The sequence below is a fragment of the Eleutherodactylus coqui genome, chromosome 8, assembly GCF_035609145.1.
Source record: "Eleutherodactylus coqui strain aEleCoq1 chromosome 8, aEleCoq1.hap1, whole genome shotgun sequence".
NCBI classification, from domain to species: Eukaryota; Metazoa; Chordata; class Amphibia; order Anura; family Eleutherodactylidae; genus Eleutherodactylus; species Eleutherodactylus coqui.
The window spans coordinates 184,999,553-185,143,731 of NC_089844.1; the positions used below are offsets into that span (position 1 = coordinate 184,999,553).

A 144,179-nucleotide genomic window follows, 5' to 3' on the forward strand; every position below is an offset into this window, starting at 1 on the left:
AAAGCTACCCACGCTTGCCAGACCTGCTCGGAAAGGTGCTCCGGCTCAGCGCACATTTCCGCAAGTCCAAGACGGACGCTGCCACCCTGCGGACCCTGCAACATCGCTTTAATCTGCCAGTGCACCGACTGCTGTGCGACGTGCCCACACGGTGGAACTCTATGCTCCACATGTTGGCCAGGCTCTATGAGCAGCGTAGAGCTATAGTGGAATACCAACTCCAACATGGGCTGCGTAGTGGGAGTCAGCCTCCTCAATTCTTTACAGAAGAGTGGGCCTGGTTGGCAGACATCTGCCAGGTCCTTGGAAACTTTGAGGAGTCTACCCAGATGGTGAGCTGCAGGTCGGTACGGTTAGAATGATACCAAAAGTCTTATATTTTTTTAGGCTTTTCCACAATAAAAACCCTTTTTTGGGGAAATTATTATTTTTTTCTAAATCACTGCATTCAAAGTCCTATAACTTTTTTATTTTCCCATGGACAGAGCTCTGTGAGGCCTTATTTTTTGCGAGACGAGCTGTAGTTTTTATTGGTGCCATGTTGGGGTACATAAGTTGTTTTTTTTATCCCTTATTGCGTTTTTGGTAGGCAAAATGCTAGCGTGTTCAATTTTTGTTTGTGCACGTCCTTACGGACACGACGATACCAAATATGTGGGATTTTTTATGTTAATATGAGAAAAAGCATAAAAAAGTTTTTTTTTTACTTTTTTTTACATTTTTATTTTTTGTACTTTATTTTTCTTTTATTTTTACACCATCTGTGTCCCTCTGAGGGACTTAGACTGCAGCACTAATGATCGCTACAATACGGCATGGCAGGACTTCTCTCCTGCAATGCCCTATCTCTTATTACAGCGATCTTATGGAAATGGCAATACAGGAAGCCGGTATCTGGCGTCCTGTTGCCATAGCCACCAGCCGGGCTCTCTGCGATAACATTGCGAGAGCCGGCTGAAGTCATAGAGGGGGCGCACTCCCTCTGTGAACCCTTTACCTGCCGCGATCTACTTAAATTGCGGCAGGGAAGGGGTTAACAGCGGGCGGCGCATCTCCTATGCCCCCCGAGCTACTAGTGACAGCTGGCTCCCACTGCAGGATAGCGTGAGATCTGCTATGATCTCGCGCTATCCCTATGACATTAGGGTACGTCATTTTGAGGGAAGTACCCCGCTCCCATGACATACCCTTACATCATGGGGAGGGAAGGGGTTAATAGGCATTAGCATTAGTTTGGAGAGGATAACATTTTGAGTCAAATATTATCAGAGAAACGTTGATAGTGTTTACTGGAGCCGCAAATTTGAGTTTAGTTATAGCACCAATAGAGAAAAACATTGAGAGGGAAGTTGTCTACAACTTGTCCCCGTATGGAAGGTATTTTTAGGTGTGGAAGATGTGTAAAGTGTAAAGCAACTAGTTTTCAGAGAACAGTTTTCCTTAAATCGGGTTAAAGACTATGAATTTAACACCAGGGAGTTTCTCACTTGTGGTGGTGAAACATTATATACAAACCCAATACCATAAAAGTTGAGATGCCGAATAGAATGTAAATAATTGCAAAAATAAAAGAATGCAATGAATTGGAAGTCTCATCTGTCCATATTTTATTCACAGTGGAACATATTAGAAGGCGGAAGAGAGGTGTGTTTCCATTTACTTAAAAAAATTACCTCATTTAGAAATTGATAGCAGCAACACATCTCACAAAAGTAGGTGCGGGGCCGTGTCTACCGCTGTGGAGCATCCCCTCTTCTGGGAAGTGAGGAGACCGATTGCTGGAGTTTCGTTGAGGAATGTTGTCCCCTTCTTGTCTGATGTAGGGTTCTGGCTGCTCCGCAGTCCTCGGTCGTCTTTTCCAGATTTTTCATTTCATAATGCGCCAATTATTTTTGATTGGTTAAATGTCCGGACAGCCGGCGGCCGGTTCACCCTGGACTCTTCTTCTGGGAAGCCATGTTGTTGTGATGGATGCAGTATGTGGTGTAAGGTCCGGACTGCCGGCGGCCGGTTCACCCCGGACTCTTCTTCTGTGAAGCCATGCTGTTGTGATGAATGCAATATGTGGTGAAAGGTCCGGACTGCCGGCGGCCGGTTCACCCCAGACTCTTTTTCTGTGAAGCCATGCTGTTGTGATGGATGCAGTATGTAGTGAAAGGTCTGGTCTGCCGGCGGCCGGTCCACCCTGGGCTCTTCTTCTGGGAAGCCATGCTGTTGTGATGGATGCAGTATGTGGTGAAAGGTCTGGACTGCCAGCGGCCGGTTCACCCCGGACTCCTCTTCTGTGAAGCCATACAGCTATGATGGATGCAGTATGTGGTGAAAGGTCCGGACTGCAGGCGGCCGATTCACCCCGGACTCTTCTTCTGGGAAGCCATGCTGTTGTGATGGATGCAGTATGTGGTGAAAAGTCCGGACTGCCAGCGGTCAGTTCACCCCAGACTCTTCTTCTGGGAAGCCATGCTGTTGTGCTAGATGCAGTATGTGGTGAATGGTCCGGACTGCCGGCGGTCAGTTCACCCCAGACTCTTCTTCTGGGAAGCCATGCTGTTGTGCTGGATGCAGTATGTGCTGAAAGGTCTGGACTGCAGGCGAACGGTTCCCCCCGGACTCTTTTTCTGTGAATCCATGCTGTTGTGATGGATGCAGTATGTGGTGAAAAGGTCTGGACTGCCAGCGGCTGATTCACCCCGGACTCTTCATATGTGAAGCCATGCTGTTGTGATGGATGCAGTATGCAGTGATAGGTCTGAACTGACGGTGGCCGCTTCACCCCGGACTCTTCTTCTGGGAACTATGCTGTTGCGATGGATGCAGTATATGGTGAAAGGTCCGGACTGCAGGCGGACGGTTAACCCCTGGAGTCTTCTTCTGGGAAGCCATGCTGTTGTGATGGATGCAGTATACGGTGAAAGGTCCGGACTGCCGGCGGTCAGTTCACCCCAGACTCTTCTTCTGGGAAGCCATGCTGTTGTGCTGGATGCAGTATGTGCTGAAAGGTCTGGACTGCAGGCGGACGGTTCACCCCGGACTCTTTTTCTGTGAATCCATGCTGTTGTGATGGATGCAGTATGTGGTGAAAAGGTCTGGACTGCCAGCGGCTGATTCACCCCGGACTCTTCTTATGTGAAGCCATGCTGTTGTGATGGATGCAGTATGCAGTGATAGGTCTGAACTGACGGTGGTCGATTCACCCCGGACTCTTCTTCTGAGAAGCCATGCTGTTGTGATGGATGCAGTATGTGGTAAAAGGTCTGGACTGCAGGCGGCCGGTTCACCCCGGACTCTTCTTCTGGGAACCATGCTATTGCGATGGATACAGTATATGGTGAAAGGTCCGGACTGCAGGCGGACGGTTAACCCCTGGAGTCTTCTTTTGGGAAGCCATGCTGTTGTGATGGATGCAGTATATGGTGAAAGGTCTGGACTGCCGGCGGCCGGTTCACCCCAGACTCTTCTTCTGTGAAGCCATGCTGTTGTGATGGATGCAGTATGTGGTGAAAGGTCCAGACTGCAGGCGGCCGGTTCACCCCGGACTCTTCTTCTGTGAAGCCATGCTGTTGTGATGGATGCAGTATGTGGTGAAAGGTCCGGACTGCCAGCGGTCGGTTCACCCCAGACCCTTCTTCTGGGAAGCTATGCTGTTGTGATGGATGCAGTATGTGGTGAAAGGTCCGGACTGCCGGCGGTCGGTTCACCCCAGACTCTTCTTCTGGGAAGCCATGCTGTTGTGCTGGATGCAGTATGTGCTGAAAGGTCTGGACTGCCAGCGGCTGATTCACCACGGACTCTTCTTCTGTGAAGCCATGCTGTTGTGATGGATGCAGTATATGGTGAAAGGTCTGGACTGCCAGCGGCCGGTTCACCCCAGACTCTTCTTCTGTGAAGCCATGCTGTTGTGATGGATGCAGTATGTGGTGAAAGGTCTGGACTGCAGGCAGCCGATTCACCCCGGACTCCTCTTCTGAGAAGCCATGCTGTTGTGATGGATGCAGTATGTGGTGAAAGGTCCGGACTGCCGGCGGTCGGTTCACCCCAGACTTTTCTTCTGGGAAGCCATGCTGTTGTGATGGATGCAGTATGTGTTGAAAGGTCCGGACTGCCGGCGGTCGGTTCCCCCCAGACTCTTCTTCTGGGAAGCCATGCTGTTGTGATGGATGCAGTATATGCTGAAAGGTCCGGACTGCAGGCGGCCGGTTCACCCCGGACTCTTCTTCTGGAAAGCTATGCTGTTGTGATGCATGCAGTATGTGGTGGAAGGTCTGCACTGCCGGCGGCCGGTTCCCCCCGGACTCTTCTTCTGGGAAGCCATGCTGTTGTGATGGATACAGTATATGGTGAAAGGTCCGGACTGCAGGCAGACGGTTAACCCCTGGACTCTTCTTCTGGGAAGCCATGCTGTTGTGATGGATGCAGTATATGGTGAAAGGTCTGGACTGCAGGCAGCCAGTTTCACCCCTGGACTATTCTTTTGGGAAGCCATGCTGTTGTGATGGATGCAGTATATGGTGAAAGGTCTGGACTGCCGGCGGCTGGTTCACCCCAGACTCTTTTTCTGTGAAGCCATTCTGTTGTGATGGATGCAGTATGTGGTGAAAAGTCTGGACCGCAGGCGGCCGATTCACCCCGGACTCCTCTTCTGTGAAGCCATACAGCTATGATGGATGCAGTATGTGGTGAAAGGTCTGGACTGCCAGCGGCCGATTCACCCCGGACTCCTCTTCTGAGAAGCCATGCTGCTGTGATGGATGCAGTATGTGGTGAATGGTCTGGACTGCCGGCCGTCGGTTCACCCCAGACTCTTCTTCTGGGAAGCCATGCTGTTGTGATGGATGCAGTATGTGTTGAAAGGTCCGGACTGCCGGCGGTCGGTTCACCCCAGACTCTTCTTCTGGGAAGCCATGCTGTTGTGCTGGATGCAGTATGTGCTGAAAGGTCTGGACTGCAGGCGGACAGTTCACCCCGGGCTCTTCTTCTGTGAAGCCATGCTGTTGTGCTGGATGCAGTATGTGCTGAAAGGTCTGGACTGCAGGCGGCCGGTTCACCCCGGACTCTTCTTCTGGAAAGCTATGCTGTTGTGATGCATGCAGTATGTGGTGAAAGGTTTGCACTGCCGGCGGCCGGTTCCCCCCGGACTCTTCTTCTGGGAAGCCATGCTGTTGTGATGGATACAGTATATGGTGAAAGGTCCGGACTGCAGGCAGACAGTTAACCCCTGGACTCTTCTTCTGGGAAGCCATGCTGTTGTGATGGATGCAGTATATGGTGAAAGGTCTGGACTGCAGGCAGCCGGTTTCACCCCTGGACTATTCTTTTGGGAAGCCATTCTGGTGTGATGGATGCAGTATGTCGTGAAAAGTCTGGACCGCAGGCGGCCGATTCACCCCGGACTCCTCTTCTGTGAAGCCACACAGCTATGATGGATGCAGTATGTGGTGAAAGGTCCGGACTGCAGGCGGCCGATTCACCCCGGACTCCTCTTCTGAGAAGCCATGCTGTTGTGATGGATGCAGTATGTGGTGAAAGGTCTGGACTGCCGGCCGTCGGTTCACCCCAGACTCTTCTTCTGGGAAGCCATGCTGTTGTGATGGATGCAGTATATGTTGAAAGGTCCGGACTGCCGGCAGTCGGTGCACCCCAGACTCTTCTTCTGGGAAGCCATGCTGTTGTGCTGGATGCAGTATGTGCTGAAAGGTCTGGACTGCAGGCGGCCGGTTCACCCCGGACTCTTTTTCTGTGAATCCATGCTGTTGTGATGGATGCAGTATGTGGTGATAGGTCTGGACTGTCAGCGGCTGATTCACCCCAGACTCTTCTTATGTGAAGCCATGCTGTTGTGATGGATGCAGTGTGCAGTGATAGGTCTGAACTGACGGTGGTCGATTCACCCCGGACTCTTCTTCTGGGATGCCATGCTGTTGTGATGGATGCAGCATGTGGTGGAAGGTCCGGACTGCAGGCGGACGGTTCACCCCGGACTCTTCTTCTGTGAAGCCATGCTGTTGTGATGGATACAGTATGTGGTTTAGCATTGTCCTGCTGAAATATCCAGGGTCTTCCCTGAAGGAGATTTTGTCTGGATGGGGCAGATGTTGTTCTATAACATCTACATATGGCTCAGCATTGATAGTGCCTGTCAGGATGTGTGAGCTGCCCATGCCATAGGCACTAATGTTAACCCATACCATCAGATGCGCAGGACTGTGCACTGATAACAAGCTGGGTGATTCCTCTCCTCCTGAGTCTGCAGGACACGGCATCAATTGGTTTCCAACAAGAATTTCATATTTTGATTCATCTGACCACAGAGCAGTTTTTCATTTTGCCTCAGTCCATTGTAGATGAGTTTTGGCCCAGAAAAGACATCAGTGTTTCTGGATTGTGCTGATATTTGGCTTCTTATTTCCATTATACAGCCGTAACTTGTATTTGTGGATCGTACGGCGAACTGCGTTTACAGATAATGACTTCTGGAAGTATCCCTGAGCCCTGGCAGTGACTTGCATTAAACAATCATGCCTGTATATAATGCAGTGATGCCTGAGGGCCCGTATATCTCAAGCATCCTTATTCGTTGTCGACCTTTATGCACATGAATTTCTCCAGATTCTCTGAATCTTTTGTTATTATGTACTGTAGATGGGGATATTCAAGTTTTCACAATTTAGCATTGAGGAACATTTTTTCTGAAATTATTCTACAATTAATAGGTTCCGTTTTTTCACAGATTGGTGACCTCTGACCATCTTTGCTTCTGAGAGACTCTGCCTCTCCAACATGCTTTTTATACAGTCATGTGACCTAGTAGAGAAATGACCCTCCCGTTGTTTTTCATTAGTACCACTTAGTTTTCCAGCCTTTTCTTACCCCTGTCCCAACTTTTGTGAGATGTGTGGCTGCCATCAATTTCTAAAGGAGTTAATTTTTATAAATGAAATGCAAAAATGTCTCCCTTTCACCTTGCATTGCATTGTTTTTTTCTTAACATCTTTTTATATTTTACACAGCGGCCCAACTTTTTTGGAATTGAGATTGTATATAATTGAGGGTCCTTGTAAGCAACAATATGCACTGATTGTCAACAAATGAGCACCTAGATGGAGTTGTTGGAATCAAATTACACTTTCTCTCTGTGATTATAATGTTGATATAACTAAGTGATTACAATATAAGAGCAAAAGGAGAATTTATTGTAGAAGGGAGGCTGTAGTACCCTGTTATACCGCCTCTAGCTTGGATACAAGATGTGATACCTGGGCATGGAGGCTCTAGTACCCTGTTATACCGCCTCTAGCTTGGATACAAGATGTGATACAGGCGGGCATGGAGGATCTAGTACCCTGTTATACCACCTCTAGCTTGGATACAAGATGTGATACGGGGGGGGGGGGGCATGGAGGATCTAGTACCCTGTTGTATCGCCTTTAGCTTGGATATAATATGTGATACAGGGGGGCATGCAGGCTCTAGCACCCTGTTGTATCGCCTCTAGCTTGGATACGCGATGGGATGCAGATGGGCATGGAGGCTCTACTACCCTAGTGTACCACCTCTAACTTGAATACAAGATGTGATAATAATAATCTTTATTTGTATAGCGGCAACATATTCTGCAGCACTTACATAGACAGGGGGAATCTAGAAAGACAAAACTACACAAATTACAGAACCACGGTTACATAGTAATCAGCTGATGGAAACAATAGGGGTGAGGGTCCTGCTCCAACGATCTTACATACTACAGATAATAGGGTGATACAGAAGGTAAAGGGGCTGGAGATGTACACGGTATGGTGAGGCGGAGAGTGAGTGATCCTATACACATAGACAATGGTCAGACATTTAGCCGTGTGACGGCAGAAACAGTATGGCTGCAGCAGTGGTTTATGGTGGCTAGCAGGGATTGCAGTTAGTAGGTCAGGGAGAATGTTATCAGGTGGAGTACAGAGGGGTTTGTTTAGGGTATGCGGTATGCCTCCCTGAAGAGGTGCATTTTTGGAGCACGCCTGAAGTTCTGCGAGTCCTGGATTGCCCGGGTAGCCTTTGGTAGTGCGTTCCAGAGGACCGGTGCTGCTCTGGAGAAGTCTTGGAGGCAGGAATGAGAAGTTCGAATTAAAGGGGTGCTCAGTCTGGTTTCATTAGCAGAGCGGAGAGCCCGGGCTGGGTGATGGATTGAGATGAGGGAGGCAATATAGGGGGGCGCTGCGCTGTGGAGGGCTTTGTGGATGAAGGTAGCGAGTTTAAATTGAATTCTGTATTTAATGGGCAGCCAGTGCAATGACCGGCACAGGGCAGAGGCTTCCGAGTAGCGGCTGGACAGGAATATGAGCCTGGCTGCCGCATTTAGGATGGATTGGAGAGGGTAGAGTCTGGTGCAGGGGAGGTCGATCAGCAACAAGTTGCAATAATCGAGCCGTGAGTGGATGAGGGCGACAGTAAGCATTTTTAGCGTGTCCACAGTCAGAAAAGAGCGGATTCTTGCGATGTTCTTGAGGTGCAGCTGACATGTTCAGGCCAGAGATTGGATGTAGGGGGTAAAGGAGAGATCGTAGTCAAATATGACCCCAAGGCAGTGGGCGTGTTGTCTAGAAGTTATGGTGGCGCCACACTCTGAGATGGAGATGTCAGGATGAGGTCGGTTAGTGGAGGGTGGAATTACCAGTAAGTCCGTTTTTGAGAGGTTCAGTTTTCGGTGGAGAGAGGGCACAGTGTTAGAGACAGCGGACAGACAGTCGGTGATGTTTTGGAGAAAAGGTGCAGAGATGTCACGGGAAGAGGTGTATAGTTGGGTGTCATCAGCATAGAGGTGGTATTGGAGGCCAAATCTCCTGATGGTTTGTCCAATAGGGGCTCTGTAGATAGAGAAAAGGTGGGGTCCGAGGACCGAGCCTTGGGGGACCCCAACAGCAAGGGGAAGAGAAGAAGAAGTAGAGCCAGCAAAGGAGACTCTGAAAGAGCGGTCAGACAGGTAGGAGGAGAACCTGGAGAGAGCAGTGTCCTTTAGGCCGATGGAAGCATACTGAGGAGGAGTTTGTGGTCGACAGTGTCAAATGCTGCGAAAAGGTCGAGGAGGATCAGTAGGGAGTAATCACCCCTCGATTTGGCTGTCAGTAGGTCATTGGATACCCTTGTAAGGGCAGTTTCTGTCGAGTGTTTGGGTCAGAAGCCAGACTGTAGGGGGTTGAGGAGAGAGTTCTCTGATAGATATGGGTGGGCATGGAGGTATACAGGTTCGGTATGGTATCCTGCGGTGTATCACTCCACATTTGTTGTAGCTGAGCCTTTTAATAGTGCCAACTCATAGGCTGTCAAAATTGGCTTTCCAGATGTTCTATTGGCCATAAATCTGGTGACTAGGCAGGCCAGGAAAGTGTGACAATGTTGTGGGGGCTTCCTGTGACCCCCTTGTGTGTGCGGCCGAGCATTATCCTGCTGCCTCTTGGAAGCCGCCATGAGAGGAACACATGTGGATGCAGGATGTCCTGAATATATCGCTGAGCTGTCATTGTCCCTCATACCACTAATAGACAATATATGAAATGGGCGCTGTGAGACCAAATGTCCTTCAGCCAAGTGCCAGGAAATGGTTCCGTCAGACACAGGGGTCTGTAGCGATGGCGCCCCTTATTTCTGGATGGCAAACAACAAAACAGTTGGAGCTGCTCGTGGTTCTCAGGTGATCAGATAATCCTCTCTACTGGTGGTCTGTCAAGGGCATCCTGAGCCCGGTCACCTTGTGTGCCCTCTCACATCCACTGGTCCCAACACCCCCTAACAGTCTGGTCAGACACTCCTCTCTACTGGTGGTCTGTAGGGGGCATCCTGAGCCCGGTCACCTTGTGTGCCCTAACACATCCAGTGGTCTCAACACCTCCTTACAGTCGGGTGAGAACGGCCCAGATGGAGGACAACTTGTTGATACAGCCATCCAGCTTCTCACAACCCAATAATGCGCCCCTCTCAGACTCTGGTAACAGGGTGAAGTCTCTTCTCTGCGTCGTAGCATCTAGTGGTCAACAAGCTCTACACAAGTGGTGTAGTGCCCAGAAGTCTATGTTGCTGGTCCCTCCATAAGTGTCATACATGTAATGTCTTTTGTAGGTGCTCTGTGCCAAAGTGTCTTGTCATTCTGTTATGTGTATTGAACAGCTGCAGCGTGTGTGGAATTAAGTGTTGCATGAGCCTGGGAGATGCTTGCAATGTATCAATTTGTCTTGTCATGTGGTATGAGTGAGGAGATAAATAGGAATACTTTGGGTGTGTCGGGAGCTTTTTGGTTCTCCAATTCTGGGAGTTCCATTGAGAGTGCCAGCCACATGGGAGTACCTTTAACTCCCATGTGGTGCAGAATGGAGGAGGAAGAGCGGTTCTCGAATATCTGTATGCCAGTAACCGTGGAGTAGTGAGTCCCGAGAGAGAGAGTCTGAGCATGTTGGCGCTGAGTTAAGGCCAAATCCTCATGCAGAGGTACTTTAATCTTGCTGTTCCTACGCGGCCATCCTGTTCTTAGTGATCACCGTGTAGAGGTATGATAATATTGTTTACCTGCACATCCATTCTGTGTAAACTGTGCCTTTCACTTATTGTTTATGCAAAGTAAAGTTTTGCCAGGCCTGGACCGTTCCCAGGGACCTGAGGTACGTTACTCCAGTCTACGGCTCAGTTGTTTACCACTGAGGGTCTTTCCGCTGGATAACGGAGCAGTGACATCACACATGACAACCCCTATACCTCTTCGCAAAGTTATAGGGCATCCCTTTCCAAGGAGTGCCCGGAAGAGGCCCAGCGCTGCCCTGGCCGAGGCTACGTACGTCCCTCTGGGAGGGAGCCTGCTAAGTGCCACCATGACCAGTGTCCAACTTGGCCTCCCAGCTCCTCAACGTATCCCTGTGTCCGGGGTCACCCTACGGGACGCTGCAGTGGAAGAAGAGGTCACTACACACAAGGAGCCACTTTTAGTGCTTCAGGTGACAAGACTGTTCATCTAATCACACCACAACTCTAATAATTTACATATCTGTCTGAGATGGAACTGCATGCTGAGCTTTAGAACAAAACGATGACTTCTTCTGGAAGTGGGATTGTTTTCTACAAAGAGTGTATTGGTAGAACGTCTAGACCTTTGAAAAGAAGACTTGCAGAACACATCAATAATATAAAAAGTGCTTATGACAAGTAAACATCATCACGACACTTTTGAGATGATCATAATTGTGATCTGAGGAGACGGGTCCTCTCAGCCCCACAAAGTGTTAAAAAGGATTGGCAGGGAGGAATTTAGATAATATGAGTCTAAAATGGTTTTTGGGTTTGAGTCAGAGACCCCGAGAGGACTCAAAGTAGAGTTGGAATTCCTTGTTTTCTGGGAGTAGGTTCGCTGCAGATGCTTTATGGATTCATCTAATTTTATTTATTTTTGTTTATTGTTTATTTGCATAATGTTTATATGATAAACAACATTTTATATTTGTCAGCAGATTCATACTGTGTGTTTCAGGTGCCATACAATTGTAATAATGATTGCAATTCCACAAAATCAATTCACAAATTTTATACAACTCAAATGGGAGTAAATATGGAAGAAGTTTAATGGAGGACTAAAAGCCACTGAGGAAGAAGGGGAGTTTGCATCTGGCAGAGAAGTTCTAACAGTGCAACTTTTAAGTGGACTTAACTGGGCCGCAAAAGGACATGTAGCTGGCACCCACCATATGATTGATTGTTTGTGGGGAGGAGGTCTAGAGCTGTTTGAACACAGTGCAACAGAAACATCTTGATACAAATGCATATGTGTATCTGTAATGGCCCAGAGTTTAGGGGTCCCCTCCATCACCTCTTATGCACTTGCATGTTTGTGGGACGCATCAGTTTTGTGTATTGGAAGGCTGCAGGCATGAGGGGGTTAATGTTTGGTCATGTCTGGAAAATGTATCGGTTTGTCCCTCGTGTTGTATAAAAGAGTGGTCACATGATTAAGTAAAAAAGAAGAAGCAAGAGTAAGTCAGAAGAGAGAAGTCAGAGGAGACAGTCAGTATGGAAGAGTCCGAGAGGTGGTCCGGTGCCCCCGCTTGGGCCTAGCCCTTCTGGAGGAAACTCCCTAGGACCGCTATCCAGGATAAGAGTGAATGTGCCCGGACCCTAAAAGATGTGTGGGAAACACATGAGTCAGGAGAAGGAGAGAAACCACTAGGAAGCAAGAGACCTGCAAGTGACTGGCAGTGGAGCGAGAAAGTTACAGAGAGAGAGGGGACCGACAGATAACTAGGACTGTGGCTGGGTAATCCCCTGGGAAGCCTCCCTGTCCCAGCACTATTTCTCAGGAGTGTTGGTCTATGTTAGGACTGTTACATTTTTCTGTTACTGTGAAGAGAAGTAAACGGGAAAACTAAGCATTCCCAATTCCTACTCAGAAAAGTATACTTTGTGTGTGGATTATTTTATTCCTGGAATGAATGTCAGAGTGATCCACCGCAAAGGACGGAACATTGGCGTCACGAGTGACAAATACTGGACTACAGCTGACCCTTGGTTACTATGCCCTTGATCTCCCTCAGCAGTAACCAGGTTGGGTCCCGAGTTACCCTTAGGGAGGAGACGGTAGAGCCCAGTGACAAGGCTAACACTCCGTCTCCTCGGCTGAGGGCCTGCTCCTCGGAAGCTGCACATGGAATGACAGGCCTCAGCTAATGGGATACCCCCCATGCATTATCTACTAAGCCCGCTATACAATCAGTGCACAGGCTACCAGCAGAGACATGACTTAGAGATGCTGGAATGTGGGAAATATCAATGCTCACTGATTATACATTTTAAAACTCAAAACTTGGTGATCTTAAAGAGTGACGAGGTGTCGCCGTCTTATAGAGTTGGGAAGTGTCGGAGTCCGGCGTATGAACTCCATAGATGTGCAAACCTGTTGTGGGCGATCGTCTCATAAGAACGTGGAGACACCTTAGAAAGAAATGGATCCAGTATATTGTCAACAATACTATAGTTTGTCACATTATATTGTATTATATGTGTTTACGCGAGGGCCTTGCGGTTTATCAAATTTTGTTGTTTCAATTGTTTTTTTAAATTTTTTATTAAATTGTGGTTTTTAAATACGATACAATAAACTGGGGTGTCCTCTACATCTAGAAGAAAGCAGGTTTCATCACTGACATAGAAGGGGGTTCTTTACTGTAAGAGCAGTGAGACTATGGAACTTTCTGCCTGAGGACGTGATAATGGAGAATTCGATGAAAGTGTTCAAGAGGGGCCTGGATGCCTTTCTTGAGTGATACAATAAGATATGTTATCATCACTTGTGACTTCAGGAGGGTCGGTGATCCGGGGATTATTCTGATTGCCAGATTGGAGTCGGGAAGGAATTGTTTTCCTTTAATGGGGAAAATTGGCTTCTATCTCATTGGGGGGGTTGCCTTCCTCTGGATCAAAATTAGGGGGGTAATAGGCTGAACTGGATGGACATATGTCTTTTTTCGGCCTTGCATACTATGTTACTATGTCTGAATTTGGAATGGTACAGTCCAGAGTATAAGAGTTACTATGAAGGTTTAAACAGTGAGACGATACCGCAGAATTATCCTTGACGTCCTGCGGTCTGGGTGGTGAGCCACTGTTAGTTGTTTCATTAAAGCTCTGCAAAAAGTTATGATAATGAAATAATGCTGATGAAATAACTATAAAATAAGCTTTAATTGTTTGAAGAGGATACGGCTGCCTTCACCTCCGCGTTGGAGCCTCCATTGCAGATCCTGCACGAAATACCAGACGAAATAGCCCTTTTCCTTCTGGTTAAACCAAATGGACCTTGTTACAGTCAACGGGTCCATTCGCCGCTGTTCGTTCCGTTATGGGATTCCTCAAAGGCAGCGGGAAAGTGGATTGCAGCGCAGCCTTACACTGACTGATTCTTGATTGCACACCAACTTCTATCATGATTGGGTTGCTGTTTGCAGTACCCCGTTCTGCATCACTTAGTGGTCAGATAGCACACTGCAGTGTTAGATACATTCATATGCAGCTCTGGTTGGAGTCATCTAATGAACAAGCAATTTCAGCATCTAATGTGTGCAGTAATAGACCCGATCACATCTGTTCTCTCTATATTTAGAAGGTTATGAAAATTTGCAGCTCCGCTCATTCACACAAAGTACATTTCTCCAGATGTGTTCTCTAACTTCTTCCTATTCTGTAAGGTCAAACAAGGGTTCCTCTATGTTAACTCTGCATAGTCACTTGGCAACGTATTGCAAGGCAAGCCCTATATGGGATCCTTCAGCATGGAAGGGGTTTCGTGGTGGCAACACCTCTCAAGTTTCAAAAAGGGGCTGGAATTTAGTGCAAGCCAAAGATTTTCCTATTTAAGAACAGTGCAAAGGAATCTCTGTGGCTACGTTCTGTATAAAGGCCCATCGCTGAAGGGGCAGGGGAACAATTGATGGTGCTAATTTAAGAAGATTTTTTTTCAATTTCTCCCCCTAGTTTGCACTTAGAGTCTCATGTCTAACATTTAGACATGATGAGCTTTGTGCACATATCCTCCCTCATTTGCATCATTGCAGTGACTTACCCTTCCCTAATTCTGGCACAAGTGAAAGGTGAGTAATTGTCACAACTTTGTATTCTTTTCTTAAAATTGCTCAAACACTAAATGCAACCTATAAAAGGAAAGAAAACAAAACTTACATCACAGTCTAACATGGCATGAATGAATGAGGGGGCTTTTACTGCCCCCCAGGTCATCATTAGGATATGAAGTTATGGCTTTAGCACATGAAGCTTACTACAAAGCAGGCAGAAGTCGTCCCTAAAGTGTCCCTACCTGCAATGTAATCTGACCTTCTAATGCTGGTAGAACAACTGTACTAATGCAGTCCTCAAGAATGGGCAGATGTGCGCTCAGACATCTCTGTAGACCCCAACATCTTGTCATCAGCGCTGCTGCCTTGTACATTTTCCTTGTACATGTTCCTAATTACTTTGCAATGACTTCCAGAACTTAAGGAAAACTTTCCTAGTAGACAGCGGGTTGGAGTTTTATTAGCAGTTTCACTTTATTAATATTTCCTGTATGGTTTGGATGCTGTTTTGTAACACTCAGATTGCTGTAATGTCGCTATTAGTAAGCGAGGAGGGTGATATTGGCACTTGCATGCAGAGTATTATACCATAAGCATCAGATTACCCCTTTTATAGTATGTTTTGTGTAGTAAGCGAGTTGTTTGTAAACTTGTATTGTTCTGCATAACTATTTCTCTGGTGCTTCCCATCTGCATGGAGTATAGTAATGTGATAGTACAGTATGTATTGCAACATTGTATCACTGACATACATTCATTGTGTGTAGTTCATTAGAAAGCGCTATGGAACCGCTCTGCCATTCCTCTAAGAGGTAATAAGCTAATGGAATAAGTAGGAAGTTTCTGTTTATGTCAGGTTGACCTCATTGTAACCATTAACTTAGGGGGTTTCACATCAGGTTCCGGCACAAAACACAGGAAGAAAAAGTCCTGCATGCAGCACTTTATTTTTTAGATAAAAGCCGGGCATCTGAGCCAAAAATGAAAGGACCCCATTATAATCAATGGTGTTTGTTCAACACTGTTCGGTTCCATCCTAAGACGGAACCGTTTGGCCATGGGGATTCCGCTGTCCAGCACTCCCAATGGAGCAGAAAGTGGAACCTTGAGCGCAGATTTTGGAAGTTGAAAATATCAAGGATCTATAAAATAAGTGACCGAGCTAGTCGCAGAAGTAGAGCGCCCCCTGTTGGATACATTGTTGCTATTTGTAACAGTCGTTAGGATTGTTCACACTAGTGTTTATTCTCCGTTTAGGCTCTGTTACGTTTTGGAAGCAGGGAGATAGAATTAAACCGGAATTAAACGGTTTAGTGTTTACCACCATTGATTTCAATGAGGTTTAAAAAAAAAAACCAGAAAGTCTTCTTTTTGCTTCCAGTCCATTTAAATGGAACAAATACCTCTGCAGACTGCATTCCATTTGTTAACAACCCCATTGAAATCAATGGTGGTAAAAACCGAACAGTTTAATTCCATATCTCTGCTACCAAAATGTAACAGAGAGACTGAAAGCCTGAACGGAGGCTAAACCCTGGTGGGAATGAGCCCTTATACCCATCCCTGATTTCATGCATGTTGTACCGAAAAAGAGCAATAACCCACCGGTACACCCCCTTTCAAAGGATGCATCACCTGATTGGATGGATGGATGGATGGATATGCAGAGCTTCATGCACTCCCTATGTAACAAGTATGCACCCTGTAGCCATGCCTGGTCTGCTGTGTTACTATTAGTGCATATGCTACATTTTGCTACAACTGTGTTCTGCATAACTGTAAGAGTTTCCATGTCCTCATATGTAGCTGTAGGATAGGACTATTCACCCCATGTTGTAACAGCTGGAACAGACTGAGCGAAAACATTTTGCCTGTCTGTAGTCTACAGAAACTGGCAATGTACAGTCTGATGATCTCATCAGTATTAATATGACATGTTACTATAGAACACAACTGGATACTGACATTACTTTTTTTCCCTTTGGCACTATGGACCCCTGACTTCAAAAAACGATGATGTAAAACATATGTTCTGTGATTTTATTATTCCATGTGTTACAAGACAAATCATGGACATGGGCTGTTTGATAATTCATATTCCAGCTTATACGGATCAGAAACTGCTGACATTTTTGGAAAGGATGTGAATTTGTGTACATGCGGAGCAGCTGCTACAGATGTTGTGCTGCTGCCATCTGGTGGCCGACTCGTGGTGCAGAAAGCGGCCACACCTAGTAGCGTGCTCCTGCACTGGAGTGATAGTATGAAAAGTGTTTAACTAATATGAATATATATGATTTTTTTAGGCACAGCAGACAAGTGATGAAGAGCGAGGTTCCAAGACTCCGAGTTTATTTCAGTTTTCAACTTTTTTTTCTAAATATTATTTGTTTTCAGAAAGTTCTAACACAAACTTGTAGGAGTATAATGTGATGGGTAGTGTTATAATAACCCGTTACTGAACTCTATCAGAAAAAGTAGTAACTATACTTGGTTAATGCAATGGAATTGTACAAAACACAAAGCAGAAGTGTTTCTGTGTTGCATTATATATAGTATATCTAGTGAAGGACGTCAGTCGTATCACGGATGGCAATGAAGCACAAGCAGGTCATTGTGAGAACATGGCATATAGTCTACTGTCTTACTTCAGTGCGAACCTGAACCTTGAGCGTTTCCTCTCAGCTGCACCCATTAAGATTATTCCTCCTGCTCTTCGTGGTTAGCACTGATGCCTCACAGCATTCAACATTGCATGGATCTTTGTATGAGTTTCTACAAGCATCACTACAAACTCCATGAGGATGTTGTCCTTGGTCAGATTTGAACCTAGGGCCCCAGCGTTGCAAGGCAACAGTGCTAACCACCATGCTTTGTCTTCTTCCTCCTTCTTTTCCTCCTTCCTCTCTTTCTCCTCCCTCTTCTTTGTCCTCCAGAAGAAGCATGGTAGCTCAGTGGTTAGCATTGTTGTCTTTAGGCACTGGGGTCCTGGGTTTAATTCTGACCAAAGACAATATCTGCATGACGTTTGTATGAATGTTTGTACTAACCTACAAAAATATCCATGCAGATGTTGTCCTTGGTCTGATTTGAACTTAGAACAACAGTGCTAACCACTGAGCCACCAACTTGCTTCTTCCTCATCCTCCTACCTCCTTTAGAGAAGAGGTTCTTCTCTTTCTCCTTTTCCTCCTCCTTCCTCTCCTTCTCCTTCCTCTTTCTCTCCTCCTCCTTCCTGTCCTTCTCCTTTCTCTTCCTGTCCTTCTCTTTCGTCTTCCTCTCCTTCTCCTTTGTCTCCTTTTCCTTCCTGTCCTTCATCTTCCTTTCCTCCTCCTTCCTTTTCCTTTCTCTTCCTGTCCTTCTCCTTCATCTTCCTCTCCTTTCTCTCCTTTTCCTTCCTGTCATTCATCTTCCTCCCTCCTCCTTCCTTCTCCTTCCTCTTCCTGTCCTTCTCCTTCATCTTCCTCTCCTTCTCCTTCATCTTCCTCTCCTTCTCCTTCATCTTCCTCTCCTTCTCCTTTCTCTCCTTTTCCTTCCTGTCCTTAGTCTTCCTCCCTCCTCCTTCCTTCTCCTTCATCTTCCTCTCCTCCTCATACCTGTCCTTCACCTTCCTCCTCCGGTTGAAGAAGGAGCATGGTCGCTCAGTGGTTAGCATTGTTGCCTTTCAGCACTGAGGTCCAAGGACAACATCTGCATGGAGTTTGTATGAATGTTTGTAGAAACCCACAAAAATATCCATGCAGATGTTGTCCTTGGTCAGATTTGAACCTAGGACCCAGTGCTGAAAGACCACAATGCTAGCCACTGAGAGAAGAACTATTATTATTTTATGGCTCTTAGACAGTTTATACGCCTCTTTTAGGGATATTGGTGAAGTTTTGGTTCGGTTCAAACTAATTTGAACAAAACTAAATTTTTCAAAAGTTTGCTCAGCACTAATTGTAATCCGTGCTAAGGAAGCTCCAATGGAAAAATATGTTTCAGCTGCCCAAAAATTTGGATTTTGGTTATTAGTTGAATACTGCGGTGTACACGAAGCATCTTAAAGGTTGAGCCTATGACTCTTTCCTGGGCAGACATGCAGGGAAGCAGATGCACTGTGTCAAGGCTAACTGGACTAGACGCTCGTCTCGTGGTCAAGCACTTAGCTGAGCGCCTGTAAATTACGTTTTTTTCCAGGGAAAGCAAGACTCCAATGGAAGTCTACTGCTCTACATACTGTATGACACAATTAGTATGAGACCTGCTGACTAGTTCCCTTTAAACCCCATTTACATGGTGAGAACCTTCAAGGAGGAGCACAATTATGGTTACACCACAAACGTTAAAAGCTGTACCGTACTCATAGTGGAAATAGAATGATAAAAGAAGAAGCCCTACTGGTGAAGAATGGACCTGCACACAATAAAATGCATCATACTAATCCTTAAAGGGCTGATTTGGTTGTAAAGTATTGATGGCCTATTCTGAGGATAGGCATCATCAGTAGGTTGGCAGTGGGTCAGTAGTCTTCGAGCCCGGGTGGTCAGCTGTTTGCTTGGTCAGTGCGCTCTTGCACTAAGCTGATTTCTGCAGGAAGCAGATAGCTCCGTTCTCACTGCAGTGGCCAGGCTTGGTATTGTACACAAAGTTTCCATTCACTTCAATGGTAACACCGTCTGCAATATGAGGTTGGGCCACTATAGTGGAAACGGAGCTGTCTGCTTCTACCAGAAATCAGCTCAATACTGATCAGAGGAAATCCCCTCACTGACCTTCAATTGATGACTAAGCCTGCGGATAGGCCACCAATAGTTTACAACTGGACCACCCCTTTAAAACATACCTACACTCTTAGACGACTTTTCAGAATAACCTGTCTTGTGTGTACAGGAGGAGTAGGACTATTTCTGGCCACTACGACTTGTATCCTTGTAAGCAGCATCTCTAATATTCAGTCTTCCCTTAGCAGACGGGAGGGGACTAGCTGTTATCTTGGGCTGCTGAGACCTTTTGCTATACTGGCTTTTGGGAAGTGGCATTCCACGGTCACTACTACAATGGGGGTTTGTCCTAGTGCTGTCATTTATATCAAAACTGCTTGTGGAGAAAACCATCACTTTTGCTCCTTAACCCCTTTACCCTAAAGGACGTACATGTACATCTTCTACGTCTTGGATTTGTATAGCGTTGGATCAGGAGCCCATCCGGCTCCATATATGGTGGATGCCAGCTGTCTTTGACAGTTTACACCCGCCCACAACAGCCTTGATCAGAGCTCACTCTGATTGAGGCTATTAATCCTTAGATGCACTGGTCCCAAGTAACTTCCTTTGCAATGAGATATCGAGGTGCCATTCAATTGACCTGGCATCCCAGACATGCTATGTATTTCTGTCTAATAAGACAGACCTATGGTGCATCCCAATAAAATGCCCTGAAATACCATATACTGCAGTACTGTAGTATTGCAGTATATGGTTTAAGCAATCAGACTAAAAATTAATAATAAAAATGGTCCGGGGTCCTTAAGAGGTTAATTGTCTGTACTACACACCGAATCATAAGCATAATGAAGGCCACTACAGAAGTACTGAGCAGCGCAGACATTTGTTATCTGTAACGTGAAGTTGTGGGGCAGTAAATCACTTACTATTAACAGCAGCTACATCTGTGTGGGAGTCTTTCTCCTTCCCTGTATAAACAGCATGAGACAACATCTACCTCTACTTCTTGTAGTCCATCTCAGTGTCCCTACTACTAGAGGAAGACTTCATTTGACAACATGCAGCAAGTTAGAAGAAAGGGATCCCTCGCGGCCAGCCCTTTAACCCTTTCCAATCCACTGTCTGACATCTGAAGACATTCTGATTGAAGGCTGTAAAACTCTGATGTCGGAACACATCCAGCAGGGTATTCATATTGTATATTACTGGTTGCTCTGTTGTCGGGGGCCTCTCCAGCATGTCCCATACTGTAGTACTGGCTCTAGCCAGCAGATAGCGCCATTGTATAATGGCAGAAAGAGAGAGCCCCCTAGGAAACCCTGAATCTAAAATTGGATTGCAAAGGGTTAATGGGATTTTTTTTCAGCACAAAAACATCATTTTAGGTAAATAAAGTGATTTGCCCTTTTTCTACTAATCATGTTAGTAACATATTAACACAACTCGTCTTAAAATCTGGTGACCCTTTAACAGGGAGACTTGTCTACTTTTTTTAGGCAACAGTAGTGTAGCGCCAATAGGTAAGATGACGCCTGAGGCCCGGGCCTCCAGGAATAACTGTACTCTAGTATTCTAGAGACTGTAACCTGGATTATGGGATAAACTCTATGCTTAAAGGGGTTGTCCCGCGAAAGCAAGTGGGGTTATACACTTCTGTATGGCCATATTAATGCACTTTGCAATGTACATCGTGCATTAAATATGAGCCATACAGAAGTTATTCACTTACCTGCTCCGTTGCTAGCGTCCCCGTCTCCATGGTGCCGTCTAATTTCAGCGTCTAATCGCCCGATTAGACGCGCTTGCGCAGTCCGGTCTTCTCCCTGGTGAATGGGGCCGCTCGTGCCGGAGAGCTGGTCCTCGTAGCTCCGCCCCGTCACGTGTGCCGATTCCAGCCAATCAGGAGGCTGGAATCAACAATGGACCGCACAGAGCCCACGGTGCACCATGGGAGAAGACCCGCGGTGCATCATGGGTGAAGATCCCGGCGGCCATCTTGCTAAGGTAAGGAAGAAGTCGCCGCAGCGCGGGGATTCGGGTAAGTACTAAACTTTTTTTTTTTTTAACACATGCATTGGGTTTGTCTCGCGCCGAACGGGGGGCCTATTGGGGAAAAAAAACCCGTTTCGGCGCGGGACAACCCCTTTAACTAAAAGGACACCAACATTATGTTGAATATCCATGACCACACCCACCAAAGACCAATCTAACACGTAATGTGTAACGTTCTGTCAACATGACTTCCAGCTGAATATGTATAAACTCCAGCAAGTACTGAAACCTACGAGATCTGTCAAACATGGGAGAAAATGGCGTCATTTTAAGGTTTCCACCTATGATGTTTGTGGGGGTGACTGTCGGGTGACTTCACTCACTTGTCACATTCATTTCTTAGATGATCTGTAAATCATGAACAACCCAACACTTACAGTCATTATTCAGACGAGTTCAGGACTGGACTCGTCCTGCTGCCTCCTGGCACCGCCTGCAGCTCTGTCTGCTTCATGTCAGCCTGACAATGGAAAACATGAGATAACTCCGGCTCTAGACATTTGCTCGCTGTAATTTGGAGCGCTGACTTTGGACTTGAATATTTGGCATTGTTTACTGTAACTGAATGCCTTACAGATTAGCTAAGAAACCACTTCCATTTTCCAGAATTTATACCCTTGAGCAATGTTTGTGTTACAAATAAATCGAAAAGTAATGTCCGGTCTCCAAATCCGTCTCTCCCCTACATAAAGCCTTCGAGGCCAACACATATGATGTACGCCATGTTGATAAGTATTGGGCCGCACATAGAAGGTGATGACATTTGGTTTTGTTCACGTTTTTCAATCCGGTGTTGGCCGTCTTTTGACTGCAGTGACCACTTTCCACCAAATTCCCATGGATGTGTTGAGGAATTTGCCCCCATTCATTGAGTAGCTTCAGATAGGGATGTGAGGGATGATGGGATTTTGGGATGTGCATAGATACAGCTTTCTATTTTGTCCCAAAGATGCTTGATGGGACTGAGATCTGGACTTTGGGCCAGCTAATTAAATTTGCAGACATTTTGCCCCTCAAAGCAAGCCTCAACACTGTGTGCCGTATGACATGGTGCTCGGTCATGTTGGTAGAGATACAAAGGTGTACCAAAGTATTGCCACAGGACTACTCTATAACCAATGGCCCTAGTCCTTTGGAGCAGAAATACCCTCACATCATAACAGAACCTCCTCCAGACTTCATTGTTGGGACGATGCAGTCACGTAGAAACCGCTCTCCAGGCAACTGCTACACCCAAGTCCGACCATCCGATTGGAAGATTGTTACTCTCATTCAGCCATCCACAACACTTGCTTCCACTCACTTACAGTCCGTCGCTCCAAGCGCCATCACAAGCGCCGCTGTGCAGTCACTGCTGTGATGTTGTGTGCCGCCGCTCGTCCATGGTAACCCTTCACATGTCGTTCCCCATGGATGGTTCTGGTGCTAATAGATGGTTCTGGTGAGACCTCCTGAGCGAGGGCAGACAATGTGTGTGATGTCTTTATAGCTCCTACAAGGCTTTGTTGTCCATGGTCTGTCAGTTTACAAGTCTCACTGACTGCACCGCAAACACCGGATGGCTTCCATCTCCCAATAACATGGCCAACAGTGGACTCTGGAAGGCCCAAAAGTGCTGCGATGTCCCGTACTGATTGGTTGGTGGCATTCCCCAACCAGACCCAGATGTCAGCTCTACACCTGGTTACATCTCCCCACCAGACCCCGTTGTCAGCTCTACACCTGGTGACATTCCCCAACCAGACTCAGATGTCAGCTCTACACCTGGTGACATTCCCCACCAGACCCCGTTGTCAGCTCTACACTGACTGACATTCCCCCACCAGACCCCGTTGGCAGCTCTACACCTGGTGACATTTCAGCACCAGACCCCATTGTCCACTCTACACCTGGTGACACCCCACCACCACACCCCCTTGTCAGCTCTGCACCTGGTGACATTCCCCACCAGACCCCGTTGGCAGCTCTGCACCTGGTGACATCTCCCCACCAGACCCTGTTGTCAGCTCTACACCTGGTGACATCCCCCCACCAGACCCCATTCTCAGCTCTACACCTGGTGACATCCCACCACCAGACCCCGTTGTCAGCTCTACACCTGGTGACACCCCACCACCACACCCCCTTGTCAGCTCTACACCAGGTGACATCCCCCCACCAGACCCCGTTGTCAGCTCTACACCTGGTGACACCCCACCACCACACCCCCTTGTCAGCTCTACACCAGGTGACATCCCGCCACCAGACCCCGTTGTCAGCTCTACACCAGGTGACATCCCCCCACCAGACCCCATTGTCAGCTCTACACCTGGTGACATCCCCCACCAGACCCCATTGTCAGCTCTACACCTGGTGACATCCCCCCACCAGATTCGTTGTCAGCTCTCCACCCGGTGACATTCACCCGCCAGACCCCGTTGTCAGCTCTACACCTGGTGACACCTAATGGTTTCTGTATTGGGGTCTCCTGTGGGATCCTCTCCATTATACCTAATGCTCACACATCACCTGACCGCTGAGGATTGATGGGGGTCTCAATACTTTTGTCAGTATAATGTATAAGCAAACAATAGGACTGCAGTGAAATACACCTGGAGATCTCCAGCACGATGCATGAAATGTAAGGCTTCCTTCCTCTTCCACCCATAGGTCTATTGGTTGAGTAGACGTCTGTCTTTCAGTACATTAGACATTGGGACACTGCGTCTAACTGGGAATGAAGTGACTATCACGGATATTGTTCTGTATTTATGACCAACTTGGCTTCAAGTGGCTACTATGTAATCATCCATAGCCACAGATATTGAGTGAGGCAACAACCTCAGTACACATAAGACACTGTTCACACTTGTGTTAACTCTTTCAGTGCAGGTTTCTGTTTCTGGCAATGGGATCCATTCAAAACCATCATAAAATAGGACAATAACCAATGTGTCAGCCTTCATATTTCTTCATTTATGCTATTTTTGGAATTGACACTATTGGCAGCACTTGTGGTTTTCTTCATGTCCGTGAAGATCACAAGTGCTTAGATGCGATGCGTTTCGGAGATTCTCGGACCGGTATCGCACTGACTCGTATGAATGCTCCCTACGGTTACGTTTTAAGGGATGGGTAAAAGCGTGAGCGCTGCATGTAGTCATAGGAAGCCCTAGGTGTGCTCCCAGTAGCAATATATTATCTTTAACCCCTGAACTACCAGTTATTTTTCGGATTTTTTTTCACCTTCTCCTTTCAAGGGCTTTACATTTTTTGTTTTTCTGTCAACGTGGCAGTCGGAGGTCTTGTTACTTGTAAGAGGGGGTGTATTTTGAATTGGCACCATTTGATGTAGCATTTAAGGCATTGAAAAATGTAAAAAAAAATTAAGTGGGGTGAAATAAAAACAAAATTGTACCATTTTTTATTGCTAAAAACTACATGGTAACTTCATTCCACGGGGTCAGTGCCATTATGGCAATGCTGTGTTCATTGTTCATAGGTATTTTTTATGTTTTACTACTTTTAAAATTAAAAACCCTCTTGCAAAAAAAAATGTTTTTTGACATCCTATACAGAGTCCCAGAACTTATCTTTTTTTCTATCAACGAGGGTGTAAGGGCTCACTTTATTGGGAATTTTGCCTGTAATACCAAACTTGGCCACTGCATTGGGAATGGAGCTGTCTGTTTCCTGCAAACATTTGTTCAGTTCACAAGTGCATCAGCCCAACAATCAGCTGATCAACAGTGGTCCCGGGGGACAGACTCCTGTCAATCTACTATGGTAGCTAACCTATGCTAAGGACTGTCCATTAGTAATTGACTTCCCTTTTACTCGGTTCTATCTGCACGGACAGCTGTTGTGATTCTGTGTAATTACACATGATATTTAATACGGCCGCTGGTTTCCCATGAACACATGTAACAAGTTTCAAAAACTTTCTCTTCAGCGTATTTGTGCTAAAATATGTTTTCCTGTTCTGTCCTACCATTCTTGGAAATAATTCCCATCTGTGCACTATAGGGACTCGCTGCATAAACTGGTGCAGATAGCAAATCCCCATGTACAATTATTCTGCTCCGCACAAACTGCCAAAAACAGCAAAAAATCCTTCTCGTTTCTTGTTTCAATTAAGTTCAAATCAGGTTTACAATTCATTACAGCCAGATGTGCGAGGAAATTCTCCTGTCTGTCGCCATCTACTGGCCAGGACTGGAATATATGCTGTACTACAAGTTAGCGATACGTCTGGAGGCAGAGGCGTAACTTGAAGCTCCCGGGCCACAATGCAAAACCTGTAACAGGGCCCCAACTATAATGCTTTATTCATAGTACTGGGCTCCATGTATGGATAAAACAGGCCTTCTGGACCCCTAAGGCTCCTGGGCCCGAGTGCAAGCACATCCCCTGCATCCTTCATAGTTACGCCCTGCATCCAGAGGTATTAGTATAAGAATGTCTTCCATCCAGTCGAAGCTATTCTATTAGGTCTTGTTAGACCATACACAGATGTAGCAAACATTAACTTGACAGAGTTTTGGCAAACTTTAAATTGTCACTCAACAAAAGCCATTGAAAGAGTCCCGTTGCCGCACCTGTGTGTTTTATGTGCTTTGTGTCAAGTTAACATTTCTTGCTTCTGTAGAAGTCAGATATGCATAGAGGTCTGGAGGAATACTTTTCTATAAAAGTATAACTTTACTGAGCTGATGATATGTTCTGTCGCTTCATATGGGGGTCGTGGACATAACTGTTTTGTAATAACTCAACATCGATTCGCTTCTTCTGCAACAGGCGTCACCTGCAAACATGTACATGTCCATTCCATCTGTCTCTCTCCATTGGCAGCAGCGAGGTACAAGTCTTATCTTAGAACTTTGGCATCTTTTGAAACTTCACTATAAATATAATATGCTTCATGCTAACCCCCCCTTCATGCAATACTTATGGTGCAATAATCATTTCTCACATCCTCAATGAGTCCTCCTTCCCCCACCATGGCCAGGCGTTTGCATAATACAGTATAAGGGGCATATAGCACACTCACTAACAGTTCCAGTGTTGACTTGCGGTGTGGGACGCTTCACCCCATGGATCCAATTGGTCTGCCGTTGGTGCGGCATCTTCCCCCCAGGTCGTCAGGGCACTTCCAGTCTGTCTTACTCTCTTGTTGTCCACTCCACAGCATGAGGAGTTTGCTGCTGTTTTACTGACGTACAATGGTGGCCACCATGATGCTTCTCCTCTCTGGGTCTGAAGCCGTGACGCAGCTCAAGCCCTTTTATATGCCTCCTGTAGGGCGCCAGAATCTCAAGCACTTCACGCTGGGAAGGGAGCAAGGTTTGAACCTGCGAACATTTGTTCTCATGAGCGAGGGAATCCTCTCCCATGCCTTTTGCATCGGCCACTTCTACAAAGCAGCATTTGCCGGTGTTCGCAGCTTGTAGACTACAACATGTGCAAAATGTGTAGAAGTAAATATGATGCAGAAACACAAATGACCCGGATGAATGTGCTGCACAATCACACAAATGTTAAGTCAAATCACCGGGGGGCAAGAAAGCAATTTGACGAACATCAAAACGTAACTCTTATTTCCTATTATTTATTTTAAAAAAACACAAATCTAGTATATCTCTCAATGGTCAGCCATCCCCACGCTCCTCCTTGCAAAGAGGACCAATCATGGGTGTCCTTTATCCCCTTTCTATTGGCCATTTTCATAGTCTCTTGCCCTAAAATTCCAACAATCCCCTTAGACGGGGAAGCCTTTAATGCAGGGTCTGTTGGTGCTTTATGAGTTTGATTCCTGGGCTGCCAGAGTTGGAATATGACTGACAAGTTGCGCCTTGTTATATGTCTAGAAGAAGTTCGCTATTTGGAAGAGTCTTCCAGTCAATGTTGCCGGCTACACAAGTCTGGTCAAAATGACAATTATGCCCAAATTTCTGTGGAACATGTGTCTACCCCTATCGTTAGGTCCTTTTCTCATCAGGTGAATTCGCTTGTTGCTCCTTTCATCATAAGCTTAAGTTGTCTACCTTACAGCACTCTGAGGATATGGGGGGCTGGCATTACCAGATCTCCATTTCTACCATTTAGTTGGCCAACTGAGATACCTAGAACACAGGGATAATACTGATACTCTTCCTAATTCTGAATGTCACGTAGCTACTTATATGGGATGGCATTCTCTATGGCCTATTATGGAGACTCCAGTCATAGCCCTTCAGCCTCTAGTTAGGTTGGCACAGAAGGTATGGGTTACTGCCAAGAAAATTTTAGCTTTTCAGGACTTGGTGGCAAATATGACTCTGCAGAATAACTCCTGTTTCCATCAACGCTTAACTTTAGACTGCACTTCTTTTTGGGGATCATGTGGGCTGCTTAAATTGGTAGATGCGTACCCTGACAGAATTGTGTTTTCTGAGAATACATTCCAGATCTTACGACCAGGTTTTATCAGGTTTCTTTTATTGCGCCATGCGCTAAACAGCCCGCTTCCTTCACCACACCAGCCTATTTCCAGGTACCCATTGATAAGCATTCTTGATTCCCAAGGTCCTCATTGTCTCACATCCAATATTTATACCTTTCTTCTTAACATTAGTTTGACACTCGCTCCTCTTCTGGTGCCTCCTGATGGCGAGTAAGATTCCCATTGACATCAATAGGAGTGCTGCACTGCTCTTACACTTCCTGCTCTTCTTTATGGTCAGCACAGGATGTCCGGGTCTCACCATAAGAGGAACAGAACGTATAATAGAAGCCCGAGGCTCACACTTCCTACCCTGACCACTAATGATGATGACTGCACTGACAGAGGGCCAGACGATCAGCTGATGGACAGGTATACTGAGCAACGGGTCCCTGTCGATCTGTGCTTAAAAAAATGTCACCCCCCCATTATACATACCCAGTATATCCACACCAGAACAGCTCAGTGAATGGATACTACAAGAACCAAGCTCAGTAAATATAAACATAAATACAGCACAAGAACTAAACTCATGACATAGATACAATACCAAAACCAAGCTCATAACATAAGTACAGCCCCAGAACCAGGCTCAGTACATAAATACAGTATAGTTAGGTGCCTTCTGAAGTGGTGTGCTTTGGGCTCTGTAGAGATGTGGCGTGGGGATGCCTCTGGGTCCCCTTGGCTTAGGAGTCAGGTCACAATTGTGACCCCTGCAGCCCCTATTGCTATGCCACTTGTATGCTGTGGCTGTAGACTCCAAACTGCTATGTACCTATGCCTAGCTCTGTTAGCTCTACTATCTGCTATATATCCTCCCCTATATTCCGTCTAGGGACAGACTAGGCTTCTTAGCTTTGAGATGTGGGGCTGACCTTTCTAGGATAATCGCCCTGCTATGAGGCAGGAACCACCAAGCCCAAGTTTTTAGGCATAGCTGTATTGGTCCTTTTTGGACATTTTAATACGTTTTGGTGTTACGTGTTTATGTTGGTCTGTTGTGGACTTATCATGGCACGGAGTGATGTGTTGGCTACATTTGTGCTGACTAAGTCAATAACCCCAGCACGAGTGCAACAATCTGTCATTTCTATCCAGTAAGCGCCCCCCATTGTACATTATTTATGGAGATTTCTACGGATTTTGGTAACTCTAGGATAGCTTTATGTGAGTGCAGTAATTTATGGTGGGTTTGGATTACTAAAGTTGTCGCACCTTTGGTAGTTTATGACTCTTTACCCTTCTTTGTGTGCTGGATCATGTTTTCAGAGTTACTTCCATATATACTAGTGAATTAAATGGGAGGTCGTTGAAATGTTGGCTCGCCAACTGCAAAACCAAGAATGAGCCGCAGTGATTGTGTTATGTGCGTATAAAAGAGCCGACGCAGGGCAGTGATCAGCTTACCAGGATCAGGATCCGCTCATAGATGGTGAAGTCTCTGGGGGTCGGGGACCAACTTATAACTTGGATGTTAGAATCCTCCAGGGAAAACTTTGTGCCCGCATCATCACCCCGACTCCAGCTCTTCGTGGTCGGGCTCTCGGTCACCGCGCTGTCTCCAGTGTGTACCAACCAGTTCCCAGTCTCGGCATTGCTAACGCAGGAATGAACGGGTCGTATCCAGCTTGCAATTACCCGATTTATTCAGCATGAACGGTGAGCTAGCTTTCTCTCTGAGTACCGAGGGAACAATCTGTGGACCTCTTTAACGCTTCCCCGCTCCACTTGCTCTCGGCCTTAGGCGAGATGCTGCACATTCCCATTTTCATCTCCACTTTTCATAACTTTTTGTTACCCTTTCATCGTCACGGCCGTATGAGGCTTGTTTTTTTTGTGGCCGAACCGTAGTTTTTCTTGCTGCCATTTTTTGGGTACATATGATGTATTCTACAACTTTCAGTAATTTCCATTTAGGGTCAGAGATAAAAAGCAGCAATCCTGACATAGTTTTTTTTTTATTACCGCCTTAGGCCGCCTTTAAATGAGCGTTATATCACGGCTAAGTTAGCTGCGCAATAAAATCGCAACCATCAGAACCAATGGTTTTCTATGGATTCATTTTTTGGCGCGCAAAAATATCAGACCGAAAAATATAGCGCATAAGTGCGCGATTTCAGCAAGCGAAATTTCTTTATACGCAATAATATAGGTCTTGCCCTATCTTTGGACTGAAAAATGCAGGAAGCTCCATAGACTCCTATGGGAGTCTATGGGAGGCATCAGAAAAAGGGAGGGAGTTTAGTAGCGGCGAGCGCTGTGAAACACTGACACTTGCCTCTAGTGAGGCATTCAAAAGTGATTACTAGTAGTTCTGCCAACCGAAGGATTTCGCGGCTGCGCCATTATGTCCCTGCATTACACCACAGCTGTGTGAATGTGTGGAAAAACGGTAAATAATATAATTCATGCAATATTCGGACAAGATAGTTGCGATTTTATTGCGCGGCTAACTTAGCTGCGATATAACGCTCATGTGAAGGAGGCCTTAATCATGCAGCATAAATGACATGGTAATTTTTTTCTGCAAAATGAGACATTTACAACAAAACCAACATTATAGATTTTTTTTAGGTTTATTGACGTTTGCACAATAAACCTTCTTTTTTTTTTTTGCATCGCTGCATTAAAACCCCTTTATTTTTCCACGGACGGTGCACTGTGAGAGCTTGTATTTTGCATGACGAGCTGCAGTTTTTATTGCAGCATGTAAGGAGTTAACTGCAGGGATCGGTGTTATCACTGATACTTACTGTTGTACAGCTGGCTCCCACTGCAGGATGATGCAGCTCTGAGGACATCCACGGGACGTAAGTTAATGTCCAGTGCCACCCAGCCAGGATGTAAACTTAAGTTCTGTGGCATTAAGGGGTTAATAAGCCTCCCCATATATGAGCCTCCTATGGATCACAATGTAATTTCCCCATGGCTGACACACATATATCATAGGACACTAGTTTACCTAAGATTGTGGTTCTGGATTGTGGGGGTGTAAAGGAACACCCCGTTGTTTTCAGCCGTGCCGCTGATGCCTTGCTTTTGCTGTTATAGCTGATCAGTATTTGCATCTTTAAGCATGGGTTGCCAGGGGATCTGGGGTGCGGCTCTGCTCCTCACATGATCTAGCAGACCGGTTTCTGGGACGGTGGCCTGGTTGGCAGATCCTGAGTGCAGGCCCCCATGGGTAACCAGCATGTATCGCCCAACCTGTAGACATGCTAGCGGCACGGCATGGTCCTGCACTAGAGGCCTGGTGGGTCATCCCCGAGCATCTCAACAGCATCCCGTTCTGCTATTGCTGGTACCTGGCCAAAGACGTGGACTCGGTGCCTCCGCAAGTAAGCTGGAGACATTGCATGGTAGCGCCTCCGGATATTGTTACTCTTAAATAGTTCATGACCGGTTTCTGGACCTCCATGTTAAAGACTGCGGCCGACCACGGCCTTGACTGGTTGCTTAAAATGCTTGTTAGTCTAGTACATTTCCAGGAATCATCAAGGACTTTCCGGGGCCGATCCGCCCTAGCAATTTTCAAAACTGTCCGGCCATGAGAGTTTTCCCTGCTGAGATGGGTGACACTCTGAAGGAATCACTACAAAGAGATGGCCTACCTGGCAGCCCCAACTCTAGTATGGCCGGATCCTGCCCATGATGGAGGACAAATGTACTGTACAACCACTCCCTTCAAAGGAAAGAGGAGGTGGAGCGACTTCTATTAAGAATTTGATTTAAATGGTGAAGAAGGAAAACTTTTCTGAAGTTTCACCATATATAATGGGGCGCAGTAATGTGACTTTAAGAAAATCAAATACCACGGACCTTCCTGGTGACCAGAAAAAAGCATTAAAACAAGAGAATTAACCCAATTCTTTTTTATTATTGACTGTTTTCATAACTAATAGAGCAGAACTTGGTTAATCCCCTTATTTCTCTGGTCATAAGGGTTGCACCCAAGGCCCAGGGTCCTTGATTTTCTGAAAGTCCCTCCATAGAACAGTCAAACCCAGATGGATGTGAGTCTGCCTGTAGTAAGATCATCCCCGGCTGAACCGGCCTGAGAGAAAGCAGAAAACGGAAAGATTCCAGCCAACCCCCGGCCAACCAGACAGGGGGAGGCTGGAGTACCTGTAGGAAAACCGTGCAAACACAGGGAGGACATACAAACCCCGTGCAGATGTTGTCCATCTGTCCAAGATCCCAATGATGACCATATCTTACCATGTAGTAGCTTTGGGGTAACAACACCGACTGTCACTTTCCTGGAAACACCTCAATGGGCCTCATTTATCAAAATTGTCTATAAGAGAAACTCTTTGCTGCCCATAGCAACCAATCAGAGTGCAGCTTTCATTTTAACAGAGCCTTTTAGAAATGAAAGCGGCGCTGTGATTAGTTGCTATGGCAACACAGACATTTAGACAGCTTTGATAAATAAGGCCCCTTGTTCCCGGATGAGGCCACATTTCCTCTGTTAGGAAATGTCAACCGTCATGATATGCGGATATCGAGAACCAAAAATCCCCATCTACAGAGAATGTGTCCGAGATAGCCCAAAATTGAATGTTTGGTGCAATGAAGGATGGGATTATCGGCCTGTTTTGACCCATTTTTTCCTGTAAATATCCAGAATTGCCCCGTATACCGCTACATGTTGGGGCAGTTCTTCTATTCCCAAGTAGCCGATCTGCAGCCTAATATCTTCAACCAAGATGGCCTCCTCTACGTTGGAGTACGAATTGATCAAAGTTCCCGTAATAACACTTTCCAGATTGGATTGGGGCACCAATATGGTGGCCGTCCCGTTGACTGGATCTTACTCTGTTGGGTTTCTTCCTCTGGGGTTACATGAAGGACCATTATTGACAACTACAGATTTGTGAACCGGCATCTGTCATATGATGGCTACTATAGTAGCGCACATGTTGGCCAGATCTTGAGTACAGATCGGATATTGTTCCTGCTACCAATGGGGCGGATGGAGGGTTATTAGTGTGCGCCAAAAACTAATTTTGAGTTGTTGTTGCATTTCTTGTAGCTTTATTTTCCTACCATCATACTTTCTGTCTGCAAACTGATAAAACAGAGGAGGTCCGAATACCGTGTACGTTCATATACTGTATATACTCGAGTATACGCCTAGTTTTTCAGCACATTTTTTTGTGCTGAAAAAGCCCCCTTCGGCTTATACTCGAGTCAGGGAAGGCTTTAAAAAAACTCCATACTCACCTCCCCGCCGGCGTCTGTGTCTCCAGTGGCGGTGCGGCAGGCTGCTTGAATTCTCCGTGCTGTCATCCCCCGCCATCCTCTTTGCTTGGCTCTGTCATCCCCCGCCGTCAGCGCTGTGTAAGTAAGAGCTGTAATTGGATCAAGCGTCAGCCAATCACAGCCGGTGCTCGATCATTCACAGCCAATCAAGCTGCTTTAGAATTCTCCCCGCTGTCATCTCCCTGCTCGGCTTTCAAATCCCCAGTCATCAGTGCTGTGTAAGTAAGCGCTGTGATTAGATCAAGTGCCCAGTGTGATTGGCTGGCGCTCAATCCAATCACAGCACTTACTTACACAGCACTGACAGAGCCGAGCAGAGAGGACGGCGGGGATGACAGCGGGGAGAATTCAAGCAGCTTTTTGCACAGACACAGACGCCGGCTGGGAGGTGAGTATGGAGGGTTTTTTTTACCTAGCATATATTCGACTATAGCTCGGCTTACACTCGAGTCAATAAGTTTTCCCAGTTTTTTGTGGTAAAACTTATTGACTCGGCTTATACTCGGGTCGGCTAATACTCCAGTATATACGGTATTTTATGTTGTATATTGTCCCACTACATAAGGGCGGATTCAGACGAACGCGGTTTTCTCCTGTTGCATGGCTGTGATGATCCCGGCCACATAACCAGACAAAAGGAAACCATTGTTTTCAGTGGGATCTCGGTGGTTTCGTTCTCACTATCGGGTATGCACAAATACGCTTGCCAGTACGGAGCGAGTCCTAGTCCGATAGTGAAAATGAAACTATTGAAATCAATGGTTTCGCTTTGTCCGTTATGCGGCTGTGATGAAAAAATAGTGAAATCAAATGGCCCTCCGGAATATGAAGAAAACGCTGTGAATATGTGCGCAAAAAACAAAAAAAAAGAGTATAAGCCCCAAATACACGTATATCCATACTGATATTATAAATACGGAAGTAACTCTGTCTGTTTGTTACCTTTTCATGGTTGAACCGCTTTTGGTGAAATTTGGCAGGGAGACAGCTGGCATACTGAGGAAGGACATTGGCTATGTTTTATCCCAAAGTGAGACAAGAGAGATCTATCTGGTGACGCGCAGGTGCTCTGCCGTGCTGAGGAGCAGGGCGAAGGTGGTGCACATCATAAGCTATACTTACATAAATGGGCAGACACGTGAGGGCAGACTGACGCACATATGCGATTACTAAGTGTGGTGGAGCCGAGAGAAAAGGGTGCGCATCATAAGCTAGGCCTCCCCAAACAGGCAGACACGTGAGGGCAGACATCATTGCCGCACCTATGCGATACCCACCATTGCCCGGAATTAAAACCTGAATGAAAGACATGGATTGAGATTTTTAATAAAATTTGTGTTGCCCATAGCAACCAATCACAGCGCAGCTTTTACTTTATCTCAGCAGCATAACAAATAGCAACCAATCACAGCGCAGTTTTCAATTAGTGTACAGAACGGCGCTGACAGCAGATCGCAGTTACATTCCTTTCACGATTTCAACTTTTTTTACGTTTCAATATACAACACAACACAGATTAGATAAAGAAATACAAATTCCATGTGGACGAAGTCGCCAGTAACGGGCTAGTGTATATATATATATATATATATATATATATATATATATATATGTGTGTGCAGTAAAAACGTTATGTATTTTATTATCGGAACTCCATTGGGTCCCTCTGATTTCACTGTCTGCTCCAAATTGGTTATTGTGAAGGGCAGGCACGCAAATAGAGCCAAGGACACAGAGCTGTATGGAGGCGATATACTTCTGTTCTTTATCAGGAAGTAACATAACTTTTTACAGACAAAGCATGGCATCACAAAAGAGGAGTGTACAGAAGGGTAATCGTATTTACATCTGATTGGTTACCTTACATACACAAAATGATGTAGCATTAGAGATACATACTCTTAAAGTCATAAGAACTCAGGAAAGGTTCTAGTTTCTAATGAATAACATATGTTAATGCCTTAAGGTGTGTGTTACTACTAAAACAAGAAAGGAGGAGAAAGGAAACTCTCACAGTGCTCATTAACATAAAAATGCAAAGGTGGGTGTGAGTGAGCTTCTTTTATCAGTGGTGGTAGCCCAAACCAGCCTTCTTAGGAGAACCATGCATAAGAGAGAGAGTACATGAATCTAATACATACTAGTGTATGATATTGAACAAGTTAACCATTTACATGCTGCTACTTACTAAGAAGATATATATATATATATATATATATATATATATATATATATATATAAAGATATATACAATAGAACACATAAAACCTTACTATAACGATTTCAAGGCTTGAAATAAGCATACACTTGTGTGCATGAGCCCTTAGAAATATGAGGAGCGATAAGCTGCACCCCAGTACAGGTCTAACTGACCGGCAAACATACTGAGCTGCAACAGAATGGTGGCCGAGACTCCAAAGCATTCAGTTGTGCCGGTGATGCTGCCACATCATGAGACACAATGTCTACAACCTGCATTGGCCAATAGCCAAGGACATGTTGTATGGGTGCTGCTGCTTAGCTGTAACTTTCTGTGAGCCCAACGGTGAGGCAAACCAAAGCCCTGTGTTATTTACAATGGTTGTTATAAGAGGCGTAACCACTTCAGGACCACCGAGCGCAAATAAACGTCCCATAGTCGTGAAGGAGCCACTCCATTCCCAGTGGGTATCAGCTGTTTTTGACAGCCACCGGTAACTTCCACTATCAGAACTAACTCTTTAGATGCCGCGGTTAAAGATGACCACACACCTAAACAGTCAGGAGAAAGGTGGCCCCCTTCCCGCACCCCACCAGCACCCTCCACAGCAGGGCAGTCTAGACCTTGCTGAAGTTTTTGTGATGGCTTTAAAAAGGAAACCATTTCAAAACCCATATAGATTGGGTATCACTGTAGTTGTACTGACCGCAGCACTAAGTCCTTATGTTATTTCTACTGCACTGTGAACGCTGTAAAAACTAAACCCGCCTGAAATGGAGCAATCAGTTCTTCTTCATTTCTCCCAACTTCAAACTTTATAAAGATTTTTCTGTTAATTATACGATATAATGGTACCAATAAAAGATACAACTCGTACAATGGAGAAATGAAAACGTTACGACTCTTGGAAGGCTCTTGAAAATCTTTGGTAGGGTGGTTAGAAAATGTCACTTAGAAAGGTTACCTTCGGCAAGCACTCATCATATCTCCTTTACCGTTTCTTTCCCAGATGTGGTAGACCTGGGAGCATGCACCCATTTTGGACAAGTTTATGCCGATAGGGACGTCTGGAAACCCGAACCATGCCAAATCTGTGTTTGTGACACTGGATCTGTGCTGTGTGATGACATTCTCTGTGATGAGGCCGAGCTCGAATGTGAAAACCCAGAGATTCCATTTGGAGAATGTTGTCCAATCTGTCCGACCCCACCAAGTGTACGTATACATTAGAAATGAAGGCCAATGTTGAAGAAGTTGTATTTCTATGGATATATATATATATATATATGTGCTCAATGTCTCCTCATAAGAATCAACATATTAAAATACAGCACAAAGAAAATGAGTTGTCCTAGCCAATTCAACTCACCACATGGGTGACTATTTGCCGGGTAGAGTAAGTAGACCCCACTATATAGCGCACCTCATGAAGGAGACAACAGAACCGAGGATGACCCTACCATGAGGTAACCTTAGCCTGTTGCCTCAGGCGGCAGTCTGCAGGGTCTCAGAGGGGCGGCGCTAGGGTGACCACCCAGTCAGTAGGTCACAGGCCCAGCCAATGACGGTACTTACTTTTAAAGAATAATTGTCAGTTGGCTGGGCAGTAACTCAATACAATCATTTAATTTACTCCATCTGTACCTTCATCTGATACACTGCTGCTGTAATCAGTCTGTGACCCCTGAGTGCTGCCCCTGGCATCTGTGTTACTACATGCAGATGCTGTCCTGTACGCAGTGCAGATACCGAGTGGAGGGGTCAGGAGTCACAGACTGATTACAGCAGCAATGGCCGCTAGACCAAAACTACAAATGGACTGAGATAAATGCTTGTATTGGGTTACTGTCCTGCTGGAAGTCCTCTAAGCAGGATACTATTACTACAGGGGCTACTATGGGGGTCATTTTTACTACTGGGGCCACTAATGGAGCCATAGTTACTACTGGGGATACTGTGGGGTTACTATTATTACTGGAGCCACTATGGGGGTTACTATTACTACTGCAACCACTAAAGGAGTCACTATTATTACTGGGACTACTGTGGGGGTCACTATTACTATTGGGGCCATTAATGGGGTCATTATGACTACTGAGGCCATTATAGGGGTTACTATTAATACACAGACCACTAAAGGGGACACTATTACTACTGGGGCCACTATGGGTGGGTGGTATTACTACATAGGGCCAGTATGGGGGTCACTATTACAACTGGGGCCAGTAATGAGGGAGGCTATTATTGCTGGGGCCACTATGGGGGACATTATTACTACTGGGGCCACTATGGGGGACATTATTACTACTGGGGCCACTATGGGGGGTCACTATTACTACTGTGGCCACTAATGAGGGAAGCTGTTACTACATAGGACCACAATGGGGATCACTATTATTACTGGAGCCATTATGGGGGACATTATTACTACTGGGGCCACTATTACTACTGGAGCTGCTAAAAGGGATACTATTACGACTGGGACCAGTAATGGGGGTGCAATTACTACTGCGGCCACCATAGGGACAGTATTATTCTATTACTACTTGGGCCACTATGGGAGTCACTATTACGTTTATTTTGCGGGCAGAGGGGGACACCATTTCACGCATTGTAAATCCCCCCAATTAGTCTGATTGGCTACATAAAAACATTAAAATAACTTATCACTAATTTTATAAACTCTGAAATGTCCATCTAAATGCAGATTGTATTTCTCCGCAGCCGACCCCCGGTAATGGCGGGGCCTCAGCAGGAACAAAGGGGGATCGTGGACAAAAAGGTGATAACGTAAGTATATATCACACACAGTGTGGCGCTTGTGCTGCTGTTTATTCATCAATGTTACAGTGGGGGGGGGGGGGGATCATCAAGTGTTGTTTGCATACAAAAGTCACAACATTTGGCCGAAAAATCTGCTTCAGCTAAAATTTCACAAATTTATGACCGTATGCCAGGCCACGACACTTTCTTAAAAAGGTCTAAAGTAAGGTAGAAATTTTTTTGCATGATCACAAAAAGTAATAAATATTAAAAGTAAAAAAAAAAACTTTTCCCGTATTTAGAATAAAAAAAATCTAAAGAAAACAGTAAATTGCCGAGTCTGTAACAATCTGATCTGTTAGAATGATGCATTATTTACACTGCATCTGAAGACACACAATACCAAGGATGTGCCTTGTAGGTTGCCCCATCTTCAAGAAAAACAATCAAAAAGTCAAAGATTTGCCCCGGAACGGTACCAATGCAAACAGCAGGTCGTCCTGCAAGAAACGAGGCGCACAGCTGCAGGGGGGACAATAGAGAGGAGCGAGCGAACTCGCTAAGGCAAATTACTCGAGCGAGTAGTGCCTTATGCGAGTACCTGCCCGCTCGTCTCTAAAGATTCGGGTGCCAGCGGGGGGAAAGCGGGGAGGAACGGGGGGAGATCTCTCTCTCTCCACCCCCCTCCCCGCACCACCATGCTCACTGCCACAAAGCGGGGAGGACAAAATTAAAAATAAATAAATAAAGACCAAGTACTCAAGGGGTTAAAAACAGCAAAAAAAAAAATGCTATAGAAAGCTGCCTTACATGCTTTACTCTGTGATTTTAGATACTTTTGGCCACTTTTTCTGACTCACCCCGAAATGGACGGGGCTTTGTGAAAAGGGTGTGTGGTCTAAATTGCACCAAAAATGTGATGCAACGTCAAATCATGGTTGTATGAACTCAGACTGTCTTAAAAGTCAACAAATTTAGCATCTGCTGTGATGAATCTGGCACATTTTAGGACAGCCTGTCCTACTTTTAGACAGTGTTAGTAAGTGCGCCTCATTATATGGAGTCCAGAGCACACAAGCGAGCCACCGGGGATAGTCCCATTGATATAGGCTTTAGATGTGTGAAGTCTCTTCTGCTTTATCCCTAGGGTACTCCTGGCATTCCTGGCCGAAATGGTGAGAACGGTCCTCCTGGTCCACCTGGTCCTCCTGGCCTGCCCGGCGTCTGTGAGGGTTGTGGAGGCGGCTCAACAAGTGGTGGAACAGTAAGTAGATTAGTTATTACTGAATAGGCCCTACCGCCTTAGCCTCCATGTCTGTCTGATCTGATGGGAAGATTAGCACTGCATGTAGTACTGCTCGGAAAGAAACACCACAACTGAATCCGATGAACCCAACCATCCTGTTCACGTCAGCAGCACCGACCAATCAGAGGGCAGATATAGTGCACTGGCAGTCTCAACCTATCAATGCACCTGTGGGGATTAAGGAGTCTGAAGATGGCAATGGCCATTTTGGACAGCTGGCAAAAGGACCCAGAAATGGCAGATGGGAGAGATGGGAGAGATGGCAGAGAAGAACTGTTGGTAATATACCCTCCTCCCACACCGGTCGCTCCAAAACATTTCAGACCACTTCTGCTCATCTAATATTGCCCGTGTGTCTCAACAATCCTGGAACAAACTTTCATTAAATATTTTTTTGATTTATCGCTGAAAATCAAGGCTGAAGCGCATCCCCTCTGCAATCCACTGCTTGTTGTAGAGCATTTAGCTTCTGTAGTACAGGGACATTATGATGTTCCTTAGCTGTGGAGGAGGGGCTGGCTTCAGAGGCTTCTCCCTGCACTCACACAGCCTTCATACCTGCAGACAGTGTGTGCACAATCTCTGCTATCCCTATGCTGTAGGCACTATATCTGTCCCCAGGTTTCCGCGAGCAAAGCAGCAGAATTCTTATTGGACTGATCTTAATCAGCTGCTTTACTAGGTCCTGTGTGTTTTATGGTCATAGCATTATATAGAGATCACCGTATGGCCGGGCTCAGATGGCCGTTATTCGCTGCGTGCCACCCGCGAGAAACACCCACTCAGCAAGTACGCAATTATATTGTGTATTTGCTGCGTGCCGCCAATTACCATGCGCTATCTTGGCATGTATGCACGCATTATACACGCCAAGATAGAACATGCTGCAATTTTTATTGCATGCACATTTCACGCAATTCGTGTGAGCTGCAACATGGCAGCTTGTGGGAGATTGGTACAGCCTATTGTGCACGCAAAACCCGCGCCCATATTATGCCGTGACCACGCGCCCGCGTGAGCCCATAGGATGTTTATCCCCAAAATACTGCGTTCTCCAGATATTGATTCTCATTCTAATAATGAAATTGCTCTTGTTTTCGCAGGGCTACCAACCCCAATACGACTCCAAATCTGGCGTTGATTACAAATCCTCCTCCCAATATCAAGGTGGACAACTGGTACTTACTGAAACTTATCTTATAGTAGATATTAATGGGTTGGTTTCATCTTATCTATAAATGTGGACATTATAGCAGATCCCACTTGGTGGGACTTGACCCATCTAGGTCCCACATGGTCAGCCAAGTAAAATGCTATATCAGAATACAGATATTAATACCCACTCTGAATTTTGAACTTGAAGTGGTTGTTTGGTCGTAAAGTATTGATGGTTTATCCTCGGGATAGATCATCAATAGTAGATCGGCGGAGGTCTGTCTCAAGGGAACCTCATCAATTAGCTGTTCACTCGCCCAGTGCACTAAGTTGATTTCTGCAGGAAGCAGACAGCTCCGTTCCCACTGCAGTGGCCAGGCCTGGTATTACATTGAAATTAATTATCACTTGGCCTGCAATACGAAGCCTGGCCACTACACTTTGAACGGCGCTGTCTGTTTCTTGCAGAAATAGGCGTAGTATACAAATACACTGACCCAGTGAACAGCAGATCCATGGGAGTCCTTGGTTACAGAACACCACTGATCATATGTTTTAGACTGACACAGAGCAGCTTTCTGTGTCTCCAGGTAGAATAACACTGTTCTCCTCTCCGTGCTTTAAATATCCATTCACTGGACTAATTATCCTGCAGGTGATAGTCTCCTTGTTAGTCCACATAGGTCAGAAACCTAGGGGAAATATAGCTCTCCTCTGTAACCTCTCCTACCTGCTTGCCGCACCTTTAAAGATAAGCGGCTGTACACTTCTCTGTAGCACCACGCTGAGCAGCGCGAGGTCCATGTCAGCTGTGCAGAATGTAATGTTCTCTCTTGTCTTACAGGGCGCACCAGGACCCCCTGGACCCTCAGGGCCCCCCGGACCAGCTGGCCATACCGTAAGTATAGTCACATATGTATACTCCTATTCTAAGTACATTATAATCCCAGCATATTAATAAACCGGCTTTAGAAGTGGAGACGCTGTTAGTTACATTGTAGATGAGGAGTAACGGATGGTATAGAGCATGGTCAATCATGGAATTGCCGAAATACCCAAGTGGGTGCCGCTCAGCTACTTCCATCAGCCACATTGAAATGAATGGAGCTCTGACTGCTCATGCTCGGCCAGACCTTCCTTCATCCTGATGTCACTGCGGCAGGGGTGGGTGGGGGGGGAGCGACCCCATAGTGACAGGAGAACGAGACACGGGAGGTCCGTTCTCGGAATGTGTGAGGGTCTCAGCGATGAGTAGGTTATGCCCTGTCCTGCGGATAGAGGATAACTCACCATCGTGGTACAACCCATTTTAGGAAGCCATATATTGTTCATGGGGCTCACGCGTTTTCTGCCACAAGGTTTTAACTATTTTTGCTCATTAAAAAAATAGTTGTATTAAAAGTAGTCATTGTAAGCAGAGAGTGGACCCAGCAGGTAGACACGGGGGGTTCTACCGGGGCTCTGGTGCCTAGGAGGGGGAAGGCGCTGATGGACTTTTCACCAGTGCCAAGGGGCTTTAAAGGGGAGCTCCATGACTTAAAAAAAATATCCCCAGGCTTAAAATGGTGTACAATAAAGAAAAACTGCATAGTCGCCTACTGCAGGGGCCCTCGGCCAGTGCTGGAGCCCCTCTACGGCTTGCAATCTGAAAGAAACCGGTGGACAGTTATGTGGCATTCATTGTGCATGTGACCGCTGAACCAATCACAGGCTTCAGCACTGATTCAGCCATTGAAGCCTGTGAGTGGCTGAGCAGTCAGGTGCCCAATGTACAGCATATGACCAACTGCTGGCAACTTCTGGGTTCAGTGCAGCGGGCACTAGGGCTCCAGAGCTGGAAGGGAAGATGCTGGAATACAATAGTATGCTTTTTTTCTACACCTTTTTAAGCTTGTACATTTTTTTAAAGTCCCAGAAAACCGCCTCAGTTAGACGGAACGCCGGCCGGTCACATACATGTGGCTTTGATATTTAGTCTCTCTGAGTGGCTGCTGGTGGGAGACAAAGGAGGGCTTTATTGAATCATTTGACCAGATTTATAGCATAAAAAAGTCACAAATGCTGGCACACGCCATCTTTGCACTAAAATTTGAGACCTTTTACTTATCTCGAAGTGAAGAGAAAAGTGGGCGGGGTTAGATGGAGGGGGCAGGGCCACCGTTGTGCCAGCAAATATTTAATAATGTTCCAGAAATTGGTGTAGATTATAGCCTAAATCTATTTCTACTCATAGCAGGATTTGATTTAAATTTTTGACACAAAGGCATTGTCTTATGTTCCGTCTCCCTTATGTTTCAGTCTCCCATAGTCTCCCTTATGTTTCAGTCTCCCATAGTCTCCCTTATGTTCCGTCTCCCATAGTCTCCCTTATGTTCCGTCTCCCTTATACTTCGGTCTCCCATAGTCTCCCTTATGCTTCGGTCTCCCATAGTCTCCCTTATGCTTCGGTCTCCCATAGTCTCCCTTATGCTTCGGTCTCCCATAGTCTCCCTTATGCTTCGGTCTCCCATAGTCTCTCTTATGTTTCGGTCTCCCATAGTCTCCCTTATGTTTCGGTCTCCCATAGTCTCCCTTATGCTTCGGTCTCCCATAGTCTCCCTTATGCTTCGGTCTCCCATAGTCTCTCTTATATTTCAGTCTCCCATAGTCTCCCTTATGTTTCGGTCTCCCATAGTCCCTCTTATCTTTTGGTACACCCCTGGACTCATGGCTCCCAATTGTATGGAGAGAACCTGTAACAATGTCTCCTGTATTTGTAACCACTTTGATATTTGTTGCTCTGACCAGAGACTATCACTGACAATTGCCGCTGTTATCTCGCTGGAATCATCTTGCTTTTGTCAGTCCTAATACTAAACACTCTTATTTTATCTTTTTTTTCAAACAGGGACCTCCCGGTTACCAAGGACCCTCCGGTGACGCTGGACCACAAGGTTCTCCTGTAAGTAAATGCTGTTAGACAGCTGCTCAGATATCGGCAGACGCCTCGCAGACACTGACTGTTGGTGAGAGACGCGACCGTCCACAGAAGCGCCAGCGCTCCATCCAGACATTTACGATATGTTACCATCTTAGTCTCCTCTGAGGCTTCTTTCACATCTGTATCCAAGGTTCCGTTCGCGGCTTCCGGCGCACCCAAGATGGAATAGTGTCGCCTGCTATGCCATATCCTCTGGGATACCAGCAGCTGGACGGACGCGTCGTATCAAGACTCCTGCTTGCTGTAATTCACCGTGAACATTTAGGGCTTATTCACACGGTTGCGCATTGCGTGGGATGTAGATCCCACCCTTTTCAATGGGTTCATTCAAGCTATCACTTTTGTGCGTATTTCACATGTGCAAAAAAAAAAGCAACATGCTCTATTTTTCTGCGCAGTTGTGCCGCCAATGCACCATCGGAGCCTATGGGGGTGCGCAAATGTGCATGCGGTCCCTGCACAATGGTGCAATGAACTGATCAATTTCACAGCGGGAAAATAAATGACACCGGGGACTGATTAGGTTGCACAGCCTTCTCAATCATAACGCGGTTGTGTCCTGCACCGATTTGAACGGTCCCCAGCAGTGCAGAAAATACAGTTAACAGCGCCGATGCGCGCGCAATAGTGCGAACTTCACAGTGCAAAAAGCTGCAGTATCGCAAGCATATCTGTGCCGGCGTTCTCGGGCTTCCTTCACAAGAATGTTTTTATTGCCAGTATTTTGGAGCTTGCGCTCCTTAGGGCAAATACACGCGGCCGTATGTGCAGCCATGCTCAGCGCTACCGAGTGTTGTTGTGCATGAAGGGTTTTTTCTTCTCAGGCTCTTTAAAGTCTGCGCTAATGTGTGTGAGTTTGAAAAAAACAGCAGGTAGATTGGTCCTGCGCCATCTTTCCCGCACGTGCTATTAACGGGGGCGAATACCGCTAATGAAAACGAAACCTTTGAAATCAATAGTTTCGTTTCGTCCCGTGATTTGATCATGATTTTCACGGACGCATAACAGGACTAAACCCGCCCATCTGATTAAGTCCTAACAGGAACATTTCAATGTCACTAGTGGAACCTTTAGGCACGGCAGGGAAGTTACCATCAGGGAATGGCGCCACAATTCTGACACACTTTTGTTTCCTTCTCCAGCCTAAAATGCAACAAATTTATTAACCCTTGCCAATCCAGTTTCTATCCTGGTTTTCCTAGGGGGGCTTACTCTTTTTTTCTGCCATTATACAATGGCGCTATCTGCTGGCTAAAGCCAGTACTGCATGAGGTGACACGTTGGATAGGCTCCGACAGCAGAGAGACTGGCAATATACAGTAAGAGAACCCCGACGGACGTCTTCCAACATCAGAGCTGTACAGCCTTAAATCATAATATCTTCAGAGGTCAGGCAGTGGATTGGGAAGGGTTAAATCTCACACGATCTTCATACATTTGTTGCATCTTTAAATATGTCTAGGGACATGCTACCAGCTATGTTTCCATTTGATTCCATTTCACTATCACGTTTAACCCCCTTTCCGTATATATTTTTTCGCCCTGGGTGGGAAGGCGTTCCTGCGAATGGGCTTACACATGTCCTATGGTGTCATCGGCTTATAAACTGAACCCATGCCATCCGCAGCAGGAGCCAGCTGTGACTGACAGCCAGATTCCAACTGCAACAGCTGGGATCAGTGAGAACACCGAAGCCCACTGTTAACCCCTTACATTCGCAATCAATGTTGATCACGGCATGTAAAAGGTTCACAGAGGGAGGCATCATCCGTCCCCCACCATGTAATCACAGAGAGCCAGTGATCGGTCATGGCAACCGGACGCCAGACAATGTACAGAATATACTGTACATATACAAGCAGTACAGAAATACTACAGTGTATAATCAGAGCAATCATAGCGTCACAGGTTCATGTCCCCTACATGAACAAAACAACATCTCCTCTCGTTAAAAAACAAAATTAAAATTAAAAAAACATGTTTGTAATGACTTGTTAATAAATTGAGCGCGGTTTACCCTTCATGACAAATAAAGCAAGAAGATCAGAGCAGAAATGCTTTTTTTGTTCATTTCCCCTCCCCCCCCCCCCAAAAGTGCAATAAAAGTGACCAAAGAAGCTGTATGTACCCCAAAATGATACGAATAAAAACTACAGCTCACCACGCAAAAACCAGACAGCCCCCACAGAGCGCCGGCCATGGAAAATAGAAAAGTTATTGGGGTTTGAATGCGGCGACGCAAAAAATATACATTTTCTAAAAAAGGGGGGTTTATTGTGCACAATTAAAGGCTTATTCAAACGACCGTATATCGGCTGGGTTTTCACGCCCGGCCGATGTATGTTGTCCCTTACTGCAGGGGGAGGAGGATGAAAGAACGGAGCAGTGATCTGAGCTCTTGCCCCCTCTCCGCCCCTCGGCACTATTTGCAATTGGAGGGGTGGGACGGGGCTGAGTCCTGGAACATAGCTCCGCCCCTGCCCCTTCCCATTTCAAATAGTGACAAGGGGCAGAGAGGGGGCAGGAGCTCAGTTCCTGCTCCTGGCTCTTCCATCCTCCTCCCCCTGCAGAGAGGGACGCCGTATATTGACCGGGCATGAAAACCCGTCTGAAGCTGCCCTAACACAGTAAAAAACAAAACTAAAGAACAAAGTCACAATCGAGGTGTTTTTCCTCCCTACTGTTTGAAAAAAATTAACCCAAGTTATACAATACATTATATGGACCCAAAAATGGCACCAATAATAACTAAAGCTCGCCATGCATAAAACAACCCCCATACGGCCGAGTCGGCGGAAAAATAAAAAAGTTATTGCTTTTGAAAAGTGGAGGTAAAAATCCTCAAAAAATTGTTACGTCCTTAGGTCTAAAATGTGATGTGATCATGGTAAAACTAGCCTAAAATGTAAACTTGCATGCTGTAATATTGTGTATTGCCACTAGATGGCGCCAAAAGATTACAAATGCAGCTGAATGCACATCTAATTCTTGCTAAGCGCTTGTCTCCGCAGGGTGTGAGGCGCTCAGGCTGCATCATGGCTGTATATGTAGACAGGCTTACTGATACATGCAAGACACATAGCAAGTAACTGGTATATAGCATATACTGTATATATTACCATAGATAGAACATACAGATGTGGGATCTCCCGCCATCGCACAGCACACGGACAGGGAGAATGTTGGACACGACTTTCTGCCTCCCATGTGAATGCACCCGAGGGCCTCGTTCAGATCAGTATATAAAGGCAATGTCAGACAGATGGTCATATGCGCAACTATGCTTGGCGCTACGGCGTGCAGTTACACATGAACGGGGCTTTTATCTCTCCGGTCACTCAAACGTCACGCCATAGCGCAGGAGTTTGAAAAGAAAACGTGGGAAGATAGGTTCACGGCTGAGAGAAGAGCCGGTGAAAAGGAAACCATTGACGGTTTCGTTTTGTCCTATTAAGCCGCTGTGATTTTCGTTTTTTGCGCCGTGAAGGAGTCTTTTGTTCGCGTTTTTATCGACTTTTACTGCTTTTCACGCTGTTGGGACCCTTCACATCAGTGCGGGACACACCGTGCCATGATTTAACAGGCTGTGCAACCTAATTAGTACCAGATGTGATCAATTTCCCGCACAATTGCGCAGCACATAGCTCCATTCCGCAGGTATCCGCGCACAGATGGAGCATGTTGTGTTCTGCGCACACAAAAACCGCATACTAACCAACGGGTTCTATTCTCTGTGCATTGACTATAATGGGGTCCGTTCGGTTTCCGCTCAGCTGCCGGCTTTTGGATGGAAGGAAGAGTTTTGCGTGAAGCGCATTTTCTTCCAGTATTTCAAGCCGAATCCGAGACGGAACTCCGCCCAGAAGTTGCAACGCAGATGTGAAACCGGCCTGAATCGCCTCTATCTGATCGCTTGCGGTTTGTAGCTGCTTCTTCAGTTCACACAAGGGCATTCGCAGATCATTTACGTAGAAACAACAGGCTGCGGCGCGTTTATTACCGGCGTTGGGGCAGAATTTTAATGTCAGCGGCACAAATCTATTTTGACAGATTTAGTTATAATTTGTGCCAAAAAGATGTTCCTCTTCTTACTCCTCTTTCCAAAGGTGACTTATAACGGGGGGGGGGGGGGGAGGGGGGGTCGTCGCTGCGGCGCAGAATCACTTGATGTATAAGTGACTCCACGTCTCCAGATGTGCTCACAGATGCTGCTGGTTTATAAACATTGTGCGACATTTGATACATTTGTTGCATTTTAACCCTTTCCAATCCACTGTCTGACCTCTGAAGACATTATGATATAAGGCTGTACAGCTCCGATGTTGGAAGACGTCCGTCGGGGCTCTCTTACTGTATATTGCCAGCCTCTCTGCTGTCAGAGCCTATCCAACGTGTCACCTCATGCAGTACTGGATTTAGCCAGCAGATAGTGCTGTTGTATAACGGCAGAAACAGAGTAAGGCCTCATGTCCACGGGGAAAATCAGGCCAGCTACGGATTCTCCATGGAGAATCCGTAGCGGGTCCCTCCTGCCCCGCGGACATGAGGCATTAAAATCAGAATAAACTCACCTGCTGCTGGCCGTGCGTGTCTTCCTTCCTTCACATCCGGATCCTCTTTCTTCAGCCCAGCGGATGTGCTTGGCATGTCGGCTGCGTGCCACGCACATGCTCCGGGCACAACTGCCGGGCCGAAGAAAGAAGTTTCCGGCCACGATGGAAGGAAGACCTGCATCGCCTGGAGCAGGTGAGTTTAATTCAGGCGCGGGTCTCCCAGGGATCCGGACGCCTTCCATAGGCTTCAATAGAAGCCTGCGGGAGCTGTCCCCGCGGGAGACCCGCACCTAAAAGGAGCATGCCCGGATTTTTTCCTGCACACGGGACCCGCGCCTGACGGGAAAAATGACATCCGCAGGTATTTAACTACCTGCGGGTGTCTAATGCATCCCTATGGGGCACGGATCCGCGTGCGGGAAAAACGCTGCAGATTTTAAATCCAAATTTGCCCGTGGACATGAGGCCTAAGCCCCCTAGGAAAACCAGGATACAAATTGGATTGGAAAGGGTTAAACTGGAAGAGTAAACAAACGTGAGCCAGAAGAGTGTCTGCCATGCCCTGATAATGCTACAGCTGTGGTGTTTGTAAACACGACCAGCGCATCATAATAACTCATCACATCATTGGAGAGAATCATTATTAGTGATGAGCAAACGGGGGCAAAAACGGGGGCAAGGGACTTGGGGCAAAAACACATTTGCTCATGCGCTAATTTGCTCGCCGCGATAAAGTGTATTAGAGCATGAACCGGGGTTGTTTTTTTTCCCCAGACTATTGAAACTCCATTCTATAGCGCATGAGTTTGAAAAAAAAAAGCAGGCGGATATGTCCGGCCCCGACTTCCTCGCACGTAGTATTAACGCGCACAAATCCCTATACTGAAAACGAAACCATTGAAACCAATGGTTTTGCTTCATCCCACAATGCAGCTGTGATTATGAGACATAGTGGACTAAAACACCCCCATATTAAGCCCTAACGCTGTCTAAAGCCTCATTCACACGTGTCGTTTTCACGCAGAATAGGCGCATGAAAAAATCATGTTTATTAGAACCAATAGTTTCCAATGGAAACGTTCAGAGGAAGAAATATTAGTTGCGCAAAAAACTGGCCCCTTCATAAGATGTTCCATGCGCGGCTACAATGCCGTCATCTGAGGTCCATGCCGCGTGAACAGACAGGACCTGACCTATCTGTGGTGCGAGCTGCACAGGAGCTTCCATAGACTCCTATGGGAGCTGGAGTTTAGCCACGTCCGGCGCTCCGAAAAATAAGATTACAGGTTTATTAAGAGGACTTCTACCAAACAGCAGCGCGCCGCTAAACCCAGAAGCAGATTCTAAAAGTCCCGCTGTAAACTCCTGTTAGTCCCCGCAGACAGCAGGTTTTAGATGTCCCACTTTAAGTAGTGGGGAATTCCTCCAACCTCACTGCTGGGCAATTCCCCAGCAGCAGGGGGCAGTAGGGGACTCCCTCCACCTCTCTGCCCAGCATCAGGTTCTCCAAGGGAAGGCGCAGATTTCATGCGCATGAAACTCAAGTCTTCTGCGAGTGAACAATGTTCATAATGTGTCATTTTCTTACTTCTTTGTAAATCAGTGACGTTGTTTTCACCCGCCTTATAGCCCATTGTCTTTATCTGCAGGGATCTCCTGGCCAACCCGGACCCATAGGACCCGCTGGGCCAGCCGGAAAAGATGTGAGTATATTTCCCTGTAACTAGCTCTTGATTAACTCCAACAATGGATTTATTGGTCATAGTACTCAGTGGAGCCTGTTAACACACTTGTATTATGTGAAAGCCAATGCCGGCTTTGAGCTCATGTAGGTTTCTGCTAGTATCTCCGCCAGTTTCTGGTATAGATTATAGTACATGTAATGGGCCCCTAGAGCTGTGGCCCTCCATCTTTTTGCTAAAGTTACGAGGTGCTGTATAGATGCCTGAAGTGACTCCGTTTTGGAGCGTGCCCTAAAATTGTGACTCTTGGATGCCAGAATTCTGGTGTTCAGGACTTTATGATTAGAGGTCACCATGTGTCGTTACAGTACCGTATGGCACATGCTTAGAGCAATGACTCCGCCCATATTATACACGGCTTATAGCAGCTTCACATCAGTGTAAAGGAAGAGCCGTGGACACGCCAAGTGTGGGTGGATGAAGTACGGCTCCTACTGCATTGTAGTATCTTCGCTCACATGAACAGTCATCTAATAAGTTGCCAGAGTCTTTCCTCGGAGTCTTTACTTTTGGGGTAAATAAAGCTCCCTAATACTTTGTCTGGGGGACGATTTCTGGGGTTCATGAGGAATCGGACAGAAAACTTCTACTGTATGAACCTCTGGAGATTGGGCCATGCAGAGGTGCACCAAGCCCCATAGAAGTCTACGGGCAGTGTATTGTGGCCAGTGCAGCTGCAGAGCTCATGTCCATGAGGCCTGATGTGTATTTCTCCACAGTTACAGACTGAAAACATGTTTGAACTTGAAGATTTTTATCAAACTGCATTTCTGACTTTCTTTAGGGAGATTCTGGTAGACCTGGAAGACCCGGAGAACGTGGAGCCGCTGGCCTCCCTGTAAGTTTTTTTATTTTTACATTGTTTGTAGGGAAAAAGTGTGTGGTGGGGGAGGGGCTTTCTTTTTTTATTCTTTTCAAATAAACTTTACTTAATTTTATTGAACTTTTTAAATACATTCTGTGTCCCTCCTTAAAGGACTTGAAGATGCAATTGTTCAATCACTGGTACACTACACTGTAGTACTTATGTAATGCAGTATAGTCTACTTTTCAAGGATCATCAATCAGACTCGCACAGAGGCCGGGGGCGGGATCTGAAAGGCTGGCATGCTTGGCAGATCTGGAGGACTTAATGAGGCCTTTGGCTTCCATGGGAATCCGACCACACCCTACAATAGCAGGGCTGATGGATGACAGGAGGAGCTACCTCCATTTGTCACCCACTTACATGCCATGTCTTTATTGATTGCAGAATGTAAGGGGTTAATAGCGGTGATTGGAGGTTTGTCCGCTCCCGGCCATTAGTGCAGTGTCCTGGCTGTCATCTTACACAACGGACCTCATTCTTCCCATTACGGGATTCCTAGGCTTCTGTAAAAGCATGGTGGCCTAGCCCCAGACCACTGTAATAGCCTGTATGGCTGGGCACTGAGAGGTTAAAATAGAAAGGGGAAGAGATGTATGTATGTATGTGTGTGTATATATATATATATATATATATATATATATATATATAGCAACTGCCGTTTTACGAATCTCGAGTTTGCTTCTCTTTAATTATTATTGGAGGTATAAAGATGTTTCTGTTTTCTATAGGGCGAGAGAGGAACGCCCGGTATGGCCGGTTTCCCTGGCATGAAAGGCCACAGAGTAAGTACAAGATGAGGTGGAGCGTCAGTATGTACTAAACGTGTATTACCGGAAATAGTGTAATAGACTAAAGGAAACAAAATACGGCAAGATTCCCAATAAACAGCATGTGTGCAATTCAGCAGTAATTCTGTATACTGCAGTGGACTAGTGTAAGACCCCCGTAGATTACCCACACATGCTCCATAGCACTATATACAGGGGATGTATAACCTATACCAGATGTACATATATAATTATATACAGGAGATACCCAGGTTATACCAGCATGCTCCATATCTCTATATACAGGAGATGTATGACTTCTACCAGCTGTACACATATAGGTATATACAGGAGATACCCAGGTTATACCAGCATGCTCCATATCACTATATACAGGGGATGTATAACCTATACCAGATGTACATATATAATTATATACAGGAGGTACCCAGGTTATACCAGCATGGTCCATATCACTATATACAGCAGATGTATAACTTCTACCAGCTGTGCATGTATAATTATATACAGGAGATACCCAGGTTATACTGGCATGGTCTATCTCACTACATACAGGAGATGTATAACCTATACCAGTTGTACATATATAATTATATACAGGAGATACCCAGGTTATACCAGCATGCTCCATATCACTACATACAGGAGATGTATAACCTATACCAGTTGTACATATATAATTATATACAGGAGATACCCAGGTTATACCACCATGGTCCATATCACTATATACAGGAGAGGTATAACGTCTACCAGCTGTACATGTATAATTATATACAGGAGATACCCAGGTTATACTGGCATGGTCTATCTCACTACATACAGGAGATGTATAACCTATACCAGTTGTACATATATAATTATATACAGGAGATACCTAGGTTATACCAGCATGCTCCATATCACTATATACAGGGGATGTATACCCTATACCAGTTGTACATATATAATTATACACAAGAGATACCCAGGTTATACCAGCATGCTCCATATCACTACATACAGGAGATGTGTAGCTTATACCAGCTGTACATATATAATTATATACAGGAGATACCCAGGTTATACCAGCATGCTCCATATCACTACATACAGGAGATGTGTAGCTTATACCAGCTGTACACATATAATTATATACAGGAGATACCCAGGTTATACCACCATGGTCCATATCACTATATACAGGAGATGTACAACTTATACCAGTTGTACATATATAATTATATACAGGAGATACCCAGGTTATACCACCATGGTCCATATCACTATATACAGGAGATCTATAACTTCTACCAGCTGTACATGTATAATTATATACAGGAGATACCCAGGTTATACTGGCATGGTCTATCTCACTACATACAGGAGATGTATAACCTATACCAGTTGTACATATATAATTATATACAGGAGATACCCAGGTTATACCAGCATGCTCCATATCACTACATACAGGAGATGTGTAACCTATACCAGTTGTACATATATAATTATATACAGGAGATACCCAGGTTATAACAGCATGCTCCATATCACTATATACAGGGGATGTATACCCTATACCAGTTGTACATATATAATTATACACAAGAGATACCCAGGTTATACCAGCATGCTCCATATCTCTATATACAGGAGATGTATAACCTATACCAGATGTACATATATAATTATATACAGGAGATACCCAGGTTATACCAGCATGCTCCATATCACTACATACAGGAGATGTATAACCTATACCAGTTGTACATATATAATTATATACAGGAGATACCCAGGTTATACCAGCATGCTCCATATCACTATATACAGGGGATGTATACGCTATACCAGTTGTACATATATAATTATACACAAGAGATACCCAGGTTGTACCAGCATGCTCCTTATCACTACATACAGGAGATGTGTAGCTTATACCAGCTGTGCATATATAATTATATACAGGAGATACCCAGGTTATACCAGCATGCTCCATATCACTACATACAGGAGATGTGTAGCTTATACCAGCTGTACACATATAATTATATACAGGAGATACCCAAGTTATACCAGCATGCTCCATATCACTATATCCAGAGATGTAAAGCATGTACCAGTTGTACATATATATAATTATATACAGGAGATACCCAGGTTATACCAACATGCTCCATATCACTATATACAGGGAATGTATAACTTATACCAGCCATACATCTATAATTATATACAGGAGATACCCAGGTTATACCAGCATGCTCCATATCTCTATATACAGGAGATGTATGACTTCTACCAGCTGTACACATATAGGTATATACAGGAGATACCCAGGTTATACCAGCATGCTCCATATCACTATATACAGGAGATGTATAGCGTGTACCAGTTGTACATATATAACTATATACAGGAGATACCCAGGTTATAGCAGCATGGCCCATATCACTATATACAGGAAATACCCAGGTTATACCAGCATGGCCCATATCACTATATACAGGAGATATTCAGGTTATACCAGCATGCTTCATATCACTATATATAGGAGATGTATATATGTAGCCCATGCACATGTTATCCTCAATGGGATTTGAACTTCGGACCCCGACACTGCAAGGCCACAGTGCTAACAACTGAGATTCGCTCCCCTCTTGAAGACACGTTAGGGAAGCTGATTTTTAGTCACATGACTTCGATAGAAGTCTGAATTGTCTGCCCTGATAATAACGTTTACCACCAGTTTGGAATCATATATATATGTTTATATTATATTTCTATAATTTCTCTGCAGGGTTTCAATGGAAGGGATGGAGAGAAGGGCGACAGCGGAGCTGCGGGACTGAAGGTAACTCCTCACATCCTGCTTCTATAGACCTTCAGTAATATCAGAACCTCCCGGCTCTGCTGCCTGTTTGTATTTGTTGCCATTTCCCTGTTTTGTTATTATTTTGAGCCGTTTCTTGTTCTGTCTTCATACTGATCAATCTTGTTTACTAGGGAGAAAATGGCGCCCCCGGAGACAACGGATTACCCGGCAACCCGGTAATGACTCAACTGTAATTAACTCGAAATCAGCAAGTATTTTATGACTGCAAATTGCTCAAAAAATAATCTTCTAATGTAGAATGGAGGTGGGGTCGGGGGGGGGGGGTACCTTACCGTCTAGCGCCATTCATTAGAGGAGATACTTGTAAAAATACCAAATATTAACCCTTTACATTTATGGTAAAAACCTACTGCCAAGTAATAATTAATGTAATTCTAGACAATCTACAGGCTCCTGCAATATGTTATTGCATATAGTTACCGACACATATGCAGTCATTGGTTATTGGTTGTGGGATGTTATCGGACATATATATTATATCAATTATAATATACTGGATGATTATTTTACTTTATTCATTTCTTTAGGGTCCAAGAGGACAAGCTGGTGAGAGAGGACGACCTGGATCACCTGGAACAGGTGTAAGTAACATACCTGGACCATACCTAAAGACTATAGACACCCGTGGGGGGGAATTGTTTATAATTAAATGCATATATTTTGGGATGGCAACTAGAGATGAGCGAACCTACTCGGCCACGCCCCTTTTTCGCCCGAGCGCCGCGATTTTCAAGTACTTCCGTACTCGGGCGAAAAGATTCAAGGGGCACCGTGGGTGAGGGGGGGTTGCAGCGGGGAGTGAGGGGGAGAGAGAGAGGATTCCTCCCTGTTCCCCGCTGCTACCCCCCGCTCCGCCACGCCTCCCCCCGCCCCCTGGCGCCCCCCGAATCTTTTCACCCGAGTACGGAAGTACTCGAAAATCGCGGTGCTCGATCAAGTAATTACTCGAAACGAGTAGGTTCGCTCATCTCTAATGGCAACCAATTAGCACTGGAGTTTTATTAAAGCACTTGCATCGTTTGTGCTGTGATCTGATGCTTTGGGTTCCAATGCATCAGATCACATGGCCGTATTCCTGTGACGTAAAAGCGCCCAGCCAGCCAACATAGCAGCGGGCGTTTTTACATCGGGCCCAAAAGATGGTCCTGGAACTATCTTTTGGGCCGGAGTACGTCGGCCGCTGCATGGGCTCCTATGGGAGCCAATGACAGTGGCTGGAGGGGTGAGGGAGTTTAGCAGCGTGACTTCTCTCCTCCCCTCCGGCTGATTGCAAGGGAAGGAGGCAAGGCAGAGCTAAGCGCCGCCCCGTCCCACCTCCTCCCATTGCTGGCTGTGGACAAAGGGCGGGACAGGGGCAGAGCTAAGCAATGGGAGGAGGCAGGATGGGGAGGCGCTTAGCTCCACCACCGGCCCACCCTCTCCAATTGCAATCAGCCAGAGGGCAGGAAAGAGGAGGTGAGCTAGCGAGGGGGAGAGAAGGGGCAGCGGCATGGCAGACTCAGCGTATATGTGCTGGGGCTCATGCCGTCTGAACAGGTGCACAAACGTTAGATTTGTGCGCCTGTTCACGAGTTTTTACACCTCACATCGTAGCGTATATCAGCGACTCGTGTGAAAGAGCCCTCAGTCTCAGTGGGAGATCTGTCAGTGTGCTGGACTGAAGTGTCCATTTCAGCCCTTATCTCTCCTCTACCGCACTTTTATCAGCTAATTTATGACCACAACAAAGATAAATAATTTCTGTTACTTCTGCGCCGGGCCCCACATTAGTATATCAATATATATACCTGGGCCCCACATTAGTGTCCTACCTGAACATGAGTAGATTCACTCTAAACAATGTGAACAATACAAAATAGTATAAGGAAATATGAAAGGAGAAATAGGAAAACTGACCCTAATCTACTGATAAGAGGGGACCCAACCTACTGATAAGAGGAGACCTAACCTACTGATAAGAGGAGACCCAACCTACTGATAGGAGGGGACCCAACCTACTGATAAGAGGAGACCCAACCTACTGATAAGAGGAGACCTAACCTACTGATAAGAGGAGACCCAACCTACTGATAAGAGGAAACCCAGCCTACTGATAAGGGGAAACCCAACCTACTGATAGGAGGGGACCCAACCTACTGATAGGAGGGGACCCAACCTACTGATAAGAGGAGACCCAACCTACTGATAAGAGGGGACCCAACCTACTGATAAGAGGGGACCCAACCTACTGATAAGAGGAGACCCAACCTACTGATAAGAGGAGACCCAACCTACTGATAAGAGGAGACCCAACCTACTGATAAGATGAGACCCAACCTACTGATAAGAGGAGACCCAACCTACTGATAAGAGGAGACCCAACCTACTGATAGGGGAGACCCAACCTACTGATAAGGGGAGACCCAACCTACTGATAAGGGGAGACCCAACCTACTGATAAGAGGAGACCCAACCTACTGATAAGAGGAGAGCCAACCTACTGATAAGAGGAGACCTAACCTACTGATAAGAGGAGACCCAACCTACTGATAAGAGGAAACCCAGCCTACTGATAAGGGGAAACCCAACCTACTGATAGGAGGGGACCCAACCTACTGATAGGAGGGGACCCAACCTACTGATAGGAGGGGACCCAACCTACTGATAAGAGGAGACCCAACCTACTGATAAGACGGGACCCAACCTACTGATAAGAGGGGACCCAACCTACTGATAAGAGGAGACCCAACTTACTGATAAGAGGAGACCCAACCTACTGATAAGAGGAGACCCAACCTACTGATAAGAGGAGACCCAACCTACTGATAAGAGGAGACCCAACCTACTGATAAGAGGAGACCCAACCTACTGATAAGAGGAGACCCAACCTACTGATAAGGGGAGACCCAACCTACTGATAAGGGGAGACCCAACCTACTGATAAGGGGAGACCCAACCTACTGATAAGTGGAGACCCTACCTACAAGTGGGGCGATCACGCTGATGAGAGTGGTCCCTTCCTGACTTTCCCCAGATGGTAACAGGGAGAGTGGCAAAGGTTAGATGTACCATAAATGTAGAAACCACATATATATAGATGATAAGATGTAATAACACCCCAAGATAATTAGCAATCACCAGACAGGCTTATCTTTAACTAAAGCCCAATTTACATGCAAAGATAATCTTTCAAAGGACTGAAAGATTGAAAGATTTTGCAATCTATTTGCATAAAAAGTGTTAATGGCCATTAAAACATTAACACTTTAGCATCTTCATTTGCATGTAAAAGGACCTCCAGGAGCTGTTTGCAGAGCCCAGCGTGCAACGCTCAGATGTGCAAACAGCAGCATTGTTCTGCCTGCGGGATTACATTGCTATCTGCCACCTCCCGTGGAGATAACAGCTTGTGGTCTATTGAGAGATAAATGTGTTAGCTTTATCTCTCAGTAGCTCAATGGTGGATTTTAAGTTCACCTTAAAATCATTGTTCAAATGAAAAGTGCATGATGCCCGCGTTTACATATAACGATTATTGCCCATTTTTGGTCGTTTGAATGAATTTTGAGCAATAATCGTTACGTGTAAATAGGCCTTAGGTCAGGATCAAGAGCCGTGACATGACCAGAAACACGTTCAAATGGAGAGACTTCAGACAGGAGATACAAAGGAGTATAACCAGCGTCCTCTGTGAGGCGGGGATGGAAATATACACAGATACATGGCGATTTGCTGGCTGGGATGTCCCACCCCCCAGCTAACCAATCTGCCTTATACATACAGAGTAGTGCTCCTGTTGATGCCCAGTGCTGAAATGACAGTGAGCATGTGCTGATGTGTGGGTCACATGGGCTGGGGCTCACCTGATGATGTCACCCTGGTTCTAATCTCAAGTTACGGCATACTATGATAATTTCGTTATGTTAGCCATAATCAGGTATCCTATCTACAAGACTATTATACTTCTCTTACTAAGAGCAGTAACAGTATACAATATAATGCCAGACACATACCCATCGTATCAAACAGCCAAAACCTGGGATATATCCAGGCTGCTCCTAGAAAAGACACATTGGAGATAATAAATAAATCTTGGTATTTGTATAGCCCCAACTTATTCCGCAGCGCTTTCAGGTAATTATTACTTATTACCCCCCACCAAACTGGGTTCTCATTTTACCGAACTCAGAAGGATGGAAGGCTGAGTCAACCTTGAGCCGGCTACCTGACGCATGTGGGGATCGAACTTGCAACCTTCAGGTGGTAGGCGAGAGCTTACACTCTGCGCCGCACGAGGCCCATATAATGATAAGGGCTCACTCCCACGAGCGTATGTTACCCGAGTATTAAGGCGGCTTCACACAGCTGTATGCGCAACTATGCACCATGTCCTATTTTGTTGCGTATTTCGCACCCATATAGGCTATAGAGATTTAACATATGCAGCAAACATACATGGACCTGCATATTTGCTGTGTATTGCCTATTTTACGTGCGTAAAAAATGCGCAGGACACATACACCCATGTGAGTGAGCCCTTAAACAGATCACAGGTAGTGGAGGCCACATTCAAAGGAGTGTATTCTGGTTTTGTACAGCCTGCCAATAGTACAGAGTCATAACACATCATGAGCGTGGTTATGGTACCATATCTATGTAGCAAGCTTGGTTCTAGTATCGTATTTAGTAAGCTTGGTTCTGTCACCGTATCCATCTAGTAATTGTCTCAGTCCTTAAGTACGTACGAGCGCCACCTAGTACAGCTGCGTATTGTCCCATAGTCGTGCCATATATTTATATATATATATATATATATATATATATATATATATATATATATTGCTTTAAAGAGGTTGTTCTGTTACCAGGCAACCCAGGGTTGAAGAGGTTAAAATAATAAACTGAAACACAATTACCCCTCAGCAACCACCAGGATCCAGCGCTGCAGCCCCGCTGTGGTCCCCGTGACTGCTGTGATCGCTGCAGCGGTCACCTGATTTCCTGTTACATCATCTGTCGTTCAGTTTAATATTTTAACCCCTTCAGCCCTATTGAAGGCGGGTTTTCTGGTAATCGGACAACCCCTTTTAATCTAATAATTTTTATACACATATTGCCTCCATATAATAAAGCAGACATATAAACATTAAGACCACCTTATCCATAAACCGTTCAGTAGATATCGCACAGTGTTTATACTCCTACAATGTAACTTGGAGCGGGGGTCAGGAGTAGATGGCGCTCTGTAAGCTTGGTCGAATGTTTTCCCTGTTGCTTTCCTTTCATGTAGGCTGTGAAGTCTTTGTACTTCATTTATCTGCATTTTTTTCAGGGCGCACGTGGTAATGACGGAGCTCCTGGTTCTTCTGGTCAGCCGGTAAGAACAAGATTTCATTTCTTCGATATCCCTCGATTCTGTTTTACGTATTGCATGTAATGTATGATGACATGGAAAACACTTGGAATCTCTGAACAACAACGGGACATCTTGTAATACTTTCCGTTTTTCTGCAGGGTCCTCCAGGTCCTCCCGGTAATGCAGGATTCCCTGGTGGTCCAGGAATCAAGGTATTTTCTGCAGTATTCACGGCTAGTAATGTAAATTTCTATGGAAATGTCGTTATTAACCAAAGAGTCTGTTACCTGCTGCGTCATTATCCAATGTTATCTCATATATCGTAAGAAAACTGAAAAAACTCCTCCAGCAATATGGCTGGTCCTTCGGCAATATCTACCTTTAGTGGGTTTTCCAAATTCATTGGTGGCAGTGGGGGGTGCAATATAAATTTAGAAAACACAATACTCATCCACCGCTTGCTGCATTTACCCATGTGACCACTGCAGCCAGCAGAAGGCCCGGCAGGGACATCATTGATGACGTTCCATCAACCTGCCTGGGGTACAAGCCCACGTGACAGGTTTATGGGACGGTACCCGGCCTTCTGGCCGGGTGTGGTCCACTATGAGATGACATAGCAGTCAAGAGACACAGTGAGTATATTTTATATTGTTTTGGGTAGAGGAATCCAAAACTATGCAAAATAAAGAAACTTGGAAAATCCCTCTAAGCCTTCAAACTGACCTAACATTCGTGATTTAAGATTAATTTCAGTAGAAATGAGGATGTATGGAAGGTAGTTTCTTGGGGCTGCCATATTAGCATGCTCAGCCTTTTAAGAGAGTCAAAGATATTACAGCACAGCTCTGATCCGCCAATTGTGCTTAGCTAATTAGTTAGATAATTAACAATAGGCATTGGTCATGATTCTATTCTATTTGTGGGTACAATGTCAACAAGACCATGGATGTCAATAATGTCAACAAGACCATAGATGTCCATAATCTTAACAAGACCATGGATGTCAATAATGTCAACAAGACCATGGATGTCAATAATGTCAACAAGACCATAGATGTCCATAATGTCAACAAGACCATGGATGTCAATAATGTCAAGAAGACCATGGATGTCAATAATGTCAAGAAGACCATAGATGTCAATAATGTCAAGGAGACCATAGATGTCAATAATGTCAAGAAGACCATAGATGTCAATAATGTCAAGAAGACCACAGATGTCAATAATGTCAACAAGACCATAGATGTCAATAATGTCAAGAAGACCATAGATGTCAATAATGTCAAGAAGACCATAGATGTCAATAATGTCAATAAGACCATAGATATCAATAATGTCAACAAGACTATATATGTCAATAATGTCAATAAGACCATAGATATCAATAATGTCAACAAGACTATATATGTCAATAATGTCAACAAGACCATAGATGTCAATAATGTCAATAAGACCATAGATGTCAATAATGTCAATAAGACCATAGACATAAATAATGTCAACAAGACCATGCATGTCAATAATGTCAATAAGACCATAGATGTCAATAATGTCAACAAGACCATGGATGTCAATAATGTCAACAAGACCATAGATGTCCATAATGTTAACAAGACCATGGATGTCAATAATGTCAATAAGACTATAGATGTCAATAATGTCAACAAGACCATGGATGTCAATAATGTCAACAAGACCATGGATGTCAATAATGTCAACAAGACCATAGATGTCCATAATGTTAACAAGACCATGGATGTCAATAATGTCAACAAGACCATAGATGTCAATAATGTCAAGAAGACTATAGATGTCAATAATGTCAATAAGACCATATACATAAATAATGTCAACAAGACCATAGATGTCAATAATGTCAACAAGACCATAGATGTCAATAATGTCAATAAGACCATAGATATCAATAATGTCAACAAGACCATAGATGTCAATAATGTCAATAAGACCATAGATGTCAATAATGTCAACAAGACCATAGATGGTAGTTGCATGAGAACGTGAACTAATGAATTCTACTACCGAGCTTTAACATGACTGATAATGATTAAGATAGTTAATTGGTAAATTGCCAGTTATGTTTAAAGCACCCAAAGCCTAGAGAAAGTATTGATGAAGCGACATGTCTTCCACCAAATGGGATTTTACAGTTCCAGTCCTTTCTGACTCCAATTAATCCAATTAATGATTATATAATATTGTATCGTCAATGAAGACGTCCAGGCCCCTCTTGAACTCTTACCAAATTCGCCATCACTACGTCCTTAGGCAGAGAGTTCCATAGTCTCACTGCTCTTACAATAAAGAACCCCCTTCTATGTCGGTGTAGAAACCTTCTTTCCTAGATGTAGAGAGCGCCCCCTTGTTACAGTCACAGTCCTGGGTATAAACAGATCATGGGAGAGATCTCCATATTGTTACAGTTAACTAAAACCCCCAAGTCCTTCTCCATGTTAATTTTGACTAGTGGCTCCCATTTAGTGTGTAATAGTGACATGTATTTCCTCTGCCCATGGGCAGAACCGCACATTTATCAGTGTTAAATCTCATTTGCCATTTTCTGCCCCCAACCTATCCAGATCCTCTTGCAATCTTCTTGCATCCTCACTAGTGTTAATTACTTTACATAGTTTTGTATCATCTGCATACATTACTACTCTACTGAGCAATCCTTCTACTAGGTCAATAATAAATACATGGAAAAGAATAGGGCCCAATCCTACCTTCTGTGGTACCCCACTAGTAACAGTGACTACCTCCAATACTTCCCTTGTGGTACCCCACTAGTAACAGTGACTCCCTCCAATATTGCCCCCTGTGGTACCCCACTAGTAACAGTGACTCCCTCCAATACTGCCCCCTGTGGTACCCCACTAGTAACAGTGACTACCCCCAACACTGCCCCTTGTGGTACCCCACTAGTAACAGTGACTCCCTCCAATACTGCCCCCTGTGGTACCCCACTAGTAACAGTGACTCCCTTCAATACTGCCCCCTGTGGTGCTCCACTAGTAATAGTGACCCAATCAGAGTATGTACAATTTATAACCCCCCTCTGCTTTCTACCACTGAGCCAGTTACTTACCCACTTCCACACATTCTCGCCCAGACCAGGCATTCTCATTTTATATACCAACCCTTTTATGCAGCACAGTATCAAATGCTTTGGGAAAGTCCAGATACACAAGATCCAGTGACTCCCCAGTCCAATCTAGAACTTACCTCCTTGTAGAAGCTGTTCAGATTGGTTTGACAGGAGCGATCTTTCATAAACCCGTGCTCATATGGAGTTATACAGCTCTCCTTGAGGTACTCCAGGATAGCATCTCTTAGAAACCCTTCAAACATTTTACCCATAATAGAAGTTAGATTTACCGGCTTGTAGTTTCCAGGTTCACTTTTTGACACCTTTTTGAATATCAGCACCACATTGGCTACGCGCCAATCCAGTGGAAGAGACCGCGCCACTATAGAGTCCTTAAATATAAGAAACAAGAGTCTGTTTATCACGTTACTTCATTCAGAACCCGGAGGAAGGGGAAGCCATCGGGACCTGGTGATTTGTCTATTTTAATCTTTTTTAAGGCAGCTCCACACTTCTTCCTGGATTAGACTGGTGACATTTAGTGAAGAGTTTACTTTATCACTTGACATTTCATTTTCCTCTGTGAATACACTGGAGAAAAAGCTATTTAATAAATTTGCTTTCTCCCCATCACCCTTTACAATTTCTCCTACATTATTAATCTTTTTACTATTTATATAGTTAAAGAATAGAGATGAGCGAACGTACTCGGTAAGGCCGATTTCGCAATCGAGCACCGCGATTTTCGAGTACTTCACTACTCGGGTGAAAAGTACTCGGGGGCGCTGTGGGTGAGTGGGGGGTTGCAGAGGGGAGTGGGGGGGAGAGGGAGAGAGAGCTCCTCCCTGTTCCCCACTGCTACCCCCCGCTCCACCACGCCATCCCCCGCTCCCCAGCGACCCCGAGTACTTTTCGCCCGAGTAGTGAAGTACTCGAAAATCGTGGTGCTCGATTGCGAAATCGGCCTTACCGAGTACGTTCGCTCATCTCTATTAAAGAATAGTTTAGGGTTAGTTTTACTCTTTAGCAATAATTCTCTCTGTCTCAATCTTTGTTGCTTTTATCTGATTTTTACATTATTTTTTTCCTTGTAGGTTTTTAGTGCTTCTTCGCTGCCTCCTTTTTTAGTAGTTTAAACGCTTTCTTTTTGCTGTTTAGTTGTTCCCTTTACATCTTTATTGAGCCACATTGGTTTTCTCCTATTCCTAAGTCTTTTATTCCTGTAAGGTATGAACCGCTCACAGTAAGTAATTAGGATGTTTTTAAACATTTCCCATTTATTCTTTGTAGCCTCATTTTTGAGGAGATCATCCCAGTCAATAAGGTTAAGGGCATCACTAAGCCGATGGAACTCGGCCTTCCTAAAGTTTAATATTTTTGGAGCTCCCATATAAAACTTTCTCTTGAAAGAGAAGTTGAAATGTATTATATTATGGTCACTATTTCCCAGGTGCCCCCGACCTGCACCCCTGTTATCCTGTCAGGTCTGTCGATTAGTATTAAATCTAAAATGGCCGTCCCCCTAGTCAGGTCCCGTACAAGTTGGGTGAGGTAATTATCTTTAGTAATTGACAGGAAGTTGTTACCTTTATGAGATCCGCAGGCTTCAGCTTCCCAGTTTATATCTGAATAGTTAAAGTCCCTCTTCATAATGACCTCATTGGGATTTGCCACTTCATCTATTTGACTCAATAATAGATTTTCAGTGGCTTCTGTTATATTTGGTGTCCATAGAAAACCCCTATGAGGAATGATTGTTGTTTTACCCTCCATGTATTTCCACCCATAGAGACTCCACATGTTCTTCTTCCTACCATATATCTTCCTGTAATGTGGGCTTTAAACCGGATTTTACATAAAGACAAACCCCTCCACCTTTTTGGTTTTTACAGTCTTTTCTGAACAGACTGAAACCCTGCAAGTTCACCACCCCAGTCGCAGCTTTCATCCAACCAGGTCTCTGTTACTCACACTATGTCGTAATTCTCCTCAGACATAATTACTTCTAATTCATCTACTTTATTAGTCAGACTTTCAGCATTAGTCATTCATCATACAGTTTAAAAGGTTTTGGTTGTTTTTAATATTATGTGTATTCCTTCTAACTGTTCTACCAGTTCTAAATGTACTAACTCCTCCCACCACTCTGCCCCAATTTACATTAGTTCCAGGTCACTGTCTACCCCCTAACTCTCTGGTTGCCCTCCTCCCATTCGCTAGTTTAAACACTCCTCCAACCTTCTAGCCATCTTCTCCCCCAGTACAGCTGCACCCTCCCCATTGAGATGCACCTCATCCCTATGGTAGAACCCATAGCCAACAGCAAAGTCATCCCAGTTCTCCAGGAACCCAAACCCCTCCTTCCTGCACCAACTTTGGAGCCACTTGTTTACCCCTCTACTCTCCTGCTATCTTTCTTGTGTGACACATGGTGCAGGTAGTATTTGCCCCAACAGGAGACTCCCTGTCCTTGTGCCTCCTCTGGAAATTCCATTCTAGTTACCATAGGTGGAAAGTTACTGCAAAGAATAACATTTGATCTTCCAGACTCAAACATTGATTTGACTGACCCTTTGCTTAGAGTTAACTTCTGAGAAATGGCTGAAGAATGAAATCACTCTAGAGTCTTTTCATTGTGCAAATGGTTCCTGGAGATCAGAGATTTCCTGAATGTAATCTTCTTATGTGTGACCACATTTCCCATAATGAGAAAGAATGCCAGAAGTCAACATAAGTCATTAAGTTGTCTTCTTCTGCTAAGCTGTTAAACCTCAATTCAGCATCTATTACTCAGTGGAGTCTGTGAAAGGTGAATGACGAGTATGGGCAGCATTACAACTCTCACCGGCTTCGTCACCCATAGTAATGACCCAATTGGAGCAAGAGCCACATAATAAGAGATGTAAAACTTTTTGCTAATTTAACATAACAATTTTCTGGACTTTTATCATTTCAAAATCTTCCGCAAGACGGGTATCGCTAAGACTCAGTTCACACCATGCTTATGTGGTCTATGGCAGACAAAGGGCATATGATCACTATGGCCAATCAGAGGCCATAGTGATCATATGCCTTTTTCCTGGCATAACTGCTCAGATGCTGGACGCCATGATGCCAAGAGAACGGCACATGACCGTGGCAGCCTCTGATTGGCTGCAGTGGTCAGGTGGTAGCTGTTTTTTAAACAAAGACTGGGAGGGCCATGTGAGCTGCAACGCTGGATCACCAGGGGTAAGTACGGCTTCTTTTATTGTTTAAACACATTTGGAGCCATTTTTAAAGAATTGTGCACACCTCCTTTCAGAATATAGCATACAATGTATTTCTGGTGCTCACAAGTATATAATTTTGTCTGAGGAGGAAAAACACTGAATGAATGACATTCCTTAGAAGACCTTGGCACGGGTTTAGAACTTGGAGTGGATATGTTGCCATAGGGAATGTATATTGTGACTCTAGTTATCTATTCTTACAATCTTGACTTCTCTTTTCTGTTTAGGGTGAAGCTGGGGCTCCCGGATCCCGAGGCTCTGATGGATCTCCAGGAGGTAGAGGTGAAGCTGGCCCTCAAGGTCCTGCTGGTCTGACCGGTCCTTCTGTAAGCGTCACTTAGAAATGTATCTGTCATATACTGCTTAATTTTCTTTACATTTAATATGACAATGCATTCTATATTGTTCAGGGTCCTCCTGGGAGAGATGGAAATCCAGGTGGCAAAGGAGAAATCGTAAGTATGACCAGTGGCATAACTAAAGGACCTTCGGCCCTGATACAAGAGTTCAGCATAGGGGCCTTCCCACAACTTCCCTCTGCATCATTGAGTTTCTTGAGAAGCCCATCGATGCAACATTAGCTGGGAAGGAGGGGGGGGGGGGGCATTGCTAGAATCTTAAAACAAAACATTAAGTAGAGGCTAAATGAAGGGTTCAATTAGGTGAAGCTAAATCTGTAACCTATCCCACCCAACCATCCATGTGCAATTAATAATTCAGATAGTCTCCTACAGGTTCTGTTCCAGGAAGCTGACCATAAGTCTATTTGTTCGTATGTCTGAACAAATGCTTGTATGGAGGGAGATTGCGAGCTGATCCCGCACAATACAACGTGGGTGTTTCTTACAGCTGGCAACAGCTACAGCTCCGATGAGCAGGGCGGCTTATCAGAGCTGTTGCGGGCGGGTGCCGGCTGTAAGAAACAACCGCCACCTGACATTCGAGGGTCCTGCGCTGCCCCCCATGATAAGATCGTGGGTTGCTGTGTGGATGCCACAGCAGCCAGGAGCCTTCTAAATAGGCCCTAGGGCTGCCTATGCAGAGTGCCTATCAAGCTGTGCCCATGGCTTGATAGAATGCCTGTATGATGTAAGGCTACGACATTACATCATACTGCAGGACAATTATGTTCATATTTAGCGAAGTTCATAACTGGAACATTTGCAAGTAGGGGACTATCTGTACCAGTCTCTGTCTTACATGATAGGGGGGCCTTTGAGTACAAAAGGCTCCAGGGCCTGGTAGTGACTGCTACCTCTTCACCCCCTATAGCTACACCGCTGGGTATGGCAGAGTACAGAGAGCAGATTTGGGTTACCTCAGTATCTACCTTGGAACTTACTAACATTTTATTCTCCAAAGGGACCTGCTGGTATTCCTGGTGCTCCTGGTCTGGGTGGAGCTCGTGGTCCTCCTGGTCCACCTGGAACTAACGGATCTCCAGGCTTACGTGGTACACCTGTAAGTAACCAGAAACCATGTTTTTTTTTACCATCATTATGTCATAAATACATAAAGATTTTTCTTCGGAAGTTCACTGTTTAGTGTTGGTATGTATCATGTATATATCACTGTTTAGTGTTGGTATGTATCATGTATGTATCACTGTTTAGTGTTGGTATGTATCATGTATGTATCACTGTTTAGTGTTGGTATGTATCATGTATGTATCACTGTTTAGTGTTGGTATGTATCATGTATGTATCAATGTTTAGTGTTGGTATGTATCATGTATGTGTCAATGTTTAGTGTTGGTATGTATTATGTATGTGTCAATGTTTAGTGTTGGTATGTACCATGTATGTATCACTGTTTAGTGTTGGTAGGTATCATTCGCAATTTTTTCAGTACATCTTACAATATAGTAACATTGGTCTGAGAATGAGCTATATTTGAAGCCCTTCCCATAAAAAACACTTTTTCATTTTTTCATCCCTTCTTTCCAGAGACCGACTTGATTTTTTTTGTAAAGGCCCAAAATTGACATTCATTAGGTATCCATAGGATAGGAGATTAAAGTTTGATCGGTGGGGATCACACCACTGAGTCCCTCACCAATCCTGAGAATGGGGGTCTGGTCTGGTGTCGCTCCATTCTTTTTAATGACAGAAATAGCCAAGTACAAGTGCTGAGCTATCCTAATGAAGATGAGTGGAATAACGCCTCGCATGGTCACCCACACCCCATTAAATAAGTTCAGAAAACCCCTTAAACGCTTCTCCTCACTGCAGGGGGTGCAGTGAATCAGCAGTGAGAAGGAGAAGGGGCACAGGGCATATTCTCTAGAGCGGTGGGGGTCTCAGCCGTGAGAACCCCACCAATCTTGAGTCAATTTTAGGAATACCCTTTAATGTACCATACATAGAATCATAGAATGGTAGAGTAGGAAGGGACCTCCAGGGTCATCTGGTCCAACCCCCTGCTCAGTGCAGGATTCACTAAGTCATCCCAGACAGATATTTGTCCCGCCTTTCTTTGAACACTTCCATTGAAGGAGAACTCCCCACCTCCCGTGGCAACCTGTTCCACTTACTGATCCCCCCACTGTCACAATACACTAAGAAACTTTTTCTAAAAATGAACACAAAAAAAAAAGAAAATGTATTGTGTGAATCCGTGAAGTTACATCAATTGTTTTACTACTTTACTACTTTTGCAAATTATTATTTTTTTTTTTGCTTAACTTATTTTTCCATAGCTAACTCTATGTGAGGTCACAAAAAAACAGCAATTCTTGAATTTCTTTTAAATTTACCATGCGGGATAAATAACAAGATTTTTTACAGTATGTAACGGAAAAGTTTTTCATTTCGAATTTTTAATATTTGGTAGTTTTTTTTATTTTTTTTTTATTTTATTGAACTTTTTTACTTTTTTTTAGTCCCATTAGAGGACTTTACCATGGGATGGCTTGTATAATACAATGCAATACCATTTGACATTTAACACATTACACACACATTTGCAGCAGCCTTTTTTAAAGTTTTTATTTCCTCTAGTGTCAATTTAAGGTTTAACGCACTTTGTCAAGTCAATGCTTACTCTACCTGTACTTCTGTACTGCAGTGTATTGAACTGTCAGCATTATCCTACTACACCCTTCCTTTGGCAGGGTATAATAGGAGTGCTATAACAGCAGCCTTGGTGGCCTGTACTTCACATGACAGGAAGGGGTTAATACAAGATGAGTTTTGCTGTAGCGTAAGATAGAGTTAACAACGTGTAACAAGGTAAAGCATGAAACAAAAGCTTATCCATAACGGAGTGCCGTGTTTATCTGAATGGATTTGTGGCTAATACTTGGTGATGTATTTCATTTCTTAGGGTGAATCTGGCAAAGATGGTGCAAAAGGAGAGAACGGTCAGCGGGGAGAGCGCGTAAGTCCTCGCTTACATTAGTAATTATAAACCTCATGCATCAGTATATTGTTCTACTTGTGTTACTACATTACTATTGTTATTGTGTTCAGGGAGAAGCTGGAACTCCCGGGGCATCCGGTCCGGCAGGAGAGGAAGGCAAAAAAGGTACTAATGGTGAACCTGGAACCAACGGATTACCCGGAACTCCAGGAGACAGAGTAAGTTATGTTCTAGTCTGCTGCACATATATAGTACCCTAGCATAATGATGCGGCTTTGCACGGGTCTATTTCATGTAACTGTTTGTTTGTGTTTGTGGTAAAAAATATTATTTGCTACTGATATAAAACATAATAAAATGCAGTCCGCTCACGGGGAGTAGTGGGAAATGGTCGGGTTGTTATACGCAGAAATTTGACGTCTCAGCAGTGGCACCTCTAAGAGATTTTAATTAAAAGGGTTGTCCAGTGGTTGGAAGCTCCGTTTAATAGGAAACCCTGTATAAAAATAATAAAGTGGACTATACTGACCCCTCCATGGCCCCTGGGATCCAGAGCTGTGGTCCCGGTGATTGGTGTGATATATGATGTCACAGGAAATCAGGTGAACACCAATGAGAGGCTGCAGTGTCACCACTCATTCTCCTGGCGTCAGTGCTCACATTGTGAGTGCTATGATGCCAGGAGTTCAGGGTCATGATGCCGTTGCCACTCTTTGGTTGCAGTGATCACCTGATTTCCTGTGATATCATCTTACACAACATTCACTGGGACCACTGCGGGACTGCCTGCCCACCAATTTTTCCAAGTTCCATGCAGCAGTCATCGAGGCTGCAACACTAGACAGGGAGTGGCCGAAATAGGCGATTATTCAATTTTAACCCTTTATAATTTTTTTCCACTTTCCCAGAAAACCCCTTTAACATTCAGGTTGTTGTTATTACCTCCATGATGTGCTTTCATGCAGGTTTTGGTGTTGGTTTCTTTTGTAACAGACATAAGGTGTTCCTGCTATATAAATCCCGTACTGAACCAAATAGAATTGATATTAGTCACATGACTTACTATCCTTGGAACTGGGGATCAAATTCATATTTATATTCAGCAACATAAAAAACATCACGTACTGTCACATCACTGATGTCACTGCCATTACAGTCTGCTAACACTTCTATATGCATTGTTTTCTATCTAGGGAGCTCCAGGTTTCCGTGGTCCCCCCGGTCTCAATGGAGGACCAGGTGAAAAGGTAATTACATTTTTAGATAAATAAATATATAGATATGAGAGAGCGATAGATGTGCGAGCGATAGATGTGCGAGCGATAGATGTGCGAGCGATAGATGTGCGAGCGATAGATGTGAGAGCGATAGATGTGAGAGCGATAGATGTGAGAGAGAGAGAGAGATATGTGAGAGAGAGAGAGATGTGTGAGAGAGAGATGTGTGAGAGAGAGATGTGTGAGAAAGAGAGAGATATGGGATAGATAGATAGATAGATAGATAGATAGATAGATAGATAGATAGATAGATAGATAGATAGATAGATAGATAGATAGATAGATAGATATGGGATAGATAGATAGATATGGGATAGATAGATAGATATGGGATAGATAGATAGATAGATAGATAGATAGATAGATAGATAGATAGATAGATAGATAGATAGATATGGGATAGATAGATAGATAGATAGATAGATAGATAGATAGATAGATAGATAGATAGATAGATAGATAGATAGATAGATATGGGATAGATAGATAGATATGGGATAGATAGATAGATAGATAGATAGATAGATAGATAGATAGATAGATAGATATGGGATAGATAGATAGATAGATAGATAGATAGATAGATAGATAGATAGATATGGGATAGATAGATAGATAGATAGATAGATAGATATGGGATAGATAGATAGATAGATATGGGATAGATAGATAGATGTGAGATAGATAGATGTGAGATAGATAGATGTGAGATAGATAGATATGGGATGGATATGGAATAGATAGATATAGGTAGATTGATATGAGATAGATATAGATAGATATGAGATAGATAAATAGATGTGAGATAGATAGATGTGAGATAGATATATAGGAGATAGAGAGATAGATAAATAGATATGAGATGGATATGAGAGAGAGAGAGATGTGATAGATGTGAAATAGATGTGAGATAGATAGATATGAAATAGATAAATATATAGATATGAGAGAGTTAGATAGATAGATATGAGATAGATAAATAGATAGATATGAGAGAGTGAGATAGATAGGAGATAGATAGATATGAGATAGACAGATGAATAAATAGATATGAGATGGATATGAGAGAGAGCGAGAGATGAGATAGATGTGAGATAGATAGATATTAGATAGATGTGAGAGAGAGAGAGATATGAGATAGATATATATTAGATGGATAGATCTATATGAGATGGATAGATAGATAGATAGATAGATAGATAGATAGATAGATATGAGATGGATAGATAGATAGATATGAGATAGATAGATAGATAGATAGATAGATAGATAGATAGATAGATAGATATGGGATAGATAGATAGATAGATAGATAGATAGATAGATAGATAGATAGATAGATAGATAGATAGATAGATATGGGATAGATAGATAGATGTGAGATAGATAGATGTGAGATAGATAGATGTGAGATAGATAGATATGGGATGGATATGGAATAGATAGATATAGGTAGATTGATATGAGATAGATATAGATAGATATGAGATAGATAAATAGATGTGAGATAGATAGATGTGAGATACATATATAGGAGATAGAGAGATAGATAAATAGATATGAGATGGATATGAGAGAGAGAGAGATGTGATAGATGTGAAATAGATGTGAGATAGATATGAAATAGATAAATATATAGATATGAGAGAGTTAGATAGATAGATATGAGATAGATAAATAGATAGATATGAGAGAGTGAGATAGATAGGAGATAGATAGATATGAGATAGACAGATGAATAAATAGATATGAGATGGATATGAGAGAGAGCGAGAGATGAGATAGATGTGAGATAGATAGATATTAGATAGATGTGAGAGAGAGAGATATGAGATAGATATATATTAGATGGATAGATCTATATGAGATGGATAGATAGATAGATAGATAGATAGATAGATAGATAGATATGAGATGGATAGATAGATAGATATGAGATAGATAGATAGATAGATAGGAGTTAGATAGATAGATAGATAGATAGATAGATAGATAGATAGATAGATAGGAGATAGATAGATATGAGATAGATAGATAGATAGATAGATAGATAGATAGATAGATATGGGATAGATATGAGATAGATAGATAGATAAAAATATCCAACTACTTGTCTCTTGTGTACTCAGGGACCTGCAGGAGAACGTGGCCAACCAGGCAGTGCTGGACCAAGAGGAGTGGGTGGGGAACCAGGCAGAGATGGAGGGCCGGGCCTACCTGGAATGAGGGTAGGTATTATACATAGACTACATAGCAGGAGTTATTCAGAACACTTTTCATTCATTTTTAAAAATCTTAAGGCCAAATAAAATGTCTGCCTACTCGGTAATTCTGCAGTCTCGAAGACTGGACGGTACAACGCATTTGACTTCCAAGATGTAGACGCATGAATAGCGGAGCTTACCGCCATTAATTCTGCATTGTACAGTACGAAGGTGATGAATAAATAGTAGCCGCACTAAGACCGGTTTCACACGGCCGAGAAAGCTTATGCGAGACTTGTGGAAGATGCTCAAATCTCGCGCAAATATGAACCCCATTCTTTTGAATGGAGTTATATACACAAGTGATGTTTTCGCTGCCTGCGCCATCTTTTACCGTTTCTTGGAACGCATCACCCAATGGGACAGTAAACACATCTCACGGTCCTCCAATGCAGCTGAAAGCCCCGCCGGAGGATTGCAACCTCACAGAAGTGGTGGTGGTGGTGGGTGACAGAAAAATGCCTCACATCAGCATGAAAACGCTTACTGGCGAGCGCAAGTGTAAGAAGTCTTAGAATATCTCCTTCTTCCTCTGTGACATACATGTCCAACACCGAGGTGCATTGTGGGTATGAAGCAGGCTTGAAAGAGCTGACCTCCACCATAAACAGCTACTGCATGTACTTTCAGTCCTGACTGTGGCATGTTAGCCTTCAGCTGAAGGGGGTGGTCTTACCCTCCGACACACCATCAGCCTTCCTAGCTATGGTAGTCTTTGGCCTAGCCAACACTTGCAGGGCTGCCATGTATTTAACCCTATTAAGCTCTTCCTGTGGCCTGTGTCAGGGTTTAATAGGTGAACCCTAAAAATACAATATACTACAATACTGAAGTTATGCGGTGTATTGTAGAAACCAACAAATGGTCGCAAATTCAAGTCAAGGACTAAATAAAAATAGGCCAAATAAAATTTTAAAAAATTGAAAAAAAATTTCCTACTAAAACATGTAATCAGCATCACCAGTTCTGAAAAAGCCTGAAGTATCTAAGTATCGGATTATTTATCTCACGCATTGAACGCTGTTGAAAAAGAAAAAGTATAAACTCAGAATTGCATTTTCGGTCACTCTTTCTCACAATTGAAATTCAGTAAAAACTGATTGAAAAGCTGTATGCGCCCAAAAATAGCAATAAAAACTACAGCTCATCCTGCAAAAAGTGAGCCCTCACACAGCACCGGCGACGGAAACATAAAAAAGTTATGGATGTGGCGAGAGAAAGGTTTTTGGGTTTTTTTAACAAGAGTTTTTAATTCTTTTACGGCCGCCTGCAGACGCCGGTTGGATCTGGCTGCAAGAAATAGTGCATGCCGTGATTTGTTTTCTGCACGTGATTTCGCGCAGACAAAACGCGGCCATCTGCCTAGGATTGCGTATTGTAATGCAATCCTATACAGGCGTGTACGGGCGGAAATTCTGCGGGAAATCCCGCTACAGAATTTCCGCCTGTGTGCAGAGGGCCTAAAGTAGTAAAACATAAAAAGAATCTAGAAACATTGTATCATCAAAGTGCCACCGACCCCACTTTAAAATGCTGAACTTTTCCAGTTAATAGCACCATTAAGAAGTAAAAATCATCAGGCAAAACACGCACACTAGTAAGGCTACATTACCAAAAAAATTGAAAAACTTATAGCTCTTGGGATGTGAGGATGAAAAAAAAAATGAAAATTGGCGGGTAGTTAAGGGGTTATTTTATTCTGCATTTTAGGGTCTTACAGGAAGCCCAGGCAACCCCGGAGCCGACGGCAAGCCAGGACCCGCGGTAAGAGTTCACTGATTGGTTTTTATTGTTCCTGTTACAGTAAGTTGTTCATTTTGCTAAAGACTACCAATGGCTGGTGAGAGGCACCTTATTGTAATTATGGCGGGAGGAGAGGTATAACTATCCTTCTCTCTGTCTTACCGTCTAGGTCATGAGTTGGTGTTGCTCAATGTGTCTGTTGAGTTCTAATATTACAATGTAAGAATTCCACTCTTACTTTTTAAGGGTCCAGTTGGAGAATCTGGACGTTCAGGCAACCCCGGTCCATCAGGTCCAAGAGGTCAACCTGGCGTCATGGGCTTCCCAGGTCCAAAGGGTAATGAGGTAAGTACTTGTCAACGTGTGTTGGAATCATGGTGACTAGACAAGACTAGAATACATGAGTGGAGTGCCATTGCTGTGGCTAATCCTGCATTCTTTGCTATAGGGAGCACCTGGCAAGGATGGGGAAAAAGGCACTCCTGGATCTCAGGGACCACAGGTAGGTTACTTGGTACTTCTACACTTCACAAGTAAATTTTCACTGTCCTGTGATTTCATATAAAATGCCTTGTGTTTATTAGGGTCTTCCTGGAAAGGGTGGAGATTTGGGACCACAAGGGCCCCCCGGAGGAGCAGTAAGTACTTTTACAATTTTTGCTTTTTTTTGAGCACCTAAACCCCTTCCAGACCAAAGCTGTTTGTGCTTTAATGACCAGGCCAAATTGTGGAAATCTAGGATGAATAAGGCCTCATGTCCACTGGGAAATTCAGGCCTGCGTGGATTCTCCATGCAGAATCCCGCAGCGGGGTCCCTCCTTTCCCACAGTATTGAGACCTGAAAATAAAATTTACTTACCTGTCCGGACGCTGCAGATCTGCCCTCCGTCGCGGCCAGATCTTCTTTCTTCGGCCTGGCGGATGTGCTCAGCACGCCGGCAGCGTGCCACGCGCATGTGCCCTGCACTCTTTTTTTTTTTGAACTCCTGCTCTCCAGCGTGGAAGAGCAGGAGTTCAGCTGCGGGTGTGCCGCCGATACAGACGGCTTCCATAGGCTTCAATGCGGAGCCATCCATGCGGGAAACCTGCAGAAAATGCAGCATGCTGCAGGTGATTTCCCGCACGTGTGATCCACTTACCTGCGGGTGTCCAATGCATCCCTATGGGCGCGGATCACGCGTGAATTTTGAAAATAGAATTACCTAGTGAACATGAGGCCTAAGGGTAATTTCATACGAGCGAGAAAATAGTGCGATTTTCATGTGGGGCGAGAGTCAGTACAAAAGCAGGTTATAAAACCAATGACTTACAATGGTTTCCTTCCCATCTGCGATGTTTTCACTCATGACATGTTGAGAGAACAAAAAGTTGTGGCGTGTTCTTTCTTCCTGCGATGTGCGATTTTTTTTAATTTTTTTTTTTTTTTATTTTTCTAGATAAATAATTGAAAATTAACCCTATACTATACAATCATCTATACTAACTAAATAGTATAGGTGAATATAACAGAAGGGGTTAACGTTGGGTTAATGTGTAGTGCTTTTACACATTGTTCTCCTCCTCTCCTCCTGTCTCACACTGACAGGAAAGCTGAGGAGAGAGAAGGAGAGGGCATGCCAGAAAAGTTTGTATACTACAAAGTTTCCTAGCCAGCGCTGTGATTGGCTGTTAGTGATAATTTCATCAAGACCTGATTCAATCAGGTTCCAAACAGCAGCACCCAAACAGCCTGTTTGGGTGTTTTACCCGCCACTGAAGGATGCGATCACCACTGGAATGCCTGACATAAATTTACTTTGCTGCTGCACAGAGCAGAGACAGCAGCGATGTAAATTTTATCATAATTAACCAGGGGGTTAATTATGGAAAGATACATGAAAAAATGTCAGCACATCCTAATGTAAAGCGATGAAGTAGAGAGAACATTTGCTACAGTCCACGTGTTTACTTACAAACATCTTTTTATTAATGGGCCAGTTTAGCCACTTCTCAGCCCTATAATATAATTATAGATTTTATGACTTTTTATCATTCTGTCTCTTCCATAGTAGCCAAATACAACCTAAACTTTCCTTTAGAAGAGGTAATCACATACAATGACAACTTTCCAAGAATTTCTCAGAATGGGATTTTGAAATTTAGTAGCTATTTTATTAATGAGTAACTGTTTGTATTTATTAGGGTCCTGCAGGTGAACGAGGGGAGCCAGGAGCAACTGGTCCACCAGGCTTCCAGGTAACATTGACAGAGATGGGCTTATTTTGTTGGGTGGTCGTTGTATGATTTGGGGTATCTCTGGTTTATGTTGGTTCTAGGACTCGTTCTGGAGAGAAATGAAGCTTGCATGGTCACCATGGAAGTCTCTCCTCTAGATTTCCATCATTCTTGATAAAATCTATTTTCCACCTTTTCCTTGGGAGTATTGAAGTCTCCCGGCTACTGTAAGCGAGTCAGTTTTCTTGTAGAGTTGCAAATGACAAGAGTTACAAACTCTGTAGAAATCACTTGACCAGGGTAAGGTGAGTTGGAGGGTACCAAAACTCTGAGCCCATACATCACCAAGTAGAATCCCATAACTCCACCTCCTCTTCAAACTCATTACATTAGCCCCCTTCTAAAACAGAAGACCACAGAGTCAGAGATGGAATTTAATAGACACAGCCCACGTTTTATTACACGAAAGTAAAGAACAATTTACAGTAGCAAAGCTTGTTTAATACCAACTCATAGCATATAATCATAACTCAAGCCCCAAAACATGTATACGGACAGCACATATAAACATTGAACAAGAGACTGGCCAATAGGGGAAGACCTCGGAGCTACATAAATGGCACTATACTGCACGAAACAGCTTACCCCAGCCATAACCCAGCTCGGAGGCACCAAGGAACCACTTGCAGTCTCCACCAAATGTCAGCATAAAAAGGGGTAACATCCTGCAGACACCCTTCATCCATCTCGAAATCTACCAGCCACCTTCAATGAACTTATGGGAATGCATGCCCATGATGCATTCCTCCAGACAGTTTTAACCACCAAGTCTAATGACTCCCTTGTAGCCGCCAGGACAATGAGGATACCTACCTGCCACTCTACTAATCACCGGTAAACCATGGAAGTACAGAAAAAAAGAGCATGGGGGGGGGGGCAATTATGTGTGTTTTTTTTCTGCACTTTTTTCAATAGTTAAAGCTTTGTATAAGTGAAAAATATTTTTTTCTGTAAAACCATTTAGATGCCATGGTCAGCAATGACTGCAGAATCTGCTGGGGTTAAACAGTGTAGAGGAGTGATTAGATGAGCAAGTCCTTATCATTTCACTCCTTTCCTGGAGAAAATTCCATATGTGACAATTAGGGACCAGATATGCTCCCTGATTGATGGAAAGTGATAACATGAACAAAAACTTATGGAGGTAAGATGAGGTTAGAACTGGAGGTGAGATGAGGTCAATACTAGAGGTGAGATGAGGTCAATACTAGAGGTGAGATGAGGTCAGTACTGGAGGTGAGATGAGGTCAGCACTGGAGGTGAGATGAGGTCAGCACTGGAGGTGAGATGAGGTCAGCACTGGAGGTGAGATAAGGTCAGCACTGGAGGTGAGATGAGGTCAGCACTGGAGGTGAAATGAAGTCAGTACTGGAGGTCAAATGAGGTCAGTACTGGAGGTGAGATGAGGTCAGTACTGGAGGTGAGATGGGGTCAGTACTGGAGGTGAGATGAGGTCAATACTAGAGGTGAGATGAGGTCAGTACTGGAGTTGAGATGAGGTCAGTACTGGAGTTGAGATGAGGTCAGTACTGGAGTTGAGATGACATCAGCACTGGAGGTGAGATGACATCAGCACTGGAGGTGAGATGACATCAGCACTGGAGGTGAGATGACATCAGCACTAGAGGTGAGATGAGGTCAGCACTGGAGGTGAGATGAGGTCAGCACTGGAGGTGAGATGAGGTCAGTACTGAAGGTGAGATGACATTTCTTCTGCGCATCTTCCACAGATAAGTTCTTACAAGTAGCTCCTGAAGGTACACATTGTTCTGGATGGGTTTGCACTGTAGGTAGACTCTGCATTTATATTCTTTATGGCAGTACAGTACAGTATGGCAGTTGTTTGTTCATATTTCCTTTTCCTAGTTGAGCTACTGCTATAAAAATTGGATGCTTTACAGCAGTTTATGGTCTTTGTTCTACAGTTTTTATATCCTATGACAGTAAAACGGAATATATTGTTCTAGGGATTACCTGGAGCTCCCGGCCCCTCTGGTGAGAATGGCAAACCTGGGGAAGGGGTAAGTTGCTTTCACAACTGCAGTTAAAAATGGAAATCTAAATCTCAGCTGCACATGTATAAAATTGTGTCAAAATGTTCTTCGTCCTTATGTAAATTTACTTTGAACTAACAGTAAATAACGTGAAATAACAGCGATACCAATGTGCTGCGCTGACCAGAATAGTAAGAAGAATGATGACAATAATACACTCTTCATTGTTCCTGCAGGGGCCAAAGGGTGAGGTTGGTGCTCCAGGGAACACAGGCGGTAAAGTAAGTTCTCATCACCATTTTATTGCTATAATATGCTTAATAAAATACTCCAAAGCATCAACACACGTTAGAATGGGCTGGATTTCCCAAAAAATAAAGCCTGATTTTTCCAAAAAGTTCTTCTTACTGTGTTCTTCATCGGTTGGGTCACCAAAGTGTATAAATAACCGTAGAAGATAATCAAGTATCTAACACATTCTATCTGCTTATTGCTGTATCCCTGTTATGGCACTAATGACTATTCCGTGTAGGGAGAAAACGGTGTACCTGGTGAAAGAGGCGTACAAGGCTCTCCTGGAACTCCTGGTACAAGAGGCGCTGCCGGTCCTCCTGGACCTGATGGTGGAAAGGTAGGGAGAGCGGAAGAAGAAGAAGATTCACTTTATTCATATAATAAATGTATTCATGTGTTCTGCTCATAAAGAAGACCCCCCGTTCTCCAGTTGTAATGCTCCGGCTGTTCTACATAGACTTGTACATATTTGGCAGCATTAACCCTTTAACTATCAGTTATATTTTGGGTTTCCGATGTTTCATCCCCACATTCCGACACCTACATTTTTTTTCTCATATTTTGGTTATCGAATGCTTCTTCAAGGTTTCACCCATCCCCAGTGATTGGAACCTGTGCCACACTCCCTACACCCCCTCCTCCCCACCACCACCATCTTATTTCCCAGTTGAAAATGCAGACTCCCATTTCTGTAGTGTAGTGGAGAATGAAGCCGCTGGTCGCACATGCGCAGAAGTGACGCCATTGCTCTTGATGGCGCAGACAGATAGCCCAGCGCTGTGCTTGACAGTTTTGTCTGCCCCGTAGAGGTGACTGGAATGGGCCCCTCCACTCATTACTATGGGGTAGACAGAGACAGCTGAGTCCTTTCATTAAGAAAATGCTTTTTGTTGTCACATTCTGAGCCCCGAAACATTTTGTTTTTCCATCAATGGCGCTGTGTGAGGGCTCGTTTTTTGCACAGCCGGCTGCAGTCTGTATTGCTACCCTTTTTGGGTATACACAACTTTTTGATCAATTTTTTAAAACATTTTTTAGAGATGGGGAGAGCAGAAAAACACAATTTCGGCATTATGTTGGGGTTTTTTTAATGGTATTTACCACGTGAGATAAATAATGTGATGCTTAGTTCGTTTGACCTTTTTTGGATGCGGTAACCCCAATTGTTTTTTTTACTTTTTTACATTGTTTGCTGGATATAATGGAAAAGGGTTTTTTTAATTTGTGAACATTTTATTTGACTTAATTTTTTTAGTCATCTTAGGGGACTTGAACTTGAATTTGTTATCAGATTCAGTATTGTAGTATATTGTATTTTTTACATTCACATAAGGTTAGATATACAGTATGGCAGCCTTGGGAGCCTTCACTAGGAGCAGTGCTACCTTGGCAACCATCAGCACCCCACAAATACATCATGGGGGCAGCTGGTGAGTTGGAAGGGTGAGCCTCCCCTCCAGTTAACAGCTTACTTGCTGCGGTCCGGATTGGCATCATATGTAAGCCAGCCATGATTGGAGCTAGCTGTAAGCTGTTTAAAACAGACCGCATCCATTGGATATGCAGCCGCCTCAGCTCCTTAGCCCACTACATGCCCAAGCAGCACCTTACAGGGGTAAAATAACACATTGGGGTACATATATTAACCTCTTCCTGCCCCAGGGTGTATATTTATGCCCTGTGTGAACAGGAGTTCCCACAAATGGGCACATACCTACATTCTTTGGATGTGGTGGGCTGAGAAGCTAAGCCCGCACCATCTACAGTGGGAGGCGGCTGTGACTGACAGCCAGCCTCCCGCTGCAACAGCAGAGAGCGTGAAGAACACCAATCTGATCATTAATCCAATCCAATCAGATTATGGCATATAAAAGATTCACAGAGGGAGGGTGCACTTTTACTACTGGAGCCACTAACAGGGGAACTATTACTATTGGGACCACTATGGGGGCACTATTGCTACTGAGGCCACTAACAAGGTCACTATTACTACTGGGACTACTACCAATATGGGGGTCAATAATACTACAGGAACTAACGGGGCCACTATTACTGTTGGGGCCACTAAGAGAGGCACTATTACTTTTGGGGCCACTAAGAGGGGACTATTATTATCAGGGCAACTAAGGCCATATTTACTTGGCCTATAGAGAGTTGTGCCCAAGACCCTCAGGTATAACTCGCATGTGCAAGACACCGTACATTGCAAGTCCTATTCTCGAATGAGTGGGTCAATGATACAGGGGAAGCAGGATACAAAGGGCAATATGGCCTGTCATAGTGGCGTGCCACTACATTTGTCCCTCCTTTCACTGCTCAGAAGTTGGGAGATATGGCCCATGCAGTGCACTGGTGATGATAAATCTCCCTCTCTGGGCTTATTTGTTGACCTCAGAGTATAAATCCCGGACTGTCCTTGTTTATGAATAAACTTCCATTTTTTTTTTAGGGACCTGCTGGCGCACCTGGTCCACCTGGATCAGTGGGACCGAGCGGTCTGCAAGGAATGCCTGGAGAGAGGGGAGCATCTGGAACTCCAGGACCAAAAGGAGAACGGGTTTGTTTGTTGCCTTTCTTCTATTCTGCATGTCTTTTAGAGGTAAGTCACTGAACTCTTCTTGTATTGTTATCTAGGGTGAACCTGGTGGCAAAGGGGCTGATGGAGGTCCAGGAAAAGACGGCGTGAGGGTAAGTGTGTCTAACCTTATGGATGGTGGAGGATCGTACAGTTGTGTGTTAGTCATGTGCTTCTTACCAACGGCTGAATATTTAGTTCCAAATATGTGAAAGAGTAACTTTGTAAACTTTTCACATTTCTTGTCTTTTGTAGGGACTTTCTGGCCCCATTGGGCCTCCCGGTCCTGCTGGTCCACAAGGAGACAAGGTAATTATTTGGACTTCTTTATATGATAGTTCACACATTTACTTGGCATGTTTCATGATCATTTTCTACGACTCCGTTGTTGAACCGAATCAATTGTCTCTTCCAGGGAGATGGTGGTCCTGCTGGTCCTCCTGGGCCTGCTGGTGTGCGAGGTGGACCTGTAAGTACCAGAATTCCAACAGCCTTGATTGTAGGGTTCAAGTGAATGTACAGAATATTCATGTTATGAAGAACAATGCGTGCTTTTGTTGAAATCTCAGATAGTTATATCAACTTAACCCCTTCAGGACCAGAGATTGTTTATTTTGTGGTTTTCATTTATTTAATTTTCGCCAAGAGGGCTTGTTTTTTGCAGAACGAGTTGATTTTTTTTTTACGGGTACTATATAATGTACGGAAAACTGTGAAAAAATTTAAGTGGGGGAAATTTTTTTTTTTTTTAAATGCAATTGCCCAATTTTGAGCAGACGTAGTTTTAAGTAGTTCCATTTCAGGGTGCATTCATCATTTTGATCACTTTTTATTAACATTTTTTGGGAGCCAATATACTAAAATATATCGCAATTCTAGCATTCTGTCATTTTTTTCTATGGCCTCCACCTTGCGGGATAAATGTTATGATACAACTTATTTTAATATTTCTGACTTTTATGTACACAGTGGCATTAAGTAATTTTTACTTGTTTAGGTTTTTTTAATGAGAAAAATGGGAATAGAAGAGTTTTCTGAACTTTTAATGTTTTTACATTTTTTACTGTTAAACTTCATTACATCTTTTTTTCCCACTTTCATTTAGTCCCTGCGAGGGACTTTAACATGTGAATATTTCATACTTGTACCATATACTGTAATACTTCAGTATTGCAGTATACAGCGATTATTGATGTTACCTGCCATAAACAGGACTTTATAGGCATCTATTCATGGCAACCCTGAGAGCCTTCAGTTTGCTCTGGGCTTCCATGCTAGACCATCAGCGCCCCTTGATTGCTTTATGGGGACGTCCCACCCTACTGGTGACTGTTTAGACGAGCAGTCAGCTTTGACCATGCCATCTAAAGCGTTAACTGCCACGATCAGAGCTAACTCTGATTGCGCTTGTCACCGGCCGCTGTCGGAAACAGCTGATAGTCGCCTGTATGGAGCGACTCCGCTCCCAAGGCCGCTCCATAAACACTTCATGACTGCCCAACGCAAATTTACATTAGGCAGTCGTGAAGGGGTTAACTATATTCTATAAAATTAATTAGAATTAAGTTTATGACATAAAATCTCCACTGCCCTTCCCTGCTTTTTGGTACAAATCATAAATGTAAATGATTCTTTATTTTCCGGCTATAGGGAGAACGTGGAGAAGGTGGTCCCCCCGGTCCTGCCGGCTTCCCCGGATCACCTGTAAGTGTTCCTCACCACTGAAGCTATTGTGTAAACTGGTGACAGATAAGTGATGATCGCTTCAGGTTCTGCAGCGTATTCTACAACGCTGCTGCTGAATATATTCTCTAAAGCATTTGCCACCGTGCCGCATAATAGGCTGATATATAAAATGAGGCAGCTCAGATTGGGTGAAAACGTGTGTAATTGGGTAAAGAATTGGCTCAATGATAGAAAGCAGAGGGTGGTAATAAATGGTTCATACTCTGATTGGACCACAGTCGCTAGCGGGGTGCCACAGGGTTCAGTATTAGGCCCCACTCTGTTCAACATATTTATCAATGACCTGATAGAGGGGTTGCACAGCAAAATATCAATATTTGCAGATGACACAAAATTATACAATATAATTAATGCAACGGAGGACAATGTGCGGCTACAAACGGACCGAGATAAGCTGGGGGCCTGGGCAGAAAAATGGCAAATGAAGTTCAATGTTGAAAAATGTAAGGTTATGCACATGGGCAGGAGAAACGGATGTCACCAATATACACTAAATGGGGTACTGCTAGGGAAAAGTGATATGGAAAAGAACCTGGGGGTACTAGTGGATAGTAGACTAAACTGGAGTAACCAATTCCAGTCAGCTGCTGCAAAGGCAAATAAAGTCTTGGGGTGCATTAAAAGTGGTATAGGGGCGAAGGACGAGACCATTATCCTTCCATTATATAAGGCACTTGTCAGGCCTCACATGGAATACTGCGTACAATTCTGGTCACCGGTGCTCAGGAAAGATGTTACAGTGCTGGAGGGGGTTCAAAGAAGAGCGACTAAATTAATACATGGAATGACGGGACTGGAATACCCAGAGAGGCATCAAAACTGGGATTATTCACCCTGGAAAAAAGACGGCTAAGGGGTGATCAAATAACTATGTATAAATACATGAGGGGACAATACAAGGATCTCTCCCATGATCTGTTTATACCCAGGACTACGACGGTAACAAGAGGGCATGTTTAGAGGAAAGCAGGTTTCATCACCAACATAGAAAAGGGGTTCTTTGCTGTAAGAGCAGTGAGAATCTGGAACTCTCTGCCGGAGGAAGTGGGATGGCGAAATCCATAGCGTTTAAGAGGGGACTAGATGTCTTTCTAGAGCGGAAGGATATTATAGGATATAGACATTAAATAACCAGCAGGGTTGTTGATTCAGGTCTTTTAGTCAGGTAGGAACTTTCAAACATTAATCCAGGAATAATTCTGACTGCCATTATAGAGTCGGGAAGGAATTTTTTCCCAAATGGGATAAATTGTTTTTTGCCTCATTGGGGTCTTTTTGCCTTCCTCTAGATTAACAATGGGGGAGGTGGAAACAGGCTGAACTAGATGGACATCGTCTTCTTTCAGCCCAACATACTATGTTACTATGTTACTGGCACAGAGTAAAGGCATCAGTGCAGTGACTGGCACAGGGTGGAGGCATTGGTGAAGCGGTTGGTCAAAACTTTATGCCTGGCTGCTGCATTCAGGATGGATTTGTGACGGGGGAGTTTAGTGTGGGGAGGACTGATCAGTAGTGGGTTGCAGTAATCAAGCCATGAGTTGGTCACAGCAACAAGAGTTTTTTGCTGTTTCTACCATAAGAAAGATTCTGGAGATGTTATTGGGGTGCAGGTGAGAGAAGGGAGTGAAAGAACGATCAGATCTGATCCACACATGACCCCAAGATAGTGGGCTGCCCAGATTAGGACATATTCCTAGCAGTAAAGTTTGGAAATGTCTTTGGACTTCCCTAGACTTCAGTATGTTCCTGTGGTTGATACTACTGGTGAATGAAGCTATGTTTGATGTGGATTAACCTGTAACATCTGTTAAAAGCTGAAAGATTTCGACACTGTTGTGCACATGGGACTAAAGAAGCATAACATTCATGTATAACCATCGTCAAACACTTACATGACCTTTATGTCCATTGTCTATAGGGTCAGAATGGAGAGCCTGGTGGTAAAGGAGACAAGGGTGGTCCTGGTGAACGAGGGGAGCCCGGTCCTGCAGGTGTTGCTGGACCAGCTGGTGGTCCCGGTCCTGCTGTGAGTTGTACTCATTCATTCATGTCATCATATTTCCATATATTAGTGCAAACAAATAGATTTTATTTCACTATGTGAAGCAGATTTGCAGTTTTCTGATTTGTCTTTTCCTCTACCTTCTTTATCGCAGGGTAATGCTGGTCCTCAAGGAACTAAAGGCGACCGCGGCTCTCCAGGCTCAGCTGTGAGTGAATGCACCATAATTCATTTACAATGTTGAACAATCTTCTTGTGAGCTCGTCTTTATTTCACAAGTTTAGAAGTTCATAAGAAAGTAGTAGAACAACTAGAAACTACACCAACTGTCAAAACCAATCCCTCCCCTAGAAGGAGTATATCCACTCATTGTCAGTAACTATCCCTCCCCTAGAAGTTGTCGGAATGAATGTAACTTTCTCTGTGATTGTAACATTGATATAAGTAAGTGATTACAAAATCAGAGCAAAAGGGTCATTTATTGTGGAGAACCGACCCTTGTAGAAGCTACTCCAGCCGGCACGGTTTGTCATCTTGGCACATGGAGGTGCCACCAGATAAAGCACATGTATTAAGAGGCTTGTGCCTCTTAGAACATTTGTGGCTGGTAGATGATCACACAATTTACTTAGACCGCCATAACATAACAGAAATAGAGAATTACAGAGGTAACTATACAGATAGTGCTCCAAGCAATATAAAGTAGTTGGTTGGAGGAGGACTCACCTGGTGTGGAACGCCCATCGGATGACAGTTGCCCGCACCGCTGGTCCAAGTCAGCTTTATATGTAGTAATATGTCCAAAGCACCGAAGCCCTGAAGATGTCTTCAACACCCAGTGAGCCCCTCATTGGGGAAATCCCAAGGAACACCTCAGTCTTGTGAAACAGAACAAAAGGAAGTAAAATCCCTGCGCTCATGTAGCTTCATTTCCAGAGAGGAATGAGAGTTCTGTCTTTCTGTACATTGTATGTCCTGACATAGAATCATTCTGTACATTGTTTCTTTTGCTCTATAGGGTGCTGCTGGTTTCCCCGGTGCTCGAGGTTTACCTGGACCTCCAGGAAATAATGTAAGTAGATACCATGAATGGGAAAGCTGATATTATGTGGATGCTATGGAAGATCCAACTAGTCATAAATTACAATATTTATTATTAACACAATTTAATGCACTCCGATCCAGGACAAACCAAGATGGCGGTACCACTCCTCTGATTACCTGATGCAGAGTGTGCATTGGTAGCCTAATACACTATATGCTGCTCTGATTGCCCAGCTCTGCTCATATGAGCATGGTGATCAGTCAGCGCAGTGTGTAGCATCTTAGACTACCGATGCACTGCCAATACACAACATGCATCAGGAAGTCAGAGAAGTAGTACGGCCATTCTGGTTAATCTGAGACCTGCAGGTCACTTTAACATACCATCTATAATCATGTCTTCCGAATACAATTTAGAAAGCTATCAGCATTATATTAATCAGCAATAAGTGGTTGAAAACATTACATTGGTCAAAAACTGCTCGTTCTCTACTGACATGAACGGACATGAGTATTTGCAATGACGCTAATGTATAAGGAGGAGTGATGTTTCCAGCCTTGCTTGTATTAGAGAATACTATTGCCTTGTTCAGTTCTGTGCACTCCTTCAACCTAACTTTTTCTTACTAACAGGGCAATGCTGGTCCTGCCGGTCCTCCTGGTGGCCCAGGAAAAGATGGTCCTCGGGGTCCAGCAGGCAATTCTGGTGCACCTGGTAGTCCAGGTTCTGCAGGTCCAAAGGGTGAGCCAGGTCTAGCAGGAGAGAGCGGTTCACCAGGTTCTCAAGGACCAGCGGTTAGTATTCCCTATATTATTTTAAGTGAACCCAAACACTGACAAGCATGAAAAGGTCTAGAATATGTGTATTCACTTGTTTTCCTTCCACAGGGCGCTCCAGGTACTCCTGGTCCCTCCGGTGCAGTTGGTAGCCGTGGTATTGTAGGTCTACCTGGCCTTCAGGGTAGACCGGGTGGTAACGGCCTTCCAGGTCCTAAGGTATTATTTCATGTATTGTATCATTTATTATGTATTGTTCCTATTAATTCCAAATAGTATTCTGAATTGTTGTTGACCGCTACTTCATATCCCAGCCTCCTATCCTGTGACCTTTTTCATTAGTTATCTCACAGATCATTTATCCACCACATCATTGTTTTATTTTAAGGGTGCAGATGGTACACCAGGAATCAATGGGCCTCCCGGTGAACGTGGTAATCCAGGCACGCCCGGCTCACCCGGTACTCCCGGTACATCTGGAGAAGGTGGACGAGATGTAAGTTACTTATAGCATGGCTTGTGATTACTAACTCCTTGGCAACATCCGACCTGAATATAAGTCTGATGTGAGCGCGGTTGGTATGGATCAGCTTGGGAGCCAAATTCGCTTCACAAACGGCGGGTGTCAGTCAGCCGTCTTTGAGAGCTGCTACAGCTGGGATGGGAGATTACGTCAATCATGGCTGTTAACCTTTTGAAAACCACTGTCAATTTTGGCAAAGACATTTAAACGTCCTGATGGTCATTTAAATCGCAGGGTCCCGATTGGCTGTCATGGGAGCCTGGGGTCTTGTGAAGGGCTGTCATTAGAGATGAGCGGGCATACTCGCTAAGGGCAATTGCTCGAGCAAACATTGTCCATAGCGAGTACCTGCCCGCTTGAGAGAAAACGTTCAAATTCCCGCGCAGGGGAACGGCGAGTTGCAGCAGTCAGCAGGTGGGAGCGGGGGGAAGAGAGAGATCTCCCCTCCGTTCCTCCGCGCTCTCCCCCGCAGCTCCCTGCCCGCCGCCATCACCCGAAACATTTCTCTCGAGCGGGCAGGTACTCGCTAAGGGCAATGCTCGCTCGAGCAATTGCCCTTAGCGAGTATGCTCGCTCATCACTAGCTGTCATGTATCTCTTACTATAAAAATGTGCCTGTAGCAAGACTTAATAGATTGCCTGCAGAAATACAATATACTGCAATACTGTGGTATTGCAGTATATTGTATATGTGATTAAATGATAGCAAGGCCAATTCCCCTAAGGAGACTAAAAAATAAAAGTAATAAGTACAAAATTACATAATCACAAAAGTAATAAATATTAAAACTCCAAAAACCCCTTTCCCGTATTTATAATAAAAAAGATCAAAAGAAAAATACTAAACATATTTGGTATCACTGGGCCATAAAAGACCAATTAAAATAATGCATTATTAATACTGCATGATGATGCTGTCAGAAAAAAATATACCAGAACTGGACATTTTTTGGTCAACCTGTCTCCAAGATAAAAATTAATAAAAAGCAATTAAAAAAAAGTCATATGTATCACAAAATGGTAATGGAAACCAAAGGTTGTCTGGCAAAAAATGAGCACTAAGCTACATCGACGGAAAAATAAAGTTATGGCAGTCAGAAGATCGTGGCAGAAAATATATATATTTTTAAGATGTTATATATTTTTAAAAATAGTAGAACGAAAAAAAGCACAACGTAAATGTGGTAGCGCCATAATTCTATTGACCCCCCTGACCCAAATAAGAATAAAGTTATCATGTCCTTTTTGCCGCAGTGTGTGCCGTAAAAACAAGACATGCCTACCCCCAAAAACATTTTTGCAATTTTTTTTTTCCATTTTACTCCACCTAGACATGTATATGTTTTTCCCTACATTATATGGTACATTAAATAGCCCCACGGGAAAATACAAGGCATACATAGGAAGAAGAAACCAAAAATTAAAAAGCAAACAAAAATGTCCATGTCCTCAAAGCGTTAATGTAGTGTGCATTGAAGAGTAACCGTTCCATATCTGTTCATTAAGGGAAATCCCGGTACTGACGGCCTGCCCGGACGGGATGGATCTCCGGGAACGAAGGTGAATATATCTGCTTCAGCGGTTTAACAATGATTTATTTCATTTCTTTAATGACTTTTCTGTTAATCGGTTGGACGTTTGACTCCTTCACAGGGTGATCGTGGTGAAAATGGCTCTCCTGGCGCTCCTGGATCTTCGGGCCACCCTGGTGCCCCCGGTACAGCTGGTCAACCAGGAAAATCAGGGGACAGAGGAGAAACTGTGAGTCTTCTGTAGTGAAGAGTAATACAATATGGAAGGATAGTTATACTTTTGACTTACTGACAGGGGCGTACCTAAAGGCTAAGGGGCCCGGGTGCAAAAGTTCAGCTGGGCCCCCCCCCCTCCATCTGTGCCCATACCTATACCTAAACCGTGCTAATTTGCATACATGATGTAGCCCCTTGACGTAAGCCTTCTCGTTATGACTCCTTTCCTTGACTATGTAAAAACCTGTTAGTAATGTCTTAGGCTGCTTTCACACGGCCGCAAAAATTGCGCGAGATTTGTGCATTACAAGACATACAAATCGCACATGAATATGACCCCCATTCTTTTGAATGCGATCATAGACAGGAGCGGTGCTTTGGTTTTTCTCTGCATCGCACGAGAATATGATGATGTGATGTGAGCTGGTTGTAACACAACTACCCCTCACATCCATGGGGACGGCACACGTTGGCGAGTGTGATATGGGGCAGAGTTTCACGTCAAAATATCAGACTCACCCGCGTGAAATTAGCCTAAGGCCGGCTGCACATGGCTATATCTGCATTCCGGAATATGGAGCGCCTACAGATTCCGCAGCATGTACCGCCCATAGCATGCTATGGAAAAGCGTTTTTTCCTCTACACGAGCGGAAAGCAATTGCAGTTTTCCGCTCACGGAGGAAAAATCACTGCATGCTGTATTTTACTGCAGATTCTGCACTGACGGCCTTCGTTGATCTCAATGCAAGCCATGCGACCCGCTGCCCTGACATTGCAGAAAAGTCGCAGGCACCCGCGTCATCTCCTAGCGACGGCGCTGAAAAGTCAGTAATTAAAAGAAAAAAAAGGTGTACTGTATACCAGCTGCACATATATAATTATATACAGGAGATACACAGGTTACACCAGCATGGTACATATCACTATATACAGGATGTATATCCCCCTGTATTATAGTGGTATGTCCCATGCTGGTGTAACCTGTGTATCTCCTGTATATAATTATATACATACAGCTGGTGTAAGTTATACCAGCTGTATATATATATAATTATATACAGGAGATACACAGGTTACACCAGCATGGTACATATCAATATATACAGGATGTATATCCCCCTGTATCCCTGTATATAGTGGTATGTCCCATGCTGGTGTAAACTGTGTATCTCCTGTATATAATTATATATATACAGGAGAGGTATAACTTATACCAGCTGCACATATATAATTATATACAGGAGATACACAGGTTACACCAGCATGGTACATATCACTATATACAGGATGTATATCCCCCTGTATATAGTGGTATGTCCCAAGATGGTGTAACCTGTGTATCTCCTGTATATACTTATATATATACAGCTGGTATAACTTATACCAGCCACACATATATAATTACTATTCCTTCTCTACTCACCTCTGCAGCAGTCTCTGGCCAGCCTGTAATGGAAAGTCCCCCGTCTTTTGATCACATGACCAGCCTGGTCATGTGATCTGCAGCCACAGGTCCTCTCCCAGGTCCTGTGCATCCAGCGCTCCGGAGGTGAGTAGAGCAGCACCAGCCCCTCCCCCTGGTAATTGCTGGCCGGCAGAGACTGATAGACTGCAGCTGTGACCACACAGCTGCAGCCTATCAGTGGGAGGGCCGCGCCGTGGGAGTCTGCAGCCTGTAATTGGCTGCCGACTCCAGTTGTAACAGCCCTCCCCTCTGCTCTTGCCGACCTGCGGCGCTGCCTCCCGTCTCTCTCCTCTCCCTCCTCCCCTCTCAGCCATCATGCGGCCGATAGCGCCGGTCCCTTGGGCCCCCTCAGCTCAAGGGCCGGGTCGCCGTTGCGACCCCTGCTTCCCCCCACCGTACGCCAGTGCTTACTGAGGTGTAATACAGAATAGAAATGGGCAGACCCCAGAACTAAGTTTCAAGTGCCATACCAAGGGGGGTAAATACTTCTGTCAATGCAAAATGTTAGTTTTTCATTTTTGACAAGGATTTCTCCCATTCTGTCGTCACTTTGTCATTATGGGGTCCTGAGTGCAGAATGATGGGGAACACAAGGCCACAACACAACAACATGTAAAAAGTTAAAGGGTCTGCAGACTTTCTGAACGCAGTGTAAATAACCGACATTATAAAGAGTTAGGAGCCATTCATTGTAGTTTCATAGGTCAGGCATTTTTTAATTTAACCCCATGTTAGATAAAAAAAAATTGAAACCAGTTCTTGTCCCCTTTTATAGAAACCAAAATGCATTATTGTGTCATTTCCTCCTACTGAAGTGCTTAGATATTCTGTTATCTCATTATGAGATATTAAAGGCATTGTTCATTACTATTTCCTATGGAAGCAGTTGTCATATCACAGATAATTGGGTTATTCCAATAGACTACTACCATCAACAGCTGATCGATAGTTTCCCTGTTCAGCGGATCGCCTGGACTAGTGTTCTAACGTATGCAGCTGGAAGGAGACAGCTCCAAATATTACACAGTGGCCCAGCATGGTACTGCAGGCAGAGTCCCATTCACTTTAATCAAACTCAACATGCAGTACCACACCAGGCCACTATACAATGTATGGAACTATCTGCTTTGGCCAATAAAAGAGCTCCATGCATTACAACACCGCATTTGGTGATAAGCTGATCGGTGAAGGGCTTGGATGATGGATCCCCACTTATCAGAAAATATCTACCGAAGAGCCTCCTTGTTAAAATACTGAACTTTACTATACACAAATCTCAGAAAAACGTAAAACCTGTTAAAACCCCCAAAAAACAAATAGCAGGGGCCAGGGGTGATAGATATCTATTCTAAAGGTATCAAGTGGCCACAAAAAGTTGATATAAAAAAAAATAACCAATTCATGATATAAACATGACATAAAGCATCCATATATGATAAAAGCTAACCGATAAAGACAAAATAGAAAATGCCTCCATGGGTGGTACTGGACGATCCTGGGAAAATTGTCGCCCTTCATCTGGATCTCTTGCTTAGCAAAAGCCCAGTCAGGTAACACACCTGAACGACCACCGCAGGGAGGAGGAGAGGGGGACATGGGACGCTCATTCTCAGGCTTGGTGGGGGTTTCATCGGTGAGACCCTCACCCATCAGACGTGTATCACCTACCCTGTGAATAGGTGGTAAAAGTCAGTTGTGGTACGATGAGAGCGAGACAGTGAAACAACAAGGAAAAGCAGCTCAGGCAACGTACTAATGTCCTGCTCAAGAGGTCCAAACTGTTTATTACCGGTAGTTACCGATTGGAAATCATAAGAAGACACATGTATCCCTTCGTGCTCCGGAAAGTAACATTTCACATCCACGTTCCTTTGTAGGGTCCTTCTGGTCCTGCTGGTCCTTCCGGTCCTGCTGGTGTTCGAGGCCAACAGGTATGTTTCAAGTATTTCTTTTATAGCCCATGATTACCATAGGACTTATTCTCTACACATACATAGCATAGCTGCGGAATATGTTGGCGCTATATATATAAAGATTATTATTATATAGAGATGCTGATTTCTAGGCTATAACTTCAGCTTCCGTGTACTATTTAGGGTCCTCAGGGTGCGCGCGGTGACAAAGGTGAAGCAGGAGAACGTGGCACTAATGGAATGAAAGGTCATCGTGGATTCAATGGCAACCCCGGCCTTCCCGGTCCTCCTGTGAGTCACAATGGGTTCTGAATTATTTGCATAATTTACTCTAATCTCCAAAAAGTTATTCAAGTTTAAGTAAAAAAAAATCTCCATTTTTTTATTCACATTGTATCCCTCTTGAAATGTAACCATCTCCATTCATAATAAAGCTTACTGCTCGATTCATCAACCCTATGGAGTCCCCAGTAGTAATAGTTACCCCCTATAGTGGCTCCAGTAGTAACAGTGATCCCCATAGTTACCCTACAAGTATTAGTGAGCCCAGTAGTAATAGTGACCCCCTATAGTGATCCCCATGGTAACCCCAGTTGTAACAGTAATTCCCATAGTGGCCCCAGTAGAAATAGTGACCTCCATAGTGGCCCCAGTAGTAATAGTCACCCCCCCCCCCATAGTGGCCCCGGTAGTAATAGTGATCCCTATAGTGATCGCTAGTAACAGTTACCATAGTGGCCCCAGTAGTAATGATGACCCCCCCCCCCCATAGTGATCCCCATGGTAACCCCAGTAAACCCCATAGTGGCCCCAGTAGTAATAGTGATCCCCATAGTGACACTAGTAGTAACAGTTACCCCCCATAGTGGCCCACTAGTAGTAGTGAGTCCAGTAGTAATAGTGACCCTCCCATAGTGATCCCCATGGTAACCCCAGTAGTAACAGTAACCCCTCCATAGTGGCCCCAGTACTAATAGTGACCTTCATAGTGGCCACAGTAGTAATAGTGAGCCCAGTAGTAATAGTTACCCCCTCATAGTGGCTCCAGTAGTAATAGTGCACCTTGTAGTAATAGTGATCCCCTTAGTGACCCCAGTAGTAACAGTAACACCCCATAGTGCCCCAGTAGTAGTAATAATGGCCCCAGTAGTAGTAGTGACCCCCCATAGTCACCCCAGTAGTAATAGTGACTGCTATAGTGGCTCCACTAGTAATAGTGCCCCCATAGTAGTACCAGTATTAATAGTGACCCCTATAGTGGCTCTAATAGTAATAGTTCCTGAAGACCTGAGGCATCAGGCTCAAGCCACCCCATGCCAGGAGCCCCCTGGGCATGGATTCCGTTGCTTTTAAAGCACTAAATGCAGAGTTATTTTTCTTTTCAAAATGACAGAACATTCTGGAAGCTGAAATAGCGCATTCTAAATCAGTGGGGTCCATCTGGCGGTAACGGTACAGCGGTACAGCCGTAGGACTGGATTTACCTTATTTGTTACATTTAACAATACTGCCTCTTTTCTCCAGGGTTCAAATGGAGAGCAAGGTCTCGCTGGATCCCCGGGTCCTCTAGGTCCTAGAGTAAGTAAACTGTTTCCCTAAGGAATACACTATTGGTATGCTGACTTACCATGAATAACATGTTTAACTGATTAACTACTTTGTATGATGGCTTTAGGGTCCCCCAGGATCTAATGGTGCCCCCGGTAAAGATGGTTCTAGTGGATATCCAGGACCCATTGGCCCTCCAGGTCCCCGTGGTAACAGAGGAGAAAACGGCCCAGAGGTAAAATATAAGATAGATAGACAGACAGATGTAAATTGATCTCTCAAGTTACAGTGGCCTCAGGATACAATATTTCCAACATATGATGGTCTTACGTGGCCATCATAACTTGGTCTTATGTGGCCATTATCACAGACAGTCCGGTTCTGTGGCACATGCACTTTGCTGGAAAATTCAGCCAATCAGCATGGGTATATCACTGGTATACCCCTGTATTACTGCAGTGCATGCACTGATTGGTTGTCTGGTAGCTCCTCCCTACTATACAGGGTGGTATTGCATGTCCTGTGCTGCTCTTTACCTCTGCCAGGATGAGCAGCTCCATTGGACACCAGATGAGGCCAACATCATTTTATTTCTCTGGTACATGATGTACTATAAAGACCCTGAAGAAGCTGCTGTCCTCGCCATAGAAAGTGATTTACAGCTTCCAACAGCTCTTTGTGACTGTTACATGGTTGATTTATGTATTGATTTTCTGCTTCATTTTCTTTACTCTTCATTTTGTATCACTTTTGGTTGACACGCTAAAGCCTTCGAACCAATTACCACTTCTTGATAGAGTTATGGTCTCAGCATACAGTATTTTCAACATACAATGGTCATCCTGGAACCAATTAGTATCATGTGCTGAGGGAACCAGTGTAGATATTATATATATATATATATATATATATATATATATATATATATATATATATATATATATATATATATATATATATATATATATATATATATATATATATATATATATATATATATATATATATATATATATATATATATATATATATATATATATATATATATGATTCAAACAGTGAGGGGCCAAAAGTAAAGCTGATTTCTTCCTACATAGTGTGAAAAGATAGAATTCTTCCGGTTTTGAATGCGCCTTACAGATGTTCCATGTGGGCACCGTTGGTGACACAGCAGATGGCAAGTTAGTAGTTCAGTTCTGACCCGACACGTTCTGCGATATTCTCTGATATGGATCCCACTGCAGCAGAGATGCATTGTTTTATGTCCTCTAGTATCACCAATGGAGCCCACATGGAAGATCTGTAAGGTGCATCATCTTGTCATGTCATTCTTTTCATATAACATTATATACAATTTTCATAATACAACCAGAATTCCCAAAAAGTTGATCCACTGTGTAAAAGAAAAAAAAATGCAATTATTTGGAAATCTCATTTAACCAGATTTTATTCACAACAGAACATAAAACACATATCAGAGGGGAAAAGGGAAACATTTTGGCATTTCATTAAAAAAAATCATTTAGAAATTGATGGCAGCAACACATCTCACAAAAGTAGGGCCAGAGGTGACAAAAGGCTGGAAAAGTATGCGGTACTAATAAAACATAGCTGGAGGGTCAGTTTTCTATTAAGTCACATGACTGTATAAAAAAACCACGTGAAGCTGGTTTCACATCTGCATTGGAACCTCCGATCAAAGGTTCCGCATGCAGCACTTTTTCTTCCATCTAAAAGCCGGGCAGCTGAGCGGTAACTGAATGGACCCCGTTATAGTCAATGGGATCTGTTCAATTCCGTCCTGAGAAAGAGACATTCGCTCACGGGGATTCCCCTTTCCTGCTCCTCGAATAGAGCAGGAAAACAAAACCCCTCACACAGATGTGAAAGTAGCCTAAGAGAGGCCGAGTCTCTCAGAAGCAAAGATGGTCAGAGGTTTACCAATCTGTGAAAAACTGTGTCAGAAAAATGTACCTCAACGTAAAAATTGCAGAAACTTTGAATATCCCAACATCTACAATACATAATATCATCAGAAGATCAAGAGAATCTGGAGAAGGAGGGATGCTCCACAACGGTAGACACAGTCCCGCTCCAACTTTTGTGAGATGTGTTGCTGCCATCAATTTCTAAACAAGTTTTATGTTTTAAATGAAATAGAAGAATGTCTCCCCTCCCCCTCTGATATATTCTATGTGCTACTGGGAAAAAACATGGTTAGATGAGATCTCCAAATCATCACATTCTTTGTTTTCTTTCCATGTATTTACATTTTACACAGCGGCCCAGGTCTTTTGGAATTGGGGTTGTAATCAGCTTAGAATTACAAATTAGTTAGTGGAAACATGTCTGATAATGTTCATTGTCCTGTGTATTCCAGGGAGCATCTGGCCAACCTGGCGCACCAGGACAGCCTGGCCCCCCTGGCCCTCCTGGCCCTTGCTGTGATGGTGGTGGAGTAGGACCTGCCAATTTTGAAAAAGGACCAATGTCCCCATACTATGGTGATGAACCAATCGCTACAACAACTACATCTGAGATTATGACCTCACTAAAAGCCATTAATAGTCAGATAGAAAACATAATCAGTCCTGATGGCACCAGAAAGAACCCAGCCCGTAACTGTCGGGACCTACAATTGTGCCGCCCAGAGCTGAAGAGTGGTAAGTAGTGCACAGATGTTATATAGATTGTTGATAGAAGCAGAATTAGACATTTCTAACCCTTTATGGATGTAGCTTGGCTGGAGTCTTTGATAGAACCCATTAGCACCATTTTGGGATCCACACGACTTTGTCTTCTTTCATGAACAGTATCAATGATGCATCTTGGACTAAGATCTTACTCCTCATAGGATGAAGAATCCGTCTGCCCGCAGCACTCTGACTCCATTAGCCTCACAGGCACATGTAAATACTCCAACAAATGTGAGAGACGAATTCGTAGGACATCAATGGCTTGTGTTTAGTGTAGAAGAGAAATCCTGAACATGCCAAGTCCATGTAGAAGTCACCGTTTTTATTCCCCCACTGATATTGTGCTCAGGGGTGACATTTTTGTTCTTTTCCTCTGTAGGAGAATACTGGATCGACCCCAACCAGGGCTGTAAGATGGACGCCATGAAAGTATTTTGCAACATGGAAACTGGTGAAACTTGCATCAATGCCAATCCCAGACATATCCCACAAAAGAAATGGTACACCGGCCCTGAAGGGGCTAAGAAACACATTTGGTTTGGCGAGTCGATGAGCGGTGGATTCCAGGTAGATAGAAGAAAAGTAGGCTATTGCTTAAAGGGATTGTCTGGTTGTAAACTATTGATGCCCCACCCTTGTGATAAGTCATTAGTAGTTGATCAGTGGGGTGCAGAGCCTCTGCTAATGACTTTAATCTTACATTACTATTAACCACTATAGTGACTCTAGTAATCAGTCATCCCCATTGTGGCCCCAGTAGTAATAGGGTCCCCCATAGTGGCTCCAGCAGAAATGGTGACCTTCACAGTAGCCACAGTAGTAATAGTGTCTTCTATTTTGGCCCTAGTAGTAATAAATGACCCCCATAGTAGTCCCAGGAGTAATAGCAACTCCCCTATTGACCTTTGGCTGACCAGCATCCCTACAGACACTCCACCATCCAAGTCTTCAGCGCTGGTCCAATGGCCATGCAAAGTCTGTGACTGCTGACCTCTCCCCTCGGCGTCCCAAGTCTGTATAGAACTGTGCACACAGACACCAAGGGAAGGAGGTCAACTGTCACAGACTCTGCACTGCCGCGGCAACACCTGATTGCCATTAGGGAGTCGGGAAGGAATTTTTTTCCCCAAAAGGGCTAATTGACTTCTGGCCTTGGGGTTTTTTGCCTTCCTCTGGATCAACACAGTAGGATAGACAGGCTGGACTAGATGGACAATGTCTTCATTCGGCCTTACATACTATGTTACTATGTAACACCGGAGCTGGGTGAGTGGAATGCCTGTTAGGTTGCTGCACGGCCAGTCAGCTACATGGAATGAGGTGGAGGGCCAGATTCAGAATTCAAGCCTTGATTTCACCCGTGTGCCTTAGGGGACATGAACTTCTGTTCATTTTACCAGTTCTACTATTTACTGCAATACTTCAGCATTGCAGTATATTGTATTTTTGTTTAAGTCTGGCCATCAGCCACAGACAGGTTAAATACATGGCAGCCTTGCAAGCCTTCATTAGGTCCAGGGCTACCATGGCATCAATCAGCACCCCACAATTGCATCACAAGGGGCTGAGTGTGAAGGGGAACCCCACTTCTCTCTTACTGACAGATTACATGATTTGGTAAGGATTGTCAGTCATGTAAGCTGTCAAACAGTCAGAAGCAGAACTAAATCTGATAGCAGCTATTCGCGGTGAGTCCAAGAAACTTGGAGCCAAGATTTTGCTTAGACAATGCATCGCCTCGCATCAATGTACTTTTCACGTGCGTGAAAAAATTGTAAGTGCTTCCAATACTTTTCAATGGTAAAAGTCGCATCGCACTTGCATGCAAATCGCAATGCATACAAGGCAATCGCGAGTCATACGAGTGCAATGCACTTTTTTTTAAAGATCCCGTAGAAAATAATGGTCGATTCCTTACAAGGAATGACGCTAATCCTTGCCATCTGCCCGCTGCAGTTTAGCTACGGTGATCCAGACGTCCCAGAAGATGTTGCTGATGTTCAAATGGCCTTCCTCCGAATCCTCTCCAGCCGAGGCTTCCAGAATATCACCTACCACTGCAAGAACAGCGTGGCCTACATGGATGGACAGAACGGAAATGTCAAGAAGGCCGTGAAGTTCATGAGCTCCACTGACAGTGAGCTGAAGGCCGAAGGAAACAGCAAATTCACATACACTGTTTTGGAAGATGGCTGCACTGTAAGTATTTATCAGCTCCAGCTTTCTTCTTGTGGTCCTGCTCTACTTGCCAAACCTTCAAGCCTGAGGGGTAGCTGAAGACTCATGGGCCGTGGTGAAACAGTACAGCTTGGACTCCACCGTGCAACTTCAGCACGTGGTTCTAGGCTGCGTCCCCTGTGCCCCCGCTATCTATTTGTGCCCCTGTGCTGACCTCACAAGCTGATTATGGGTCTTCTGTGCCCCTGCAAGGTAATAGTGCATCCCCTGTGCTCCTGCAAGGTAATAGTGCATCCCCTGTGCCCCCGCAAGGTAATAGTGCATCCCCTGTGCCCCTGCAAGGTAATAGTGCATCCCCTGTGCCCCCGCAAGGTAATAGTGCATCCCCTGTGCTCCTGCAAGGTAATAGTGCATCCCCTGTGCCGCCGCAAGGTAATAGTGCATCCCGTGCCCCCGCAAGGTAATAGTGCATCCCCTGTGCCCCCGCAAGGTAATAGTGCATCCCCTGTGCCCCCGCAAGGTAATAGTGCATTCCCTGTGCCCCCGCAAGGTAATACTGCATCCCCTGTGGCCCTGCAAGGTAATAGTGCATCCCCTGTGCCCCCGCAAGGTAATAGTGCATCCCTCTGTGCCCCCGCAAGGTAATAGTGCATCCCCTGTGCCCCCGCAAGGTAATAGTGCATCCCCTGTGCCCCCGCAAGGTAATAGTGCATCCCCTGTGCCCCCGCAAGGTAATAGTGCATCCCCTGTGCCCCCGCAAGGTAATAGTGCATCCCCTGTGCCCCCGCAAGGTAATAGTGCATCGCCTGTGCCCCCGCAAGGTAATAGTGCATCCCCTGTGCCCCCGCAAGGTAATAGTGCATCCCCTGTGCCCCCGCAAGGTAATAGTGCATCCCCTGTGCCCCCGCAAGGTAATAGTGCATCCCCTGTGCCCCCGCAAGGTAATAGTGCATCCCCTGTGCCCCCGCAAGGTAATAGTGCATCCCCTGTGCCCCCGCAAGGTAATAGTGCATCCCCTGTGCCCCCGCAAGGTAACAGTGCATCCCCTGTGCCCCCGCAAGGTAACAGTGCATCCCTTGTGCCCCCGCAAGGTAATAGTGCATCCCCTGTGCCCCCGCAAAGTAATAGTGCATCCCCTGTGCCCCCGCAAGGTAATAGTGCATCCCCTGTGCACCTGCAAGATAATAGTGTGTCCTTTGTGACCCTGCAAGTTAATAGTGCATCTTCTAATCTCCTAAGTGATCGTGTTCCTTCTATGCCTGTGCCCCCAATAGTGTTTTTCTGGTACCTTCATATCTTTATTCTGATCCTCTTCACGCAGCACGTTGCTGGCATACGGCACTGTGTGCAGCCTGGATTTGCTTCCCATGACTTCACTATTCCACAGAACGCTAGTGGAACCAAGGTGGAAGAGTTAGGGGAGGAAATTCCAGGCTGCTCACAGTGCCATGCACCAGCAGCGCATTGCTTGAAGAGGAACAGAATAAAGACATGAAGATATTAGAGAATCAGGGGTCCCAAAAGACCACTATTGGGGGCACTATCACTTAGGGAAGCAGGGACACAGAGGGAGCACTATCACTTGGGTGGGGGCAAAGCTAGCGTGGCTAAAAGGTTTCTCTGCCTCTTAGGCTTAGGAGCCCAATTGCAATTGTGACCACTGCGACCCCTATAGCTATACTACTGATTACCACCATTTTGTGTGTTATTGCTATGAACCATAAAAAGCTAATTTGGAGTAAAATGTTTGTCCCTTTCCCAAAGTATTCACCGTTTCTCTTCCCTGTCCGTTATAATGTTAAAAGGCTCATCTAGAACAGCGATTCTCAGCAGTACTGAAAAAGGGTTTCCATTACCAAGTAAACCTTGCCTGAGTTTTTACCTCAAATACGCCTTGTATAGGAGTGGGCAATGCATCCTATAATTCTATAATCGGCCAACAGCTCCTCCTCTGCTAAGTATCTATAAGACTGCAATACCCACCACTGCTGGCTCTACGTTAGATGGCACCTGTGCAGACATTTTTTTGCGCCCCTTTGTCATATGAAAAAAATTATGCATACTGTACTAATGAGCAGTCTGCTTGTATTGTGCTCCTGCAGAAAGCAGCACACCTACAGCTCAATAAATAAATACTGTGCCAGAACCAAGCTCAGGATGTAGATACAGCGCCAAAACCAAGTTCAGTACATAAATAAAGCACCATTAACTAACTCAATGTGTAAATATAGTACCAAAACCAAGCCATAATATAAGTAGAGCCCCAGACCCCAACTTAGTACATAAATACAGCACCAGAACCAAGATCATAACATAAATACAGTACCTGGACCAAGCTCATACAATAAATACGACCCCAAAACCAAGTGTATAGCATGAATACAGCACCAGAACAAAGCTCAGTACATAGATACAGCCCCTAAATCAAACTCAGTACATAAATACAGCACCAGAACCAAGCTCAGTACATAAATACAGCAGCAGAATCAAGTTCATAAAATAAATACAGACCCAGAGCCGAGTTCATAACATAAATAGAATGTGAATCAATTTATGAATCAACCTCAATACATAGACACAATACCAGAACTAACCTCATGACATAAACACAGCATCAGAAGTAAGCTTATAGCATAAGTAGAGTAGCAGAACTAAGTGATTGGGTCTTTTGGGATCGTCAATAGGCTGACAGAAGAGAACTTCCAAGAGCAGGAGACAGAGCCAGGAGGAGGATGATTCATGTAGCTCCACAAGATGCTGCTACACAGAGGAGGAGAATCACGGAAAACGGCCATATACTTACTGACTAAGGAATGCATATAGATGCATCCTCTCACCATCCAGGTAGCTGACTACCAAATGAGGGAGCATTTTGCACCTGTGTGGGACACCGATGAGACAGCCACTCACACAGCCTCTTGACATAGAGGGGGTGGCTGCTTGGTGTATACTCCTTCACAGAGTGGATACAAAGTAACAGACCATTCTGATACATGCAGACCAGCAACCTATTAATGAGGTCATAATAATTCGGTGAGTTGGTTGTCTGCTACCTGCATGGTGAGTGGATGCAGCTATATGTACTCCTTAGTGAGTAAGTATATGGCAGTTTTCTGTGATTGTTTTTATGTTTCTATATCCCCCCTTCTGTGATGTATGCACAGAGGATGAAGATCATCTGGTTGTGTGGACCTAAGAGGAGCGATCGCCGCGACCTACATCTTTAATGAAAGTCACAGCGCACTGATCTCGATCACCCTCAGATCGTACCAATAGATTTACTAGTCTTTAAATCCGAGTGTTTCTCAGTAGGTTGTGCGGCCTTGTATCATGTAAATGTGCCAAGTACATAGATATCCGTGTTGTATCTCCCAACTCTGACCCTCTACTTCTAATTGCTTTCCAGAAACACACCGGGGACTGGGGTAGAACCGTTTTCGAGTACAGAACACGCAAGACTATGAGATTGCCTATTATAGATATTGCACCATTTGATATAGGAGGAGCCGATCAAGAATTTGGTGTTGAAGTGGGACCCGTGTGCTTCTTGTAAATTCAGGGTTGTCCTTCATTTTAAACCACCGCAAACAATCTGCACTCTGTTTTTTGTCCCGATTATTATAATTTTGTCACCAAAATAGTAATTTATTTTCCACACATTGTGGGAAAAAGGGATCATTTGGCGGAGGGGCGATAAATATTTTGCAATAACACAAACTAAATGCTTTGCTCTATTTTTTGTACAAAAATTCCTATTTTGAAAAAATCCGAATGGTGCTATAAACACGAAGATTAAAGAACACTGTGTATTTACTAATATGTGGCCCCGCAAGGAACGAGCAATACATATCAAACACCCCCCATCTTTCTAACCAAGATGGAGGTCACACCATGCAGAAGAAACGTCCATGTTATATCTACCTCATCACGGGCAGAATGTGGGCGGAGTTTGATAAAAAATAGCGGGCTCCAAGGCCCGACTTAGGGTCGAGACAGCGCACTTATCATTTGGCTTCTGAGACCATTTGTATGGCATAGATACTATGTTGCATTAGATATATCGTCTAGAACTGACGCCGTTTTCTAGGTGATTTCTATGTGTTCCTGTCATTGCTGGCCAAGACCACTAAAACTAAAGGGAAGTTTGACAATCGGACACCATGGTGCTAAACGTTGTGCTAAGCAGAGACGAGTAACTGAACACGGGGAGGAAAAAGCTTTACAACTCAAGAAAATGCTTGTCTTCTGTTTAAAATGATTGCTGGCCTACAAGGCCCGTAATCGGCCGTGTCTGGGACACATGGCATTACTGATGACAACACCACAACACAGATGGCAGGCGTCAACCATCTTTGTAAACTTTTCTATGATTGTTGTGTAAAGAGACACATAATAAAAAGATGTGCAAAACTCATTCACCCTTGTTTTGGAGCCGTCTTTTGTTATTCTGTAAAAAAAGTTAATATAGACTATTTTTTTTTAGTCAAACAGTTAAAAACCAAGTTCAGTACGTAAATACAGCGCTAAAACCAAGCTAAGTACATAAATACAGCACCAGAACCAAGCTGTGTACATAAATACAACACCAGAACCAAGCTCTGTGCATAAATACAGCACCAGAACCAAGCTGTGTACATAAACACAACACCTGAACCAAGCTCTGTGCATAAATACAGCACCAGAACCAAGCTCTGTACATAAATACAACACCAGAACCAAGCTCTGTACATAAATACACCAGAACGAAGCTGTCTACATAAATACAGCAACAGAACCAAGCTCTGTGCATAAATACAGCAACAGAACCAAGCTGTGTACATAAATACAGCAACAGAACCAAGCTCTGTACATAAATACAACACCAGAACCAAGTTCTGTACATAAACACACCAGAACCAAGCTGTCTATATAAATACAACACCAGAACCAAGCTGTCTACATAAATACAACACCAGAACCAAGCTGTCTACATAAGTACAACAACAGAACCAAGCTGTGTACATAAATACAGCACCAGAACCAAGCTGTGTGCATAAATACAGCACCAGAACCAAGCTCTGTACATAAATACAACACTAGATCCAAGCTCTGTACATAAATACAACACCAGAACCAAGCTGTATACATACATACAACACCAGAGCCAAGCTCTGTACATAAATACAACACGAGAACAAAGCTCAGTACATAAATACAGCAAAGAAAAGCTTACAAGATAAATATGCACCATAACTAATTTTAAAACATAAATACAGTATCCAAACCAAGCTCAAAACATAAATGCAGACCCACTGCTAAGCTCAGTACACAAATACAGCACCAGAACCAAGCTCAGTACATAAATGCACCACCAAAACCAAAGAACCAAGCTCAGTACATAAACAGCTCCATAACTAAGCTGTTAACATAAATATAGCTCCAGTACTAAGCACAGTACATACATATAGCCTCAGAACTAAGTCCAGTACATAAATACAGCATTAGAATCAAGCTCAGTACATAAATACAGCACCATGACAAAAACCTCTTAACAGAGATATAGCTCCAGTACTAAGCACAGCATATAAATACAGCAGTAGAACCAAGCTCAGTACATAAATACAGCACAAGAATCAAGCTCATAACATACAGCACCAGAACCAAGCTTAATACATGAATATGGCACTAGAACTAAGCTGATAACATTAATACTGCCACAATAGCAAACACAGTAGCGAGAAAAGAAAAAAAAAGGAGATACAGCTTATCACATAAGTTCAGTCACAAAGCCACCATGAGATGATTGTAACCAGAACTGCAAGCTGAAGTGCATGTGAAACAATCACCAATCTGGATCTTGGAGAAGATGAGGGATGAAAAAAGATACTGCACCAGAACCAAGCTCAGTACATAATTACAGCACCAGAACCAAGCTCAGCGATTCATCTGCCTGTATAACTAGCTTGCATGAACAAACTCGTCATCGCTCGTTCATGCAAACGTTTTATCGCTCAATGCAAAAGGAGCCCTACTCTGTGTTAGTTAAATAAAAACCACAGGGATCCCCTCCTAAACAAATGTACGCTGCAAGGTGTCCGAGTGGAATGTAGGGAAACACGGTTATTTGTCATGGAAGCAGGTATAATATACAGTGGTCCCAATTCACTCTATGATAAGTAAGAATGCATTAAATAGACTGTTCCCTACAACCAGCCTAAGGCAGGGCCACCATGCTGATGAGAGGTTCCCTCAATACTGGCGCTGCAACCTCAGCCTGCACTCACTAAGATATCCCCACTATAGAGGCCAACTAAGGCCCGGCCCACCAGGGAGACTGCAGAGCCGCATGGTGCAAGTGTAGGCCTGACCTAACCCGAATCATGACAACGTTCTCCCCCGAGGAGATTCTGTAACAGAACAGTACGATTTTTACAATCTATCTTTTTTTGGAGAAATTGCGGTTTGTGTCCCAAACGGGCGAGTGGGAACTTTAGTCAGAGTCTCCCCTACCATGGAGGGTTGGCCGGTGAAGTGGGATGAGTTGCTATGGTCACAGGGTCAGAGATTTGTCTGCACCAGGGCCTGTATGGTTATTGGTGTCATGCTGGCCTTGTCTGTGTAAGTGGGGTGGGGAAGTAATGACCCCAATTACTTTGATTCCCCTCATTTATTGGGTTCCTATTGACCAACATTTTGTTTAATTGCTGTACCTTTAAGAGGGTTGGCTCCGGTGAGCGCAAGCTGGCGAGCACCACATGTCAGGAGGCTCAGAAAGCAGTAGGGAAACAGTGTAGGAGTCCAGCGAGAGGCTGAATAATGAAGAGTCCCTGAATACTGACTTCAGGCTTCCTACGGAAGTGTTGAGGATTGCCCTGCAGAATAAGTCTAGTGGACAGTTAGGTTATTGCTGAGAGAAATACGTACATTAGTGCAAGCGATACCGGTACTGAGTCCAGCCAACGCTTCACCCAGCCGAAACCTCTCTGAACGTTGGCCACCAAAGACCTGTAAAGACAAGTTTAGTCTGCAGGTATGTTAAAGTGGAAATTACAGAATCTACGACTCCGCTTTGCTGCATCCCTGTTGGGGTCAGCTTCATATTCACTTGGGCTGTGTCCTGCCTGTACCCCAGCTGACTGATAAAGAGGCTTCATGCCACGAAACGCATTTTATTGCTGATACTCAATATTATATCCCGCAACATTGTACGCGCCCTCACCAACGCGGTTACTGCCAAGGTCCACTTAACAACGGACACGTGGACAAGCACAGGCGGGCAGGGCCACTATATCTCCATGACGGCACATTGGGTGAATTTAGTGGAGGTTGGGACAGAGTCAGAGCCTGGGACCGCTCACGTCCTACCCACCCCCAGAATTGCGGGCCCCAGCTCGGTGGTGGTATCTGCGGCGGTGTATGCTTCCTCCACTAAACCACCCTCCTCCTCCTCCTCCTCCTCCTCCTCCTCCTACGCAACCTCTGTCTCACAATCAAGATGTGTCAGCAGCAGCACGTCGCCCGCAGTCGGTGTCGCGCGTCGTGGCAGCACAGCGGTGGGCAAGCGTCAGCAGGCCGTGCTGAAACTACTCAGCTTAGGATAGAAGACGCACACGGCCCACGAACTGCTGCAGGGTCTGACAGAGCAGACCGACCGCTGGCTTGCGCCGCTGAGCCTCCAACCGGGCATGGTCGTGTGTGACAACGGCCGTAACCTGGTGGCGGCTACCCACGCTTGTCAGACCTGCTCGGAAAGGTGCGCCGGCTCTGCGCACATTTCCGCAAGTCCCACACGGACGCTGCCACCCTGCGCACCCTGTAACATCGGTTTCATCTGGCAGTGCACCGACTGCTGTGGGACGTGCCCACACGGTGGAACTCCACGCTCCACATGTTGGCCAGGCTCTATGAGCAGCGTAGAGCTACAGTGGAATACCAACTCCAACATGGGCGGCGCAGTGGGAGTCAGCCTCCTCAATTCTTTACAGAAGAGTGGGCCTGGTTGGCAGACATCTGCCAGGTCCTTGGAAACTTTGAGGAGTCTACCCAGATGGTGAGTGGTGATGCTGCAATCATTAGCGTCACCATTCCTCTGCTATGCCTCTTGAGAAGTTCCCTGCAAAGCATAAAGGCAGACGCTTTGCGCTCTGAAACAGAGGCAGGGGAAGACAGTATGTCGCTGGATAGTCAGAGCATCCTGCTGTCTATATCTCAGCGCGTTGAGGAGGAGGAGGAGGAGCATGAGGAGGATGAGGAGGAGGGGGAAGAGACAGCTTGGCCCACTGCTGAGGGTACCCATGCTGCTTGCCTGTCATCCTTTCAGCGTGTATGGCCTGAGGAGGAGGATGATCCTGAAAGTGATCTTCCTAGTGAGGACAGCCATGTGTTGCGTACAGGTACCCTGGCACACATGGCTGACTTCATGTTAGAATGCCTTTCTCGTGACCCTCGCGTTACACGCATTCTAGCCACTACGGATTACTGGGTGTACACACTGCTCGACCCACGGTATAAGGAGAACCTTTCCACTCTCATACCCGAAGAGGAAAGGGGTTTGAGAGTGATGCTATACCACAGGACCCTGGTGGACAAACTGATGGTAAAATTCCCATCCGACAGCGCTAGTGGCCGAAGGCGCAGTTCCGAGGGCCAGGTAGCAGGGGAGGCGCAGAGATCAGGCAGCATGTACAGCACAGGCAGGGGAACACTCTCTAAGGCCTTTGACAGCTTTATGGCTCCCCAGCAAGACTGTGTCACCGCTCCCCAGTCAAGGCTGAGTCGGCGGGAGCACTGTAAAAGGATGGTGAGGGAGTACGCAGCCGATCACACGACCGTCCTTCGTGACGCCTCTGCCCCCTACAACTACTGGGTGTCGAAGCTGGACACGTGGCCTGAACTCGCGCTGTATGCCCTGGAGGTGCTTGCTTGTCCTGCGGCTAGCGTCTTGTCAGAGAGGGTGTTTAGTGCGGCTGGGGGAATCATCACAGATAAGCGTACCCGCCTGTCAACCGACAGTGCCGACAGGCTTACAATCATCAAGATGAACAAAGCCTGGATTTCCCCAGACTTCTCTTCTCCACCAGCGGACAGCAGCGATACCTAAACAATACGTAGGCTGCACCCGCGGATGGAAGCATTGTTCTCTATCACCATCAAAAACGGGGACCTTTTAGCTTCATCAATCTGTGTATAATATTCATCCTCCTCCTGCTCCTCCTCCTGAAACCTGACGTAATCACGCCGAACGGGAAATTTTTCTTAGGCCCACAAGGCTCAGTCATATAATTTTTGTAAACAATTTTTATACGTTTCAATGCTCATTAAAGTGTTGAAACTTGCACCTGAACCAATTTTTATTTTAACTGGGCTGCCTCCAGGCCTAGTTACCAATTAAGCCACATTAACCAAAGCGATTAATGGGTTTCACCTGCCCTCTTGGTTGGGCATGGGCAATTTTTCTGACGTACACAAGTACTGTTGGTACACCAATTTTTTGGGGCCCTCGCCTACAGTGTAATCCAATTAATTTTTTGTCCACCTGCATTAACCCCTTCCCGCTCCTGGACGTACCTGGTACGTCATGGTAGCGGGATACTTCCCGCAACATGACGTACCTGGTACGTCATGTCATTAAAGTGTCGCCGCGGTGACAATCGCGGCGACACAGCAGTGATGTCTGCTGACATAGTCAGCAGACAAGTGCTGCGTCCGGGCTGGGGACCAATCAGAGCGGTCCCTCCCCCACGATCGCTGTGATTGGTCAGGGAAAAACTCCCTGACCAATCACAGCGCAGCAGCGGACTTCGCGCTGTTTACAGTAGGGGCTCCATGTGCAAGCATCCGGTGCTTGTAGATAGAGCACCTACTGTGATAAAAAAGAGCGATTAGTGTGTAGATTAGGCAGGGAGTGCGTGATCAGTGTAGTGTAGTGTAGTGTAGTGTAGTGTAGTGTAGTGTAGTGTAGTGTAGTGGAGTTAGTGATCAGTGTAGTGGAGAGGAGTTAGTGATCAGTGTAGTGGAGAGGAGTTAGTCATCAGTGTGGTGTAGTGGAGTGAGTGTTAGTGATCAGTGTGGTGTAGTGTAGTGAGTGTAGTGAGTGATTGATCAGGCAGTGTAGTGTAGTGAGTGATTGATCAGGCAGTGTAGTGTAGCAGAGTGGAGTGAGTGATCAGAAGTGCAGTGTAGTGTAGTGAGTGAGGGATCTGTAGTGTGTGATCAGAAGTGTAGTGAGTGAGTTGTAGCGTGCGATCAGCAGTGTACTGTAGCGCAGCGTGTAGTCAGTGTATCCCTTGGTGTAAAAAAAAAAAAAAGTTCCTGTTGTTCCCATTTCGTTACCTGTCCCGTCACCCGTTATTAGTTAGTGTAGCGTTTAGTTAGTCCGTCTAGTGTGTAGCGTGTCGTTAGTCCGTGTACTGTCAGTGTATTCGTCTGTGTAAAAAAAAAAAAAAAAAAGTTCCTGTTGTTCCCATTTCGTTACCTGTCCCGTCACCCGTCATTAGTTAGTGTAGCGTGTCGTTAGTCCGTGTTGTGTCAGTGTATTTGTCTGTGTAAAAAAAAAAAAAAAGAAAAAAAACAAACCACTTACGTGAATACACCACATAAGTTTCCGCGTTCTTTCCGACCCCCGTCCCGTGGTCACCCCATCCCGCAGTGTCCCATCTAATAAAACTTTTTCCCCGTGTGCCCCATTTTATATAAATATGGCCCGCAGGAGGTACACTTCAGAGGAACTGTATGCAATCATTGCATCAGACTCGGACTCAGGTAGTGGTGATGACGACCCCACTTTTTTGGCATTCTCCGACTCCTCATCCTCATCCTCATCCAGCGAGTCTGAGCTCCCTGCACCCCCGAGAAGGCGTCCAAGGACCGCCACTGACCCCAATGCATCAGATGCTCACTGGAGTACCCCGGAAGATTACAGACCCCAGATCCCTGATTTTATTGGGAACCCAGGGATTCAATTTGACACGGAAGGGCTCAGAGGGAAGGACTTCTTCAAGTTTTTTTTTTCTGAAGAGTTCATTGCCCACATTGTTACCCAGACAAATTTGTACGCCCAGAATTTTATAGAAGAAAATCCCACCTCCAGCTATGCCAGACCCGATAAGTGGACCCCTGTGGATGCACCAGAGATAAAAAAATTTGGGGGGCTTATACTAACCATGGGGCTAATAAAGAAGCCAACAATCAGGGCGTACTGGTCTACCGATATTTTGTACCACACCCCAATGTTCCGCATGGCGATGTCGAGGACGCGCTTTGAGTGTATTTTAAAATTTCTGCACTACAATGACAACCAGCTGTGCCCCCCCAGCGATCACCCCAATTACGATCGGTTGTATAAGATCAGGCCCGTAATAGACCATTTTAACGCCAAGTTTGCCCAGGCGTATGCCCCACAGATAAACATTGCAGTAGACGAGTCCCAGGTACACTTCAAGGGGAGGCTAAAATTCCGCCAGTACCTGCCCAGTAAGCGGGCACGGTATGGTGTGAAGTTGTACAAGCTGTGCGAAAGTACATCAGGGTACACCCACAAGTTCCGTATTTACGAGGGGAAGGACACTAAAATTGAGCCCCCAGAATGCCCCCCCGTGCTGGGAGTAACAGGGAAAATAGTGTGGGAACTGGTGCACCCACTATTAGACCAGGGTTACCATCTGTACCTGGATAACTTTTATACCAGTGTCCCCCTGTTTCAGTGCCTCGCTTCCAGAGGAACAGTGGCATGTGGCACTGTTCGGAAAAATCAAAAAAGCCTCCCTAAGACGCTGCTTGGGCAACTGCTCAGAAGGGGTGAGAGCCGAGCCCAATGCAGCGACAATGTATTGTGCTTTAAATATAAGGACAAGAGGGATGTCCTTATGTTGACGACAATACACGGCCACAGCAGTACCCCCTGCCCAGTACGAGGTACCAGTGCAGAGACCCCCAAACCAGACTGCGTCCTCGACTATAATAAGTACATGGGAGGGGTCGATCTATCAGACCAGGTACTGGAGCCCTATGGAGCCATGCGGAAAACACGGGTGTGGTACAAAAAACTGGCCGTGCACCTCGTACAGATGGCACTGTATAATGCCTACGTGCTGTTCCGAGGTGCAGGCCACAGGGGGACATTCCTTGAATTTCAAGAGGAAGTTATCAAGGACCTAATATTTGGGGACCAGGAGGTGGGGGAGAGGCCCAGTACTTCTGGAAGGGAGGCCACAAGAATTGTACCAGGGCAGCATTTTCTCAGTGAAATTCCCTCCACTGCGACGAAGGGAAGGACCCAAAAGAGGTGCAGAGTGTGCTACAAACAGGGGATAAGAAAAGACACCATATACCAGTGTGAAACGTGCCCCACACAACCCGGCCTCTGTATAAATGAGTGTTTTAAGATCTACCACACGTCCCTGAAATTTTAATTTTTTTATTGCCCTGACGTTTTACCCTGATGTACTTCGCACAGCTTGTACATAAAGCCACATGCTAAGTCCTTCCCTTCTGAGCCCTGCGCCCTAAAAACAGTTTAGATTCACATATGGGGCATTTCCCTGTTGGGTAACATCATGGGTTACGTTTTCTCCTTCTGCCCCTGGTAAAAAATAAAAATCTGGGCCTAAACTGAGCATTATTGGAAAAATGTGAATTTTTCGTTCTCAACTCAAATTGTTAAAAAAAATTCCTCAAATACTCGTGGGTTCAAACCGCTCACTACACCCCTTAAAAAATTCCCTGAGGGGTGTAGTTCGAGAGCAACTGGGTAACGCATCATGGGGTACGTTTTTTCCTTCTGCCACTGGTAAAAAATATAAATCTGGGCCTAAAGCTGAACATTATGTGAAAAATGTGATTTTTTTGTATTGAACTCAAATTGTTAAAAAAATTCCTCAAATACCTGTGGGTTCAAACCGCTCACTACACCCCTTAAAAAATTCACTGAGGGGTGTAGTTTCCAAAATGGGGTCAGTTGTTGGGGGTTTCAAATGCACTGGTACCTCAGGGGCACTGCAAACACTACATGGGGTCTGAAAATTATTCCAGCAAAATCTGCATTCAAAAAGCCAAGAAGCGCTCCTATCCTTCTGAGTCCTGCCATGTGCCCATACAACAGGCTACGTCCACATATGGGGCATTTCCGTGTTCGAGAGCAACTGGGTAACGCATCATGGGGTACGTTTTTCCTTCTGCCACTGGTGAAAAATGAAAATCTGGGCCTAAAGCTAAACATTATGTGAAAAATTGGATTTTTTCGTATTGAACTCAAACTGTTAAAAAAAATTCCTCAAACATCTGTGGGTTCAAACCGCTCACTACACCCCTTAATAAATTCCCTGAGGGGTGTAGTTTCCAAAATTGGGTCAGTTATTGGGGGTTTCAAATGTACTGCTACCTCAGGGGCACTGCAAACACTACATGGGGTCTGAAAATTATTCCTGCCAAATCTGCATTCAAAAAGACAAGAAGCGCTCCTTTCCTTCTGAGACCTACCATGTGCCCATACAACAGGCTACGTCCACATATGGGGCATTTCTAAAAGCTGCGGAATCTGGGTAATACATTCCAAGTTTTGTTTCTTTGCTAACTCCTACTGTTTTATATATAAAAAAAGGTTTTATATTGAAAATCAGTACAAAAAAGGAACTGTTCTAATTTTTGATGCACTTTCCTTTTATTCCTGTAAAACATCTAAAGGGTTAATAAACTTTCTAAATGCCATTTTGAATACTTTGAAGGGTGCTGATTTTAAAATGGGGCAATTCATGGGGGATTCTGATATACAGGCTCGGCAAAACTATGTCTGAACTGCATTGGTCCTTAAAAAATTTAGATTTTGAAATTTGCTAGTAAATGTGAAAAATTACTGCTAAATTTATATACTTTGTGGAGTCTGCAAAAACTAAAATAACACTTAAAAAATGATTGCTGTGTAAAGTAGGCCTATGGGAAATGTTAATTAATAACTATGTTGTGGTGTTTGACTTTCTATCTTACAAAGAAAACAATTCAAAGTTTGAAAATTGTGAATTTTTCCAAATTTTCAGTAAATTTGGATTTTTTTTCCTAATAAGGACAAAATTTATTGATGAAATTTTTACACTAACATAAAGTACAATATGTCACGAAAAAACAATCTCAGAATCACCTTGATAAGTAAAAGCATTCAAAAGTTATTAGCACAGAAAGTGACAGATGTCAGATTTGAAAAATAAGGCTTGGTCCTTAAGCTCAAAATAGGCCATGTCATTAAGGGGTTAAAGCTGACTAAAGAACCCCAGTCTGACTGGGGCATGCAGTGTGGGCCGAAGCCCACCTGCATTAAACATGACATTACCTCAGCTGTGATGGGCAATGCAATGGGATATATTTATGTACCGCCGGTGGCTTCCTGACACCCACCCATGCTGTCGGTCCACACGGAGTTGTAACTGCATGTGTCCACTTCTAAAGAACCCCAGTCTGACTGGGGCATGCAGTGTGGGCCGAAGCCCACCTGCATTTAATCGGACGTTACCTCAGCTGTGATGGGCACTGCAATGGGATACATTTATGTACAGCCGGTGGGTTCCAGGGAGCCACCCATGCTGTGGGTGCACACGGAATTCCCATTGCGGAGTTGTACCTGCCTGTGACTATTTATAAAAAAACGCGGTCTGACTGGGGTATGCAGACACCTTGACAGAATGAATAGTGTGTGGCACATAGGTTCCCCATTGCTATGCCCATGTGTGCAGCTCCTGATGGCGGTGGCACAGGATTATATTTCTCATTGCTTCTGTACAGCATTGTGGGCTATCGCCCCGCCCCTTTTAAAGAGGGTCGCTGCCTAGCCGTGCCAACCCTCTGCAGTGTGTGCCTGCGGTACCTCCTCATGGCAGACGCACTTATAAATAGACATGGGGGTGGTGTGGCTATGAGGCCAGCGCGTGGCATGAGTGCAGCTGAAGGCTGCGCGGGGACACTTTGGTGTGCGCTGTGGACACTGGGGTTGGGGGGGGGGGCAGCATGTAACCCAGGAGAAGTGGCAGCGGAGTGTCATGCAAGCAGTGATTGTGCTTTGTTGGAGGTAGTGTGGTGCTTAGCTAAGGTATGCATTGCTAATGAGGGCTTTTCAGAAGTAAAAGTTGTTGGGAGGGGGGGGCACTCTTGCCGCTATTGTGGCTTAATAGTGGGACCTGGGAACTTGAGATGCAGCCCAACATGTAGCCCCTCGCCTGCCCTATCCGTTGCTGTGTCGTTCCCATCACTTTCTTGAATTGCCCAGATTTTCACAAATGGAAACCTTAGCGAGCATCGGCGATATACAAAAATGCTCGGGTCGCCCATTGACTTCAATGGGGTTCGTTACTCGAAACGAACCCTCGAGCATCGTGAAAATTTCGTCCCGAGTAACGAGCACCCGAGCATTTTGGTGCTCGCTCATCTCTATTCACTACGGGAAATCTCTCCTCTTCCACCATCTTCACCACAAGAAAGCTGAAGGTCCTTCCATGTGACTCTGTGTTGTAGAAGTCAAGATGGAACCCCTCCAGAAAACACTTGAAGGAATTCCTTTACCGCTCTCAGGCACTCTTATTTATACCTTCACTTACACCACATGAAAGACTGATACATTTACAGGCAGGCAATGATTTTATTAGAGTTAACCTATTAAGCGCTGCAGCTGTACAACACACACACTGGATATGACGAGACAGGCTTGCACAGTGCATCTACATAAGTCAAACATGTATGACCTTTAGGGAGGGGACCAGGATAATGTACTGAGACACTACATCTGTCCAGCCTCTATTTGAACACTTCCATTTAAGTGGAACTCCCAACGTCCCGTGGTAACCTGTTCCACTCATTGATCCCCCTTACTGTCTAATATCTAATCTGTGTCTCCTCCCTTTCAGTTTCATCCCATTACTTCTAGTCTTTCCTCGTGCTAATGAGAATAGGGCTGATCCCTCTGCACTGTGACAGCCCCTCAGATATTTGTAGACAGCTATTAAGTCTCCTCTTCTGCAAGCTAAACATTCCCAGAACCGTTAACCGTTCCTCATATGACATGATTTACAGACCGCTCACCATCTTGGTAGCGCTTATCTAAACTTGCTCCAGTTTGTCTATGTCTTTCTTAAAGTGGGATGCGCAGAACTGGACACAGCATTCCAGATGAGGTCTGACTAAGGAAGAGTAGAGGGGGATAATTACCTCACGTGATCTAGACTCTATGCTTCTCGTAATACATCCCAGAATTGTCTTTGCCTCTTTTTTTTTGCTGCTGCATCACACTGCTGACTCATGTTCAGTCTATGATCTATTAGTATACCCAAGCCTTTTTCACACGTGCCGCTGCTTAGCTAAAAACCTCTGATTCTATATTTGATTTTTTATTTTTCTTGCCCAGATGTAGAACTTTGCATTCTGTTAGTCGACGCCTACTGTTCAAGCTTTTCTAGATCTTTTTGAATGCTCTCTCTGTTCCCTAGTGTTAGCTATCCCTCCTTTACTAAATTCAAGATATAGTATATCTACTGCATTTTTCTGATCAACCCAGTCTGTGATTCTGTTATACAAGGAAATTAGATTAGCCTGGCATGACTTGTTTGTTACAAACCCATGCTGGCTCTGGTTAATTACTCCATTTTTATCCAAGTACTTCCATAAATGCTGTTTAATAATATGTTCAAAGATCTTTCCCATTATAGAAGTCATGCTCACAGGCCTGTAGTTTCCTGGGTCCACTTCCTTCCCTTTTCTGAAGATAGGGACAACATTTGCCCTTTTTCAATCTTCTGGGACTTCTCCTGTTGTCCGGGAATTATCAAAGATTACGGTGAGTGGTTCAGCAATTACCTCCGCTGCTTCCTTTAGTATCCTAGAATGGAATTCATCTGGACCTGAAGACTTGAATTCACGTAAATTAGCTAAGTGTTCCCTCACCATACCTCTGCTTACAGATAGCCTGCATTCTTTTATTCCTTCAATAGCACAGGGAAGATCAATTGATGTTACATGTTTTCTTCATGAGTTTATCTTTAACCTGTATTGTTCAGATTATATGTTAGTAACATTGTTAACATTTGAAAAAGTAATAACACTTAACCAATGTGTACCATTTTGATTATTATTGAGCCTTGGGGTTATGACAGAAGGGGTTAAGGTGAAGAGCTGAGTTTTTAATTGGTGGAGGATAATGGTTAAGCCATATGTTACATTTGTTGGTGAAGGTATCTAGTTTTCCACCTTAAACTGCTAGCATTTTTTCATATAGGCACTTGTTTGAAACTATAAGTATAATATCTTCTATGGAAACTATTTTATTGCTTTTCCAGTTTTGTGCTATCGTAAGACAGGAAGCATGAAGAACATGGCATGTGATAGTTCTGAAATTCAATGGGAAGTTGTCGATGTCAAGCAGCAAAAGGGCTAGGCACGGACTTCTTTTTTGGGGAGGGTGAAAGAGAAAGTGAATTCAAGAGATGAAACACTGAATTCTACAAATTAGAGATAAGTGGGCACCTCCAAAAAAATAGCGAAAAGTGTGCCCCTACGCCTGCAGCCTCTCCAGCATAGAGGTGAGGTGTCTGGTATGTATAACTGGATGGGAGCCGAGGAATTTTCTGATTTTGGTTTTAGGTGAATCATATCTTTCTTGTAACAGGGAGAAGGGTATAAACTGGTCATGGTGATAAAAGTATATGACTGATTTCATTCCTGAGCAGGATCAGGCGTCTGTAGATAGATTAGGGCTGATAAGGGAATAGGAGTTTTCTTATTATTTTGTGACTCCGTGTTTTTTGTTAGACATTCCTTCCAGAGAGAGACGCTTGAACTGAGAGTATAGGTGGCAGTTCCGAAAAAGAAAAATATTTATGGAAAGTCCCCAAGTATGTCTTCCAATCCCGAATTTATGTTAAATGGGATTCTATAAGAGGCAAAGTTTTATTGGTTTGGGCGGTACATAAAAATTTGGATTGGTCTATTAGGAATGAATTGTGATAGTTTATCAAGTTGGGAAGGTTTAGGCCTCCGTGTTTCTCGTCTTTAGTCCTTGTGTGGAAAGCGACCCGGGGCTTTGATTTTTGCCAGATGTATGCATTCATTTGTTTGTGGAAAGAGGAGGAGATTGTTAATGGGATAAGAAAGGCAGCGATTTAGGGAAGTAATAACATTCTGTATATCGTAATTCTTCCCATCCAGCTTAATCATTGAGTGGCTAGTATGAATGACTAGTATGTTCAATTCTTTTTGTATTGGTCCTAAAAGGAGAGGGGGGAGGTTGGCATCCACCAAGTCACTGGTTTTGGAGGGGAGTAGGATTCCTAAATATGGAATCGACTGTGGGCTCCAGCGGAACGAGAAAGTAGTAATGAGATATTTCCATTTTTTTGTGCAAGATTGATTCCCATCATTTGGGATTTTGCGGGGTTAACTTTATAGTAGGACCGAGATCCAAATTGGTTGAGTATTTCTAAGATGGCTGGTATGGTTGGTCTGTGTTTGTAATAGTTAGTATAACATTGTCTGCATATTGTTTAACCTTGTGTTGTGGGGCCTACTGTTATGCCACTTATGTTTGGATTGTTTTTTATGTTTTCGGCCAAGGGTTCCATCACCAATGAAATGATTAGTGATAATAAGGGGCATCCCTGTCTTGTACTGTTCGATATTTTAAATGGTTTTGATAGTAGCTCGTTGATCAACACCGATGCTGAGGGAGAGGAGTATACTTATGGCAGGAAAAAAATAAAAATAAAAAAAAAATAAAAAAATCGGGTCCGTAAATCCAGAACTCCTTAGTGCCTGGAACATATTTCCCCAATGAACCCTGTTGAAACGCCTTCTCCGGGTCCAGGGAGAGAATCATAGAAGGCGTCTATCAAATGCCATCAGGAGCCTGTTGACCCTTGGATAAATCCTACTTGGTCAGTAGAACAGGGAAATTGGTCTGAAATTTTCTGGAGTAATAGGGTTGAGACCTGGTTTGGGAAGGGCTATGAGAGTGGCTTTTACATTTTCTTCTGGGTAGACCACCTTTGACACTGGTAGATTTAAAAAATTGCAAATGGGCAAAAGTAAGATTGGAAATGTATTACATATTCTTTAGAGAACCCGTCAGATCCTGGAGCCTTTTCAAATTTTAGAGTTTTAATAACTGAAGCTATTTCTTGTTCGGAGATGGGGTTATTAAGTTCTAGTAATTGTTCTTGTGGAAGGCTAGGTAAGCTTAATTCTTTGAGGAAACTGGAAATTGCGTATTGTTGAGGTTGTGTGGTGGGATCAGAATTTAGGTTGCAGAGATTATGGTAGTAGCGTCTGAATCTGTTTGTTATGGCTATGGCGTTGAAAATGTTATTTCCTGAATGTTGGGATTTTAGGTGAGCGTCTCTCGTTTTATTTCTTGCAGGTTTTACTCAGTTTGCCATAAGCTTACTTGCCTTATTGTATGAGTTATAGTAGCTCATCTTCAGTGTTTTACCGTTCTTCTTAGATTCTAAAGATAAGTGGCTACGGGGAGAGTTATGTGTTTCTTTTAGGAGTGATTGAGTTGAGGGTGAAGGATTTGATTTGTTTTGAACTTCCAAAAGGTTGATATTATTTACTAGATCTTGTATTTGTTTCCATTGTTGTTTTTTAAAATTTGCCGCTTGTTGAATTAGAATTCCTCTGATGAAAGCTTTACGTACATTCTGAAGGGAGGAGGAGTTGTTAGCTGATATTTGTTGAAAAAAATTCTGTGAGATGACTAGATACCGTTGCAGCGTCTGAGGAGCAGACCCACAGCCGAGGAGATGGAGGGGTAGATAAGCACCTTGTCACGGTTGCTCTACCATCTCCTCCCCTGAGGGTAGCTTGGGACACGACCAAGTTACCATTGGGGGAGATCACAGGGGAAAAGTAACTGGAGGTTGTCTGATGTTCTTGTCACTCATGATGCCACTGTTCCATCCTCTCCGGTGAATCTTGATGATAGACAATAACTTAGTCTACACAAATGGAATCTTTCTGCAAAAAAAACAGGAATGGTCGGTAGTGTCCATTTACTGTAACTTTTAGTAAAGTCTACTTTACAACAATAAAAAAACACAGATACAACAAGATTAGATAGTGTAATAGGGAGGATTCCTGGGGTATTCCGGACAATCCACAGTCCTAGTTATCTGTGTGATCCTGCTGCCGGCGATTCTCTCTCTCTCTCCTACTCTCTACCATTCAACACTCATGCTTCTTGTGCCTTTCTCTCACCAAACAACGGTCCTCCCTTCTTACCTAGCACTTAGTGGTAGTACTGGCAAATCCTGGGTGAACTGGTCCCAGGCCAAGCAGAAGAGAATCATTCAGCTTCCTCCATTCTCTCCCCACAGAGACCGATCAGTGTCTGTGTGGCTCACTCACTAACTTGCAGACTTGTCAGAAGAACGTGCTAACTCTGCACTGACTTTTGCAAGAAGAACCTTGCACTGCACCTTGCAAACACAAATATCTAACATGGTCACATGGCACACAACATGATACATTTTCCAGACATAACCCATTCAGTGCTGCAGAGGTGCAATACACATAACTCAAATGCACTCCACAATTAAGACAAGTGCACGAGACAGACATATAACATTATAGAGGGGCCCCACAAACTCTGGCCTACTCCACATTGTTTTCTGTGCTTGCTTTATGGACATGATGTATGTGTTGTTTTTCCAAATGTACATGTTTTTAGGGTAATTGGGAGTTTGAATTGTGAGAGTGATGTGTGCATGGTCTGACCAAGTGATCTGGACTATGTCACATTGACTGATGTCTGGTATGATCCAGTTATTGGTAATGAGCATGTCTATTCGTGTGTAAGTATTGTGGTGAGCAGAGTGATATGTAAAATCTTTTTCTGATGAGTGGAGGCATCTCCATGTGTTGCATAAATTATAAATATGAAAATATTTTAATTGTCATTGTAAGGTCGAAGCATGGCGCTGACAGGATTGGTGGCTTGTTTCTTGTAAGACCCCTGAGAGTTGGTTAGTTTTATCTCTTTGGGTTAAAAGGTACACGAAACAATACATAGAAAACTAAAATGAGATAAAGTAAACATTATAAACCAGAATGATTTGTAACTAAAGGTTTTGAAAGTGGTAGGCAATGTATGAGACTGACATTTGTGGGGGGACATTGTAGAAGAACAGTTCTTGTCCTAGGCCTACTGAGAGATTAAGCTAACGATTCCTCAACCATCTTTGGTTGCTGAGTTTCATTATCTCACCAACTTGGGAGGAGTCGAGTGAGATTTGGCCCTGAACTGTGTAGCTAATATACATAGTAACATAGTATGGAAGGCTGAATGAAGACAATGTCTATCTAGTCCAGCCTGTCTATCCTCCTGTGTTGATCCAGAGGAAGGCAAAAAACCCCAAGGGCAGAAGCCAATTAGCCCTTTTGGGGAAAAAAATTCCTTCCTGACTCCCTAATGGCAATCAGACTGTTCCCTGGATCAACCCCTAATAGTTCCTACCTGCCTGTATACCCAGATCGACAATTGGTGATGAAACCTACTTTCCTCTAATCGTAACGGATGTCCTCTTGTTACCGTCGCGGTCCTGGGTGTAAACAGATCTTGGGAGAGATCCTTGTATTGTCCCCTCATGTACTTATACATGGTTATTTGATCACCCCTTAGCCGTCTTTTTTCTAGAGTAAATAATCTCAATTTGGATAGCCTCTCTGGGTATTCCAGTCCCGTCATTCCATGTATTAGTCTAGTTGCTCTTCTTTGAATCCCCTCAAGCACTGTGACATCTTTCCTGAGCACCGGTGACCAGAATTGTACGCAGTATTCCATGTGAGGCCTGACAAGTGCCTTATATAATGGAAGGATAATGTTCTCATCCTTCGCCCCTATACCTCTTTTAATGCACCCCAAGACTTTATTTGCAGCAGCTGACTGGCATTGGTTACTCCAGTTTAGTCTATTATCCACTAATACCCCCAGATCCGTTTCCATATTACTTTTCCCCAGTGGTACCTCATTAAGTGAATATTGGTGACATCCGTTTCTCCTGCCCATGTGCATAGTCTTACATTTTTCAACATTGAACTTCATTTGCCATTTTCCTGCCCAAGCCCCCAGCTTATCTAGGTCCGTTTGTAGCCGCACACTGTCCTCCGTTGCATTAATTATATTGTATAATTTTTTGTCATCTGCAAATATTGATATTTTGCTGTGCAGCCTCTCTATCAGGTCATTGATAAATATGTTGAACAGAGTGGGGCCTAATACTGAACCCTGTGGCACCCCACTAGCGACTGTGGTCCAATCAGAGTACGAAACATTTCTTACCACCCTCTGCTTTCTATCATTGAGCCAATTTTTTACCCACTTACACACGTTTTCGCCCAGTCCGAGCTGCCTCATTTTGTATATTAGCCTATTATGTGGCACGGTGTCAAAGGCTTTATAGAAGTCCAGATATATGAGATCAATAGATTCTCCCTGGTCCAGCTTAGAGCTTACTTCATCCTTGGTGCAAGAAGGAGGGATTTGGGTTCCTGGAGAACTGGGCTGACTTTGCGGTCGGCTACAGGCTCTACCGTAGGGACGGGCTGCATCTAAATGGGGAGGGTGCAGCTGTGCTGGGGGAAAAGATGGCTAGAAGGCTGGAGGAGTGTTTAAACTAGGGACTGGGGGGGAGGGTAAAATGAGAGATAGTGGGGTAGCAAGTGTAATTAGTGATCTGGGTCCAAGCAAAGGGAATGGGGGACGAGCAGGGGGTGGGGTTAGTACAGTTAGAACTGACAGATCAGCCATAAGTACGAATAGCAACAAAACAAATTTAAAAAACAAAAAAAATGAAATAAATTGTATGATCACGAATGCACGAAGTCTGATCGGTAAAGTGGGCGAGCTTGAAGCGAGAATGACTGATGAAAACTATGATATGGTCGGAATTACTGAAATATGGCTTGATGATAAGTGCGATTGGGTGGTGAATTTGCAGGGGTACAATCTCTTCAGAAGAGACCGAAGGAACCAGAAAGGGGGAGGGGTATGTCTGTACGTCAAATCGAACTTGAAGCCGAGGCTACGGGAGGATATAGGGGTAGGAGACGAACAGGTGGAATCTCTGTGGGTAGAAATACAGGGAGGAAAAAACAACAAAATCCTGATAGGGGTCTTCTATCGACCACCAAAAGCAACAGCAGAAACTGAAGACTTACTACTAAGGCAGATAGAGGAGGTGTCAAAACGAAACGAAGTAATTATCATGGGGGACTTTAATTACCCAGATATAACATGGGAGAACGAAACCTGCAAATCTCACAGGGGGGATAAGTTCTTGAGAGTAATTAAAGACAATTACCTGAACCAACTTGTGCAGGAACCAACAAGAGGGAAAGCCATTCTGGACCTAGTGCTAACTAACAAACCGGAACGTATAAAGGGGGTGCAGGTTGAGGGGCACTTGGGGAACAGCGACCACAATATAATCAACTTCCAGCTGTCAATCAATAGGATGCCTTATCAAGGAGTGACAAAGAAACTAAACTTTAGTAAAGCAAAATTTGATGAGCTTAGAACTACTATCGGTAACATTAATTGGGACAACATCCTCAAAAATATCAGTACGGAGGAAAAATGGGAAAAGTTCAAAAGGATCCTAATCGCCTCATGTGAGCAGTTCATTCCCTTCAAAAATAAAAGTAACTCAGCTAAAAGGAAACCAATGTGGCTCGACAAGACGGTACGAGGGGCAATAAACGAAAAGAAGAAAGCGTTCAAACTACTAAAGCAACAAGGCAGCGAAGAAGCGCTAAAATCGTACAGGGAAAAAAACAAAATATGCAAAGATACGATCAAAACTGCCAAGGAGGAAGCAGAAAGACGGATCGCAAAAGAGAGCAGAAACAACCCGAAGCTATTTTTCAACTACATAAACAGCAAAAGGATTTGCAGGGAGAGCGCCGGCCCTTTAAAAAACAATGCAGGAGAAATCATTGATGATGACGAAGGGAAAGCAAATCTAATAAACAGTTTCTTCTCAAGTGTGTTCACCAAAGAAAAGGAAATGCCACACGAGGAGCAGGGGAATAAAACGAACCCCTCACAAAATATCTCATACCTAACGCAGGAGGAGGTGCGGAAGCGTCTAAAGAAAACTAAAATTGATAAATCACCGGGCCCTGATGGATTACACCCAAGGATACTAAAGGAACTAAGTGACGAGATAGCTAGGCCGCTATACCTTATATTTCTAGACACTATCAAGACCGGAGTAGTACCATTGGACTGGCGCATTGCCAACGTGGTTCCAATCTACAAAAAAAGGGAGCAAAAGTGAGCCTGGTAACTACAGGCCAGTAAGTCTCACTTCAGTAACGGGAAAAATTTTCGAGGGGATTCTGAGAGACGCCATCGATGAGTACCTCAAGGAGATTAAGGGAATAACTCCTCACCAGCATGGATTCATGAAGGGTCGCTCATGTCAGACAAATCTGATCAGTTTCTACGATGAAGTAAGCTCTAAGCTGGACCAGGGAGAATCTATTGATCTTGTATATCTGGACTTCTCTAAAGCCTTTGACACCGTGCCACATAATAGGCTAATATACAAAATGAGGCAGCTCGGACTGGGCGAGAACGTGTGTAAGTGGGTAAAAAATTGGCTCAACGATAGAAAGCAGAGGGTGGTAATAAATGGTTCGTACTCTGATTGGACCACAGTCGCTAGCGGGGTGCCACAGGGTTCAGTATTAGGCCCCACTCTGTTCAACATATTTATTAATGACCTGATAGAGGGGCTGCACAGCAAAATATCAATATTTGCAGATGACACAAAATTATACAATGTAATTAATGCAACGGAGGACAATGTGCGGCTACAAACGGACCTGGATAAGCTGGGGGCTTGGGCAGATAAATGGCAAATGAAGTTCAATGTTGAAAAATGTAAGACTATGCACATGGGCAAGAGGAACGGATGTCACAAATATTCACTTAATGGGGTACCACTAGGGAAAAGTGATATGGAAAAGGATCTGGGGGTATTAGTGGATAATAGACTAAACTGGAGTAACCAATGCCAGTCAGCCGCTGCAAAGGCAAATAAAGTCTTGGGGTGCATCAAAAGAGGAATAGGGGCGAAGGACGAGAACATCATCCTCCCACTATATAAGGCACTTGTCAGACCTCACATGGAATACTGCGTACAATTCTGGACACCGGTGCTCAGGAAAGATGTCACAGCGCTTGAGGGGGTTCAAAGAAGAGCGACTAAACTAATACATGGAATGACGGGACTGGAATACCCAGAGAGGCTATCCAAATTGGGACTATTTACTCTAGAAAAAAGAAGGTTAAGAGGCGACCAAATAACCATGTATAAGTACATGAGGGGACAATACAAGGATCTCTCCCGCGATCTGTTTACACCCAGGACCACGACGGTAACAAGAGGACATCCGCTACGATTAGAGGAAAGTAGGTTTCATCACCAACACAGAAAGGGGTTCTTTACTGTAAGAGCAGTTAGACTGTGGAACTCTCTACCGGAGGAAGTGGTGATGGCAAAATCCATAGAGGAGTTTAAAAGGGGACTTGATGTCTTTCTGGAGAAGAAGGATATTACAGGATATAAATATTAGGTTAAGTGTCAATCCTGGTATACAGGCAGGTAGGAACTATTAGGGGTTGATCCAGGGAACAGTCTGATTGCCATTAGGGAGTCGGGAAGGAATTTTTTCCCCAAAAGGGCTAATTGACTTCTGGCCTTGGGGTTTTTTGCCTTCCTCTGGATCAACACAGTAGGATAGACAGGCTGGACTAGATGGACAATGTCTTCATTCGGCCTTACATACTATGTTACTATGTTACTATGTAGAAACTGATCAGATTTGTCTGACATGAGCGACCCTTCATGAATCCATGCTGGTGAGGAGTTATTCCCTTATTCTCCTTGAGGTACTCATCGATGGCGTCTCTCAGAATCCCCTCGAAAATTTTTCCCGTTACTGAAGTGAGACTTACTGGCCTGTAGTTACCAGGCTCACTTGTGCTCCCTTTTTTGTAAATTGGAACCACGTTGGCAATGCGCCAATCCAATGGTACTACACCAGTCTTGATAGTGTCTAGAAATATTAGATATAGCGGCCTAGCTATCTCGTAACTTAGTTCCCTTAGTATCCTTGGGTGTAATCCATCTGGGCCCGGCGATTTATCAATTTTAGTCTTCTACAGTCGCTTCCGCACCTCCTCCTGCGTTAGGTATGAGATATTTTGTGAGGGGTTCATTTTATTCCCCTGCATCTCGTGTGGCATTTCCTTTTCGTTTGTGAATACACTTGAGAAGAAACTGTTTAGTAGATTTGCTTTCCCTTCGTCATCATCAATGATTTCTCCTGCATTATTTTTTAAAGGGCCAGTGCTCTCCCTGCAAATCCTTTTGCTGTTAATATAGTTGAAAAATAGCTTCGGGTTGTTTTTGCTCTCTTTGGCGATCAGTCTTTCTGCTTCCTCCTTGGCAGTTTTGATCTTATCTTTGCATATTTTGTTTTTTTCCCTGTATGATTTTAGCGCTTCTTCGCTGCCTTGTTGCTTTAGTAGTTTGAACGCTTTCTTTTTTTCGTTTATCGCCCCTCTTACCGTCTTGTCGAGCCACATTGGTTTCCTTTTAGTTGAGTTTCTTTTATTTTTAAAGGGAATGAACTGCTCACATGAGGTGATTAGGATCCTTTTAAACTTTCCCCATTTGTCCTCTGTACCGTTATTTTTGAGGATGTTGTCCCAATTAATGTTACCGATAGTAGTTCTAAGCTCATCAAATTTTGCTTTACTAAAGTTTAGTTTCTTTGTCGCTCCCTGATAAGGCTTCCTATTGATTGACAGCTGGAAGTTGATTATATTGTGGTCGCTGTTCCCCAAGTGCCCCTCAACCTGCACCCCCTTTATACGTTCCGGTTTGTTAGTTAGTACTAGGTCCAGAATGGCTCTCCCTCTTGTTGGTTCAGGTAATTGTCTTTAATTACTCTCAAGAACTTATCACCCCTGTGAGATTTGCAGGTTTCGTTCTCCCATGTTATATCTGGATAATTAACTTCCCCCATTATAATTACTTCGTTGCACTTTGACACCTCTTCTATCTGCCTTAATAGTAAGTTATCAGTTTCTTCTGTTGCTTTTGGTGGTCTATAGAAGACCCCTATCAGGATTTTGTTATTTTTTCCTCCCTGTATTTCTACCCACAGAGATTCCACCTGTTCGTCTCCTATCCCTATATCCTCCCGTAGCCTCGGCTTCAAGTTCGATTTGACATACAGACATACCCCTTCCCCTTTCTGGTTCCTTCGGTCCCTTCTGAAGAGATTGTACCCCTGCAAATTCACCGCCCAATCGCACTTATCATCAAGCCATGTTTCCGTAATTCCGACTATATCATAATTTTCATCAGTCATTCTCGCTTCAAGCTCGCCCACTTTACCAATAAAACTTCTTGCATTCGTGGTCATACAATTTATATCATTTTTTTTGTTTTTTTAATTTGTTTTGTTGCTATTCGTACTTATGGCTGATCTATCAGTTCTAACTGTACTAACCCCACCCCCTGCTCGACCCCCATTCCATTTGCTTGGACCCGGATCGCTAGTTACACTGGCTACCCCACTATTTCTCCTTTTGCCCTCCCCCCCAGTCCCTAGTTTAAACAGTCCTCCAGCCTTCTAGCCATCTTATCCCCCAGCACAGCTGCACCCTCCCCATTAAGATGCAGCCCGTCCCTACGGTAGAGCCTGTAGCCGACAGCAAGGTCAGCCCCGGTCTCCAGGAACCCAAATCCCTCCTTCTTACACCAACTCCGGAGCCACTTGTTTACCTCCCTAAGATCCTGCTGCCTTTCTAGTGTGGCTTTAGGTACAGGTAGTATTTCCAAGAAAACTACCCTGGAGGTCCTCGCCCTGAGCTTGGACCCTAGGTCCCTGAAATCATTTGTGAGGGTCCTCCATTGACCTCTAACTTGTTCATTGGTGCCAACGTGCACCATGACCGCTGGATCCTCACCAGCCCCTCCCAGTAATCTGTCAATCCGATCCGCAATGTGTCGAACTCGAGCGCCAGGAAGACAACACACCGACGATCCCGGTCTTTATGGCAGATTGCCCTATCTATCCCCCTAATAATTGAGTCCCCCACCACTAGAACCTGTCTAGCCTGCCCTGCATTCCCCATCCTACCGGAGCAGTCACCCCCCCTTGCGTTCAGAGGACATGTCGTGCTGCAGCGGTGCTGGCTCTGTAATGGCATCGCCCTCATCTGCCAACGTTGCGGCCATGTTGGGTTGTGCCAGTTCAGGACCAGCCTCCCTGGATCTATTCCCTCTATGCCTCCTTCTATCTGTCACCCAGCTGACTGCCTGCTCCCCCTGCTCTTCCGTAGCACCATCCGCCCCAACCTCTACCCCAGCGAGTGTCTGCTCAGTGAGCAGCAAACTCCTTTCCATGTTGTCAATGGCTCTCAGTGTTGCCAGTTGCTCATTTAGATCCAGAATTTGGGCTTCTAAATGTGCGACGTGCACACATCTTGTGCAACAGTATGCACCCTCGATCGGCTGATCAAGGACCGCATACATTGCACAAGTAGCACACTGGATGACATTGCCAGACATGGAGCTCATCCTAATGGGGATCTACAATTTACTTGTGGAAGTAGTGAAGATAGACTTATTCACATTCTGCTCACACGCTGCCGCCTCTGCTCAACTGCTCACCCGCTGCTGCAACCGCTCACCCGCTGCTGCAACCGCTCAACCGCTGCTGCAACCACTCAACCGCTCACACGCTGCTGCCTCCGCTCAACCGCTCACACGCTGCTGCCTCCGCTCAACCGCTCACACGCTGCTGCCTCCACTCAACCGCTCACACGCTGCTGCCTCCACTCAACCGCTCACACGCTGCTGCCTCCGGAGGCACAACCGCTCACACGCTGCTGCCTCCGGAGGCACAACCGCTCACACGCTGCTGCCTCCGGAGGCACAACCGCTCACACGCTGCTGCCTCCGGAGGCACAACCGCTCACACGCTGCTGCCTCCGGAGGCACAACCGCTCACACGCTGCTGCCTCCGGAGGCACAACCGCTCACACGCTGCCACTCTCGCGCAACCGCTTACCCGCTGACACTTATGCGCAACCGGTCAAAATCCCCCCCCATCACAAACACTTAGACCCCCAGACACACACACACACACACACACACACAGAAGATACAACTAGGGCACACCAGATACACAGAAGACACACACTTAGCTCACAAACACACACATAAGATACTTATCGGCTCCTGCGGCTCCTCCACTCCTCCTGGTGACGTCACCTGCTCTCCCGGCGGCCGCTCACTCTGCCCTCCTGTCTCAGCTGCTCTGCTGCTCCGTTCTGGTCCCCTCCGCTGCTGCTGGCGCTGAACTCCTGGTGGCCTCTTGACGCCGGGCGCCGGCTACTGCTCTGCTCCGGTCTCACCTTACTGCCCCCGCACCTGCTTCGGCCCGGTATTGGCTCCTGCGCTGCTGCGCTGCTCCGATGTCCCCTTCAGCCCCCCGCTCGTGCCTCTGTCTCGGCGCGCTGCTCCTGGCGTCTGACGTCACTTCCGGCTGTCAGAACACATACCAAACACTGGTGAGAGTTCCCATTGTTGAAGGAGATCCAACCTTTTTTCGAGGGAGCTAAAGGGGAGCCATTCCTAGAGACTATCACCCTAATAGAGAAGCCCCATTTGTAGGTGATTGCGAGTTTCTTTAAGGTTTGTGTAATAGGAGCCAATGTTTTCCTGGCTGCAATTGTTGCATGTGATAGGTCAGCAAACAGTGTGATTTTTTTTTTTATAGGGTTCTGGGAGGTTGGGTAGTTTCCTGGATTTTAGCATGAGTTGCTCTTTCATTGTAGAAAAGTGGATAAGTGATATAGCGTCCCTTGGGATTGAATCCGGGATGTGTTTTGGCTTAGGGAGTCTGTGGGCACGATCTACGGCTAGCTCATGAGGTAGACAATCTGGGAGTAAAGATTGCTTCAACTTTTGGATGCTTGGAGAAACATCTTCAGATGTTACTCCCTGAATTTAATGTTGTTTCTCCTGTTTCCATCTTCCATGTTAGCTATTTTAGCTTTTATTTCATCCATCTCCTCTTCTAATGAATGGTGTACGTCAGCCATTGAGTTGTGGGCTTTAGAATATTCTCCTATCTTTAGTTTGATTCCCTTGATCCACTATCCTCCAGGGAATCTACACTAGCCTAAACTGTGGCTATGGCTTTGGCGATATCGTTTGAAATAGATATCTTTTATGCTGCACTAGCTTACCCGTCGCGCGTTGCTGCAAAGACAGACAGACAGACATTTGTTTTTATATATCTAGATAACCAACCACAGCACAGCTTTCATGTTACCTCAGTGGTATAATATATCACAACCAATCGCAGCGCAGCTTACATGTTACCTCAGCTTTATAATATATAACACCCAATCACAGCGCAGCTTACATGTTACCTCAGCAGTAAGAGAAATAACAACCAATCACAGCGCAACTTTTATTCTGCCTTAGCAATATAAAAAATAGCAACCAATCACAGCGCAGCATTCATTTTACCCCAGCAGTATAATATATAGCAACCAATCACAGCACAGCTTAGCTTTCATATTACCTCAGCAGTATAAGAAATAGCAACCAATCACAGCACCGCTTTCATTTTACCTCAGCATTCTCAATATCCAGCAATTGTCTTGCGAAACGTTCGGCGGATGCATCATTTTGTAGTTGAACACTCATCCCGTTGCTCGTAATGCCTTTTGCTTTCGTGCTTGAGATGAAAATCAAACGATCTTTGTCTGGGGGGCATAACTGTTGACGATGCTCGCACGCGCGCCACCTATCGTAGGATAGATGTACTATGCCAGTAATCTTCCCAGGAGTGTACTCAACAACTTCCCAAAGTTTCATGGCGATTGGATGAATGGTGCAGTAATGCATAAAAGGACAGACAGACAAACATACATTCATTTTTTTATATATAGATGACATCAGGAAGTGAGAGAATTAGATTCCGTACGAAAAATTTGGACGCTAATTCTTTTGCGCTTAGCATTGAATAATCCAGTTGGGACCCATTACCTTTTCCCATTTATGACATAATCAATGCTCGTGCCAAATTTCATGTTTCTACGACATCGGGAAGTGAGAGAATTAGTGGCAATGATGGAAATCGAACGATCTACGTGGGGGGGGGGGGGCGTAACTGTCGACAACGCTCGCACGCGTGCCATTTATCATAGGATAGATGTACTATGCCAGTAATCTTCCCAGGAGTGTACTCAACAACTTCCCAAAGTTTCATGGCAATCGGATGAATGGTGTAGTAGCGCATAAAGGACAAACAAACAGACAGACAGACACACGCATACATTCAATTTTATATATATAGACTAACGTACCCGTCGCTGCGAAGACAGACATACATACATACATACGTTTTTATATATCTAGATAACAACCAATCACAGCGCAGCTTTCAAGTTACCTCAGCGGTATAATATATAGCAACCAATCACAGCGCAGCATTCATTTTACCTCAGCAGTATAAGAAATAGCAACCAATCACAGCACAGCTTTCATGTTGCCCCAGCAGTGTAATATATAGCAACCAATCACAGCACAGCTTTCATTTTACCTCAGCATTCTGAATATCCAGCAATTGTCTTGCAAAACGTTCGGCGGATGCATCATTTTGTAGTTGAACACACATCCCGTTGCTAATGCCTTTTGCTTTCGTGCTTGAGATGGAAATCAAACAATCTTTGTCTGGGGTGCATAACTGTCGACGATGCTCGCACGCGCGCCATTTATCATAGGATAGTTGTACTATGCCAGTAGTCTTCCCAGGAGTGTACTCAACAACTTCCCAAAGTTTCATGGTGATTAGATGAATGGTGTAGTAGCGCCAAAAGGACAGACAGATGGCATCAGGAAGTGAGAGAATTAGATTCCGTACGTAAAATTTGGACGCTAATTATTTTGCACTTAGAATTGAATAATTGAGTTGGGACCTATTAACTTCTCCTATTTATGACATAATCAATGCTCGTGCCAAATTTCAAGTTTCTATGACATTGGAAAGTGAGAGAATTAGATTCCGTATGTAAAATTTGGACGCTAATTCTTTGGCGCTTAGAATTAAATAATCGAATTGGGACCCTTGAACTTTTCCTATTTATGACAGAATCAATGCTCGTGCCAAATTTCATGTTTCTACGCTTTCGGGAAGTGAGAGAATTAGTGGCAATGATGGAAATCGAACGATCTACGTGTGGGGGGCGTAACTGTCGACGACGCTCGCACGCGTGCCATTTGTCATAGCATAGTTGTACTATGCCTATAATCTTCCAAGGAGTGTACTCAACAACTTCCCAAAGTTTCATGGCGATTGGATGAATGGTGTAGTAGCGCATAAAGGACAAACAGACAGACAGACATACATTCAATTTTATATATATACTAGCGTACCCGTCGCGCGTTGCTGCGAAGACAGACATACATACATACATTCGTTTTTATATATCTAGATGACGGCAGCAGCGACCACTGAGGTTTTGTAGGCCGCTGCTTCCCCCTTGCAGGCTGAATAAAATAGCCGTTGTGTGGAACATCCAATTTATCCGGCTGCTGTGGCTTCTTGGGAAGATATCCTAGTACATGTTTGCCCACTTCCAACTCCAATGGAGACTGACTGTAAATGGCTGGCGTGCTCTAGTATTTATGGTTTCAAGCTGTACGTGTCATTGCATACAGTCTATCTATCTATCTATCAGGGTTATTGCATACAGTCTATCTATCTATCTATCTATCTATGACATCAGGAAATGAGAGAATTAGATTCCGTACGTAAAATTTGAACGCTAATTCTTTGGCGCTTTGAATTGAATAATCGAGTTGGGACCCATTAACTTTTCCTATTTATGACATAATCAATGCTCGTGCCAAATTTCAAGTTTCTATGACATTGGGAAGTGAGAGAATTAAGTTGGGATGAGACATAAGGCCTTGCCCATAAGCATTCCCCAACCTCCAAGAACTGAACCTACCTACCTGAATGAGATTTTGTAGGCCGCTGCTTCCCCCTTGCGGGCTGAATAAAATAGCCGTTGGGTGGAACATACAATTTATCCGGCTGCTGTGGCTTCTTAGGAAGATATCCTAGTACTTGTTTACCCACTTCCAACTCCAATGGTAATTGGCTGGCGTGCTCTAGTGGTTCCAAGCTGTACGTGTCATAATACAGCCTTAATGACATCACAATGCAGCTTTATAGAACATGTTGGGGCATGTTCAAGGGCGTCCGATGTTGATGACATCAGTGATGACATCACAATAGCAGGTGGCTTACTTATTCGATCTACGTGGGGGGGGTGTAACTTTCGACGACGCTCGCGCGCGCGCCATTTATCGTAGGATATTTGTACTATGCCTATAATCTTCCCAGGAGTGTACTTAACAACTTCCCAAAGTTTCATGGCGATCGGATGAATGGTGTAGTAGCGCATAAAGGACAAACAGACACGCAGACACGCAGACAGACATACATTCAATTTTATATATATAGACTAGCGTACCCGTCGCGCGTTGCTGCGAAGACAGACATACATACATACTTCGTTTTTATATATCTAGATGACGGCAGCAGCGACCACTGAGGTTTTGTAGGCCGCTGCTTCCCCCTTGCAGGCTGAATAAAATAGCCGTTGTGTGGAACATCCAATTTATCCGGCTGCTGTGGCTTCTTGGGAAGATATCCTAGTACATGTTTGCCCACTTCCAACTCCAATGGAGACTGACTGTAAATGGCTGGCGTGCTCTAGTATTTATGGTTTCAAGCTGTACGTGTCATTGCATACAGTCTATCTATCTATCTATCAGGGTTATTGCATACAGTCTATCTATCTATCTATCTATCTATGACATCAGGAAATGAGAGAATTAGATTCCGTACGTAAAATTTGAACGCTAATTCTTTGGCGCTTTGAATTGAATAATCGAGTTGGGACCCATTAACTTTTCCTATTTATGACATAATCAATGCTCGTGCCAAATTTCAAGTTTCTATGACATTGGGAAGTGAGAGAATTAAGTTGGGATGAGACATAAGGCCTTGCCCATAAGCATTCCCCAACCTCCAAGAACTGAACCTACCTACCTGAATGAGATTTTGTAGGCCGCTGCTTCCCCCTTGCGGGCTGAATAAAATAGCCGTTGGGTGGAACATACAATTTATCCGGCTGCTGTGGCTTCTTAGGAAGATATCCTAGTACTTGTTTACCCACTTCCAACTCCAATGGTAATTGGCTGGCGTGCTCTAGTGGTTCCAAGCTGTACGTGTCATAATACAGCCTTAATGACATCACAATGCAGCTTTATAGAACATGTTGGGGCATGTTCAAGGGCGTCCGATGTTGATGACATCAGTGATGACATCACAATAGCAGGTGGCTTACTTATTCGATCTACGTGGGGGGGGTGTAACTTTCGACGACGCTCGCGCGCGCGCCATTTATCGTAGGATATTTGTACTATGCCTATAATCTTCCCAGGAGTGTACTTAACAACTTCCCAAAGTTTCATGGCGATCGGATGAATGGTGTAGTAGCGCATAAAGGACAAACAGACACGCAGACACGCAGACAGACATACATTCAATTTTATATATATAGACTAGCGTACCCGTCGCGCGTTGCTGCGAAGACAGACATACATACATACATTCGTTTTTATATATCTAGATGACGGCAGCAGCGACCACTGAGGTTTTGTAGGCCGCTGCTTCCCCCTTGCAGGCTGAATAAAATAGCCGTTGTGTGGAACATCCAATTTATCCGGCTGCTGTGGCTTCTTGGGAAGATAGCCTAGTACATGTTTGCCCACTTCCAACTCCAATGGAGACTGACTGTAAATGGCTGGCGTGCTCTAGTATTTATGGTTTCAAGCTGTACGTGTCATTGCATACAGTCTGTCTATCTATCTATCAGGGTTATTGCATACAGTCTGTCTATCTATCTATCTATCTATCAGGGTTATTGCATACAGTCTATCTATCTATCTATCAGGGTTATTGCATAAGTCTATCTATCTATCTATCAGGGTTATTGCATACAGTCTATCTATCTATCTATCTATGACATCAGGAAATGAGAGAATTAGATTCCGTACGTAAAATTTGAACGCTAATTCTTTGGCGCTTTGAATTGAATAATCGAGTTGGGACCCATTAACTTTTCCTATTTATGACATAATCAATGCTCGTGCCAAATTTTCAGTTTCTATGACATTGGGAAGTGAGAGAATTAAGTTGGGATGAGACATAAGGCCTTGCCCATAAGCATTCCCCAACCTCCAAGAACTGAACCTACCTACCTGAATGAGATTTTGTAGGCCGCTGCTTCCCCCTTGCGGGCTGAATAAAATAGCCGTTGGGTGGAACATACAATTTATCCGGCTGCTGTGGCTTCTTAGGAAGATATCCTAGTACTTGTTTACCCACTTCCAACTCCAATGGTAATTGGCTGGCGTGCTCTAGTGGTTCCAAGCTGTACGTGTCATAATACAGCCTTAATGACATCACAATGCAGCTTTATAGAACATGTTGGGGCATGTTCAAGGGCGTCTGATGTTGATGACATCAGTGATGACATCACAATAGCAGGTGGCTTACTTATTCGATCTACGTGGGGGGGGGGGCGTAACTTTCGACGACGCTCGCGCGCCATTTATCGTAGGATATTTGTACTATGCCTATAATCTTCCCAGGAGTGTACTTAACAACTTCCCAAAGTTTCATGGCGATCGGATGAATGGTGTAGTAGCGCATAAAGGACAAACAGACACGCACGCACGCAGACACGCACGCACGCACGCAGACAGACATACATTCAATTTTATATATATAGATAGATAAAAGATGAGTGACGAAGCTCATCGTTAATTTTAAACAGCAGCCGTTCAGTAGTGAATGGCCGCTGGGTATTTCAATGGAGAGGGGCGGGGGAGCGAGAGGAGTGAAATCTCCTGCACTGCCCCACACACCTGTTAGCCGCTTCGTGACCCAGCCAGCTGTGCTAGCTCCTGTGCAGGAGCGTGGGGATACAGGGACAAGTGTCAGGCACCATTTGCCCAAAACTCATCCAGTGTAAATGGGCCTTAGCACAGGAAGAGAAATATGATGCCCAGGCATCACAGATGATTGTTCTCCGTGCGAGAAACCAAGTATTCTTGTAGATATGATACCTTTTAACGGCTAACAAAAATACATCATGTTATAGCGAGCTTTTGGATCCTCTATTGCTCCTTCCTCAGGCTAAAATGAAACTGGTTTGGATGGGGCACACATATAATGCAGAGAGGACACCTCCTCTTGATTGAAATACAAATGGTCACACACAGAAATTTGAGATGGTTTTGCACTCAAAACAGGCAAACAGAGCTGAGACACTACTTAATCAGTCCATTGCGCTCAATGGCCCGATGACCCTGGAGGGGTCTATCATTCCAACTCTATCATTCTATGAGATCATTCTTTAGGTGAGAGTTTCTCTCTCAGCAGTAATTCTGTTTTTTCCTTTCTCCGCACGGAATCCCTGCTAAAATAGAGCATGCTGCGATTTTTATAGTTTGTGTAATTCGCAAATCCTAGCCGCTTGTCTGAGCAAACCACCAAAGGTTCTTGCCCTTCAATGCTCGCGTATCGTTCATGTGGACACCAATCGTGGTATCTGCAATTCAAATCCACCTGTGTGAACAAGTCCAGAGACACAAGCTTGCATTTCTGGCAAGTGAAGTTTGGCTTTTCCTCATATGGTTAGATACATACGTGGCATCTCACCTTATGGCTACTTTCCCCATCCATGTTGCACATAGCCTGTTGATGCCCACTTACAAAGTTTAAAAAAATGATACTAAACTTATAGATGTTCTCCGAGCAGCTACACCAGGTGTAGCAAGTGGGGCGCACTTGCCTGCGGATCGCCGACCTCTTGCACATGAAAATGTCACACCACAAGTGTAGAAACTGATCAGATGTGGATTTCTTTATCTGGCTCCTGCCAGCCTTTATTTGTCATCACCGCAATCACAAAACACAGCAATATCATCCAGCGTCAATATACATAGTCCATATGCACCCCACTTGGGTGTGCGTCCAGGGTTGTCACCCCTGTCGGACTCTGGCCTCTGCTAGGCCACCAGCCTGCAGCACCTCACCTCAGCTGCACTGGTCCTCTCTCTAACTTGATTCTGGCAGGAACTGGCCCTTTTCTAGTTCCTGCTCCACCCCTTTGTGTTAACCCTCACACCAGAAGTCCTGTCTGCAGCCCTCTACAGCGCCTTCTGTGTACTGCACTACTACATAACACACACACACACACACACACACACACACACACACACACACACACACCTTTGATATAGGCCGTATCACACTTTCTTTTTTGGCCCTCCAGGGTCAAAACTCTAGGCTCGGGGGTCTCCCGACCTAACTGGCACTTTCGGAAGCTCAACGTCCACATTGAATACTTCACATCGTACATCACTCATCTGTTCCACTGTTGCAGGTGCCATTTCTTCAGTCTGCACTTCAGTAGCGGCACGTGCATTTATTTCCACCTGTGGGCCTTCTACCACAGAGACACTTCCATTCATTTGCACAACTTCTTTATGCAGGACAGGAGTAATTTCTGAGGCCTTTTCCTCAGTCTCTGCTACCTTCGTGGCCTTCTCTGCTTCAGCAGTTTCACCTTCTGCCTTCTCTTTGGTGACTTGAACTTCAGAGTATTGCTTATCTCCCATCTGTGGCTCAGCTCTCACTTTCACAATTTTTATCGCCTTTTTAGAATTCAACAGGGTCTTCTTTTTTTTCATTGTCTGAACTGGGCCCTAGACCTCTCTAGTCTCTGAACCTTCTTTTCAGCAACATGACACTGTGCTGCTCAGTGTTTAATCTTCAAGCTTGAATTATTGGCGAACTTTTGGAACAGCCCCTTTTTTCCTGACATGGTGCGTGTCAAAGTTAACCCTTCAGTTTTTTTCCTACAGACCCTTTCTTCAGCACATTCACATTCAGTGACATATCTTGCAGACCTGATTTTCTCCTCTGTAAGCTGCTGTTCACATATTTTCTGCGTCTGCGTCTTCCTCAGTTTGGACACAAGCTCCTTTGGAGACCACTCTCCACAGAAACATCTTCTATCTTTTGCTGAAGATGTACTTTAACCTTCTCAAGCTTATCACAGGCAGCTGTCTTCTCTTCATACTGCTGCCTTGTAGCTTCTAACTCCTCTTGTACTTCTCTTTTCTGCTCTTCCGCAGAATCCAAGCACACAGCACTCTTCTCCAGTCTATATTTTAGGTCAGACACCTCAGCCTGAAGTTTTGCAACCTGCTGTGACGGGTTTCTCTGCATCTTCCTCTACCTGCTTGAGGAACACATTTCATTCATCTTGCATTATCTTCAGGTATGCACTAAGACCAAGCCTCTGCTTTGTCTCTTCATGTAGTAACTTCTGGGACGCTTGAGTCTGAGCTTCCAGCTTCACCTGCAGCCTGCTCACCTGCTCAGACAACTCTGTCTGCACACTGTCCCCTTCAGTTATTTTTATTTGTAGCTCTTGAAGCTGCATCTCTACTGTATTTCTCTTGCACTCACATGCACACTTGTCTTCCAACAACCCCTTCACCTTTTGGGTCAGCTCAATACACTCACTTTTCAATGTTTCTTTCACTTTTTCAATTTGCTTCAACTGCTTGGACAGTTTCCCCAAAACTGCAGCATGACTCCGTTCCAGCTCCTGGATTTGGGTTCCATGTACTTTAGCTTTCTCATCCAAGCTCATCTGTAGCTGGGACACCAGTCTCTCATGCAGTGCTTCGTGCTTTTCCTTGTAACCCAGTAAGTCTTTCAAGATCTCTGCTTGCTTCTCTGCCTGACTGCAAGCAGCTTTCTCTAGTTCCAGCTCTTCCTTGAGCTGACTTACTTGGCACTCCAAGTCAACATTTTTTCTTTGCTAACAGCATTTTCAACTCTGTAACCTGATTCTGCAACCCTGTAGTTTTATTCCGTGCATCTGTAGAAGCTCTTTCAAACACGCAACACGTCATCTCCAACTCTTGGGTTTTCATTTGCAGTTTCTTACAGTCCTGTTCATACTGCACAGACATACTCTGCGATCAGCTTCCTCTCTGGCTACATCTCTGAGGTCTTGTATCTCTTCATGAGCTGTTGAAAGATATCCCTCATACTTATTTTTCTCACTTCTCATCTCTTCTAAGCTCTGTTCACACTGAACATTCTTCTGTTCCAGCAACACCCGGTGATCAGCTTCCTCCTTAGCCAATCTCTCAAGATGCTCATTCTCCTTTAAGAGAGCTGCATTCTCTGCTTTCTGCTGCTTAGCTTCTTGGAGAACACTTTCCTTTTTATGTTAGGAATTTATCTGTCTGCTCCTCTGCTAACAGCGTTTGCCTCTTGGCCTCTTCTCCAAGCAGACACAAGATAGTCCTTTCTTTCTGTAACTGTACTTCATAATTTCTATTAGCAGTTTGCAATACTTCCTCAAACTTTACATAAGCTTGCAATGGTGCAAATCCCTCCTGAATTTTAAACAAGCGTTCTCTTGCTGTCTCACCCTGGACCTCAGGATCTGCACTGATAACCTCACTTGTCTCACTAGCAGCAGCCTTTTTCTTTTTTCTCTTTTTTGCAGATTTAGTACGATCTATGTTTTCTCTCTCTGAAGTCATAGTACTACTAACTCCAGCATTTCTAGTCTTACACGCACCATCCTCATTATTACTTCCCCCTCTCAGTAGAGGTATACGTGCACAGGCTCCCACATGGGCGTTGGCTGCACTCCTCATTGCACCCTGTTCACATTCTGACTTCATTTGCGAAAAATATCTACACATAATAGGCACAAAATACATTCCACCATCCCCCACACTTGACATTTCAGGGTTAATGGTCTTTTCTTGCACCACCCCGTCAGCAACACAGTTCTCAGACAAATCTTCCTTAAATGTCCGTGCACACTGTGCAGCTTTCAAAGGATCATCGGGCACAGAAAACGTATCATGCAACACATTATGTACTGTGCGGTTTTTGAACTTTTTTGCACCCAATGCAGACACTGCAGTTTTCTCTCCTGCAAGGAAAACATTCTGTTATGCAGCATGTTCTGTCTTCTTACACGTTCACACAGTGTGCAGTCCGACATTCAGCTTAACCATTTCTGTCTTCCAAATAAACAAACTGTTCTTCTTAATCTGACAGGTTTATTGGCTAACAGATCGTAGCAGACAAGCGTGCATTCAATGCGATTGGGCTTGTGATAATGCGTGGATTGATTGATTGATTGGTAAAACTATAAGAATACAGATAATTTGCATAAGTATGATCCATAAGAAACATTACATAACATTAACATGGAGGTACATAGCAAAATGGCTGCGACACATAGTGTTGCATGGCTAACTAAACAGTTATAACTCCCTGAGTAACAATACAACTGGCTACTGAACAGCTCTGCATAACATACTGTCTCAGAAACAAGGGTAGCTTTCTTACCAGATATGCTTTTACAAAGATGGTGGATTTTGAAGAGGAGGGAGCAAAGATAAGTCTGTCTGGCTGGAAGTTCCTTCTTCCCACAATGCCTTGCAAACTACCCATAATACATCAGTCTTTATGGTAGAAAAACAAGTTGTAATACATTTGTAACACAGCTAGATGGTGCTGTAACCACTAAGCACTTAGAATGGAATGTCATGTAGCTTCGGTTTATGTGGGGCAGAACACTCCCCGTCTGACGTCAACGGACGTCACTATTGGGTCTTTCTGATGAAAACAACAAAACAAGTTCCGCGACTGGCCTGAGGAATAGTTTGCCTTCCCCAGGCTTCTACACTTTGACCTCGAACTTGCGTACCTTCCCATCCTTGCTCGGGAATGTGTTGGTGATGAGTACGAGCAGATTTGTGACGTGATGATGCCCGGGAATTACCACAGGATGTTTCTCCTTAAATTCCACTTTGGCTGCTTGTAGGCGACCTCTTATTCTTGGGATCAAGCTTCTTCAGAGCGCTATCCTTGAAGACTGTTTGGCCTTTGCTGAGGTAGTCTATTTCTTTAGCATAACATTCATGTTGTATAGTGCGAATTATTATGCTCTTGGCTCTGTCCAGATTGGTGGCGGTAAAGGCGTGTTCGCAGTGATGCCAACCCTTGCAAGGTCTTTGACTCACAGGTAATGTCGACCTATAAGACTGAGCTATATAGCTTAGACAGGCTATAGCACGAACGAGCGACATCCAAGCGGAGAATCTGTTGAAACAATGGGATTTGAGTTGGTGTTCCAAAGTCACCGTGCATAGAGCAGCTACTTCAGGTCGGATTTCTTCATCGGTATCTGGGTTTACCAATTCGAATGAGTCGGATCCAATGCTGCAAGACGTTGAATGGTACAGAAATGCAGGACCCGTAAACCAAGTTGTATTCTTAAGGCCACCCGCTGCTACAGATCTAGTTGCATGGTCTGCCGGATTATGGTGCGTAGGAACATAGTGCCATTGCTTGGGACAAGTGGACCTCCTGATCCTTAGCACCCTATTGCTGACATAGACGTAAAAGTGTCTGGTTTCGTTGCGAATATATCCTAAGACTACCTTGCTGTCTGTGTAAAATTCGACTTCCTCGATTTTCCAGATTCATTCCTGACGTTATAAGTTCAGCCAACTCTACCGCAAGCACAGCAGCGCATAGTTCCAGTCTGGGTATAGTGTGCTCGCGGAGTGGTGCCAGTTTGGCTCTGCTCATAACAAACCCTATATGGCATTGTTCCTTGACGTCTATGGTCTTTAGGTGTGCTATGGCAGCAATCGCCTTGACTGATGCATCACAGAAGATATACAGTCTTTGCATCTTGACTTCCGTTGAAGGCACGGAAGCATATGGGCGTGTCACATGAAGACTGGACAAAGTTTCAAGAGACTTTCTCCAACCTGTCCACATTTCTTTTTTCTCTATGGGAAGCGGATCATCCCAATCAGACGTCTCTGTGGTAAAGTCTCTTAGCATCATTTTTCCTTGGATGGTAACAGGTGTTACGAATCCCAGAGGATCATATAAACTGTTTATGGTAGACAGGACCCCTCTGCGTGTGAAAGGCTTTTCTTCCTTGCTGATCTGGAAGGTAAATGTGTCCGCCTTTAAATCCCAGAGCAGACCAAGGCTCCGGTGCATGGGAAGGGAGTCTGTGCTAAGATCCAAGTCCTTTAGATCGCTAGAATGATCTTGGGGTGAGAAGGCCTCCATTAACTCATGGCTGTTAGAGGCGATTTTGTGCAACCTCAGATTAGATTGAGCGAGCATTTCTTGAGCTCTTTTCAGGAGGTTAATTGCGGTCTCGTTCGTGGGTGTAGACTTCAAGCAGTCGTCCACATAGAAGTCCCTTTCTACAAAGGACCTGACATCAGACCCGTATTTTGCTTCACCCTCTCGGGCTGAGTGTCTGAGACCATAGATGGCAACTGCGGGGGAAGGACTGTTTCCAAAGATGTGCACCCTCATTTGGTACTCTATGATGTCCTCGTTAGGGTCGTTGTTGCGGTACCAGAAGAACCTTAAGTAGTTTCTATGTTCTTCATTGACGAGAAAGCAGTGGAACATTTGTTGTATGTCGGCCATAAATGCTACAGAATCCCTGCGGAAGCGGAGGAGTACCTCTAGAAGTCTGTTGTTGAGGTCTGGACCGGACAGTAAGACATCATTTAGCGAGACGCCTTCACATCTGGCACTCGAATCAAATACTACCCTTATCTGTCCTGGTTTTTTGGGGTGATAAACGCCAAATATGGGTAAGTACCAACACTCCTGGGAGTCTTGGAGCACGGGTGCCACTTCTGCGTGGTTGTTCTGGAATATTCTTTCCATGAAGGTGAAGAAATGTTCCTTTGTCTCTGGTGTTCTCTGGAGTTTGTGTTTGAAGGAAATAAATCGGCTGTAGACTAGTTCTTTGTTGTTAGGCAGGCGTCGTCTCTGGGTTTTGAACGGTAGAGGTGCGACCCAGCTTTTGGACTTGTCCTTTACTATTTCTTGATCCATGGTATCCAAGAACAGCTTGTCTTCTATGGATATCGCGACCCTGTTGTCCTCTCTTGTCCTGTGAAAGACTGTGCACCCTAAGTGATCTTGCTCACCGTCGCAGGCGTGGTCTTCACAGGAGGGATCTGCGAAGGGACAAGGCAGGGGAGTGCTTTGTGGCAACTCTTTTATCAGGAAACTGTTGTGGCATGGCTGGAATAGGGAAGGACGTCCACTTTCAAGTGTGTTGGTAAGCATGCTGTTGACTGAGGTCGGCTTGTGTGCTCCTCTTAGACAGACGTCTCCAACGATGACCCATCCTAGGTCGAGTCTCTGGGCGTATGGAGCATTCTGGGAACCGTTAATCTGTCCCTTAGCCTTATGAACTCGTAGTATGTCTCTTCCAAGGAGTAGGATTATTGGGGCTTTTGGGTCAAGTTTCGGTATCAGGTGAGCTATACGTCTGAGGTGGGGGTGGTATGCTGCTACCTCTGGTGTAGGTATCTCAGACCGGTTGTCAGGAATGTGGTTGCATTCCAGTATGGTTGGCAGGGGCAAGCAGGTCTGACCATCTATGGACTCTACCATGTATCCAGTTGCCTTCCTCCCCGCCGTCTCAATGGTACCTGCGCACGTCCTTAAGGAGTAAGGAGAACCAGGCCCTACGATGTTGAAGGTGTCAAAGAAGGTGGATTTAGCTAAAGACCTGTTGCTTTGGTCATCTAAGATTGTGTACACCTTGATCGCCTTATCTCGGTGGCCAACAGGATAAACCCTGACAAGGCAGATTTTGGAGCATGACTTCCCTCCTGCGAGTCCTTTACAGATCTCTGTACACTGAGAAGTGACTATTGCTGTGTCTATCTGCTCTCTGTCCTGTCCCTCTGCTTGGGATGATATCTGAGAGGGTGGTCCAGGGTGTAGAGCCGTGTTGTGCTCTGTGCTACCGCATTCAGTGCATGTCAAACTAACCTTACAGTTCCTGGCGAAGTGTGATGTTGCAGTGCAGCACCTGAAACAGATGTTGTTTTCTTTCAGAAATTCTTTGCAATCCTCTAAAGACTTCTCTCTGAAGGCTCTGCATTTTAGCAAAGAATGTGGTTTCTTGTGCAGGGGGCATTGTTTGGTAGGATCCTCGTGTTTGTTCTCTTCTTGATGAGGCTTAAACGACCTGTAAGGAGAACCTGTGGAGGCAACATCAGTTTTATGGACCGCTACTGGTGTTTTAAGGGGTTTGACACCAGGGGTAGTGGGACAAGACAATGTAAAGTCAAAAATGGGATTGTTTCTGATCCTTGCCTGTTGAGCAACAAAGCCTACAAATACCCGAAGGGGGGAAATGGTACATTATGAACCTGTTTATAATGGGAACCATGCGTGATCCACTTCTCCTGTAAGTTATAAGGGAGTTTTTGGACAATTGGATTAACACCCCTGGCGGTGTCCAGGAATGCTAGCCCTGGCAGATCTTCTGCCTGAGCAACCTGTACCTCTGTTAACAAGTCACTAAGTTCCCTGAGTTTCTGGTAACTCTTACCTACTATTTTGGGAAAATTATCAATTCTCTTAAATAAAGCATTTTCTATAACTTCTATTGACCCATAGCACTCATCAAGTCTTTCCCACACCATCTTTAGGC

General features: G+C 44.6%; 1 protein-coding gene across 1 annotated transcript; it reads left to right on the forward strand.

Moving 5' to 3' along the window:
• The first annotated feature begins 14,390 nt into the window (after positions 1 to 14,390).
• Positions 14,391 to 103,859, forward strand: COL3A1 (collagen type III alpha 1 chain). Its single transcript, XM_066577087.1, has 51 exons — positions 14,391 to 14,606; positions 36,284 to 36,489; positions 37,999 to 38,064; positions 39,185 to 39,301; positions 40,447 to 40,521; positions 41,343 to 41,396; positions 43,386 to 43,439; positions 49,681 to 49,734; positions 50,558 to 50,611; positions 51,370 to 51,423; positions 54,212 to 54,265; positions 54,418 to 54,462; positions 54,835 to 54,888; positions 59,619 to 59,663; positions 59,801 to 59,854; positions 66,248 to 66,346; positions 66,431 to 66,475; positions 67,383 to 67,481; positions 69,345 to 69,398; positions 69,491 to 69,598; positions 70,574 to 70,627; positions 72,787 to 72,885; positions 74,632 to 74,685; positions 74,911 to 75,009; positions 75,113 to 75,166; positions 75,249 to 75,302; positions 76,846 to 76,899; positions 78,906 to 78,959; positions 79,169 to 79,213; positions 79,465 to 79,563; positions 81,676 to 81,783; positions 81,861 to 81,914; positions 82,057 to 82,110; positions 82,217 to 82,270; positions 83,452 to 83,505; positions 85,469 to 85,576; positions 85,707 to 85,760; positions 86,571 to 86,624; positions 87,230 to 87,391; positions 87,485 to 87,592; positions 87,762 to 87,869; positions 89,403 to 89,456; positions 89,550 to 89,657; positions 92,988 to 93,041; positions 93,207 to 93,314; positions 94,548 to 94,601; positions 94,699 to 94,806; positions 96,952 to 97,234; positions 97,647 to 97,834; positions 99,224 to 99,466; positions 102,852 to 103,859. Exons 1-51 carry the CDS (start codon positions 14,525 to 14,527, stop codon positions 102,996 to 102,998), a joined length of 4,404 nt encoding a protein of 1,467 aa, XP_066433184.1. The 5' UTR covers positions 14,391 to 14,524; the 3' UTR covers positions 102,999 to 103,859.
• Positions 103,860 to 144,179: the final 40,320 nt, after the last annotated feature.

What these genes read in the sequence shown, in the direction of transcription:
- COL3A1 (XM_066577087.1), top strand. Translation starts at nt 14,525, where the DNA reads ATGATGAGCTTTGTGCACATATCCTCCCTCATTTGCATCATTGCAGTG. An exon ending in GCTCAACAAGTGGTGGAACA is followed by an intron (nt 39,302 to 40,446) that starts GTAAGTAGATTA and finishes TTGTTTTCGCAG; the next exon opens with GGCTACCAACCCCAATACGA. An exon ending in CAGGGAACACAGGCGGTAAA is followed by an intron (nt 79,214 to 79,464) that starts GTAAGTTCTCAT and finishes TATTCCGTGTAG; the next exon opens with GGAGAAAACGGTGTACCTGG.